Source organism: Ranitomeya variabilis, chromosome 3, assembly GCF_051348905.1.
Source record: "Ranitomeya variabilis isolate aRanVar5 chromosome 3, aRanVar5.hap1, whole genome shotgun sequence".
Classification (NCBI taxonomy): domain Eukaryota; kingdom Metazoa; phylum Chordata; class Amphibia; order Anura; family Dendrobatidae; genus Ranitomeya; species Ranitomeya variabilis.
Genome location: NC_135234.1, coordinates 168229792 through 168350877, shown reverse-complemented (window position 1 = coordinate 168350877; position 121086 = coordinate 168229792). Strand labels below are relative to the sequence as shown.

General features: G+C 45.4%; 1 protein-coding gene across 4 annotated transcripts; it reads right to left on the bottom strand.

Moving 5' to 3' along the window:
• Positions 1-2120: 2120 nt before the first annotated feature.
• CCDC181 (coiled-coil domain containing 181) lies at positions 2121-59243 on the bottom strand. 4 transcript variants are annotated; one of them, XM_077294842.1, is made up of 6 exons: positions 59073-59242; positions 47986-48124; positions 46764-47591; positions 45063-45248; positions 35578-35732; positions 2121-4371 (listed from the first exon to the last, which is right to left on the bottom strand). In XM_077294842.1, exons 2-6 carry the CDS (start codon positions 48097-48099, stop codon positions 4215-4217), a joined length of 1440 nt encoding a protein of 479 aa, XP_077150957.1. In that variant the 5' UTR covers positions 48100-48124; positions 59073-59242; the 3' UTR covers positions 2121-4214. The 4 variants fall into 4 exon arrangements, with proteins under 4 accessions (XP_077150957.1, XP_077150958.1, XP_077150959.1 ...); XM_077294843.1 differs by having other exon boundaries at positions 45102-45248; positions 59073-59240; XM_077294844.1 differs by lacking the exon at positions 2121-4371 and adding an exon at positions 44354-44541 and having other exon boundaries at positions 35582-35732; positions 45102-45248; positions 59073-59243.
• Between the last annotated feature and the right edge of the window lie 61843 nt (positions 59244-121086).

Sequence of the window (121086 nt, the reverse complement as noted above, 5' to 3'; positions counted from 1 at the left end):
ATGCCTATTTTTGGGGGGTATTTAGTCTGATGTAGGAGTATGCTAAGTCGTCTGTGTTTTTATTGACAGCTCTGCCATCCAATCTGAGACTGGAAGGTGCTGAGCTATCACCAGATGCTCCATGTTCCCTTCATTGCTCAGCTATTGAATTGAGCTGGAAGTTCCAGATAGCTGCCAGCCATAGCTTCAGCTCTGGATGGATTGTTTTCCCTTTGCCTAGTGTCTTGCTCATTGATCTATCGCATGCCTGACCTTGGACCTCATTCTGACCATCTGTTTGTCTAGTCCTTTTGCTCTGATTCGCTATCTTCCCGTTTTTTTTATCCTAGGACTGTGACCTGATTACGCCTTTGTCTCTTCCCTCTGCTTATGACGTACCCTCCTAGCTTTTGATCACTGACTCCTTGACTATTCCAGCTAACAGGTTATCTGTGAGAAGTGACTAAGCGTCACAGTAACATTCCCTGACATTAATCATTATAACAATAGCAGGAGTGCCCCAAGATGTCGATAATTGTTTCAATGTATATTCTATTGTGAAATGGTAAAACTGATAGAAAGAAACAATAATTTTATTTGAACTTTCAAATCCCATATATTACATATCACAAAATATTCAAACATACTAACAATATAAACTGCAAAATCCATAAATAGAGCACGCATACAATTTACTTTTAACTTTTAAGTAATAAACTCTCTAAAACACTAAACCAAGGATATGAAATATTGCTAAAATACAATTTAGATTTGTCTGTGTTGGCAACAATGCAGAATGTAAAATCTGGACAGGGAATTTCATTGTTTCTACACCTCATTTTTAAGTTCAGTATTTTGGGATGAAAAATGTTTTAATGGATCTTTATAGGCATCAGCTCCCAGTTATATAGTCAGAGAATAACTTTTTGGCTACCTGCAGTCACCACTTGGTGGAGCTTACTTTACACTGTTTTAAAGGGAATCTGTCAGGCCCAGGGACACTTTTAAGCTATTACTATGGGCATACAGGTAATCAAATGGTTAAACCAGTCTTAGACTAGTCTTGAGAAATGTAATTATCTTTTATGTTAATGATCTCTTCCTGGCTGCGGGGCGTGCGGTGCCTGAAAGAAATCCCTGCCTCCTCTTTTCATTACAACAGCACCCCCCTCCCATGTACGTCACACTACCGAGCGACATGCAGTTGTGGCGCCGTTATGCCGCGCATGCGCCATGCACTCGTTCGGTTATGGGCACCTTATCTGCCCTTCTATGGGCAGTGTCTTCATCGATCTGCGCAGGCTCCGGCGAGTCTCTGCTACTGCACAGGATGAAGACACTGCCATTAGGAGGGCGGATAAGGTAATGATAACACGAGTGCATGGCGCAAGCGCGGCATAACGGCACCACAACTACGCGTCACAGGTCAGTGTAATGTGCATGGGAGGGAGATGCCATTATAGTGGAGAGGAGGCAGAGATTTCTTCCAGGCCCCAGAGCCACGGAGAAATCATTAACATAAAAAGTTATAACTGCATTTCTCAAAATCTACACCACAGCTATGAGGCACACAGGTAAGACTGGTTTAAGGTACCGTTACACTAAACGACTTACCAACGATCACGACCAGCGATACGACCTGGCCGTGATCGTTGGTAAGTCGTTGTGTGGTCGCTGGAGAGCTGTCACACAGACAGCTCTCTCCAGCGACCAACGATCAGGGGAACGACTTCGGCATCGTTGAAACTGTCTTCAACGATGCCGAAGTCCCCGGGTAACCAGGGTAAACATCGGGTTACTAAGTGCAGGGCCGCGCTTAGTAACCCGATATTTACCCTGGTTACCATTGTAAAAAAAAAAAAACAGTACATACTCACATTCCGATGTCTGTCATGTCCCCCGGGGTCAGCTTCCCGCGCTGACTGTGTCAGCGCCGGCCGTAAAGCAGAGCACAGCGGTGATGTCACCGCTGTGCTCTTCTTTACGGCCGGCACTGACAGTCAGTGCGGGAAGCTGACGCCGGGGGACGTGACAGACATCGGAATGTGAGTATGTACTGGTTTTTTTTTTTTTACTTTTACAATGGTAACCAGGGTAAATATCGGGTTACTAAGCGCGGCCCTGCCCTTAGTAACCCCATATTTACCCTGGTTACAAGTGAACACATCGCTGGATCGGCGTCACACACGCCGATCCAGCGATGACAGCGGGTGATCAGCGACCAAAAAAAGGTCCTGATCATTCCCTACGACCAACGATCTCCCAGCAGGGGCCTGATCGTTGGTCGCTGTCACACATAACGAGATCGTTAGCGGGATCGTTGCTACGTCACAAAAAAGCGTGACGTTGCAACGATATTGTTAACGAAATCGTTATGTGTGAAGGTACCTTTATCCATTCTATTGCCTGTATGCCCACAGTAGTAGCTTATAAGCGTCCCAGGGGGTGACAGATTCCCTTTAATGTTGAGTTCAATGCACACAGCATGCTGGAAGCTCCCTCTAGTGGTGGCTGATGGCAGCCAAAATCTATGCCTACTCAGAAGATTTGGAGCTGTGAATCAGATAAACTGAGTCGAACCACTATAGAGATATGTTAAATAATCGGCATAAACTCGGACTTATTTTGAAAATTAATATACCATACTGTTGCAGGGCAAACATTTATTTTAAAGTAGAATTATATTTCTGATTATTGTTTTCAGCTTTTTAAAACTTTTCTTTTGTGAAAATAAGATGTTTAGGGTTTATTTTATCGACTTAAAGGGTTGTTTTCACAACTGCTATTCAGGGAGTGCACTGCTCCCAAGTCTCCCGGCTTCTAAATAATTGACAGTTTGGACCAGTGACAGGAATGCATCTCTGGCCCAAACCTTCCACTCTCCCATGATGCTAGTAGACGTAGCTGTGCCTCTGCAGCATTAGAGGAGAGCAGGAGCACTGAAGCTGGCTGGCTCTAGAGCGCCCCCCACCTTCACAAGGAGCTTGCCAGCTATATGGCAAAAAGCTTGCAGGAGCTGCATCTCTTGCCTAAGAAACTGGCCAGCGTTGATAGACTGCAGTGGTGGCAGGTAACTTAGGCAATGAGTAGTAAACTATAAAATACCTCAGTTATTAAGAAGGATTTTAAGAAATAATAATAATTTGGAAAACTGCTTGTTTTTGCATGAATTTAGCAATTTTACCCATTTATAATGGGAGAACCCTTTAAATATAATTTTTTCTCTCACTAAAAAAACAAAACTGGACCCAGAGGTACTACCAGCACGTCTACTACATGTGACAACATCGGGGCTCGACAATCATCCAGCATTGTCACCCAATGTGTCATAACTATTCAGAATGAAGAATTGCGATGAGTAACTGGGCCTGCTGAATGCAACCAGTGACTACACCACATAACTGCTGTAATGCCTGTGTCCCTGATTGCAGCCCACTCCATGCTGGCATTTATTCTATACGGTTGACAAGTGGATGCAAGCCCACCTGTTGGAAATGCATAAGGGCATCAACCTTCCAACAGTATATTCATACACCATAGGAGCCCAGGAGGAGCTTGGCACCCTTGTGTGGAGCATGCAGATGGTTACATGTCCTATAAACTACAGAACACGTTTCATGGGACCCTAAAGGCAACAAGCACCTCTACTGTAAAAATGGTGACCTAATCATATACTTTGTACCGCTGTAACAATAGTGATGGCTCACTACATTCCCTTCTCATCCTCTGTCCGGACCAGAAGGTCAGGTCAAAAGAATGTCATGGAATTCAGCTAGTCATAAAGGATCAAACTGGTCACCTTGTGAAGTCAGAGGAAGATAGGGATTATAGGTGTTCAGCTATTTGGCTTTTTTTTTAACATACCAGTTAATGATTCGATCTCTAGGAGACTTTGCGGCCATCTTGATGTGTTTATATCATTGTTATAATGCACAGCACCATCTACACCTCCACACATCAGGGAGGAAGGTTTCTAGGTGGACGTCGGGTTTTACAAAGCTTTCTGTATGAAAGTGAATCTACTTTCCGTACAAGTAGAGTCTGGTAAATTACTGGCACTTAAGAGTTATTGCCGTTTTTGGACCTCATTATATTAAACCACAAAAATATAAACTGAACTGATAGAAAAAAATAGATTTTTTTTTAAATAATTCATTATTAAGTCACACATCTTCTTACAACTTGCCGCTTGATCTCAATAATGGCCTCATAAAGGTATTTGATGTGATCATAGTCTAGCGGTCCATATGCCAGGAAGAGCGCGAGTCGGGAATATTGTAGAGCAAGTTGTTGATCAGCTTGCTTCTTCTGGCTTCTAGGAGAAGTCTTCTGGACCTCTCTTTAGCAGCTCGCTTTTCAGTGCATTTCTGTATTCGCTTTTGTCTTAACCACCTACAGAAGATAGGCAAACGATTAGATGTGTGGACACTGGCAAAGCTAAGGTACATAATCACTGCTCAAATCTCTTATTAACCCCTTAACCCGCAGCCTGTTTTCTGTTTCCTGACCAGACCAAATTTAACAATTTTGACCAGTGTCACTTTATGTGGTAATAACCCTAAAACGCTTCAACGAATCCCAGTGATTCTGACATTGTTTTTTCATGACACATTGTACTTTATGTTGGTGGTAAATTTAGGTTGACATTTTTTGCGTAAAAAATATCGGAATTTTGGTAAATGTTTTGCAATTTTCAAACTTTCCATATTTGTATCCTTAAACCAGTTAGTCGTGGGTCACAACATAATATATAAATAGCATTTCTCACATGTCTACTTTACATCAGCATCATTTTTTAAACATTTTTTTTGTTAGGAAGTTAGTAGGGTTAAAAGTTTAACCAGCGATTTCTGATTTTTCCAACAAAATTTACAAAACCATTTTTTTAGGGACCACCTCACATTTGAAGTTACTTTGAGGGAATTATATCACAGAAAATAGCCAAAAGTAAAACCATTTTAAAAACTGCACCCCTCAAAGTGCTCAAAACCACATTAAATTAAAGCAAAGGAAATTTTCCCCACAAAAATGTTCATTTAGCCCTAAATTTTGCATTTTTACAATTGTGGCCGGAGAAAATGAACCATACAATTTGTTGTGCAATTTCTCCTGAGTACTTTGATATCCCATATGAGATGGAAAACAACTGCTTAGACACACAGCAGCTCCATTTGACTTTTGGAGAGCAAAATTGGCATGAATAGATAGCGGACACAATGTCACGTTGAAACCTCAGGGGCTTCACAGAATTTCTTGTGAAAATTAAAAAATACATTTTTCCTGAAAAGTGTTGCTTCACCAAATTTTTTTTCATTTTCTCAAGGGTAACAGGACAAAATGGACCAAACAATTTGTTGTGCAATTTGTCCTGAGTACACAGATACCCTTGTATGTGGTGCAAAACTACTTTTAGGGCTCATGGCAGGGCTCGGAAGGGAAGGAGTGCCAATTGAATTCTGGAGCACAATTTTGGATGAAACAGATTGCAGATGCCATGTCACATTTGACAAGCCCCTTACAAGCCAAAACAGCAGAAACCCCAACAAGACCTCTTAAAGATCTAGCGGTGTAGTGAGCATTTTTAACCCTCAAGCAATTCACAGAATTGTATAACATTGGGCTGAGTCAATGGAAAATTATCATTGTTTCCACTAAAATGTTACTTTGGCCCCAAGTTTTCAATTTTCAAAAGGGATAATAGGAGAAAATGGACCACAAAATATGATATGCAATTTCTCTTGAGTACGCCAATACCCCATATGTGGCGAACACTTTTGAGGGATAATGCAAAGCTCAGAAAGGAAAGAGCGCCATATTAGAGTGCACATTTTGCTGGAATGGTTTGAGGGTGCCATGTCATCAAGAGCCCCTGAGGTTATAGAACAGCAGAATCCCAACATAAGTGACCCTATTTTACAAACTACACCTCTCAATGAAGACATCTACAGGTGCAGTGATCATATTGACAAATGTCTGTCGCACAATTTCGTCTGAACGTGGCAATACCCCATATGCGGCTGTACAGTACTGATTAGCCACACGGAGATACTCGCGAGGAAAGGAGCGCTTGAACTCTTTGACAACAAATTATTGTATAATAGTTTGCAGACTCAATATATAGAGCCCCTAAGTGCCAGAAGAGCATAATCCCCCTCAATTACCCCATTTTGGAAATTTCACCCCTCTGGAAATTTATCTACAGGTGTAGTTGGAGCGCCCCCACACCGCCGCAGGGCCGAGGGGTACCCGGAGCCGGGCCTCTGAGTCTCAGTTCTGGGGTTGTCACGGTGGCTAGACCCGGTCCGTGGCCCTGTCTGTCAGTGGGGGACGTCCGGTGGAATAAGTGGTGTTGTAACGGTGCAGTTGTGGGGTGCAGGTCGCGGTAAATAATGAGGACACCAGGTTGCAGTCTCTTTACCTCTTTACTGAAGATCTCTGGGTCCTCAATCCAGAATACGGCTCACCAGGCTGCGCAAGTCCGGCCGGTCCAATGACACTTCCAGAGTTCTCTTCACAGGAGGAAATCTGTGCCTTCCCCCTAGCGCTATGTGTTGTAGTCCTTCCCTGCTGTGCTTACGGAAAGTACCCCACAACTGTTGTGTCTGTTTCTGATGTTCCCTCACAACTCGACTAGATGATGTTCTGCTAATCCTCCGTCCCTCCCTGAGGTTCGGGTAGGAACGGCACCCGTTTGACGGGTAGGCCTGGAGTTCTTCCGGGACCCTAGAGACGCCCCTCTCCCACAATTGCCTCCCAAGACTTCATAGGTGATTTGAGTTAGACAGCCCGCCTGAGACTGACTGCCCTGCCGCTGTTTGGAGTATTGCTTGAAGCTGAATGTTATTCTACTCCCTCGGCGTTCCGGCCACCGGTAGTGCGCCTCAGTAGGATGTTGCTTCGGTCTTACAGCACGACTCCTACTGGTATTTCTCCTTTGCGTGATCCCGTTTCTCACTCAGCACAATCTATCTCTCTTCTAATCCTTTCTTGGGCACCGCCGCTACCCGGAGCAGGCACGGTCCCGTTACGTTCGTTCTCGTTGCCAAGCCTCTGTCAGGATCCCACCCCTGACAGAGACCCTACTGTATCTTCCCCTACAACACCCTCTGCCACAAGGTGTTGCCTGGTTCCAACCCAGTCAGCTTTCTGATCTAACTTCCTGCCTGACCCCCAGTTTACCCACTATGGTGGGGAGTGCCCTAATGAATAGCACCCTTAGCTCCCCCCGGAGGCCCGGCTGTGAAATGTATTGGTGTCTGTGATACCTGATCAGATGAACTCCTTCAGTGCCATCGGACGCACCATAGCTCCCCATAGTGGCGGAGCCACAGTACTGCAACGACCAGGACTCTGGGGCGCTGCACTCCCCCCTGGTTAAACACAGTACTCCGGGACTGAGAAGAAAACAACAATACAAGTTTAGCAAAAAGACATACAATTTTTGTTGAGTGCAAATAACAATACGTATACTTGAACAAGCTTCCCTTTATGGGAGGTGAGAATACTTGAACGTTACAAAACATGGTTAAACATTAAACATTATAAATTACAGGCTATAAATAACTCCTGTTACCCAACCGGGTATTCTACTAAGTGCAAAAATTGCTGAACAATACTTTAACATTGCCTTTAAGGACATACACTCTGTATCCACCAAAGACCTTCCTATAATCACATTATAAGGTAAATTAACTTTTTTTTTCATTCTCCTTCTTTGAATCTGCAGGACCGCCTGTCCTATCGGCACCAGACCTACTGCCTCTCCTTTCTGTTACAGGACCGCCCCATTCAGCCAGGGCCTACTGCCTTTTCAACTTCTATACACAGTATAGATCATAACATTACTTTCAGTTTTAGAAGCACTGAGCCGTCTACGTATGGCTCCTAGGAGGACTCACTACCCAACCCCTACGGGTTCACTTTCTGTCTTCTGTAACACATTATTAACTCTTTCTTTACAATAACTAACTTACTATGGAGGACTCAGGGTTTACCTTCTATCCCTAGTTTCTTATCAACATTCTCAACTATCCCCTTATAACATCAATCTTCATTACTATTTTCTTTCTGGAAACATCATCTGCATTTCTCTACATTTAACCAATCAAATACATATAACTTTTACATGTAAGAATTATCATCACTTTCGCTCATCAAGACATTATTGCTATCCATCAATCTTAAAGCAATACGATTCTTCAAATATACACGTGGATGTCCCCTTTAAAAAGGGACCAAATCTTCAGGAGGTAGCATTTGTTCTCTAGCTACCAGTCCATACTCAGCAAACGCTCCGGTGCGGTATCTTCGCAAAGAGTCTCTTTCTAAGTAAAACCAGTAGGAAACACCCTTAAGAAGGTGTGAACTATGTACAAGAAGTTTGTATCATGCACTGTTCATGATTGCGGCAGTTTTTAAGACTTGTGCAAAAACTTAGAAAAAATAAACAAAACAACAAGGATCCCGGGTCAACAAAGGGATCCATAAGGAATTAACCCTGAACGGGTTTAGCAGCAACAGTAAACAGTAACTATATACATACTCATGGTATCGAGGTTTACTCTTACTCAGGTGGCCTTGGCCCCTGGCCCCCGACTACTGTGGCACGGATACCAGCGGCAGGCCCCGCAGGGACCACCAGGTCACCCGGTGTCTGAATTTGAAGACTGACCTTGCTTGCGAGTTCAGCAGCCGCTACTACGCGTACGGTGGTGATGGTCACAAGATCTGACAAATCCGGATCTGTCATGATCGGGGCAACAGGTGAGGCCCCCTCAGGTTCACATCGCCGAACATCCCGAGCACACCATCCTTGTGTGCTCCTGTGACGGGTGTACGTCACCTGGTCCCCCCTTCGTAGTGGATCGCCATTCCGGTCGCAGCAGGGAGTCTTCACATTGTAACTTGTAACAAAGACGTCAGTGGGTAGCCCCGGCTCCTGGATGGAACCCCAACCCCTCTTCGGGTGGAAGGCCAGCACAGTCCCCCGCTTTACCACGCCTTTCCTGCCCTGCACAGACTTTCTGCGTTGCGTTTCCGGGTGTTCAACCTCGTCTCGATCCTTCCAGTGATGGATTAGGCATTGCTTATATTGCTCCCAAGTAAGCACGGCAAGGGTGAGGCCGTCCTCCTGGGCTCCACCCGGCCCGGTCCAGGGGGTGGCCCACCGGAGGACCACCCCGTCTGGGCCCACATCTATGGGTTCTCCCATCTGGGTTGGTAGTGGAGGCACTAGCTTCCCCATCGTGCTAGAGGTGAGGATCACCCGCTCCACCGAGAAGAAACGATTATTGCTGGGGTGAGGAACGCTCACAGGAGCGGGATCGATCGGGGGAACCGGATCGGTCAGGGGAGCAGAATCGGCCGGGGGAGTGTTGTGGATTCTGTTTGTGGGCTCCCTCTGGTGGTTACTGCTGGTACTGGGTGACTTTGGTGGGTTGCGGCCTTTGGTTTCCACCTGTCCATCAGAGGCTGGGTGGTTCCTATTTTACCTGGCCTTTCTGTCATTCCCTTGCCGGCTATCAATGTATTCAGATGTGCTCTGTTTGGTTCCTGCCTACCTGCTCCCAGATCTTTCAGGATAAGCTAAGTGCTGATTTTCAGTTGTTGGTTTTTTGTCCAGCTTGCTTATTATGTCTCTATGCTAGCTGGTAGCTCTAGTGGACTGAGGTTCTCCCCATGTGCCATGAGTTGGCACATGGGTTCTTGTAATCTCAGGATGGTTTTTTGATTAGGGTTTTTTGCTGACCGCTCAGACCCCTTTTGTATCGTTCTGCTTTCTAGTTTACAGCGGGCCTCAATTTGCTGAACCTATATATATCATCTCTATGTGTGTGCCTTCCTCTCATTTCACAGTCAATACATGTGGGGGGCAACTATACCTTTTGGGGTTCATTCCTCTGGAGGCAAGTGAGGTCTTTATTTTCTCTGCAGTACTAGTTAGCTCTTAGGCTGGTGCGTGGCGTCTAGAACCAACGTAGGCACGCTCCCTGGCTATCTCTAGTTGCGTTTGTCAGGCGTAGGGCAGCGGTCAGCCCAGGTTCCATCACCCTAGAGCTCGTCCGATATTTTGTATTACCTTGCTTGTCCCTTGCTATCCCTAGCCATTGGGATTCATGACAGTATAGCCGGCCCACAAAGTGTTAATTGTTTGGGCTGAAGCAGGAGAAAAAGAAGTGTTTAAGGGAAATTTTTTTTTTTTTTTCCTTCAGAGTTTTGCTGCCTAGCCCTTAATTGCTGTCTAGCTGCTTCTTACCTCCTCTTAACCCTTGAATGGCTCTGATATTAGCTGTTTAACATGGATGTCCAGAGTTTGGCTTCCAGCCTGAGTAATCTCGCGGCAAAAGTTCAAAACATACAGGATTTTGTTGTTCACACTCCCATGTCTGAACCTAGAATTCCTATTCCAGAGTTCTTTTCTGGGGATAGATCTACCTTCCTGAATTTCAGGAACAATTGTAAATTGTTTCTTTCTTTAAAATCTCGCTCCTCTGGAGACCCTGCTCAACAGGTCAAGATTGTAATATCTTTCCTGCGGGGCGACCCTCAGAATTGGGCATTTGCATTGGCACCAGGGGATCCTGCATTGCTCAATGTGGATGCGTTTTTTCTGGCATTGGGATTGCTCTATGAGGAACCCAACCTGGAGATTCAGGCTGAAAAGGCTTTATTAGCCCTCTCTCAGGGGCATGATGAAGCGGAAATATATTGTCAAAAATTTCGGAAATGGTCGGTGCTTACTCAGTGGAATGAGTGCGCCCTGGCTGCAAACTTCAGAAATGGTCTTTCCGAGGCCATTAAGGATATTATGGTGGGGTTCCCTACGCCTACAGGTCTGAATGAGTCGATGGCTATGGCCATTCAGATTGATCGGCGTTTACGGGAGCGCAAACCCGTGCACCACTTGGCGGTGTCTTCTGAACAGGCACCTGAGACTATGCAATGTGATAGAATTCAGTCCAGAAGTGAACGGCAAAATTATAGGCGGAAAAATGGATTGTGTTTTTATTGTGGTGATTCAGCTCATGTTATATCAGCATGCTCTAAACGCACAAAAAGGGTTGATAAATCTTTTGCCATTGGTACTCTGCAGCCTAAGTTCATTTTGTCTGTGACTCTGATTTTTTCACTGTCTTCCATTTCCGTCGATGCCTATGTGGATTCAGGCGCTGCCCTGAGTCTTATGGATTGGTCATTTGCTAAACGCTGCGGTTTTAGTCTGGAGCCTCTGGAAGTTCCTATCCCTCTGAAGGGAATTGACTCTACACCATTGGCTATGAATAAGCCGCAGTATTGGACACAAGTGACCATGCGCATGACTCCCGTTCATCAGGAGGTGATTCGCTTCCTTGTACTGTATAATTTACATGATGTACTAGTGCTTGGTCTGCCATGGTTACAAACTCATAATCCTGTCCTGGACTGGAAAACTATGTCTGTGTTAAGCTGGGGATGTCGGGGGGTTCATGATGATGCACCTCCGATTTCAATCGCTTCATCTACTCCTTCTGAGATCCCTGCGTTTTTGTCTGACTATAGGGATGTTTTTGAGGAGCCTAAGCTCAATTCGCTCCCTCCTCATAGAGATTGTGACTGTGCCATAGAATTGATTCCTGGCAGTAAGTTCCCTAAGGGTCGTTTATTTAATCTGTCACTGCCAGAGCATACTGCTATGCGGAATTATATTAAGGAGTCATTGGAAAAGGGACATATTCGTCCATCTTTGTCCCCTCTGGGAGCAGGTTTTTTTTTCGTGGCAAAAAAAGATGGTTCCCTGAGGCCTTGTATAGATTATCGCCTTCTGAATAAGATTACAGTCAAATATCAGTATCCACTGCCATTATTGACTGATTTGTTTGCTCGCATTAAGGGGGCTAGGTGGTTCACTAAGATAGATCTTCGCGGTGCGTATAATCTGGTGCGGATAAAACAGGGTGACAAGTGGAAAACCGCATTTAATACGCCTGAGGGCCATTTTGAGTATTTGGTAATGCCTTTTGGACTCTCCAATGCTCCGTCAGTCTTTCAGTCCTTTATGCACAATATTTTCCGTGAATATCTGGATAAGTTTATGATTGTGTATTTGGATGATATTTTGGTGTTTTCAGATGACTGGGAGTCTCATGTTTTACAGGTCAGGAAGGTGTTTCAGGTTCTGCGGGCCAATTCTCTGTTTGTGAAGGGCTCAAAGTGTCTCTTCGGAGTCCAGAAGATTTCTTTTTTGGGGTACATTTTTTCTCCTTCTACTATTGAGATGGATCCCGTCAAGGTTCAGGCGATTTGTGACTGGACACAACCTACATCTGTTAAGAGCCTTCAGAAGTTATTGGGGTTTGCTAATTTTTATCGTCGGTTCATTGCTAATTTTTCCAGTGTTGTTAAACCTTTGACTGATTTGACTAAAAAGGGTGCTGATGTTGCTGATTGGTCTCCTGCGGCCGTGGAGGCCTTTCGGGAACTTAAGCGCCGGTTTTCTTCTGCTCCTGTGTTGTGTCAACCAGATGTTTCACTTCCTTTTCAGGTTGAGGTTGATGCTTCCGAGATTGGAGCGGGGGCGGTTTTGTCACAGAGAAGTTCTAATGGCTCGGTGATGAAGCCATGTGCATTCTTCTCTAGAAAATTCTCGCCCGCCGAGCGCAATTATGATGTGGGTAATCGGGAGCTTTTGGCCATGAAGTGGGCATTTGAGGAGTGGCGTCATTGGCTTGAGGGTGCTAAACATCGTGTGGTGGTCTTGACTGATCACAAGAATCTCATTTACCTTGAGTCTGCCAGGCGTTTGAATCCTAGACAGGCTCGTTGGTCGTTGTTTTTTTCTCGTTTCAATTTCGTGGTTTCATACCTGCCAGGTTCAAAGAATGTGAAGGCAGATGCTCTTTCCAGGAGTTTTGTGCCTGACTCTCCTGGAGACTCTGGGCCTACTGGTATCCTTAGGGATGGGGTAATATTGTCCGCCGTATCCCCAGACTTGCGACGTGCATTGCAGGAGTTTCAGGTGGATAAACCGGATTGTTGTCCGCCAGAAAGACTGTTTGTTCCGGATGATTGGACCAGCAGAGTCATCTCCGAGGTCCATTCTTCTGTGTTGGCTGGTCATCCTGGAATATTTGGTACTAGAGACTTGGTGGCCAGGTCTTTTTGGTGGCCTTCCTTGTCTAGGGATGTGCGTACCTTTGTGCAGTCTTGTGAAGTGTGTGCTCGAGCTAAGCCTTGCTGTTCTCGGGCCAGTGGGTTGTTGTTATCCTTGCCCATCCCGAAGAGGCCTTGGACGCACATTTCCATGGATTTTATTTCTGATCTCCCGGTTTCACAGAAAATGTCCGTTATCTGGGTTGTGTGTGACCGCTTTTCTAAGATGGTTCATTTGGTGCCCTTGCCTAAGTTGCCTTCCTCCTCTGAGTTGGTCCCTTTATTTTTTCAGAACGTGGTTCGTTTGCATGGGATTCCGGAGAATATCGTTTCTGACAGGGGATCCCAGTTTGTGTCTAGATTTTGGCGGACGTTTTGTGCCAAGATGGGCATTGATTTGTCTTTCTCGTCTGCATTCCATCCTCAGACGAATGGCCAGACGGAGCGAACTAATCAGACCTTGGAAACTTATTTGAGGTGTTTTGTTTCTGCTGATCAAGATGACTGGGTTGCTTTTTTGCCACTGGCCGAGTTTGCTCTTAATAATCGGGCTAGTTCTGCCACGTTGGTCTCTCCTTTTTTTTGTAATTCGGGGTTTCATCCTCGTTTTTCCTCTGGTCAGGTGGAGTCTTCGGATTGTCCTGGAGTGGACGTGGTGGTGGACAGGCTACATCAGATTTGGAATCAGGTGGTGGACAATTTGAAGTTATCTCAGGAGAAGACTCAGCAGTTTGCTAATCGCCGTCGCCGCGTGGGTCCCCGACTTCTTGTTGGGGATTTGGTGTGGTTGTCTTCTCGTTTTGTCCCTATGAAGGTCTCTTCTCCTAAGTTCAAGCCTCGGTTCATCGGTCCTTACAGGATCTCGGAGATTCTTAACCCTGTATCTTTTCGTTTGGATCTCCCAGCATCGTTTGCTATTCATAATGTGTTCCATCGGTCGTTGTTGCGGAGGTATGAGGTGCCCGTTGTTCCTTCGGTTGAGCCTCCTGCTCCGATGCTGGTGGAGGGAGAATTGGAGTATGTTGTTGAGAAGATCTTGGATTCTCGTGTTTCCAGACGCAAACTCCAGTATTTGGTTAAGTGGAAGGGTTATGGTCAGGAGGATAATTCCTGGGTGGTCGCCTCCGATGTTCATGCGACTGATTTGGTCCGCGCCTTCCATAGAGCTCACCCTGATCGCCCTGGGGGTTCTCGTGAGGGTTCGGTGACCCCTCCTCAAGGGGGGGGTACTGTTGTGGATTCTGTTTGTGGGCTCCCTCTGGTGGTTACTGCTGGTACTGGGTGACTTTGGTGGGTTGCGGCCTTTGGTTTCCACCTGTCCATCAGAGGCTGGGTGGTTCCTATTTTACCTGGACTTTCTGTCATTCCCTTGCCGGCTATCAATGTATTCAGATGTGCTCTGTTTGGTTCCTGCCTACCTGCTCCCAGATCTTTCAGGATAAGCTAAGTGCTGATTTTCAGTTGTTGGTTTTTTGTCCAGCTTGCTTATTATGTCTCTATGCTAGCTGGTAGCTCTAGTGGACTGAGGTTCTCCCCATGTGCCATGAGTTGGCACATGGGTTCTTGTAATCTCAGGATGGTTTTTTGATTAGGGTTTTTTGCTGACCGCTCAGACCCCTTTTGTATCGTTCTGCTTTCTAGTTTACAGCGGGCCTCAATTTGCTGAACCTATATATATCATCTCTATGTGTGTGCCTTCCTCTCATTTCACAGTCAATACATGTGGGGGGCAACTATACCTTTTGGGGTTCATTCCTCTGGAGGCAAGTGAGGTCTTTATTTTCTCTGCAGTACTAGTTAGCTCTTAGGCTGGTGCGTGGCGTCTAGAACCAACGTAGGCACGCTCCCTGGCTATCTCTAGTTGCGTTTGTCAGGCGTAGGGCAGCGGTCAGCCCAGGTTCCATCACCCTAGAGCTCGTCCGATATTTTGTATTACCTTGCTTGTCCCTTGCTATCCCTAGCCATTGGGATTCATGACAGGGGAGTAGGGGCGCTTTCCATACCTGCGCCTGATATGATTCCATCGATGTCGATCCGGTCCGCTGACAAGAACGCTGGAGTCGGCTGCTGCTCGGACCGCGGCTCCTCCAATGCGGTCCTCGAACGCGGCTCCGCTCGCTGTGGTCCCTCCTCCGCTGGCTCCGGGGTCGGGATTGGTGGACTCAGCTCCGCTATCTGTTCCAGGGGCTTCGGGTCCGCCGCCGATAAATGAGGGTAAACCGGGACTGCTCCTTCCCCGTTCCGGCGCTCGCTGTTCTTCGTCATGATCCGCTGATCGGTGGCAATGCATGCATCGGACTCCGCCATTTCTCCGGGGCCGAGCTTCTCCATCTCCTGCTTCCCGCCGTTGCAAATCAGGGGGTCGTCCTCTGCTTGAGGGCAGGTCCTCACCTTGCAGCCAGAAGCGCAGGGGGCGGTAGCCATTTCTCGCGCCACTCTGGTAGTCTCCTCCCATGGCACGCCCTCCTTCTTCTCTGGCGTAGCAATGGCGGCGGCTTTTGGCGGGAACTTCTCTGGGTCAATGGCAATACACAGTCTCTCAATAAAGTACAGTCCAAGCACAACAAATCACAGTTCCAAGGCACACATGACCTGATTCTTCAGGCTTTAAGTAGATCCTGTTCGTGACGCCAAGTTGGAGCGCCCCCACACCGCCACAGGGCCGAGGGGTACCCGGAGCCGGGCCTCTGAGTCTCAGTTCTGGGGTTGTCACAGTGGCTAGACCCAGTCCGTGGCCCTGTCTGTCAGTGGGGGACGTCCGGTGGAATAAGTGGTGTTGTAACGGTGCAGTTGTGGGGTGCAGGTCGCGGTAAATAATGAGGACACCAGGTTGCAGTCTCTTTACCTCTTTACTGAAGATCTCTGGGTCCTCAATCCAGAATACGGCTCACTGTTGTGATCCGCTTTTTGGCTCCCCTGGTGGTGGCTGGTGGTACTGGAGACTTGTGTGTGCTTTTCTGCCTCAGCTCACCTGCTTCCATCAGTTTTGGGAGTTCCCTATTTAGCCTTGCTCTCCAGTCACTTCCTTGCCGGTCATCATTGTAACCTGAGTCATTCAGTTGCATGTTCCTGCTACTAGTCTGCTGATCAGCTAAGTGGACTCTTGTCCTTATTGTTTTGTTTTTCTTGTCCAGTTTACAGTTTTGTCATTTCCTGTTACTGGAAGCTCTTGTGGACTGAAATTGCCACTCCTGTGTCATGAGTTGACACAGGAGTCTTAAAGTAATTTCAGGATGGGTTTTTGAAAGGGTTTTTCAGCTGACCGTGAAGTCCTCTTTTGTATCCTTCCTCTATCTAGTAAGTGGACCTCGCTTTGCTAAATCTACCTTCATACTGTGTATGTCTTTTCCTCTGAACTCACCGTTAATATACGTGGGGGCTACTATCATCTTTGGGGAATTTCTCTAGAGGTAAGCCAGGTCTGTTCCTTCCTCTTCCAGGCGTAGTTAGTTCTCCGGCTGGCGCATGGCATCTAGGCAGCCGTATGAATGCTTCCTGGCTACTGTTAGTTGTGTGGTAGATTTAGGTCACGGTCAGCTTGAGTTTCCATCACCCGAGAGCTAGTCTGTTATTTTTGTGTTTCTGATGTTCCCATGCCATTGGGGAATCATGACAGTATGACCGGCCGCTGTTAAAGTAATTGGCAGAAGAAAGGAGAGTAAAAGAAGTCTGTAGATTTTTTTTTTTTTTTTTTTCCTCTCATGTTTGCTACTTAGTTGGCTCAGTTGTATTTCTGCTCTATTTACAGCCTTGCCTTTCTCTCCTTCTAATCCTTGAATGGCTCTGATCTCTCCGGTTTAAGGATGGACCCTCAGAGTTTGGCTGCAGGTTTAAATAATCTTGCTACGAAGGTTCAGAATTTACAAGATTATGTTACATGTACTCCTATTTCTGAACCTAAGATTCCTACACCAGAGGTATTTTCCGGAGATAGATCTCGGTTTCTGAATTTCAAATGTAATTGTAAATTATTCCTTTCTCTCAGACCTCACTCCTCTGGAGATCCTGTTCAGCAGGTTAAGATTGTGATTTCTTTGCTGCGAGGTGACCCTCAAAATTGGGCATTTTCATTGACACCAGGGGATCCTGCGTTGCTCAATGTGGATGCGTTTTTTCTGGCTTTAGGGTTGCTGTATGAGGAACCTAATTTGGAGATTCAAGCTGAAAAAGCTTTAATAGCCCTGTCTCAAGGGCAAGATGAAGCTGAGATATACTGCCAAAAATTTCGTAAATGGTCTGTGCTTACTCAGTGGAATGAGTGTGCCCTAGCGGCAAATTTCAGAGAGGGCCTTTCTGATGCCGTTAAGGATGTCATGGTGGGGTTTCCTACGCCCACAGGTCTGAATGAGTCCATGACAATGGCGATTCAGATTGATCGGCGTTTGCGGGAGCGCAAACCCGTGCACCATTTGGCGGTATCTTCTGAAGGGACGCCAGAGAAAATGCAATGTGACAGAATTCTGTCAAGAAGCGAGCGGCAGAATTATAGGCGCAAAAATGGCTTGTGCTTCTACTGTGGTGATTCCGCGCATGTTATATCAGCATGCTCTAAACGTACTAGGAAGGTTGACAAGTCTGTTTCTATTGGCACTTTACAGTCTAAATTTCTTCTGTCTGTAACTCTGATTTGTTCATTATCAGTTATTACCGTGGATGCCTATGTGGACTCTGGCGCCGCTCTGAGTCTCATGGATTGGTCCTTCGCCAGGCGCTGTGGGTTTGATTTGGAGCCTCTGGAAGTTCCTATACCTCTGAAGGGTATTGATTCTACACCTCTGGCTTGTAATAGACCACAGTTCTGGACGCAAGTGACTATGCGTATGACTCCAGACCATCAGGAGATGATTCGCTTCCTCGTGTTGTATAATTTACATGATGTTTTAGTGCTTGGATTACCATGGTTACAATCTCATAACCCAGTACTGGACTGGAAAACTATGTCTGTGTTAAGCTGGGGATGTCGGGGGGCTCATGGGGACATACCTTTGGTTCCTATCTCGTCATCTATTCCCTCTGAGATTCCTGCATTTTTGTCGGATTTTGGGGATATTTTTGAAGAGCCTAAAATCGGTTCTCTCCCTCCCCACAGAGAGTGTGATTGCGCCATAGATCTGATTCCAGGCAGTAAATTTCCAAAGGGTCGTTTGTTTAACCTATCTGTACCTGAGCATGCTGTCATGCGAGAATATGTTAAGGAGTCCCTGGAAAAGGGACATATTCATCCTTCTTCATCACCTTTAGGAGCTGGGTTTTTCTTTGTCTCTAAAAAGGATGGCTCGCTGAGACCTTGTATTGATTATCGACTCCTGAATAAAATTACTGTCAAATATCAGTATCTGTTGCCGCTGCTTACTGATTTGTTTGCTCGCATAAGGGGGGCTAAGTGGTTCTCCAAGATTGATCTCCGTGGGGCGTATAATTTGGTGCGAATTAAGCAAGGGGATGAGTGGAAAACCGCATTTAATACGCCTGAGGGCCACTTTGAGTATTTAGTAATGCCTTTCGGCCTTTCTAATGCGCCTTCAGTTTTTCAGTCCTTTATGCATGATATTTTCCGTGAATATCTGGATAAATTTATGATTGTGTATTTGGACGATATTTTGATTTTTTCTGAGGACTGGGAGTCTCATGTTCAGCAGGTCAGGAGGGTTTTTCAGGTCTTGCGGGAGAATTCTCTGTGTGTAAAGGGTTCTAAGTGTGTTTTTGGGGTTCAAAAGATTTCCTTTTTGGGGTACATTTTTTCCCCTTCTTCTGTTGAGATGGACCCTGTCAAGGTTCGGGCTATTTGTAACTGGACGCAGCCTACTTCTCTAAAGGGTCTTCAGAAGTTCTTGGGCTTTGCTAATTTTTATCGTCGATTTATAACTGGTTTTTCTGGTGTTGCTAAGCCTCTTACGGATTTGACTAAGAAGGATGCTGATGTTGCCAATTGGTCCTCTGCCGCTGTGGAGGCCTTTCAGGAACTTAAGCGCCGCTTTTCGTCTGCCCCTGTGTTGCGCCAGCCCGATGTCTCTCTCCCCTTTCAGGTTGAGGTCGATGCTTCCGAGATCGGAGCGGGGGCGGTTTTGTCGCAGAAAAGTTCCGATTGCTCAGTGATGAGACCTTGTGCGTTCTTTTCTCGAAAATTTTCTGCCGCCGAAAGAAATTATGATGTCGGTAATCGGGAGCTTTTGGCCATGAAGTGGGCATTTGAGGAGTGGCGTCATTGGCTTGAGGGTGCTAGACATCAGGTGGTGGTTTTGACTGATCACAAGAATCTGATTTATCTTGAGTCTGCCAGGCGCCTGAATCCTAGACAGGCGCGCTGGTCGTTGTTTTTCTCTCGGTTTAATTTTGTGGTCTCATATCTACCAGGTTCTAAGAATGTGAAGGCGGATGCCCTTTCTAGGAGTTTTGAGCCTGATTCCCCTGGTGATTCGGAACCTACAGGTATCCTTAAGGATGGGGTGATATTATCCGCTATTTCCCCAGATCTGCGACGTGCTTTGCAAGAGTTTCAGGCGGATAGACCTGATCGCTGTCCACCTGGTAGACTGTTTGTTCCTGATGATTGGACCAGTAGAGTCATCTCGGAGGTTCATTCTTCTACGCTGGCGGGTCATCCTGGAATTTTTGGTACCAGGGATTTGGTGGCTAGATCCTTCTGGTGGCCATCTCTGTCTCGTGATGTGCGTGTTTTTGTGCAGTCTTGTGATGTGTGTGCTCGGGCCAAGCCTTGTTGTTCTAGGGCTAGCGGGTTGTTGTTGCCCTTGCCTATTCCGAAGAGGCCTTGGACGCACATCTCGATGGACTTTATTTCTGATCTTCCTGTCTCTCAGAGGATGTCTGTTATCTGGGTGGTGTGTGACCGTTTTCCTAAGATGGTTCATTTGGTGCCATTGCCGAAGTTGCCTTCCTCGTCTGAGTTGGTTCCTTTGTTTTTTCAAAATGTGGTTCGCTTGCATGGTATTCCTGAAAATATCGTTTCTGATAGGGGTACCCAGTTCGTTTCTAGATTTTGGCGGGCATTCTGTGCCAGGTTGGGCATTGATTTGTCCTTTTCGTCTGCCTTCCATCCTCAGACTAATGGCCAGACGGAGGGAACTAATCAAACTTTGGAGACGTATTTGAGGTGTTTTGTGTCTGCGGATCAGGATGATTGGGTTGCCTTTTTGCCGTTGGCGGAGTTTGCTCTTAATAATCGGGCCAGTTCTGCCACTTTGGTTTCCCCTTTCTTTTGCAATTCGGGGTTTCATCCCCGTTTTTCTTCTGGTCAGGTGGAGTCTTCGGATTGTCCTGGAGTAGATGCTGTGGTGGATCGGTTGTATCGGATTTGGGAACAAGTGGTGGACAATTTGAATTTGTCCCAGGAGAGGACTCAGCGGTTTGCTAACCGCCAGCGTCGGGTTGGTCCTCGCCTTCGTGTTGGGGACTTGGTGTGGTTGTCTTCCCGTTTTGTCCCAATGAGGGTTTCTTCTCCTAAATTTAAGCCTCGGTTCATCGGTCCCTATAGGATTTTGGAGATTATTAACCCTGTTTCCTTTCGTTTGGACCTTCCGGCATCTTTCGCTATCCATAATGTGTTCCATCGGTCGTTGTTGCGGAGATACGAGGTGCCGGTGGTTCCTTCTGCTGGGCCTCCTGCTCCTGTGCTGGTTGAGGGTGAATTGGAGTACGTTATAGAGAAGATCTTGGACTCCTGTATTTCCAGGCGGAGACTCCAGTACCTGGTTAAATGGAAGGGCTATGGTCAGGAAGATAATTCTTGGGTAACTGCCTCTGATGTTCATGCCTCGGATTTGGTTCGTGCCTTTCATAGGGCTCATCCAGGTCGCCCTGGCGGTTCTTGTGAGGGTTCGGTGCCCCCTTCTTAAGGGGGGGGTACTGTTGTGATCCGCTTTTTGGCTCCCCTGGTGGTGGCTGGTGGTACTGGAGACTTGTGTGTGCTTTTCTGCCTCAGCTCACCTGCTTCCATCAGTTTTGGGAGTTCCCTATTTAGCCTTGCTCTCCAGTCACTTCCTTGCCGGTCATCATTGTAACCTGAGTCATTCAGTTGCATGTTCCTGCTACTAGTCTGCTGATCAGCTAAGTGGACTCTTGTCCTTATTGTTTTGTTTTTCTTGTCCAGTTTACAGTTTTGTCATTTCCTGTTACTGGAAGCTCTTGTGGACTGAAATTGCCACTCCTGTGTCATGAGTTGACACAGGAGTCTTAAAGTAATTTCAGGATGGGTTTTTGAAAGGGTTTTTCAGCTGACCGTGAAGTCCTCTTTTGTATCCTTCCTCTATCTAGTAAGTGGACCTCGCTTTGCTAAATCTACCTTCATACTGTGTATGTCTTTTCCTCTGAACTCACTGTTAATATACGTGGGGGCTACTATCATCTTTGGGGAATTTCTCTAGAGGTAAGCCAGGTCTGTTCCTTCCTCTTCCAGGCGTAGTTAGTTCTCCGGCTGGCGCATGGCATCTAGGCAGCCGTAGGAATGCTTCCTGGCTACTGTTAGTTGTGTGGTAGATTTAGGTCACGGTCAGCTTGAGTTTCCATCACCCGAGAGCTAGTCTGTTATTTTTGTGTTTCTGATGTTCCCATGCCATTGGGGAATCATGACAGCTCACCAGGCTGCGCAAGTCCGGCCGGTCCAATGACACTTCCAGAGTTCTCTTCACAGGAGGAAATCTGTGCCTTCCCCCTAGCGCTATGTGTTGTAGTCCTTCCCTGCTGTGCTTACGGAAAGTACCCCACAACTGTTGTGTCTGTTTCTGATGTTCCCTCACAACTCGACTAGATGATGTTCTGCTAATCCTCCGTCCCTCCCTGAGGTTCGGGTAGGAACGGCACCCGTTTGACGGGTAGGCCTGGAGTTCTTCCGGGACCCTAGAGACGCCCCTCTCCCACAATTGCCTCCCAAGACTTCATAGGTGACTTGAGTTAGACAGCCCGCCTGAGACTGACTGCCCTGCCGCTGTTTGGAGTATTGCTTGAAGCTGAATGTTATTCTACTCCCTCGGCGTTCCGGCCACCGGTAGTGCGCCTCAGTAGGATGTTGCTTCGGTCTTACAGCACGACTCCTACTGGTATTTCTCCTTTGCGTGATCCCGTTTCTCACTCAGCACAATCTATCTCTCTTCTAATACTTTCTTGGGCACCGCCGCTACCCGGAGCAGGCACGGTCCCGTTACGTTCGTTCTCGTTGCCAAGCCTCTGTCAGGATCCCACCCCTGACAGAGACCCTACTGTATCTTCCCCTACAACACCCTCTGCCACAAGGTGTTGCCTGGTTCCAACCCAGTCAGCTTTCTGATCTAACTTCCTGCCTGACCCCCAGTTTACCCACTATGGTGGGGGGTGGCCTAATGAATAGCACCCTTAGCTCCCCCCGGAGGCCCGGCTGTGAAATGTATTGGTGTCTGTGATACCTGATCAGATGAACTCCTTCAGTGCCATCGGACGCACCATAGCTCCCCATAGTGGCGGAGCCACAGTACTGCAACGACCAGGACTCTGGGGCGCTGCATAGTGACGATTTAGACTCCATGGGCGTTTGCCAGAAACAAGCAGCAATGAATGTTGCTGAGTGAAAATTGCAAATCTGCCATTGCAGTGCCCAGTACGTTGTAGTGCCCAGTACATTGTAGTGACCACTTCCTGTTCTGGAGACATGCATTCATAAATTAGGCAGGCTCTCATCGCTACAGAAATTCCAAATGTAGATGCAAAATGTGGTTTAGGCAAACTGTGGGGCTCAGAAGGTAGGGGTGAATTTGGGAATGCAGAATTTGCTGTATTTCTTTTGGGCAGCGAAGAGCCACAGCATTTTTCCAGAGCCTTTGTGCTACCAGTAACCTGGAAGCCTCTTATATTCCCGATAACAGATGACGGACGTGACTTGTTTTTTTTTGTAGAGTGAGTTGAAGCTTTTGTTGGGAAATTTTACATAAAATTCTGAATGACATTTATCCTGCACACTACGCTGAGCACTTACATTTGGTTTCCATCTAAATCTCTGATTGACGTGATTCAGATGAAACCCCCGAGGGATCCACTCACTATAATGAGGCAGCAGAGTAACTTTGAACTCTATTTGGCCTCTGTTCAGCGGTGTCCTTCTTTTCAGAAGTGCACAAAACTGTGGCCAACGGCACTTTTATGCACACCTAAATAGATGGACACCACCGGAACAAAGGTCAGACAACATCCACAGTGACTCCATTATTATAGGGAATCTTTTGTTGGGGGTTCCATCTGAATCAGGTATTTCAGAGATTGACAAGAAAACTCTGGTGTAAGCGCTCAGCGTAGACCACAGGATAAATGTGAGCCGAGCATTACTGTGACCTATGGGAAACAAAATGAACAAATCAACAGCAGGAGAAGAATTAGTTTTATTTATTTTTTACTGCGTTCCTCCTGTGATATAAGCGATTAGACAACTTTATTTACTTCAGGTCGGTGCAATTACAGCGATACCAGATTTATATTGTTTTTTTCTGTTTGGCTGCTGTCACACACTAAAAAAATGCTTTTTTTTTTGGATAGCCTTATTTTAAGAGCTATAATTTTATTCCAGTCTTGTGAGGGCTTGTTTTTTGAGGGACGAGTTAATGCTATCATTGGTACTATTTTCGATCACTTAACGTTTTTTGATCGCTTTCTATTCCGATTTTTGAGAGGCAAAATGAACAAATAACAGCAATTCAGGATTTTTTTTATGCTGTTCACTGTGTGGTAAAAGTGATAAGGCAGGTTTAGTCTTCAGGTCAATTCGAATACAGAGATACCACATCTACACAAATTTTATTTTTTTGGTGCTTTTTCACAATAAAAAATGTTTTATAGAAAAAAAAAATTGTTTTTACATCGCTGTATTCTGAGAGCTATAACTTATTTTTCAACTGATGGAGCTGTATGGTGGCTTGTTTTCAGTGATACCATTTTTATTTACATTTGACTTTTCGATCGCATTTTATTCCACTTTTTGTTCAGCGGTATGATGAAAAAGTTTTTTTTTTTACAATGTTGACTGGAAGGGTTTACTAGTGGGACAGTTTTATAGGTTAGGTCGTTTCGGATGCGGCTATACCAAATATACAGTATATACTTTATGTGTTTATTTTTGTTTTTACATAAATATATGTATTTATTGGATTAATGTTTTTTCTTCATTTTTTGTTCTTAATTTGTGATTTTTTTTATATTATTAAAATTTAGTTTTTTTAAATCTTTTTTTCAGGGTGGAACATCAACTTTTTCTGCCCTGATCGCTGATCTAATACACTGCAATGCATTTGCATTGCAGGTCATTAGATTAGTGCATCGCACTCAGGGAGGAAGAGTGAGCAGGAGCTTACAGGCAACCGTACATCGGGGCAATCTTTCGGCCCGGGGTCACCATGGAGAAATTCAGCACAACGCAATCAAAATCGCGTTGTGCCGATCGGAGCAGAGAGGGCTCTCCCTCGCTCTGCTATGGCGATCCATGTCACTATTCCACCAATTGTGGGCGTTGCAGCAGGGTGTCCGCTCTCATATAATGCTGCCACACGCTTTTGATTTCACTTGGTGTGAGGACGCATGATCGTCACGCCATACATGTAGGGGGATTTGCGTGAACGCACCACCTGCAGCGCCGTCCATGTAAGGCGGATGTTGTGAAGGGGTTAAACGGTGGTCCAAACTCAAAGTAAATTTCAATGTAAATCTCTATCTATTCAGTGGCATAATCGAAGGTATTTTATATTATACTTGCATTAAAAATTACCTACCCTTCCCTAACTGCACGATCTGACAGCTATTCTATTTTTTCCTCTACGCCTTGTTTGATGATGCTTCGTTTGATAATCCCAGTGCATGCTGGGATACTCAAATAATGCGTCATCAAGGGGCAGAGGCTGGGGTCACAGGGCACTGTGCAATATGATAGCACACCCTTGCTGCAGTTATAGGCAAATACTGGCTATGTAACACAGCTGGCATCTGCCTGGTATGATGCTGGTTAGTTAATTTGAGGAGGCTTCATAATTTCCTTAGTGACCGATGACTGAAATATAACTTTATATCACTGTGTGATATGCACAATCACAGCGAGCACTCTGTTGTCAACTCAGCTCGGTAGTAACCAGCCGGCAACAGAGCAGTGTCACAATACCTGGCCTGCAAATGACCAGTGACGTCACTTGTGGGAGCGGCGATGGTGTCCTGCAGACAGGGTATGGTGACACAGCTCGGCTGGTTACTACTGAGCAGAGCCGACAACAGAGTGCTCACTGTGATTGTGCACATCATACAGAAAGCTGGGACAGAGCAGGGTTTAGACCAGCCCCTGAAATGAGCGTCACTGATGACGCTTCCTTTCAGGGAAGGGACAGAGGCTGTGGCAGTGACCGCAGCTTCTGCCCCCTGATGAAGCTTCATTTGGGTATCCCTGCATGCAGTGGTGATACTCCAACGAAGGTCATCAAAAAGGAATTAACCCCTTCATGACCTTGCCGTTTTTTGCAATTCTGACCAGTGTCCCTTTATGAGGTAATAACTCAGGAACGCTTCAACGGATCCTAGCGATTCTGAGTTTGTTTTTTCGTGACATATTGGGCTTCATGTTAGTGTTAAATTTAGGTCGATAATTTCTGAGTTTATTTGTGAAAAAAACGGAAATTTGGCAAAAATTTTGAAAATTTCGCAATTTTCACATTTTGAATTTTTATTCTGTTAAACCAGAGAGTTATGTGACACAAAATAGTTAATAAATAACATTTCCCACATGTCTACTTTACATCAGCACAATTTTGGAAACAAATTTTTTTTTTTGCTAGGAAGTTATAAGGGTTAAAATTTGACCAGTGATTTCTCATTTTTACAACAAAATTTACAAAACCATTTTTTTTAGGGACCACCTCACATTTGAAGTCAGTTTGAGGGTTCTATATGGCTGAAAATACCCAAAAGTGACACCATTCTAAAAACTGCACCCCTCAAGGTGCTCAAAACCACATTCAAGAAGTTTATTAACCCTTCAGGTGTTTCACAGCAGCAGAAACAACATGGAAGTAAAAAATGAACATTTAACTTTTTAGTCACAAAAATGATCTTTTAGCAACAATTTTTTATTTTCCCAAGAGTAAAAGGAGAAACTGGACCACGAACGTTGTTGTCCAATTTGTCCTGAGTACGCTGATACCTCATATGTGGGGGTAAACCACTGTTTGGGCGCACGGCAGGGCTCGGAAGGGAAGGAGCGCCATTTGACTTTTTGAATGAAAAATTGGCTCCAATCTTTAGCGGACACCATGTCGCGTTTGGAGAGCCCCCGTGTGCCTAAACATTGGAGCTCCCCCACAAGTGACCACATTTTGGAAACTAGACCCCCCAAGGAACTTATCTAGAAGCATAGTGAGCACTTTAAACCCCCAGGTGCTTCACAAATTGATCCGTAAAAATGAAAAAGTACTTTTTTTTCACACAAAATTTCTTTTAGCCTCAATTCTTTCATTTTCACATGGGCAACAGGATAAAATGGATCCTAAAATTTGTTGGGCAATTTCTCCTGAGTATGCCGATACCTCATATGTGGGGGTAAACCACTGTTTGGGTGCACAGCAAGGCTCGGAAGGGGAGGCGTGCCATTTGACTTTTTGAATGGAAAATTAGCTCCAATCGTTAGCGGACACCATGTCGCGTTTGGAGAGCCCCTGTGTGCCTAAACATTGGAGCTCCCCTACAAGTGACCCCATTTTGGAAACTAGACCCCCCAAGGAACTTATCTAGATGCATAGTGAGCACTTATAACCCCCAGGTGCTTCACAGAAGTTTATAACGCAGAGCCGTGAAAATAAAAAAATAATTTTTCTTTCCTCAAAAATGATTTTTAGCCCAGAATTTTTTATTTTCCCAAGGGTAATAGGAGAAATTGGACCCCAAAAGTTGTTGTCCAGTTTCTCCTGAGTACGCTGATACCCCATATGTGGGGGTAAACCACTGTTTTGGCACACGTCGGGGTTCGGAAGGGAAGTAGTGACGTTTTGAAATGCAGACTTTTGATGGAATGCTCTGCGGGCATCAGGTTGCGTTTGCAGAGTCCCTGATGTGCCTAAACAGTAGGAACTCCCCACAAGTGACTCCATTTTGGAAACTAGACCCCCAAGGGAACTTATCTAGATGTGTGGTGAGCACTTTGAACCCCCAAGTGCTTCACAGAAGTTTATAATGCAGAGCCGTGAAAATAATAAATGTGTTTCCTTTCCTCAAAAATATTTTTTTAGCCCAGAATTTTTTATTTTTGCAAGAGTAACAGGAGAAATTGGACCCCAAAAGTTGTTGTCCAGTTTCTCCTGAGTACGCTGATACCCCATATGTGGGGGTAAACCACTGTTTGGGCACATGCCGGGGCTCGGAAGGGAAGTAGTGACGTTTTGGAATGCAGACTTTGATGGAATGGTCTGCGGGCATCATGTTACGTTTGCAGAGCCCCTGATATGCCTAAAAAGTAGAAACCCCCCACAAGTAACCCCATTTTGGAAACTAGACCCCCCAAGGAACTTATGTAGATGTGTGGTGAGCACGTTCAACCCCCAAGTGCTTCACAGAAGTTTACAACGCAGAGCCGTGAAAATAAAAAATCATTTTTCTTTCCTCAAAAAAGATGTTTTAGCAAGCAATTTTTTATTTTCACAAGGGTAACAGGAGAATTTGGACTCCAATATTTGTTGCCCAGTTTGTTGTGAGTACGCTGATACCCCATATGTGGGGGTAAACCACTGTTTGGGCACACGTCAGGGCTCGGAAGGGAAGTAGTGACATTTGAAATGCAGACTTTGATGGAATGGTCTGCGGGCGTCACATTGCATTTGCAGAGCCTCTGATGTGCCTAAACAGTAGAAACACCCTACAAGTGACCCCATTTTGGAAACTAGACCCCCGAAGGAACTTATCTAGATGTGTGGTGAGCACTTTCAACCCCCAAGTGCTTCACAGAAGTTTATAACGCAGAGCCGTGAAAATAAAAAATAATTGTTCTTTCCTCAAAAATTATGTTTTAGCAAGTAATTTTTTATTTTTGCAAGGGTAACAGGAGAAATTGGACCTCAACAGTTGTTGCCCAGTTTGTCCTGAGTACGCTGGTACCCCAAATGTGGGGGTAAACCACTGTTTGGGCGCACGTCGGGGCTTGGAAGGGCGGGAGCACCATTTGACTTTTTGAACGCAAGATTGGCTGGAATCAATGGTGGCGCCATGTTGCGTTTGGAGACCCCTGATGTGCCTAAACAGTGGAAACCCCTCAATTCTAACTTCAACACTAACCCCAACACACCCCTAATCCTAATCCCAACTGTAGCCATAACCCTAATCACAACCCTAACCCCAACACACCCCTAACCACAACCCTAACCGCAACACAACCGTAACCCTAATTCCAACCCTAATCCTAACCCTAATCCCAACCCTAACCACAACTGTAACCCCAACACACCCCTAACCCTATCCGTAACCCTAACCACAAGCCTAATCTTAACCCTATTTCAAACCCTAGCACTAATTCCAACCCTAACTCTAATTCCAACCCTAACCCTAAGGCTATGTGCCCACGTTGCGGATTCGTGTGAGATTTTTCCGCACGATTTTTGAAAAATCTGCAGGTAAAAGGCACTGCGTTTTGCCTGCGGATTTACAGTGTTTTTTTGTGCGGATTTCACCTGCGGATTCCTATTGAGGAACAGGTGTAAAACGCTGCGGAATCCGCACAAAGAATTGACATGCTGCGGAAAATACAATGCAGCGTTTCTGCACGGAATTTTCCGCACCATGGGCACAGCGGATTTGGTTTTCCTTAGGTGTACATGGTACTGTAACTGTAAACCTGATGGAAAACTGTTTCGAATTCGCAGCGGCCAATCCGCTGCGGATCCGCGGCCAATCCGCTGCGGATCCGCTGCCAATCCGCTGCAGATCCGCGGGCAATCCGCTGCGGATCCGCGGCCGATCCGCTGCGGAGATCCGCTGCCGATCCGCTGCCGATCCGCTGCGGATCCGCGGCCGATCCGCTGCCGATCCGCGGCCGATCCGCTGCCGATCCGCTGCGGATCCGCGGCCGATCCGCTGCCGATCCGCTGCGGATCCGCGGCCGATCCGCTCTGTGTGCACATGCCATAACCCTAACCCTACCCGTAACCCTACCCCTAACCCTACCCCTAGTTCTAACCCTAGTTCTAACCCTAACCCTAGTGGAAAAAGAAAAAAAAATATTTTCTTTATTTTATTATTGTCCCTACCTATGGGGGTGATAAAGGGGGGGGGTTTATTTATTATTTTTTTATTTTGATCGCTGTGGTAGAACCTACCACAGCGATCAAAATGTACCTGTAATGAATCAGCCAGCCGGAAGATGGCGGCGCCCAGGGAGAAGACGGACCGACTTCGGGAGGATCGGTAAGTATGAGGGGGTGGGGGGGGGGTGGATCGGAGCACAGGGGGGGGATCGGAGGACGGGGGGAGCGGACAGGAGCATGGGGGAGTGGACAGGAGCACGGGGGAGCGAACAGGGGGACGGAGGGGGGTACCGGACAGAACGGAGGACTGGGGAGGAGATCGGGGGCGGTGGGGGGGGCCAGAAAATGATTTCCAGCCATGGAAGATGCTATTGCAGCAGCCGATTGCAATATTTCACCATTTTCATAGGTGAAATATTGCAAATTGCTCTGATTGGCTGTTGCACTTTCAACAGCCAATCAGAGCGATCGTAGCCACGTGGGGGCAAAGCCACCCCCCCTAGGCTGAAGTACAACTCCCCCTCTCCCTGCAGATCGGGTAAAATAGGAATTAACCCTTTCACCCGATCTGCAGGGATGCGATCATTCCATGACGCCACATAGGCGTCATGGGTCGGGAAGGGGTTAAGGAAAAAAAAGTAGAAAATTAGTTAGATAGTGTAGTTAAGGAAGGGTAGGGAATTTTTAATGCAAGTATATGAGAAAATAGATTTACAATGAAATTTACTTTGACTTCGGACCACTCTTTTAAAAGGGTTTTCTAGCAATAACTTTCACCAGCCAATCTGCCTGCACTAGGTTAAAATAATAAAAAGATCTGTTACTCACCCTCCCCAGGACCAGCACTGCCTCTTCACTGCTACTCTAGTCCTTGTTTACTGGATGCAGCGGTGAAATTTCTGCTAGACATCACATAATGTCACGGAAAGCCAAGGGAAGTTAAGGCTGATTACCCGGGACCCTGCGATAACCCTCAGACTAGGGGAAACCCTGTCTGTCCCTCTCCCAGAATTTACACTAATGGTGTGCTTGTCTGGGCCACCAGGCCTGGCCCTAACTCCTGTTTCAAACCTACGCTGAAACCGCAACCCGCCACCCAGTGAAGAGATAACACACCAACTACCACAGAAAGCACTGACAGGGAAAACTTAAAACGCAACACACCGCTGACGAACTGGAAAACACAATAATGTGCTCAGGGCAAAACAAATACAAATATAGGAAGGAGAAATATAACAAAGGATAATACACCACCAGATACGATACTCCTTACAAGACCCCCACTCCAGACCGGAAACACTAGGCACGAGGCACAAGCTATAATCGGCGACGCCCAAAATCCAGAACGACTATTTAAAGGCCGTGGCAGTGACCCAGCCTTAAACCCGAGTACCAGCCAGATTAACCCCGGACAACCTGGATAAAGTCTAGCCGGCGCCACTGAGCGTATAGTGGACGTATGTGGAATTACCGCTGTCTGTCGGACGCCCTAGTGTGAATAGCGTCGGACATGACCCATAACCAATGCAGCAAGTCTTGATGTCACAGTAGTAGTAATAGTATGTCTGCAGTAGTCTTGTCACTGCTGTAGCTTGTAAACAAAGACTGGAGCAGCAGTAGAAAAGCATTACAGAACCTGGGGAGGGTGTGTAAGCTAGTGCAGGCCAACAGGCAGAAGAAGTTTATTCCCAAGAAAACTCTAATTAATGAATTGCTTAATGATCTATAAGGTAAGGAATAATATCTATAAGATATTATTCATAGGTCACTAAGGAAAATATAAAGCCGACTCATCGTCATACCAGGTAGATACCAGCTGTGTTACATAGCCGCTATTTGCCTATAACTGCAGCGACTGGAGCTAGTTCTGATTGCTGCACTGTAACCATTTAAATACTGCTGTAAATCTCTGAATTAAAAAAAACAAATATACCGTATTTGGTTTCAACGCACCTCTAAAAGTTCAGGTCAATCAACATATAAAATTAATTAACCTATACCGTAAATGACTTAAAGGGAATATAGGCTACAGCCACCGCCATTAGGGGCCTATCTATAGCATTCTGTAAGTCCTCTTTCACACGTCAGTGTCTCCGGTACGTGTACTGACAGTTTTCTCATGTACCGGAGACACTGACACACGTTAACCCATTCAAATGAATGGGTCTATGCACATGTCTCCGTGTTTTCACGGACCGTGTGTCTGTGTTGAAAACATGGAGACATGTCCGCTTATCTCCGGCAGTACGTACAGCAATACGTCCTGCACACGTGCACACGGAGAACAGTGTGCACTCTCCTCCGTGTGCACGTACCGCCCACAGGAGAGACAGCGCTACAGTAAGCGCTGTCCCCCCTGGGTGTGGTGCTGAAGGCGGCATTCATCTCTTCTCCCCCGCAGGAGAGAAGAGATGAAAGATCAAGTTTTTGTTCTTTTATGTTAAAAATAAAGTTTGCTGGTGATCTCCCGCATCCCATCCCCAGTGCGCCACCCGGCCGCTTGCAGAGAAATACTCACCCAGCTCCCGCGATGTCTCCTCTCAGCGCCGGCAGTCTGTCCTGTGTGAGGGGTCATGTGGTACCGCTCATTACAGTGATGAATATGCGCATATTCCTCACTGTAATGAGCGGTACCATGTGACCGCTCACACAGGACAGACTGCCGGCGCTCAGAGGAGACATCGCGGGAGCTGGGTGAGTATTTCTCTGCAAGCGGCCGGGCGGCGTACTGGGGATGGGAGGTGGGAGATCACCAGCAAACTTTATTTTTAACATAAAAGAACAAAAACTTGATCTTTCATCCCTTCTCTCCTGCTAGCGCTGCTTTTCAGCCGAGCAGGAAAGAAGGGATGAATGCCGGCTTCAGCACCACAAGCAGGGGACAGCGCTTACTGTAGCGCTGTCTCTCCTGCAGTCCATGCAGGGTGGATTGATTTAAATCACGCCGATTTAAATCATGATTTAAATCACGATTTAAATCAAAATATTTTTTTCTATTTAAATCGGATCGATTTAAATCATGATTTTAATCATGATTTAAATCACTGATTTAAATCAAAAGGTTTTTTTTAATATAAATCACGATTAAAATGAGAAGTGAGAGCAGTGCGCATGTGCGCCCATAGTTACACGGATGAAACTAGGGGCAACGATCTAACGCCAGGGTGAGGGGGGGGACCCCAAAGTAAGTAAAAATCTTTTTTGTTTTACTATATGGCAATAGGTAGGTGTTTAAAAGCAGCATGTCTTAATTGTATAAACTATTAATAGCCTCCACATTTTGTTCATACTGCCCCTTTAATTCCACACTTCTAGCTTGGTTTCACTTTTGGTTTAGTTTCTTTTTCCATTCAGTTGACATGCCCAAACTTGTTGGATAGTCAGCATCCTACAGAAACCTCTGGAAGAGCATGGCATTGTGAATGTTACACATATACAGCCTTTATTCTACTGAGTTAAACAACTCAGCTTTATCTCATGATGGAAGAACCTTTGGATGGTAAAATATTTTCCTCAAAAAGCAGTTTATTGAAAAAAATCCGATTTAAATCAAAAAAATCCGATTTAAATCAAAAAAATCCGATTTTTTTGATTTTTTTAAAAAAACATTGATTTTTATCCACCCTGAGTCCATGTGGTCCTCAGGCGGCACACGGCTGCCGCACGTGTGCCACACTGATGTGCCACGTGAGCACACGGACACAGATAACTCCGGTACCGATTTCTCTGGACGTGTGAAACCAGCCTCATGCTGTAGATAAGCCCCCGATGTAACCTGAAAGATAAGAAAAACAAGTTAGATTATACTCACCGGGGGGGGCGGTCGCGGTTCGGTTCGGGTCCGATGGGCGTCGCAGGTCCGGGTCCGACGCCTCCGATCTTCATACGATGTCGACATCCTCCTTGTTTCTGTCGCGGATCCTGCGCAGGTGTACTGATTTGCCCTGTTGAGGGTAGCGTAAAGTACTGCAGTGCGCAGGCGCCGGGCCTCTCTGATCTTTCCCGGCGCCTGCGCACTGCAGTACTTCGGTCTGCCCTCAACAGGGCAGAGAATTACGCCTGTGCATGATGCGTGACAGAAGAGGACGTCATCGCATGAAGATGGGAGGCGCCGGACCTGGACCTGCGACGCTCATCGGACCACACTGCACCGGACCGCCCCTGGGTGAGTATAATATAACCTGTTTTTCTTATCTTTCAGGTTACATTGGGGGCTTATCTACAACATTACAGAATGCTATAGATAAGCCCCTAATGGCGGTGGCTGCAGCTTATATGCGAAAAATTAGGTGACAGATTCCCTTTAAGGACAAAAAAATCCTCCAGAAATGTGGCTTTCCGGTTACTACACCTCCTTAAAATCATGAAAGAAAACTGATCAAAATGTCATATGTTACACATCGAGGTATCAATGCAACTGTCAGCTCAGAAATAAACCTGAACCTGCGATGATGTGATTGCTTATACTAAATACTGCAATACCATATCATAATATTGCAGCATATAGTGAAAATCATGGTCTCTTCTGAAGCTTAGTCTATGGCCGGAGTCACACTAGCGTATAAAACGAGTGCTATGCGAGAAAACATTGCATAGCACTCGGATCAGTGTTAATCTATGGGGGAGCTCACATCACCGTTTTTTTTTGTCGGGCATATTCAGCGTGCGAGTGAAGTAGCAGCATGCTGCAATTTTACACGTATATCGCCCGAGTCTCGCCAATACAAGTCTATGGGTGCGAGAAAAAATCGGACACCACATGGACCATCCGTGTGACATGTGAGAAATACACACATATTTTCCTCATTTCAGCCCATTGAACCATTAAATTCAACGAGGAAAAGCAGTGAAAAATGTAATGCCATACGGATACATAGATGCGAGGAAAGCACATCATCGCATTGCAAACGCATCACACACGGATGACCATACGGAGAACACTTGTCCGACTCTTGGCAGGGAGACTCAGACCGATTTTTCATACGTTGCGTCTGACTCTGGCCTATGGCTGAGCTTCACAGGAGTGCCAAGATAGAAACCAGGGGCCTTCATCCATGGTAACTCATTGATGCCACACATGGACTGGCACCTGCTCCACGAAAATGTCAATGAGATTGATGGGAGCTCCGCTGTGGGCGATGTAATATAACCAGCACCTACCACATGTGGAGAGAACACAATTCCTGACCCTCCTCCACACATGATCACACCAGCGCTGACTTACATGCAGGGCCGTATTTGCCACTAGGCACTGGAGGGCACGTGCCAAGGGCGGGGACAATGCAGGGGGCGGCACCTGAGCAAGGTTTGTTTTTTTTGTTTTTTGTTTTTTATAAGTCCTGGGTCACCTCCCGACATTACATTATGGAGCATCATGTGTGGCCATTATACACTATGGAGCATCATGTGTGGCCATTATACAGTATTGAGCATCATGTGTGGCCATTATACAGTATGGAGAACTGTGTGTGGCCGTTATACAGTATGGCGCATCATGTGTGGTGGCCGTTATACAGTATTGAGCATCATGTGTGGCCATTATACAGTATGGAGCACTGTGTGGCCATTATACAGTATGGAGCATCATGTGTGGTCATTATACAGTATTGAGCATCATGTGTGGCCATTATACAGTATGGAGCACTGTGTGGCCATATTTTTTTCTTTATAATTATTGGATATAAAACAGTGTGATCAGCAGTGTTAAATGGCTGTGGTTGGGACGTGGATATGGGTGTGACTAGTTGTGAAAAGCGTGTGGTCAGAGGCGTGGCCTAAAATTTGCCACGGCGCACTACGCGCGCCGCAAACTTTATACCTCCTTCCCTTCTTCAAAAGTTGGGAGGTATGGTACCGCATTTGCCAGATCATGGCAAGTGCCGCAAATCCCATAGGGAATGAATGAGGCCGAACGCAGTGTTGCCGTAAGTGATCCGTTACGCGGCACATGCAGAAAAACTGCCAGATCTGCTGCAAAAGGCGACTTTCACATCAGCGATTCTTGCCAAAGTCACTGCCGATAGTGTCATACTCACCAAAGGGGGAGGCAGCACTAAAAGTGCCTAAGGCAGCAGAAACTATAAATACGGCCCTGCATACATGTAGATCATTTTGTGCTAACAGTTTAATAAAAAAAGCTAAGTCCCAAAGTCTGATCACACAGAGGAAAGAAGAGAAAAATATACATACAGATCACATTGCTTGTGACTTTTCCATCTGCCTTTCTACTTACTGTGCAAAAGCCCCTTCCTTGTCTTTCCTTTCCAGGAGAAATGCCTCGTGCTCCTGTTTTCGTAGTTCCTCCATCTTTTTCTCTTTCATTTTTTCTTTGTGTTTTCTTTGAAGCCAAACGGAAAAAGCTAGTTGTGAATCTTTTTCTTCTTCATCCTGTAAAGCAACACAGAGAAAACTAATATGGAAGCCACAGGACATCAATGGTATGTATACACAGTATCTCTTGCATAGTGTTCCATATGGTCACCAATTCCAGACACACCACATAAGGACAAGAAAACGTTCCCCATCTTCTAATACTATTCTAAGTTCTGTTCACTATGGTGTCAGGACAAATCTGATGGCTCATAATCTGGTCGTATTTCCACTAGGAACCTGAGGGCGCGTGACTAGGGCGGCAGGATGCGGGGGTCGGGGCCACCATGAAGGAAGTAAAAAATAACTTCACTACTCTCAAATTCAAACGAGCTTTATTGGCACAACCAAATACACATTAGCATTTCCAAAGTAAGTGTAGTGCTACCAACTCTGCTGTACTGCTCCTCCGCCATACTGACTGCTGGTGTTGAAAGCTGTTAATCACACTCAGTTCTTTTGTGCTGCTGCAGATTGTGTTATTACCGTATGTCAAACACACAGAGCCTGTTCTAAGCTATAGTGGGGGTTCTATTTCCTCTTATATGTGGACGCCTGGTTATGATTGGTAGAGCTGACAGCACCATGAAAGGAGAGCTACTAGAAGTGTTTGTAATGAGACTCAACTCTGCAGTACTGCATCTCGCCCAACACTGAATGCCAGAGATGAGATTTAATCATATCCAGGTCTGCTATGTGCTCCAGCACATCATCACTTTGCAGTGAGGTGATTAGACTGTGTCATTATGTCTCACACAGTGTCTGTTCTAAACTATAATGGGGGGGGTGTTCTTTTTTCCCTTGTATGTGGATGCCTAGTTATGATTGGGAGAGCTTACAGCACTATGACATCATTAAAATCATACTAAAATTATCTCATATAAAAGTTTAAATCAAAATTCCAGAATTGTCGCTTTTTGATCACCACACTTCTTGTAAATATGCAGGAAAAAATGACTTTGTACTGAACAACCTGTCCCTATTATTATTATTATTTTGTATTATTATTATTTATTTATATAGCACCATTGTTTCCATGGTGCTGTACATGAGAAGGGGTTACATACAAATTACAGACATCGCTTACAGTAAGCAAACTAACAATTACAGACTGATACAGAGGGGTGACGACCCTGCCCTTGAGGGCTTACATTCTACAGGATGGTGGGGATGGAGACAATACGTTGAGGGTTGTAGGAGCTCCAGTGTTGGTGAGGCGGTAGCTTCGGTAGTGGTGAGGAGGCAGCAGGGTCAGTGCAGGCTGTAGGCTTTCCTCAAGAGGTGGGTTTTCAGGTTCCGTCTGAAGGATCCGAATGTGGTTGATAGTCAGATGTGTTGGGGCAAATAATTCCAGAGGATGGGGGATATTCTGGAGAAGTATTGGAGGCGGTTAGGTGAGGAGCGGATAAGTGTGGAGGAGAGAAGGAGGTCTTGGGAGGACCGGAGATTACGTGAGGGAAGATATCGGAAGATTAGTTCAGAGATATATGGAGGAGACAGGTTATGCATGGCTTTGTAGGTCAGTATTAGTAATTTGAACTGGATACGCTGAGGGAATGGGAGCCAGTGAAGAGATTTGCAGAGGGGGGAAGCGGAGGAGTAGCGAGGAGAGAGATGAATTAGTCAGGCAGCAGAGTTAAGGATGGACTGGACAGGTACAAGGGTGTTAGCAGGGAGGCCACAGAAAAGGATGTTGCAGTAGTCAAGGCGGGAGATGATGAGGGCATGCACATGCATTTTAGTAGATTGACGGTTGAGGAAAGGACGGATCGGATTCTGGAGGTATTTTTGAGCTGGAGGCGACAGGAGGTGGAAAGAGCTTGGATGTGCGGTTTGATAACAAGGCAGAGTCAATGGTTACTCCGAGGCAACGGACTTCCGGTACGGGGGAAAGCGTGATGTCGTTAATTGCAATAGATAGGTCAGGTATGGAAGATCTATGAGATGGAGGAAAGATGATGAGTTCAGATTTGTCCACATTAAGTTTGAGGAAGCCAAAGGAGAAGAAGGAGGATATGGCTGATAGAGACTCCGGGATTCTGGACAGCAGAGAGGTGACGTCTGGGCCGGAAAGGTAGACCTGAGTGTCATTAGCATAAAGGTAGTACTGGAATCCATGGGACTTTATGAGTTGTCCCAGGCCAGGTGTATAGATTGAGAAGAGTAGGGGTCCTAGAACAGAGCCTTGGGGGACTCCAACAGAGAGAGGGTGGGATGAGGAGGTAGTATGGGAGTGGGAGACGCTGAATGTGCGGTTGGAAAGGTATGAGGAGATCCAGGATAGGGCGAGGTCTTTGGTGCCAAAGGAGGAGAGAATCTGTAGTAGGAGGCAATGGTCAACTATGTCAAAAGCAGAGGACAGGTCTAGAAGGGGGAGTACAGAGTATTGTCCGTTAGCTTTGGCTAAAGTAGGTCATTAGTGATTTTTGTCAGGGCTGTCTCAGTTGAGTGATGGGGGCGGAAACCAGATTGTAGATTGTCAAAGAGCAAGTTAGATGAGAGGTGGGAGTAAAGTTCAGTGTGGACATGCTGCTCCAGGATTTTGGAAGCGAATTGAAGCAGTGATATTGGTCGATAGCTGGACATAGCTGTTGGGTCGAGAGTTGGCTTTTTAAGGATAGGCGTGATTCTGCCATGTTTAAAAGCAGAAGGGAAGGTGCCAGAAGTTAGTGATAAGTTGAAGAGGTGGGTTAGGGATGAGATAAGTGTGGTGGTGAGGTTGGGGAGGAGGTGGGATGGGATGGGGTCAAGCTCACAGGTGGTGAGGCGCGATTTGGAGAGGAGACAATTAAGCCCCCTTCAGTGATCTTGGAGAGGGAGGTTATGGGGTTTGGGCATTGGTCTGGTATACAAAGGGGTTGTGATGGTTGAACAATGAAGACTTGCCTTATTTGGGCGATCTTATTTTTATAGTGTGTGGTAAAGTCCTCAGCAGAGATGAGGGAGGTTGGAGGGGGCAGTGGGGGGGGGGGGCGGAGGAGAGAGTTAAAGGTTTTGAATAACTGTTTGGGTTTGTAGGATAGGGAAGATACGAGGGTTGTGAAGTAGGCCTGTTTAGAAGAGGTGAGAGCAGATTTAAAAGCGAGTGTTGCCTGTTTGAATGCAGTGAAGTTGTCTTGCGAATGTGTTTTCTTCCAATGCCGCTCTGCAACCCTGGACAGTTGCTGTAGCTTTCTAGTGGTGTTATTGTGCCAGGGTTGTCTATTGATACGTCGCACTCTGCCATGAACGAGAGGGGCGACCGTGTCAATAGCTGATGCGAGAGTGGCATTGTAGAAAGCATTGGCTCTGTCTGTGTCATGGAGTGAGGATATGGATGCCAGTGGTAGGATAGAGTCAGAGAGTGTGTGGGAGTCTAGGTGTGCAAGGTTTCTGCGGGGGTGCGCATGTTGCTGGACATGGGTGACTGGTGAGGAGGACAGGGATGAGAAAGTGAGCAGATGGTGGTCAGATAGGGGGAGAGGGAAGGTGTTGAAGTTAGATAGAGAGCAGAGACGGGTGAAGACCAGGTCTAAGGTATGTCCGTCTGTGTGGGTGGCTGCGGAGGACCACTGAGTAAGTCCAAAAGATGAAGTAAGGGACAGAAGTTTGGAGGCTGTTGACTGAGGGGTATCAGTGGGGATGTTGAAGTCACCCATGATGATGGTGGGAATGTCAATAGAGAAAAAGTGAAGACGCCAGGTGGAGAATTGGTCAATAAAGGCAGTGGCAGGGCCCGGAGGTCAGTATATGACAGCCACTTGGAGGTTGGAGGGAGAGTAGATACGGACAGAGTGGACTTCAAAAGAGGAGAGGATAAGGGAGGGTAGAGGTGGGATTGGGTTAAAGGTGCAGTTAGAAGAAAGGAGAAGACCCACTCCTCCACCATGTCTGTTGCCGGGACGAGGGGTGTGGGTGAAGTGGAGGCCGCCGTAACACAGCGCAGCAGGGGAGGCAGTGTCAGAGGGTGTTAGCCATGTTTCTGTGAGGCCAAGGAAGGCAAGCTTGTGAGAGAGAAAAAGGTCATGAATCACATGAAGCTTATTGCAGATTGAGCGGGAATTCCAGAGTGCTTCAGAGAGAGGGAGCAGTGTAGTGGGCATCAGGGGCCCGAGTTTTATGTTGGAAAGATTGCGGTAGTTCGTATTAGATAGGGAGCGATAGGAAGGGTAGTCATGCGAGGTATGAGCTGTGGGGGTCCAGGGTTGGGAGATACTGTATGTCACCAGCAGTGAGGAGAAGCAGAGATAGGGAGAGCAGGTGGGAGGAGAGTGGGCGACTTGTTTTATGCTTTATTAGGACAGATTTGAGGTTGGGGAGCAGGTCAGCAGAGGAGGACAGGTGGGGAGTTAAGAGTGCAGTGGAGATGATTATTCAAGTTGGAATGTTCTCTACGCATATATCAAATGTCACTACGTTATGATCAAATCATCTCTCTCATCCTAAGGCTACAAAGAGCAATTACCAGTACAATAGTAGGTTGTTACAATTTTTACTATCCAAAAAACTACCGTAATTTTATCTTTGAGATTTCCAGGTAAATGGGCTGAACTGCAATACCAGACGCAGCCTATGAGTGGCCCTTTTTTCTAATCTCAAATATATAACTATAAATAATATATATCTATAATATAATGCTAGGAGCGTCACTCTGTCCGAAGCCTTAATAGACTGTGCAAGCACGACGCGCCTGCGCAGTCTGGGCCCCACAGAGTTACACATCCAGGGATGAGTATTGTGGCCCAGGAAATCACGGTAGAGATTGAATATACGTAAGCACTGAACGCATACCGCGATCTGCAGCACCGTGTCCCTGCTCCGTAGACAGAGCACCCTGCGAGAAACGCTGCAGCCCGGGAGGAGGGAAGTGTGTGGGCGGAGTGTGGGAGGTGCCTTTGCGTGTCTGTGTGTGAGGCCGGGGTCTGCGTGTCTGTGTGTGTAGGTCTACGGGGCTGTGTGCGGAGTCGACGGGGCTGTGTGCGGGGTCGGTGGGGCTGTGTGCAGGGGTCTGCAGGCTGTCCGAGGGTCTTCCGGGGCTGTGCGGGGGGTCTGCGGGCTGTGTCAGTGTGTGTGTCTGCAGGCATCGTTCGATGGGACTACAAGTCCCATCCAGCTATGCCTGCTACAGTGACAGTGATTGACACATTAGCCAATGATGGGACAGTAGTAGTCCTATCATCTGGCTAATGTGTTGAATGTAAAAAAAACCAAAAAAAAACCACATACAGTACATATATAGTTCATACTTACCATCTACACCTAATTCCCGAAGCCCTCGCTCACCTGAAAAAAAATTAATATAATAAACCAACAATATACTCCCTGTGTCCACCGTAATCCAGTTAATATGATTGTCCCACGACGATCTCCCGTGGAGAGCTGTCACATCAGCTGATGCGGCCGCTCTCCAGGGGCTCCGGGATACAATGACGGAAGGTTTCCTTCTGCGCTGTATCCCTCCGCCGCTGTGAGTACAGTATAGTTCATACTGTCACTTGTGGCACAGCTGCGTGGGAAAATTCCCACGCAGCATTGCCATAAAGCGAGACAATGAACTAAAGTAACCTCTTCAGTGATGCACTGCAGGAGCCATTGTCTCCTGTCAGTGTGTCACTGAAGGTCTATAGAGCTGTCACATCTCCTGATGTGACAGCTCTATACGGGAGATCGTCGTGGGACACTCATAATTAATTGGACTGCGTCGGACACTGAGTGTACGGTTGGTTTATTATTATTTATTTTTGCAGGTGATCGAGGGCATCGCAGGAATTAAGCGTGGTTGTAAGTATGGTGAAATTAAGAATATTAAAATACTTTTTTCTGGTTGTGTCTTTTTTTTAACTCTTTCACTATTATAGGATTAGTAATGGATAGGTGTCTTATTGACGCCTCTGCATTACTAACTGGGCTTAATGTCACCTTACAATACAAAGGTGACATTAACCCCTTATTACCCCATAAGCCACCTCTACAGGGCAGTGGGAAGAGAGAAGCTAAGTGCCGGAATTGGCGCATCGAACAGATGCGCCATTTTGGGGGCGGCTTGGAGCTCATTCCTTCTATCTATCTCATTCCTTCTATCTATCTATCTATCTATCCCATATATATCTAGCTATCTAACTATCTATCTATAGATAGATAGAAGGAAATAGATAGATAGATAGATAGATAGATAGATAGATAGATAGATAGATAGATGATAGATAGATAGATAGACCTATAGATAGATAGATAGATAGATAGATAGATAGATAGATAGATAGATAGAAGAAATGAGATAGATAGATAGATCTATAGATATATAGATCTATACATAGTAACATAGTAACATAGTTATTAAGGTTGAAGGAAGACTTTAAGTCCATCTAGTTCAACCCATAGCCTAACCTAACATGCCCTAACATGTTGATCCAGAGAAAGGCAAAAAAAAAACCATGTGGCAAATAGTAAGCTCCACTTTGGGGAAAAAAATTCCTTCCCGACTCCACATACGGCAATCAGACTAGTTCCCTGGATCAACGCCCTATCAAGGAATCTAGTGTGTATACCCTGTAACATTATACTTTTCCAGAAAGGTATCCAGTTCCCTCTTAAATTTAAGTAATGAATCACTCATTACAACATCATACGGCAGAGAGTTCCATAGTCTCACTGCTCTTACAGTAAAGAATCCGCGTCTGTTATTATGCTTAAACCTTTTTTCCTCCAGACGTAGAGGATGCCCCCTTGTCCCTGTCTCAGGTCTATGATTAAAAAGATCATCAGAAAGGTCTTTGTACTGTCCCCTCATATATTTATACATTAAAATAAGATCACCCCTTAGTCTTCGTTTTTCCAAACTAAATAGCCCCAAGTGTAATAACCTATCTTGGTATTGCAGACCCCCCAGTCCTCTAATAACCTTGATCGCTCTTCTGTGCACCCGCTCCAGTTCAGCTACGTCTTTCTTATACACCGTAGACCAGAACTGTACACAGTATTCTAAGTGTGGTCGAACTAGTGACTTGTATAGAGGTAAAATTATGTTCTCCTCATGAGCATCTATGCCTCTTTTAATGTATCCCATTATTTTATTTGCCTTTATAGCAGCTGCCTGACACTGGCCACTGAATATGAGTCTGTCATCCACCCATACACCCAGGTCTTTTTCAGTGACGGTTTTGCCCAGAGTTTTAGAATTAAGCACATAGTTATACATTTTATTACTTCTACCCAAGTGCATGACCTTACATTTATCCCCATTAAAGCTCATTTGCCATTTATCAGCCCAAGCTTCTAGTTTACATAAATCATCCTGTAATATAAAATTGTCCTCCTCTGTTTTGATTACCCTGCAGAGTTTAGTGTCATCTGCAAATATTGAAATTCTGCTCTGAATGCCCCCTACAAGGTCATTAATAAATATGTTAAAAAGAAGAGGGCCCAATGCTGACCCCTGTGGTACCCCACAGCTAACCACGACCCAGTCCGAGTGTGCTCCATTAATAACCACCCTTTGTTTCCTATCCCTGAGCCAGCTCTTAACCCACTTACACATTTTCCCCTATCCCCGTTATTCTCATTTTATGTATCAACCTTTTGTGTGGCACTGTATCAAAAGCTTTTGAAAAGTCCATATACACTATGTCCACTGCGTTCCCTTGGTCCAGTCCGGAACTTACCTATACATAGAAACTGATCAGATTAGTCTGACATGAACGGTCCCTAGTAAACCCGTGCTGATACTGGGTCATGAGGTTATTCCTCTTCAGATACTCCAGCATAGCATCCCTTAAAATGCCCTCCAGGATTTTACCCACAGTAGAGGTTAAGCTTACTGGCCTATAATTTCCAAGTTCAGTTTTTGTCCCCTTTTTGAATATTGGCACCACATTTGCTATACGCCAGTCCTGTGGTACAGACCCTGTTATTATGGAGTCTTTAAAGATTAAAAATAATGGTCTATCAATGACTGTACTTAGTTCCTGCAAAACTCGGGGTGTATCCCATCTGGGCCCGGAGATTTGTCAATTTTAGACGCTGCCGTACTTCCTGCTGGGTTAAGCAGGTGACATTTAATGGGGAATTTTTATCACTAGTCATTTTGTCTGCTATGGGATTTTCTTGTGTAAACACTGATGAAAAAAAGTCATTTAGCATATTGGCTTTTTCCTCATCCTCATCCACCATTTCACCCAGACTATTTTTTAGGGGGCCAACACTATCATTTTTTAGTTTCTTACTATTTACGTAGTTAAAGAATATTTTGGTATTATTTTTACTCTCTCTGGCAATGAGTCTCTCTGTCTCAATCTTTGCTGCCTTGATTTGTTTTACATAGATCGATAGATATTATCTATAGATCTATCTATCCCATATCTATCTATCTATCTATCTATCTATCTATCTATCTATCTATCTATCTATCTATCTATCTATCTGTCTATCTATGTGTAATGGAGTGTGGGTTTTACAAATGTAAAAGAGGAGGTTGGACAAGAAATTACATCACAAATCTATAATAGATCTTTATTTAGCTTTCGAAAATGCATCAAAAAACGCATCATATCCGCACAAAAAAACGCACCAAAAACACGCGGATTTTTACCTGCATTTTCTGCCAAGAGAAGCGGATTCAGTGCGGAAAAATCCGCAGGCAAAACCGCAACGTGTGCACATACCCTACAAGTTCCTGTTCGTGCGGGAGCCCCTGGAGTGGCTGCTGTCCGCCTACAGGAACAAGTTCGGGGAGATCAAGGAGTACCAGCAGCGGTTCGGCCTGGAGATCGTGCGCCTGTAAAGCCAGCAGCCGCCCGCCGCCGCATCCAAGGGGAACGACGTCACCTTCTCCGAGTTCCTGCGGTACCTGCTGGACGAGGACGAGGAGAAGATGAACGAGCACTGGATGCCCATCTACCAGCTGTGCCAGCCCTGAGCCGTGCCCTACAACTTCATCGGCACCTACGAGCGACTGCAGGTGGACGCTAACCGGCTGCTGGACGCCATAGGCACACATGACAAGATGGAGGCGCACAAAACAGGATGGGGGCTGCACATGACAGGAAGGGGGTGCAGGATGTGGACTGCACATGACAGGAAGGGGGGCAAGATGGTAGCAGCACATGACAAGATTAGGGCGCAGGATGGAAGCAGCACACACCAGGATGGAGACCATATACCAATATAAATGCTCGCCACCCAGGAGTAGAACGGGTTCAATAACTAGTATATATATACACACATACCTACATGTATATAGCACTGTTATACGTTATGTTCTATGCTACAAAATAACGATTATCAGTTAATATTACTCAAAAAGTTAAATACTGTCATTTTTTCTGACCCACACGAATGCTGTTTGACAAAAGTGTCACTTCACTTCCTTACTGTAAAGTGCGACAATGCAGACTGAACCAGACAACTCACTGGAGCGCTGCTCGTCTCCATCTCTTTGGCCTGCTGGATTCTCTTTTCTTGAACGAGTTGAGATTTTTTCCTCTGTAACCACATCTTAAAGGCTGCTTCGTTTTCTCTCTTTTTCTGTTCTTCCTGTTCTTTCCGGTGCTCTTCATCCTAGGTCCACAGGAAATATTGGTTATGATCACATCAGATTTCTCAATTTAAAATTCTAGCAACTGATGTAATAATAAAAAAATGTTTTTTCAGGAGTGAAAAATTATTGATGGTTTTTATGTTTGATTGGTGGGATTTCAATCCCTGGAAATTCAGAAGTTTATTGAAAATCCATAGCAAAATCTTCATATTTATTACTGATTCGATGTGGATATTATCCACCATGACTGACACTTACCTTCTATGGGACGTCTTCCTTCAAAAACATGTAGGCACGCAGAAAACCACATGGCTGCTGTTATGGTGTTTCATGAGAATGGGCTTGCACCCCCCTGCCTAGTGTCCCAATTTCAATGGTATCGGCATCCTCGGGATGCAGATGCAGTTGAATCCAATAGTGGAACAGGGAGTCGTCAGCTCCCTGTTCCACCATTCAGCATGGGCATCTGAGTTTCTGTGCAGCAGGCAAGATGATGCCACTAGATTGTACCTACTGTGCGGGTCCTCAGTACACACACTGTACAGACCGGAGCAGCGCATCCAGCGGATGGGGAGAGGTGAGTAGTTTTTTTTTTACTGTTGTACTTGTGGGGAGAAAGTGTGAGGGCATCATACTGTTTATTTGAGTGCTGTGAGGGTCATAATATTGTGTATGGTGAACTGTGGGGGGGCATCACATTGTGGAGGGCTCTGGGGGCCTTGATACTGTGTGAGGGAGACATTGGTGGGCATAATACTGTGTGAGGGGGACTGTGGGGGTCAACATACTAAGTAGGGATGACTGTGGAATGATAATACTGTATGTGAGAAAACTATGGGGACAGCATACTGTGTTGGAAGGCTTTATACTATTTTGAGGTGCATTATACTGTGTTAGTGGTCACTGCGGGGACATTAAGTGTTTTGGGGGCACTGTAGTGGAATCAATGTGTGTGGGGCTCTATACTGGCATCCTACTGTGTGGGGGTACTATAGCAGCCTTATACTGTGTGGGGGCATTATACTGTGATGTAGGGATGTAAAGCCATTATACTGTGTTGGGAGTCACTGTGGGGACATCATACTCTGTTAAGGGCATTGTGGCAGCATTATATTATGGTGGGTGCACTGTGAGGTCATCATACTGTGCATGTAGGTACTATGGACAACTCACTAAAGGGATACCATACTGTGTGGGTGGGGGGCATTTTGGGGGCTTCATACTAGATGGAGGCCATAAATCGTACATCGTGTTATCGTACAGTGTGCAACACTAAAGGGCTTCAGTAAAAGCGCAATAAATGTCCCTCCCTCTGTCGTTGAAACTTGACAGGTAAGCCCTTCTGTGACTGCCCCTATGTGATGTGTACCCGCAAAAATGATTTTGTTTTTGTTTTTTTGAGGGGAGAGTGGAGGGCGGCAATTAGGAATTTTGTTAAGGGCCCCATGATTTCTATGTACGTCCCTAAAATGTTTGAAGGGCACCAGTACACCATCTAATATCTGTCTTTCTATGTACAAACAGGGATTCCTTACCTCTCTCCTAAGTCTCTCTTGTCTTTCTAGAATCCGTTTCTGTAGCTCTTTTTGTTCAGAAGAGAGCATGAACGTGGTGGTACGGGATGACACATTTGCAGACTGCACTCTTCGCTGGGTCTTTACTTTATGCACAAATTTTGTCAGGTTAGCAGAGTTGGGTCGGACTCTAGGGCCAGTAGGAGGCTTTGGGATGAAACCATTCCCGTTACTAATACTGGGAGTTTTCTTATCGCTGTTAGCTGAGGCTCCAGATCGATCTGATTGAGATGATGATTTGTGGTCATCTTTATTGTTACTTATAGGAGGTAAATAACTTTGGTTCTCAATGTCCTGTAAATTTACGAGTTCAAACTTTCCATCTTTCTCAACCAATACTCTTGCATCTTTAGGCTTGTCGCCAGTGCCACTATCTATATTACTATGCTCCCTGCCATGCACTGGCGCTTCGTCTACTTGTAATTGAGATATGCCATCTACAACCTCGTCTTCTGTGAAACTTTCAGTTCTGTCACTATCAGGGAAATCTAAGGGAGGAACTTCCAGATCAACCAAATTTTCCTTGAACTTGAGTCTTCTCTCTCGATTTTCATCCAGGGCTTCCATTTCCAATTGCTTGTTGGCTTCTTCTATCTTCTCTGCGATGTATCGCTTTGCTTCTTCATCTTCTGTTTCTCCTTCACTTTCAGATACAGGGTCAAGTTTGGGTTTTCTACTTGTACTTGTCTCATTGTGAACAATCTCATTTTCATCGCTTGATGACTTTTTAGTTTCATCATTTATAGATTTTTTTGAGTCTAGTTTCAAATCGCTGGGTACTTCATCACTCTTAAATAAGATATAACATATGGAATAAATGTATTATTACATGATGTTAAAATTAGAAATGTATGATTTTTGTAACCTTTACCAACTTTAATATGAAAATTATTTTACAACATGTGATCAATGATCAAATGTCATTACGTCGCTGAAAGGGTGTTAACGGCCATGGAGAAATACATGGAGTGCAGCAACATTACCCAATACAATGTATGGGAGATTCCAACCATGAGTGAAGAACCTGCAGCCCACCCGTCATCAAGTGGATGGAAGACAGAACTGATGTACTAGCAATAGGCGATGAGTATAGACAAATGTGACACATACCATAGATGACTATATTTTAATCTAGCCATGGGTTTGATTTCATAAAGAAGGTTCATCTATATGCTAACAATACCTGCAAACCTCCATACTTCTCTGCCTCTTCATTTATTAACCAGTCAAGGTCCTTCTCAAAATCATCTTCATATTCTGCAACACCATCAGAATCAGATTCTTCCTTACTGCTCATTTTTTCAAAAAACGATGCTGTTCTTCTAGAAATACATGAATCGAAAAAATATACATCCATCAGTTATCCATAGAATGGTAACAAGACCACACGCAAACAGAACGGAGAGAAACGAATATCCTGCCCAGCAGCCTGATGGATAAATATTTGGCAAGACGCTCCCACAATAGTTGTGTGGAGTACAAGCTGGTATTCAGTCACCACATCTCCTATCCACTCTGATGCACTCCACTGCTTCCCGTACTTTAATTCCTTGAAGATGCGTCCTAGCTTGATGATTTTCTTCGTTTATGTTTTTTCATTGAAAAAAGCCATAATTTTCTTTATAACATTTTTTTTTGCAGAATTATGGGGGTACGTATGATTTACTGATAAACTTTTTCAACTCTTTCTGAAAATAAATGGAAACAAATCAATTGATCAATCAATCAATCAATTGAATTGGTTTGTATCACTACATTCTTAAAGCCATAATTATAATTTTTTGTCAATGGAGCTGTATGATGGTTTGTTTTTCTTTTGCGGGCGAAGACGTAATTTTCATTGTATGTACCATTTTGGTTACACACAACTTTTTGATCACTTTTTTTCATAGGGGTTAAATAATCAGGCTCAGCTCTAGCTCCTATACTGGTTGTTGGAAGCTACAAGTGCTTCTCACTAACTTAGAATATCATCAAAAAGTTAATTTATTTCAGTTCTTCAATACAAAAAGTGAAGCTCATATATTATATAGAGTCATTACAAACAGAATGATCTATTTCAGGTGTTTATTTCTGTTAATGTTGATGATTATGGCTTACAGCCAATGAAAACCCAAAAGTCATTATCTCAGTAAATTCGAATACTTTATAACACCAGCTTGAAAAATGATTTTAAAATCCAAAATGTTGGCCTACTGAAATGTGTGTTCAGTAAATGCACTCAATACTTAGCCGGGGATCCTTTTGATTCAAGTACTGCATCAATGCAGCGTGGCATAGGGGCTATCAGCCTGTGGCACTACTGAGGTGTTATGGAAGCCCAGGTTGCTTTGATAGCAGCCTTCAGCTTGTCTGCATTGTTGGGTCTGGTGTCTCTCATCTTCCTCTTGACAATACCCCATAGATTCTCTATGGGGTTAAGGTCAGGTGAGTTTGCTGGCCAATCAAGCACAATGATACTGTTGTTTTTAAACCAGGTATTGGTACTTTTGGCAGTATGGACAGGTGCCAAGTCCTGCTGGAGAATGAAATTTCCATCTCCAAAAAGCTTGTCAGCAGAGGGAAGCATGTAGTGCTCTAAAATTTCCTGGTTGATGGCTGTGCTGTCTTTGGTCTTGACAAAACACAGTGGACCTACACCAGCAGATAAGGCTACTTTCACACTAGCGTCGTGCACTGCACGTCGCAATGCGACGTGCTGACGCAACGACGCTAGCGTTGAAAGCGCCGCACAACGGGCGCAGCGGATGCAGTTTTTCAACGCATCCGCTGCCCCATTGTAAGGTCCGGGGAGGAGGGGCGGAGTTCCGGCCGCGCATGCGAGGTCGGAAATGGCGGACACGACGCACAAAAAAAGTTACATGTAGCGTTTTTTTGTGCCGACGGTCCGCCAAAACACGACGCATCCGTCGCACGACGGATGCGACGTGTGGCAATGCATCGCTAATGAAAGTCTATGGAGAAAAAACGCATCCTGCGGGCAACTTTGCAGGATGCGTTTTTTCTCCAAAACGACGCATTGCGACGGAGGCCAAACGACGCTAGTGTGAAAGTAGCCTTACAAGGATCCCCAAACCATCACTTATTGTAGAAACTTCACACTAGACTTCAAGCAGAGTGGATTGTGGCCTCTCCACTCTTCCTCCAGACTCTGGGACCTTGATTTCCAAATGAAATGCAAAATTTACTTGCATCTGAAAACACCTTGGACCACTGAGGAACAGTCCAGTTCTTTTTCTACTTGGCCCAGGTAAGACGCTTCTGGGGTTAACTATTTGTCATGAGTAGCTTGATACAAGGAATGTGACACTTGTAGCCCATGTCCTGGATGCGTCTGTGTGTGGTGGCTCTTGAAGCAATGACTCCAGAAGCAGTCCACTCCTTGGGAATCTCACTCAAATACTTTACAATAGAAGTGAATGTGAAGGCAAAAAAGAAACCGCCTGGGTGTCTTTTGGAACGTTTTGTGAATGCTACATAAAAACTCCCAGCAAAAAAAGCTTAAGATAACATCATCAAAAACTGCTTACAAACCACTTAAGGAAACATCGTAAATATGAAAAAAAATGCTTCCGGTGAAAAAAAACAAAGCGAAAATTGGTTTTCCCAGCTGGAAACATAGTGGAAGGATCTTTTGCTTGACACATTATTTGGCAAGAAGATGTGCCTTCTCTCCAACTGACTGTTCAGATTCTCACCGATAAATTACCGTACTTCTGTGTAACGTGAACTGGAAATTACCGTATCTAAAATATTTCCTCTCCATCTCTAACCCACTCCACTATATAATGACTTTTCCTGATCCCTAATCTGTGTGAAAAATGGTCTGGGGCTGCTAGGATCCTGCACTGCCTACAAGCAGAGCTGTGATAAGGCTGAGGTTACTCCTTAACATCTTGTCACTATGCAGCCTTCACAGATAAGGATTAGTAAAGCTGCATTCACCCTGAAAGATAATCGGAAATGAGTGTTCTTATAAATGCTGGTTTCATGATTATCTTGCAGTGTAAACAGGCTGTCATCCACACATTGAAAGAGCAAAACACTGGTTCATCAGGTGAAATTATCTTTTGTACTGCGCAAAAGATCATTGCTCTTGGCATTACATTGTCCTGTGTAAACAGAACTAGCACTGCTGAGAACTATGGCAGCCTATTACAGATCGCTCAGTGCGCATCATTTACTTTAGTCTGCCTGTGTAAACAAGCATTTAAACAACCGCCGATCGGTAAAGATTCACTGATCGGCATTGCATCGTGATGCCGGTCAGTACATGTAAGGCCACGTGCACACATTGAGTATTTGGTGAGTTTTTTACCTCAGTAATTGTAAGCCAAACCAGGAGTGGGTGATAAATACAGAAGTGACGACGTGTTTCTATTATACTTTTCCTCTGTTCCGCATCTGATTTTGGCTTACAAATTCTGAGGTAAAATACTGATCAAATACTGATGGTGTGCACGTGGCCTAACTTTGTTTTTAAGGTCACTTTCCATACCACTTTGGCTACTTTCCCAAGATGAGATTTTGGTGAGTTTTTTATGCTCTTTTTGAAAAAAAATACAAGTGACTTATTTAACTTAATCCCTAAGGCTATGTTCCCACGGTCAGTAAACGCTGCAAGTTTGACGCTGCATACATCTGCAGTGTCAAACCCACAGCGGCCAGATGTTACAGCATAGTGGATGGGATTTCAAGAACTACTTACACATGTGTACTAATTTACATAATAGCGTACCTTGTTTCCGCCGAAAGTTCGGTAACACTGCAGCTCTCGAGATCAATCAGCTCAACTGCCGTGCACGTAACCGCCGGGGACGGGGTAATCTCCAGTCACTAGCCAAGTTCTCAGGATCAGCTGACCGAGAGAATTGCAGTGCACGTGACCGCCGGGGACCGCGTTATCTCCTCCGGTCATCAGCTTCCAGCTCCGCTGTGTTTGGATGTCAGGCTGAGTGGTGGCATAATGCCACTGTTCAGCCAAAGCCATCCAGATGTAGCAGAGCTGGACTCGTCATGGCACAGTATGTATATCTTCTCGGCGGACAGGTAAGGATATTGTTGCTTTTTTATTTTATTTCTCTTACAGGAGATCGAGGATGTCGGTGGAATAGGCAATGCAGTAAGTATGGTTTAATTAAGATCTATCAAAGGATTCTGTGTCATTATTTCATTTAAAATACTTTAATCTGAACGTGTCTTTATTTACCATGTAGCTATAGGATTAGTAATGGATAGGTGTCATTACTTGACAATACAAAGGTGACTTCAACCTCACAAATATTACCCCACTTGCCACCACTACAGGGCAAGTGGGAATGGAGTGCCCCCACGTTAAGGGCAAAGGGGTACTCGGTACCGGGTCCTTCGGTTCGGGGTATGTCACGGTGGCCCGACCCGGTCCGTGGCCCTTTTGAGGGGCGCCCAATTAAAGGTGTAGTTTGTACGGTGTTCGTGACGCCACCTGTGGTACTCGGTCAGGGTTACCGACACTGCTTAGGGGTCCGCTGGGGTGATGGAATGGCAGCTAGATGGTATACCTTCCCACAGGTGAAGTATGTCCCCAGGGCTTCCCTGATGTGTAGGTGGTGATGATGGACGATGTAAGGCGCAATGAATAACGAGGACACAAAGGTTGCAGTCTCTTTACCTTTTACTGAAGGCTTCAGCATCCACAGTCCAGAGCACTGATCACAGGGCAGGCAGAGTCCGGCCGGTCCGAAGGCACATCCAGAGTTCCCTTATCCAGGTGGAAATCAGTAGCCTTCCTACTTGCGCCTGTGTGTTGTAGTACCTCCCTGCTGAGCACCATGGGATAGTCCTCACAACTCTCGTAATTGTTCTTGATGTTATTTCTTCCTCTCTGTCCCCCAAATGGTATGGATAGGACAACCCGTATGACTGGGATAGCCTGGGGCTTGTTTGTAGGGACCCTAGAGATGCCCCGACCCCCACAATTTGCCACCGTGTCTTCTTAGGTATTAAGGTCGGGCAGCCAACTTGGAATTGACTGTCCTGCCGGTCTCTGAAGTAAAGCGTAGAGTTTATTACTCCCTCGGTGTTCCGGCCACCGGCTATGCGCCTCAGAAGGAGGCTGCCGATCTCGGGGCAGAACTCCTCCCGGTTTTATCTCCTTGTGCTGTGACTTCGTTTCTCACTCTCCACAATACAATTCCTTTCTTGTCCTTTCTTAGGATGCTGCCGCACGTGGGGCAGGCGCAGCTCCGTGACTTTCTGTCTCGTGCTAGGCCTCTGTCAGGATCCCACCCCTGACAGGGACCCTCTGTCTGCAGCTCAGATGTTCCTCCTTTTCCCCCTGTCTGCCTGACAGGAACTCTCTGGGTCGAGACCCAGGCAGCATCTGAATAACTTTCTATCCAACCCACCAGTTTTACCCTGTTGTGAGGAGTGCCCTAATAGATAGGAGCAAGGCTCCCCCTGGTGGACTGGAGTGTGAAATGTAGTGTGTGACTTGTGATACCTGGCAAGGTGAACTCCTTTAGTACCATCAGACGTAATATCACTCCCCCTGGTGGAAGAGCGACATAACTGCAACGACCAGGACTCTGGGGCGCTGCAGGAATAGCCGGGTAAAGTGCCACAACTGGCGCATCCATGCTTGTGACAATTGTGGGGCGGCTGCGGGCTGTTATTTTTAGGCTGGTGAGAGCCAAAATCCTTGGGCTTCGCCAGCCTGAGAATACCAGGCCGCAGCTGTCTGCTTTTTCCTTGGCTGGTTAAGAATAAAAGGGGGAACCCACGCTATTTTTTTTTTAGGGGATCCCACTATTTTTGCTAACCATCCAAGGTAAGCAGACTGCTGCGGCCTGGTATTATCAGGCTGGAAAGGTTCATAGATATTGGATCCTTACTAGCCTGCAATACCAGTCCCAGTAGTCTGCTTTACTCTGGCTGGTTAACATATATAGGGGGACCCCATGCTATTTTTTTAAAAAATTATTATGTATTTATTAAAAATAAGGAACCTTTCTCTGTGCTTTCTTCCACTTCCTGTGTCATGTACTTCTGGCTGTGACACAAGATTCACCATTATTTAAATTAGTACACATGCGTAGTAAGCTGCTGTAACAGCTGGACGCTGCAGGTTGGATGCTGCGGATGTACACAGAGTCAAACCCGCAGCGTTTACTGACCGTGAGAACATATATCTGCAAACAGGAAATCATTTTTTTCTTCCCAGAAGCCAACTTTCAATTAGCTTTATTTCAAGTGACAAAGAAAATGCATGCAATGAAAAAACATATCAAAAACGCATGTAGAAAACACATCAAAACACAGGTGATCTGCGAGTGACCTCAGATGCAGATTTGATGCAGATTTGGTGCAGATTTCACCTGCGTCAGTTCCTGAGCCATTCCTGATCATGTGCACATACCCTTATGGACCAGCGGTATTTACCGTATTTTCCGGCGTATAAGACGACTTTTTAACCCCTGAAAATATTCCTAAAAGTCGGGGGTCGTCTTATACGCCGGGTATCGTCTTGTACGCCGGGTGTATATGGTGGTGGGGGGGGGAGTGGTCCTGATGACGACGAGGGGGCGTCTCACAGGAAAGTGCGTGGAGTATCCCCCATTACCTCATCGTAGCGCTGCAGCGTGGGGTCTCTGTGCTGGGAGCGGCGGCGGCTGCTCTTTGTGCCGCGTGGGTGCTGTGCTGTGGGGCGGCGGCTCCTCTTCTGCAGTGTGGGGCTTCTGTGCTGTGGGGCGGCGGCGGCGTATTTTCATGCAGTCAGTCGGGGCTCCTCCGGCATCTCCTTAAAGCCCGGAGGCCCCGCTGGCAGCTCCATTGCTATGATGCGGTGGCCTCCGGGAAAATGGCCGCTGCTCAGATTCAGATCTCGTCTCCCGAGATCTCGGGACGAGATCTGAATCTGAGCATGCGCCGCCCCCAGCGGCCATTTTCCCGGAGGCCACCGTATCGCAGCAATGGAGCTGCCTCCGGGAAAATGGCCGCTGCTCAGATTCAGATCTCGTCCCCCGAGATCTCGGGACGAGATCTGAATCTGAGCATGCGCCGCCCCTAGCGGCCATTTTCCCGGAGGCCACCGCATCGTAGCAATGGAGCTGCCGGCGGGGCCTCCGGGCTTTAAGAAGATGCCGGAGGAGCCCCGACTGACCGCATGAAAATACGCCGCCGCCGCCCCACTGCACAGAGGCCCCACACTGCAGAAGAGGAGCCGCCGCCCCACAGCACCCACGCGGCACAAAGAGGAGCCGCCGCTCCCAGCAGAGACCCCACGCTTCAGCGCTACGATGAGGTAATGGGGGATAGTCCATTCACACTTTCCTGTGAGACGCCCCCTCGTCGTCATCGGGACCACTCCCACCCAAAAGGCACATTAGTCACCGGCCCTATAAGACGACATACGGCGTATAAGAAGACCCCCGACTTTTAAGAAGATTTTATATTTTAACTGGAAAAGTTGGGGGGTCGTCTTATACGCCGGAAAATATGGTACATTTTTGCATTTACATTTTTTGCTCCCCTTCTTCCCAAAGCCATAACTTTGTTATTTGTCCATTAATATGGCCATGTGAGGGATTGTTTTTTGCGGGAAGAGTTGTACTTTTGAACGGCACAATTGGTTTTAACATCTCGTCTACTGGAAAACAGGACAAAAAAAAATCAACGTGCTGTGAAATTGCAAAAAAAGTGCAATTCCACAATTCTTTTTTCTTTTGTTTTTTTTTTTACCATGTTCACTAAAAACTGACCTGCCATTATGATTCTCCAGGTCACTATGAATTTGCAGATAGTAAATATGTATAGGTTCTTTTTTATTTAAGTGATGAAAAAAATACAAAGTTTGTAAAAAAAACTTTTCGTGATATGTGGCTGGGTGAGGGTTTATTTTTTGCATGGCGATCTGACATTTTTATTGCAATGTTGCCACGACCAAAAAAAACGTAATTCTGGGGTTTTGATTTTTTTTTACACTACGTTTACCGATCGGATTAATTCTTTATAGCTTGGTAGATCAGGTGATTCTGCACGCAGCAATACCAAATATGTGTATTTGTAATTTTTTTTTATTTTGAATGCGGCAAATGGGGGGGGGGGGTTGATTTGAACTTTTATATTATTTTAATATATTATTAAAAACAGTTTTTTATACTTTCTTCCTTAGTCTCCATGGGAGACTAGAAGCTGCGATTATCCGATCGCCTCTGCTAAACTTAGAAGGGCTTCAGCCCTGCCTTGTGTAGCAGAAATGCTCACTTGTTATGAGCGCCGGCCGCTGGGCGACACTCACAGCGATCCGGAAATGAAAACCACGGGGATCACTGACGACTTTGGGTTGTCATGCCAACCCATCGGCGGCCCTCGATCATTAGACACAAGCCCCAATGGGCCGGATTAGTGACGTGCTTCTGGAGCATGCATATTAAATGCCCTTGTCAAGAGATTAACAGCGGCATTTAACATGTTAACAGCAGCGGGTGGATCGCGATTCCAACCGCGGCTGTTAGGGGCACATGTCAGCTGATCAGATCAGCTGTCATGTGCTGGAAAAGGTGCAGGCTCATCGCCGGAGCCAGACCTGGGAGACGTCCCATGTCGGATATATCCGTCATTGGACATTAAGGGGTAAATGTGTGTAGAAATAGGGCAGAAAATCTGCAACATTAAAAACTCACCAAAAACTCATAAAGGGAATGTAGCTTAAGCCATGTGCACATATTGAGGTGATTTTTTTTACCTCAGTACTTGTAAGCCAAAACCAGGAGTGGGTGATAAATGCAGAAGTGGTGGTGACGTGTTTCTATTAGGCCGGAATCACACATGCGAGAAATACGTCCGAGTCTCGCATGGTAATACTCGGCATTGCCGCCGTCTCTCTGGAGAGGAGCGAGCGGCACCATGTATTGCTATGCGGCCACACTCTCCGCTCCTGAGTGATGGCAGCAACGCCGGGTATTACCATGCGAGACTCGGACGTATTTCTCGCATGTGTGATCCCGGCCTTACACTTTTTCTCTGATTGTCCCTCTCCTGGTTTTGACTTACAAATGCTGAGGTAAAATACTGACCACATACTGAACGTGTGATTGTGGCCTAAATGGACCCTAAGGCCATGTTCCCACATAGTGTACATACAGCATTGTTTGGTGCAGACATTTTGCTGACTTAAACTGGATGTGAGTTCATGAAAACTTGTACATCTAAAGACACCACTCAGCTGGACATTTTTTGTGCACTTTTCCTTTATAAGCTTCTATGGGAAGCCTGGAAAAATGCACTTGTGTTTTTAAGTGTGGAATCAAACCTTTCTCTACTAAAAAAACAAACACAAAAGCATTACAAAATTGTTAAAATCCTCATCAAGTAAACGAGAAATTACATAACAAAAATATAATCAGTGCAGATTGTTGTGTGTGTGGACAGGACACAGGATTTATGCTATATGTGAACATGGCGTGAAAACTAGTCATGGGACTCAGCATGAAGGGATGGGTGATGTAAGGATGCAGCAGAGCTGAGCTTATACAGCGTCCACAGGATGTGCCATAAATGTACAGCAGATGTGGATCCCGCCAATGGCATCTGCATCTATCTCAGAGACGTGGCCTGGGCGCGGCGCTGTCAGAGGAAGGGTTGGCGCAATTCTTATGGTAATTCCAACGTTCACTCCACTGATGGCGGCTGCTATACAATTATGGCAAATCCTTTAGACATGTCATTAAAGTACTGGACGGGAATACTCTGTTACAGGTTTGATAGTTTGGGATCATCCCAAAGAGGTCACTGGTGGGATGGGGGGAGGGCACATTTTTGGTTGACGACTCCAATAAAACTTTCCGTCTAGCTTTGGGTGGTCAGTGGGCTGTTTGTAGGCATCTGAGCAGGGAGCTCGGTGCAGGACAGGTCTGTGTGAAGGCCAGAGAAGGCAACGCCACTGACACACGTCCACGAGAGTTACGCTGGTGTAGTCGCCCACGGTAACTGAGTGTTACCGACTGTTATGGACGATCCGGCTGTGATCCGCAGGATAACATTTGCCTTTTTGTTCTGAATGGCCAAACGACGACTAACCCGGGTCACTGTCTCTTTCCCGCACTGTGTGAACACTGCTGCATTACATAATATATATATATTGAAGAATATTTCCTTGAAAAACAATGTGTAAATGACAGAGAACTGCTCTATGTAAAAGCTCATGTTAAAATCGCATTGCGTACGGACTGCATTCACAGGTTATTTGGATGCTAGGTCATTAAATCAGATTGTACTCGCATCAAAATTGCATGCCACTTGCACGATACTCGTCCGCCTTCTCGGGAACACTATAGGACCGTTCTTTATTACGGTGATGGGTGTGAGCCCTTAAAGAGGGTTCTGAAAAAAATATATCACTGAATCCAACACACTGAAAAAACACAGGACCATTTTCACATATATAAGAAAAAAAAGGACGTGGAATGAGGAAGAAAGGACAAGCACGTAGTGCCCCCTGAGCATGCCCAGAATACTGGCCGGCGGTCCGGGCGTGCGGTGCCAGGTCTGTACTACCAGTCACACTGCCAGCTGAGAACTGACCTCTATCATGACTATCACCAAAGAAATGTGCACAACGGGGGGCTCTAATAAAGGGGTTCTACAATAAAGGGGTCTCTAGCATAAAGGGACACTTTAATAAAGAGGAGCCCTGTAATACAAGGGGCTCCATAATAAAGGGGATCTATGATACAGGGGCTCCATAAGAAAGGGGATCTATGATAAAGGGGTCTCTATCATAAAGGGGATCTATGATAAAGGGGTCTCTATCATAAAGGGAACACTTTAGTGAAGAGGGGCTCTGTAATAAAAGGGGTTCTATCATAAATGGAGGCTCTGTAATAAAGGGGGGCCCTGCAATAAAGGTGATACTGTTATAAAGGTGGCTCTGTAATATAGAAGGCTCTGAAATAAATGGAGCTCTTTAACAAAGAGGTCTTTGTAATGAAGGGGGCTCAGGAATATAGGGGGGGGGGGGCTGCGCTATGCCAGTGCTCCACACCACACATCAGTGTGTAGCTGCTATGATCTGAGGGCTATCAATGCAGAGAAATAATGGACTCTGGAATCCGGGCCATTTCCTGTAAGCACACAGCAGCAGGTATACATGTCCACGCGGTCCCACTCACCCACGGGCAGCTCTTCCCTGCACGCGCAGATCGCCCTCTCCTCTAAGCAGCATTAATGACAGCTGCCATGACAACCGCCCAAGCTGCCACTTGTTCCTCCGCCCCCGGATCCTGCTCTCACCTGGAGGCCGGGCTGCAGCTGCTGCTCCCGGGCAGTGCACGGCAGGAGGGGTCCCGGAGGCTGCCCGGTCACACACCAGCATCACCGGGGCCGCCGCTGCCGCCGATCTCCGCCTCACGGGGCTGCTTTCATCCGAGCAAAGCTGTCTGGTCTCCATGGAGACCGAGGCTGGGACGTCACACGAATCTCGCGAGGATTACCAGCAGGTCTGTGCTGCAGGGGAGTGCAGCCTCCTGTACAGCAGTGGTGGTGCACCCCAGAAGGGTCGTGCTGCCAGTGAGGGGGCGGGGAGACATTGTGGCAAACATCAGATGTTGCCCATAGCCGCCTCCTAGGGTCCGGCTGTGGGTGACACCTCTCACCAGCGGGGGCTTCTTTTCCCATCCTCTAGCCAGACCTCTCTAGAGCCCCTGGTTTTTGTAGTAATTTAACCCGTTCACCCCCAAACCTGTTTTCACCTTCTTGACCAGGCCATATTTTACAATTCTGACCGCTGTCCCTGGAACACTTCAAGGGAGCCCACTGATTCTGAGATTGTATTCTTGTGATATATCCTACTTCATGATAATCCCACAGTTCTGATGACAAATCACACCAGGAAAACGAAGAGATCCAAAAGAGTAAAATAATAATTGTATTAATTCTGAATTATAATCCATAAGTATACCCAAGAATAAAAAATAGAAATCGCAGAGTGTCTCACAATAGGAGACGCCACAAGATAAATGAATATGCAGTTTAAATAATTATGTGTTACACAACAAGGTGATAATGCATAAAATGGTGGTCTTCACAAGCATGAAGAAGCCAGCGGCGAAGCGCGCGTCGGGGTGTGGGGACGCCATTACACTCAAGCTAAAATTCTCTGCATGTATCCTTAGTCTACGGCCGCATTGGCATTCTCCCTTCACGGTTAGGCTTATAAGCCGTGGAGACAAATCTGGTCATTAGCGACTTATGTCTGGTTCTGTCAGTGTCTTTTCATGCCTTGAGTATATGGTGAATGCATGCATGTCATCAGAAGTGTGTGATAATCATAGATTTGAAGTGCCAATATTATGTATTTTGGACACTTTTGTGTTAATTTACTGTACTTTATGATAGTGGTAAAATTTCTTTGCTATGACTTGTGTTTATTTGTAAAAAAAAAATGCAATTTGGCGAAAATTTAGCCTTAGACCACAGAGATATGTCACTCAAAATAGTTAATAAATCACATTTGGCACATCTCTACTTTACATCAGCACAATTTTGGAAACAATTTATTTTTGTTAGGACGTTATAAGGGTTAAAAGTTGACCGGCGATTTCTCATTTTTCCAACAAAATTTACAAAACCATTTTTTATGGACCACCTCACATTTGAAGTGACATTGAGGAACCTATATGACAGAAAATACTCAAAAGTGACACCATTCTAAAAACGGCACCCCTCAAGGTGTTCAAAAGCACATTCAAGAGGTTTATTAACCCTTCAGGTGCTTCACAGGAATTAATGGAATGTGGAAGCAAAAAATGAACATTTGCAAACATTTTACTATAGGCTAATTTTTTTTTTCCTTGGATAACAGGAGAAAATGGAGCCCAAAATCTGTTGTGCAATTTCTCTGAATATTCTGATCCCCATATGTGGGCGAAAACTACAGTTTGGGCGCACGGTAGGGCTTTAAAGGGAAAGAGTGACGTTTGACTTTTTGAACCCGAAATTGGCTGGAATCCCTGATGTGCCTAAACAGTGGAAACCAAGTAAACCAATTTTGGAAACTAGATCCCTCAAGGGACTTACCTAGATGTGTGGTGAGCACCTTGAACCCCCAATTTTTTCCACAAAAATGTTCTTTCAGCACCAATTTTTTATTTTCCCAAGGGTAACTGGAGAAAATGAACCCCAAAAGTTGTTGTACAATTTGACCTAAGTATGCCGATCCCCCGTATGTGGTGAAAAAGTGCTGTTTGGGCGCACTGCAGGGCTCTGAAGGAAAGGAGTGACAGTTTGGATTGCAGACTTTGATGGATTGGTCTGTGGATGTCATGTCGCGTTTGCAGAGCCCTGACGTTCCTAAACAGTGGAAATCCACCACAAGTGTCGCCATTTTGGAAACTAGACCACTCCAGGAGTTTATTTGAGGCATAGTTATAGTATTGATAATAATACTTTTGGTTTTACTGGTGTATGAATTTATAATGTAGTCGTATGTGTAAGATGTGCGGGTTACATCAGATTATAAAAGTGTCTTGTGTCAACAGGGTAAAAACAAATTTTATTAATTTGTGGGTGTGTGGTACACTTTGAAGCAATCCTTAATGCAAAAGCCAGGTTTCTAATGTCAGGTTTGACAATGGTAAATTGTGTCTATTTGGATTCCCTCTTGGAGCACTCTCTGCACTTTTTTGTGGTCTTCCCTTCTTCGCTGTTTGGGGACCTTTTGCTGGAAAATGTTGACTTGAGCCAATACGGGCACTTCAGTTTCAAAAGTCCTTTGACCCTCACCTTCCTGAGTGGCAAATATTAGGGCCTTGATGTCTACCTCCTGAAAGCGAAAGAAGGCCCCTGTATTGCCTGCAGATTGAAACAGCACAAAAACATTGTACAGTGTCAACCCCACATAGCCTCCTATACACATACAAATATCCCATACACTAAAAAAACAAAATAACTTCCCTTGCTCCCGTTCCTCCGGTGCTCTGCTTTTGTCTCCTGTGCACTGAGTCTCAGCAATGGCAAGAAGAAATTACTTCATCATGTCTTCTGTTTCACACTATGGTGGAAGGTGGAGTTGGCGGCCTGTCCTCCACCAATGTCTTCATTGCTGTCTACATCCTCAGGATGCAGATAGCAGTGACAACGGCGGGAGAGGGAGGGCGGTAAGGTGTAGCCCATGGGCCACTGTTTCAGTCCTTCTTGTATTTTGGTCCGCGTGCCGGACTGGAACAGCCAGAGCCAGAGATCGCCCAGGTCTGGTATAGAGGTATCAATTTTATTTGTTCTAGAGTTCTTGTAATATGTAATTTGCCTCTTCAGAGAGGAATAGCTCTAGAACTCTAATGCCGCCTATGGGAGATAGCAATCCTGAAAGTCAATATCGACCCATTAATGAGCCTGCCATGTGATTTAGGATAAAAAGCCAAACCAGAAGCTCCATTTGCAGACACATTTTTCTGGATGTTCTTGTAAAACATGTTCAAAAACAGAATTTGGGTCCTTGATTTCCAGCAGTTAAATCTAACCTATTCCTGAGTTAGGATGTCACACTATTTTATCAGGCAGCAGCACACTTGTGATGTCACAACATCTTTTTTGTTTGGTAGAATGATACAAGCTTGAAACCCACATGTGATGTCATTCAGCTTCTTACCCCCTAAAACATATTTGTGATTTCGGAGCATCTAATCATCAGAAGCCCACCACTGATGGCATAAAAGCCTTTCCAAATGAAACCATTGTGGTTTCACAGCAGTTACCTGACTCAGATATATTGATAGCCATTATGTTCACACCCATCCTGCTTAAATGAACCTGCTCAGATAAATGAATGGCTTTCACAAGATGATTCATAGATATGGTCTTTATGACCTATGGAGTATGTCATCTTCTAGGCAATATACATGTTACTCTCCTCACTCTACCCATACATGAATAGATTTTTTTTTAAGCCTAGGTTTGACAATAGCTTCTTAATCCCAAGATTGGTCAAATAGTGTGGTCAGACCATGCACCAGTATTACTAGACCTATAACCAGTTTCTACCCCTGGGAGGGAGTGTCATTGGAGACTATTTTCATCTCAATAAAAATTATTTTCCTTCTGTTTTTACTCTTTGGGAAGCTCACAAGTCATTGATGAATTGATGAGAGGGAATTGTATTTCTTTAGCTTCTCACCTAAATTGAGACATAACCAACAATATATGATCCTTTCTTCTGGCCTGAAATTTCTAGTATATAAAATGTTTTTACATCTGACAAGGTGAAGACTGATGAGCGGGCACAGATGAAGGATCTTTCCATTTAAAAAGTGGCTAGAATGCCAATTTACAAAGATACAAGGCTCATTCTCTTTTTTGTTGAAAAGCTGAAGGAAAGGTCAATACAGTTTCCCTCCAATTACTGTCAAGAATGCACAGGACCATTTAATCTATGACCTAAGAAAACAATTAGACATATTTTACGTTTATTACTCTTGTCTATATTCTTTACCTTCTCTACCTCTTGACCCTGATGCATAATCCAAAGAAATTAAAACTTACCTAGATTAAAGCTGGCTGCAGACCCTAACCTCAGGAGCACTGTCTATGCTTAATAGCCCAATGACAAACAAAAACATATTTTTGGGCTACAATTCCCACAAGACAAAGCCCTAGGCTCTGATGGCTTCACACACTTATATTACAAAGTCTTCTAGGAAGATCTCTCCCGATTCTTGCTAACACTTTTTGACACATTTATATCGGGTTCTCCCCTCTTCTATGCTTACCTCACATATTACTGTAATTCCCCAGCCGGGTAACGACCCCTCTGATTGCATTAACTACTGTCCCATAATGCCTAGTGAACACTTATCTGAAAATGTTCACAAAAATTCTAGCTAATTGGGATCACTTCTTCCAGAATCAATCCATAAGGACGAAGTTGGTTTTGTAGCACCTAGACACGCAATAGATAACATGGGATGCACAATAGATCTTGTAGACGTCCTTTATAGGTGCAAACTTACTGGTCTGCTCCTTATGGCTCATGCAGACGAGCGTATAAACTGGGCTTGTGCTCTCCAATTTTTCTTTCTTACCACACTGACTTATGTTATTCAATGGGGATGTCCAGATGACCAATTTTTCTCTTAGCCCAACTCTCCATGAGAAAAAAATGAGACTCACCTATTCAAGTCCATGGGTGCGTAAAATCCGTGTGGCATCTGATTTTTCGGATACATTTCTATTATAATCTTAGGAACTGTATTTGATCATGTACATTTTTAGTGTAGGTGTATGAAAACCCATATCACATGGACATCACACAGATGTCACACAGACGTAATAAGCTAACACACTAGTGTGGGTCATTAGTCTGGACACCGTGAAAGACATTTGATCATTTGAATTGGCCATTCCTTTTTGCCTCCCTGGAGCTATATGGCATCACTGGGCCCTTTTCCCAAACCATGCAAGCACTCTTCTCCTCCACAACTGTTAATCTTCCACACTCATCTTCTCATAGTAACATTTTAGCAGGGTTGCCCTATATCCCTCCTTATAGTTGTGCTTTGCATAGAGCCATTAGTCTCCAGTCTGAGGAATTTACATTGTCTCTTTTTGCTGATAGCATCCTTCTTGCCTTATTCACACATCCATATTTAAACACGTACATGAAAAAATGTTACTGGTGTCATTAATAATTTTGGATCAGTGTGTCAGTGTATGGTCCGTGTGTCCATTTTACCGTCAGTGTGTTATCAGTGTTTTTCACGGATGGATACATAAATAAATGACAAAACTTCTATATTTTTCAATGTTATACACAGACAGCACACAGATGCCATCCATGTGCTGTACGTGCTTTTCCACAAACCTATAGACTTGTATTAGCCCTTTTCACCTGTGATACCGGTAAAAATGGACATGTCTCCATGAGAGTTGCTCAGACACACACACAGTCTGTGAAAAAACAGAGACATATGAATAGCACCATAGATTACAATGGGTATGTGCAACACAGACATCTAAATGAGTCCGTACTCTGTGCAATACACAAATATCACTACCTAATCTTCACACTACTTTATCTGAATTGGTGTTTATTAGTGACTAGATCAGAGGTGTCAAACTGCATTCCTCGAGGGCCGCCAACAGGTCATGTTTTCAGGATTTCCTTGTATTGCACAGGTGATAATTTAATCACCTGCACAGAATGATTCCAGCACCTTGTGGAATGCTAAGGAAATCCTGGAAACATGACCTGTTGGCGGCCCTCGAGGAATGCAGTTTGACACCTCTGGACTAGATGGTAGCCCGATTCTAACGCATCGGGTATTCTAGAATATGTATGTAGTTTATTTATGAAGATTTTAGAATAATACATTGAATACACAGGATTCTGCCGGCCGTTACCAATTAGCGAAGCGTGGTTCAAATCCCGCACCAATTCGTGGCCGGACTGCGCCTGTCGCTGATTGTTCGTGGCTGGCCATGTAGTATGTAACAGCCCACGTAGTAAATAGCACAGCCAAGTAGTATATTGCACAGCCACGTAGTATATAGCACAGCCACGTAGTATATAGCACAGCCCATGGAGTGTATAACAGCCCACATAGCATATAACACAGCCACGCAGTTTATAACAGCCCACGTAGCATATAACACAGCTCACGTAGTATATAACAGCCGACGCATGCAGTATATAACACAGCCCACATAGTGTATAACACAGCCCACGTAGTGTATAACACAGCCCACGTAGTGTATAACACAGGCCACATAGTGTATAATACAGGCCACGTAGTGTATAACACAGGCCACGTAGTATATAGCACAGCCCACGCAGTATATTGCACAGCCCACGTAGTACATTGCACAGCCCACGTAGTATATTGCACAGCCCACGTAGTATATAGCACAGCCCATGTAGTATATTGCACAGCCCATGTAGTATATTGCACAGCCCACGTAGTATATTGCGCAGCCCACGTAGTATATTGCGCAGCCCACGCAGTACATTGCACAGCCCACGTAGTACATTGCACAGCCCACGTAATACATTGCACAGCCCACACAGTACATTGCACAGCCCATATAGTACATTGCACAGCCCACGTATTATATTGCACAGCCCACGTATTATATTGCACAGCCCACATATTATATTGCACAGCCCACGTAGTATATTGCACAGCCCACGTATTATATTGCACAGCCCACGTATTATATTGCACAGCCCATGTAGTACATTGCACAGCCCACGTATTATATTGCACAGCCCATGTAGTATATTGCACAACCCACGTATTATATTGCACAGCCCACGTATTATATTGCACAGCCCATGTAGTACATTGCACAGCCTACGTATTATATTGCACAGCCCACGTAGTATATTGCACAGCCCACGTATTATATTGCACAGCCCATGTAGTACATTGCACAGCCTACGTATTATATTGCACAGCCCACGTAGTATATTGCACAGCCCACGTAGTATATTGCACAGCCCATGTAGTATATTGCACAGCCCACGCAGTATATAGCAATGTGGGCATCATATCCCTGTTAAAAAAAAAGAATTAAAATAAAATATAGTTATATACTCACCTTCCGTTGGCCCCGGATCCAGGTGAAGTGGTTACCGTCGCTCCTCGCACGCTCCGGTGCCAAGAGTGCATTGCGATCTCGCGAGATGATGACGTAGCGGTCTCGCGAGACCGCAATGCATGGCCGGTTCTGGATCCGAGGGGCCGACGGACGGTGAGTATATAACGATTTTTAATTTTTTAAATTATTTTTAACATTAGATCTTTTAACTATAGATGCCAGTACAGTATTATGGGGAAGGAGACAGTAGGTTGTGGGGTTGCAGTAGCTCCGATGGTGTTGAGGTGGCCGTGTGGTCATTACAGGCTGTAAGCTTCTTTGAAGAGATGGGTTTTCGGTAGTGATGAGTGAATATGCTCGTTGTTCAAGATTTCCCGAGCACGCTGAACGTTGAACGTTGTTCAAAATTTCCGAGTATTTTTTAGTGCTCGGAAATTTAGTTTTTATTTCCGCATCTGAATGATTTACATTTGTTAGCCAGCATAAGTACATATGGGGATTCCCTAGCAACCAGGCAACCCCTTTGTAACTTTGTAGAATGCTTTGTAGAAAGCTTTGTAGAAGAGAATGCCAAGAGTGTGCAAAGCAGTCATCAAAGCAAAAGGTGGCTACTTTGAAGAACCTAGAATATAAGACATATTTTCAGTTGTTCCACACTTTTTTGTTAAGTATATAATTCCACATGTGTTAATTCATAGTTTTGATGCCTTCAGTGTGAATGTACAATTTTCATAGTCATGAAAATACAGAAAAATCTTTAAATGAGAAGGTGTGTCCAAACTTTTGGTCTGTACTGTATATATATATATATATATATATATATATATATATATATATATATATATATATATATATATATATATATATATAGTCAGGGGTGGATTAAGGGTAGCCAGGGCCCCGGGCTGTTCAGACACTGTGGGCCCCCCCGGTCATGTGACGGGGGTCATGTGACGGGGGTCATGTGACGGGGGTCATGTGACACCCGAACCAGATTATTCCGGAAAAATGGCCCTACTCTACTGTAACCTATTAAATATTTGTTGAAATCTGCAATACAATTTAGGTATATTTTGACCAATAATATCACATACAAGGAACAAATACCACCGCGCCATGTCAAGACCACATATTACCACCACTTGGTAACCAAATAGCACATTCAAGGGACAAATACCACACCATTTCCAGACCACATATTACCACCACATAGTGACTGAATACTACAATACTGATTAGTAATTAAAAAAAACAAAAAAACACAATACTATCACAAGTGCCAGTATTCACAGGAGATCTGTACTTAGTATGCAGTGTCTGTGTACAGGTAATACAGTGATCACTGGTGACATTGTACACAGGACCTCTGTATATAGTATACAGTGTATAGTGTCAGTGTATAGGTAACACTGACTCACCAGTGACGTCTCTGGGTGAAGTCCTCCATCTTTCATCCAGCACAGACCGCCATCATTTCTTCCAGCCAGGATTCATTTCTGCAGGAAATAACATAGTTATCTAGAGCTCTGCTCGCAGAACACATTACTTAATTTTTCACAACTTCTACATTACACCACATGGAGAAAAAAAGGCGATATAGTGTCACTCTGCACAGTAACAGGACCGCCCCCCCTCCCATTTAAAACAGTATACTCAATAAATAAAATAAATACATCACTGCAGTAATAATATCCCTTAATTAGCCCCTATGGTAATAATATTCCCCACCCTGGCCCCGTGTGTCTCATTCCTGGCTCCAGCCATATGTTCTCCCATCCTGCCCTCATGAGTGTCCATTCTACACCATATGATCTCCCCATCCTGCCCCATCTGTCTCCATCGTATCCATCCTGCCCCATGATCTAATCCTGCCCCATGTCTTTCATTCTGCCCCGTGTCTCCAATCATGCCGCGTGTCTACATTCTGCCCATGCCTCCAGTCCTGCCCCCAGTGTGTCCAGCAATCTGCCCCAGTGTGTCCAGCATATTACCCCCAGTGTGTCCAGCAATCTGCCCCAGTGTGTCCAGCATTGCCCCCAGTGTGTCCAGCAATCTGCCCCAGTGTGTCCAGCATTGCCCCAGTGTCTCCACACATTGCCCCAGTGTCTCCAGCATTGCCCCAGTGTCTCCAGCAATCTGCCCCAGTGTCTCCAGCAATCTGCCCCAGTGTCTCCAGCATTGCCCCCAGTGTCCAGCAATCTGCCCCAGTGTCTCCAGCATTGCCCCAGAGTCTCCAGCATTGCCCCCAGTGTCCAGCAATCTGCCCCAGTGTCTCCAGCATTGCCCCAGAGTCTCCAGCATTGCCCCCAGTGTCCAGCAATCTGCCCCAGTGTCTCCAGCAATCTGCCCCAGTGTCTCCAGCAATCTGCCCCAGTGTCTCCAGCAATCTGCCCCAGTGTCTCCAGCAATCTGCCCCAGTGTCTCCAGCATTGCCCCCAGTGTCCAGCAATCTGCCCCAGTGTCTCCAGCATTGCCCCAGAGTCTCCAGCATTGCCCCCAGTGTCCAGCAATCTGCCCCAGTGTCTCCAGCAATCTGCCCCAGTGTCTCCAGGATTGCCCCAGTGTCTCCAGCAATCTGCCCCAGTGTCTCCAGCAATCTGCCCCAGTGTCTCCAGGATTGCCCCAGTGTGTCCAGCAATCTGCCCCAGTGTCTCCAGCATTGCCCCAGTGTCTCCAGCAATCTGCCCCAGTGTTTCCAGCAATCTGCCCCAGTGTCTCCAGCAATCTGCCCCAGTGTCTCCAGCATTGCCCCCAGTGTCCAGCAATCTGCCCCAGTGTCTCCAGCAATCTGCCCCAGCATCTCCAGCATTGCCCCAGTGTCTCCAGGATTGCCCCAGTGTCCAGCAATCTGCCCCAGTGTCTCCAGCATTGCCCCAGTGTCTCCAGCAATCTGCCCCAGTGTCTCCAGCAATCTGCCCCAGTGTCTCCAGCATTGCCCTCAGTGTCCAGCAATCTGCCCCAGTGTCTCCAGCATTGCCCCAGTGTCTCCAGCATTGCCCCAGTGTCTCCAGCATTGCCCCCAGTGTCTCCAGCATTGCCCCCAGTGTCCAGCAATCTGCCCCAGTGTCTCCAGCATTGCCCCCAGTGTCTCCAGCAATCTGCCCCAGTGTCTCCAGCATTGCCCCCAGTGCCTCCAGCATTGCCCCCAGTGCCTCCAGCATTGCCCCCAGTGTCTTCAGCATTGCCGTTCGCAAAAAAAAAAAAAAAGAGTTCTCCTCACCTGACCAGCGCTCCAGGCGGCGAGCTCCCTCCAGCAGCGCACACTCGCCGGTGACTGACAATGACGTCAGACGCCGGCGACGTGTGCGCTGCGGCTGACTTCAGCTGCCAGCCTCCAATTGGCTGGCGGCTGTTGTTAACCGCCGCAGCGCCGGAAGGGGCCTGGTGAGCAGATGAGAAGGGGCCCGATGCCGGCCCCCTCTCTCTGCCCACCGGGTCTGGGGGCACATAAATGCCGGCGGCGGCGGGCATTCACAGTACTCGGGCGGTCAATCTGTGCAGTAGCCCAGGGCCCCCCCACACCACTGGGCCCTGGGCTACCGCCCATATTGACCCTCTTATAATCCGCCCCTGTATATAGTGCATATGACTAACAGGCTGCACTGGATTGCTCTAACTGCTGCTTCTCCTGCTGGCTGTGTGGGAGAGGTAGAGTCCCATGCGGGACTGCGGGGCACAGCCTCAAAATCGGGACAGTCCCGCAGTACGAGGGATGGTTGGGAACTATGTAGCCCTGTGTTTGTAAGAATGTTTTCTGTATTAAATAGGTAATTATAAGCTTGTATATTACCTCATGTTACTGTGTATTGCAGACTATCTGTATGAAAGTTGGTGCCAATCTGACCTGTAACGCCTATGTGGCGTCATGGAGGGATCGCGTCCCTTCAGATCGGGTGAAAGGGTTAATTCCAATTTCACCCGATCTGCAGGGACAGGGGGAGTGGTACTTTAGCCCGGGGGGGGTGGCTTTGCCCCCACGTGGCTACGATCGCTCTGATTGGCTGTTGAAAGTGCAACAGCCAATCAGAGCAATTTGTAATATTTCACCTATGAAAAGTGGTGAAATATTACAATCCAGCCATGGCCGATGCTGCAATATCATCGGCCATGGCTGGAAACCCTGATCTGCCCCCCGCCACTGCTACCGATCTCCTCCCCAGTCCTCCGTTCTGTGGTCCGCTCCCCTCCGTCCTCCTGTATGCTCCCCATCCTCCTGTCCGCTCCCCCCATGCTCCGATCTACCCCCCGTGCTCCGATCCACCCGACCGTGCTCCCCCCACCCCCTCATACTTACTGAGCCTCTCGATGTCCGTCCGTCTTCTCCATGGGCGCCGCCATCTTCCCAAATGGTCGGGCGCATGCGCAGTGCGCCCGCCGAATCAGCCGGCATATTCATTCTATGTACATTTTGATCACTGTGATAAAGCCTATCACAGTGATCAAAATAAAAAAAATAGTAAATGAACCCCCCCTTTATCACCCCGATAGGTAGGGACAATAATAAAATAAAGAGAATATATTTACTTTTATTTTTCCACTAGGGTTAGGGTTAGAACTAGGGTTAGGGTTAGAACTAGGGTTAGGGCTAGGGTAAGGCTATGTGCACACGTATTCTGGTCCTCTGCGGATTTTTCCACAGCGGATTTGATAAATCCGCAGTGCAAAACCGGTGCGGATTTATCGCGGATTTACCGCGGTTTTTCTGCGGATTTCACTGCGGTTTTACAACTGCGGTTTTCTATTGGAGCAGTTGTAAAACTGCTGCGGAATCCGCAGAAATAAGTGACATGCTGCGGAATGTAAACCGCTGCGTTTCCACAGAGTTTTTTTCCGCAGCATGTGCACAGCGTTTTTTGTTCCCCATAGGTTTACATTGAACTGTAAACTCATGGGAAACTGCTGTGGACCCGCAGCTGCGGAAACACTGCGGATCCGCAGCGTGTGCACATACCCTTAGAATTAGGCTATGTGCACACGGTGTGGATTTGGCTGCGGATGTGCAGCGGATTGGCTGCTGCAGATTCGTAGCAGTTTTCCATCAGGTTTACAGTACCATGTAAACCTATGGAAAACCAAATCCGCTGTGCCCATGGTGCAGAAAATATCGCGTGGAAACGCTGCGTTGTATTTTCAGCAGCATGTCAATTCCGCAGCGTTTTACACCTGTTCCTCAATAGGAATCCGCAGGTGAAATCTGCACAAAAAACACTGGAAATCCGCGGTAAATCCGCAGGTAAAATGCAGTCCCTTTTACCTGCGGATTTTTCAAAAATGGTGCAGAAAAATCTCACATGAATCTGCAACATGGGCACATAGCCTTAGGGTTAGGGTTGGAATTAGAGTTAGGGTTGGAATTAGGGCTAGGGTTGGAAATAGGGTTAAGATTAGGCTTGTGGTTAGGGTTATGATTAGGGTTAGGGGTATGTTGGGGTTAGGGTTGTGGTTAGGGTTGGGATTAGGGTTAGGATTAGGGTTAGGGTTGGGATTAGGGTTAGGGGTGTGTTGGGATTAGGGTTGTGGTTAGGGTTGGGATTAGGGTTAGAGTTGGGATTATGGTTAGGGGTGTGTTGGGGTTAGGGTTGTGATTAGGTTTATGACTAGAGTTGGGATTAGGGTTAGGGGTGTGTTGGGGTTAGTGTTGGAGTTAGAATTGAGGGGTTTCCACTGGTTAGGCACATCAGGGGTCTCCAAATGCAACATGGCGCCAACATTGATTCCAGCCAATATTGCGTTCAAAAAGTAAAATAAAGCTCCCTCCCTTCCAAGCCCCGACGTGCGCCCAAACAGTGGTTTACCCCCACATATGGGGTACAAGCATACTCAGGGCAAACTGGGCAACAACTATTGGGGTCCAGTTTCTCCTGTTACCCTTGTGAAAATAAAAAATTGCTTGCTAAAACATCATTTTTGAGGAAAGAAAAATTATTTTTTATTTTCACGGCTCTGCGTTGTAAACTTCTGTGAAGCACTTGGGGGTTCAAAGTGCTCACCACATATCTAGATAAGTTCCTTGGGGGGTCTAGTTTCCAAAATGGGGTCACTTGTGGGGGGTTTCTACTGTTTAAGCACATCAGAGGCTCTGCAAATGCAACATGACGCCCGCAGACCAATCCATCAAAGTCTGCATTTCAAAACGTCACTACTTCCCTTCCGAGCCCCGATGTGTGCCGAAACAGTGGTTTACCCCCACATATGGGGTACCAGCATACTCAGGACAAACTGGGCAACAACTATTGGGGTCCAATTTCTCCTGTTACCCTTGTGAAAAAAAAATTGCTTGCTAAAACATCATTTTTGAGGAAAGAAAAATGATTTTTTATTTTCACGGCTCAGCGTTGTAAACTTCTGTGAATCACTTGGGGGTTAAAAGTGCTCACCACATATCTAGATAATTTCCTTGGGGGGTCTAGTTTCCAAAATGGGGTCACTTGTGGGGGGTTCCTACTGTTTAAGCACATAAGAGGCTCTGCAAATGCAATGTGACGCCCTCAGACCAATCCATCAAAGTCTGCATTTCAAAACGTCACTACTTCCCTTCCGAGCCCCGACGTGTGCCCAAACAGTGGTTTACCACCACATATGGGGTACCAGCATACTTAGGACAAACTGGGCAACAACTATTGGGGTCCAATTTCTCCTGTTACCCTTGTGAAAAAAAAATTGCTTGCTAAAACATCATTTTTGAGGAAAGAAAAATGATTTTTTATTTTCACGGCTCTGCATTATAAACTTCTGTGAAGCACTTGGGGGTTTAAAGTGGTCACCGCACATCTAGATCAGTTCCATGGGAGGTCTAGTTTCCAAAATGGGGTCACATGTGGGGGAACTCCAATGTTTAGGCACACAGGGGCTCTCCAAACGCGACATGGTGTCCGCTAACGATTGGAGCTAATTTTTAATTCAAAAAGTCAAATGGCGCTCCTTTCCTTCCGAGCCCTGCCGTGTGCCCAAACAGTGGTTTACCCCCACATGTGAGGTATCAGTGTAATCAGAATAAATTGCACAATAAATTTTAGGATCCATTTTAGCCTGTTTCCCATGTGGAAATGAACAAATTGAGGCTAAAAGATTTTTTTTGTGAAAAAAAAGTACTTTTTCATTTTTATGGATCAATTTGTGGAGCACCTGGGCAGGGGCGGATTATAACAGGGTCAATATGGGCGGTAGCCCAGGGCCCAGTGGTGTGGGGGGGCCCTGGGCTACTGCACAGATTGACCGCCCGAGTACTGTGAATGCCCGCCGCCGCCGGCATTTATGTGCCCCCAGACCCGGTGGGCAGAGAGAGGGGGCCGGCATCGGGCCCCTTCTCATCTGCTCACCAGGCCCCTTCCGGCGCTGCGGCGGTTAACAACAGCCGCCAGCCAATTGGAGGCTGGCAGCTGAAGTCGGCCGCAGCGCACACGTCGCCGGCGTCTGACGTCATTGTCAGTCGCCGGCGAGTGTGCGCTGCTGGAGGGAGCTCGCCGCCTGGAGCGCTGGTCAGGTGAGGAGAACTCTTTTTTTTTTTTTTTGCGAACGGCAATGCTGAAGACACTGGGGGCAATGCTGGAGGCACTGGGGGCAATGCTGGAGGCACTGGGGGCAATGCTGGAGACACTGGGGCAGATTGCTGGAGACACTGGGGGCAATGCTGGAGACACTGGGGCAGATTGCTGGACACTGGGGGCAATGCTGGAGACACTGGGGGCAATGCTGGAGACACTGGGGCAATGCTGGAGACACTGGGGCAATGCTGGAGACACTGGGGCAGATTGCTGGACACTGGGGGCAATGCTGGAGACACTGGGGCAGATTGCTGGAGACACTGGGGCAGATTGCTGGAGACACTGGGGCAATGCTGGAGACACTGGGGCAGATTGCTGGACACTGGGGCAATCCTGGAGACACTGGGGCAATGCTGGAGATGCTGGGGCAGATTGCTGGAGACACTGGGGCAGATTGCTGGACACTGGGGGCAATGCTGGAGACACTGGGGCAGATTGCTGGAGACACTGGGGCAGATTGCTGGAGACACTGGGGCAGATTGCTGGAGACACTGGGGCAATGCTGGAGACACTGGGGCAGATTGCTGGACACACTGGGGCAATCCTGGAGACACTGGGGCAGATTGCTGGAGACACTGGGGCAGATTGCTGGAGACACTGGGGCAATCCTGGAGACACTGGGGCAGATTGCTGGAGACACTGGGGCAGATTGCTGGACACTGGGGGCAATGCTGGAGACTCTGGGGCAATGCTGGAGACACTGGGGCAGATTGCTGGACACTGGGGGCAATGCTGGAGACACTGGGGCAGATTGCTGGAGACACTGGGGCAGATTGCTGGAGACACTGGGGCAGATTGCTAGACACTGGGGGCAATGCTGGAGACTCTGGGGCAATGCTGGAGACACTGGGGCAGATTGCTGGACACTGGGGGCAATGCTGGAGACTCTGGGGCAATGCTGGAGACACTGGGGCAGATTGCTGGACACTGGGGGCAATGCTGGAGACACTGGGGCAGATTGCTGGAGACACTGGGGCAGATTGCTGGAGACACTGGGGCAGATTGCTGGAGACACTGGGGCAATGCTGGAGACACTGGGGCAATGTGTGGAGACACTGGGGCAATGCTGGACACACTGGGGCAGATTGCTGGACACACTGGTGGTAATATGCTGGACACACTGGGGCAGATTGCTGGACACACTGGGGGCAATGCTGGACACACTGGGGCAGATTGCTGGACACACTGGGGGTAATATGCTGGACACACTGGGGGTAATATGCTGGACACACTGGGGCAGATTGCTGGACACACTGGGGGCAGGACTGGAGGCATGGGCAGAATGTAGACACGCGGCATGATTGGAGACACGGGGCAGAATGAAAGACATGGGGCAGGATTGGATCATGGGGCAGGATGGATACGATGGAGACAGATGGGGCAGGATGGGGAGATCATATGGTATAGAATGGACACTCATGAGGGCAGGATGGGAGAACATATGGCTGGAGCCAGGAATGAGACACACGGGGCCAGGGTGGGGAATATTATTACCATAGGGGCTAATTAAGGGATATTATTACTGCAGTGATGTATTTATTTTATTTATTGAGTATACTGTTTTAAATGGGAGGGGGGGCGGTCCTGTTACTGTGCAGAGTGACACTATATCGCCTTTTTTTCTCCATGTGGTGTAATGTAGAAGTTGTGAAAAATTAAGTAATGTGTTCTGCGAGCAGAGCTCTAGATAACTATGTTATTTCCTGCAGAAATGAGTCCTGGCTGGAAGAAATGATGGCGGTCTGTGCTGGATGAAAGATGGAGGACTTCACCTAGAGACGTCACTGGTGAGTCAGTGTTACCTATACACTGACACTATACACTGTATACTATATACAGAGGTCCTGTGTACAATGTCACCAGTGATCACTGTATTACCTGTACACAGACACTGCATACTAAGTACAGATCTCCTGTGAATACTGGCACTTGTGATAGTATTGTGTTTTTTTGTTTTTTTTAATTACTAATCAGTATTGTAGTATTCAGTCACTATGTGGTGGTAATATGTGGTCTGGAAATGGTGTGGTATTTGTCCCTTGAATGTGCTATTTGGTTACCAAGTGGTGGTAATATGTGGTCTTGGCATGGTGCGGTGGTATTTGTTCCTTGTATGTGATATTATTCGATCACTGTGGTTGTAATTTGTGATCTGGTCATGGCGCGGTGGTATTTGTTCCTTGTATGTGATATTATTGGTCAAAATATACCTAAATTGTATTGCAGATTTCAACAAATATTTAATAGGTTACAGTAGAGTAGGGCCATTTTTCCGGAATAATCTGGTTCGGGTGTCACATGACCCCCGTCACATGACCCCCGTCACATAACCGGGGGGGCCCACAGTGTCTGAACAGCCCGGGGCCCTGGCTACCCTTAATCCACCCCTGCACCTGGGGGTTCAAAGTGCTCACTATGCATCTAGATAAGTTCCTTGGGGGGTCTAGTTTCCAAAATGGAGTTACATGTGGGGGAGCTCCAATGTTTAGGCACACAGGAGCTCTCCAAACGCGACATGGTGTCCGCTAACGATTGGAGCTAATTTTTCTTTCAAAAAGTCAAATGGCGCTCCTTCTCTTCCACAGAATAGAAATTCAAAATTTGAAAATTGCAACATTTTCAAAATTTTAGCCAAATTTCCATTTTTTTCACAAATAAACGCAAAAAATATCGACCTAAATTTACCACTAACGTGAAGCCCAATATGTCACGAAAAAACAATCTCAGAATCACTAGGATTGGTTGAAGCGTTCCTGAGTTATTACCTCATAAAGGGACACTGGTCAGAATTGCAAAAAACGGCCAGGTCATTAAGGTCAAAATAGGCTGGGTCATAAAGGGGTTAAAGAAGACAGGGGGTTTAGCTACATGTCTCATTGCACACCCTGCTAATGTGTATGAGGACAGCATACTTGTAATCAATGTGTTTGCATAAAAGCTGTGTTAGTTTCTGGGATCCAGACAGACACTTGCATCTTTCATCCAGCCACTGACGTTTCTGGATTGTGAGTCATAGTGAAAGCAAAAGAGTTGTCGATGGATCTACGGGAAAAGTTAGTTGAACTGTATAAAACAGCAAAGGGATGCAAAAAGATATCAAAGGAATTGATAATGCCAGTCAGCAGCGTTCAAACTGGGATTATCAAATGGAAAATCAGGGGCTCTGTAAAAAACAAAACCACGATCAGGTAGATCAACAAAAACGTCGTCCACAACTGCCAGGAAAATTGTTCGGGATGCAAAGAAAAACCCACAAATAACATCAGCTGAAATATAGGACTCTCTGAAAACTAGCGGTGTGGCTGCTTCACGATGCACAATAAGGAGGCACTTGAAGAAAAATGGGCTGCATGGTCGAGTCGCCAGAAGAAAGTCATTACTGTGCAAAAGCCACAAAGTATCTCACCTACAATACGCAAAACAGCACAGAGACAAGCCTCAAAACTTCTGGAACAAGGTAATTTGGAGTGATGAGACCAAAATTTAACTTTTTGGCCTCAACCATAAATGTTACATTTGGAGAGAGGTCAATAAGGCCTATGATGAAAGGAACACCATTCCTACTTTAAAGCACTGAGGTGGATCACTGTTGTTTTGGAAATTGTGAGCTACAAAGGCACAGGACACTTGGTCAAAGTTAAAGGAAAGATGAATGCAGCATGTTTTCAGCAAATACTAGTGGCAAATTTGCACTCATCAGCCCGGAAGCTGCACATGGGAAGTACTTGGACATTCCAACATGACAGCGATCCAAAACGCAAGGCCAAGTCGACTTGTCATTGGCTTCAGCAGAACAAAGTGAAGGTTCTGGAGTGGCCATCTCAGTCTCCTAACCTCAATGTAATTGAGCCACTCTGGGGAGATCTCAAGCACGCAGTTCATGCTAGACAGCCCAGGAATTTACAGGAATGGGAGGCTTTTTGCCAAGAAGAGTGGACAGTTTTACCATTTGAGAAAATAAAGCACATCATCCATAACTACCACAAATGACTTCAAGCTGTCATTGATGTTAGAGGGGGCAATACACGGAATTAAAAATTGGGGTATGCAAACTTTTGATCAGGGGCATTTGGATGTTTTGGGTTGTCATTATGATTTAAAAAGAGAAAACACAGTAGTTTGACAATAAATGGCTTCACCCAACCACTAACCATGAGTGGTGAAAAAGTTTTGGTGTTATCATTCATATTCTCTGAAAAAAGGCCAAGAAAGCAAAAATTCTGCTGAGGTATGTAAACTTTTGAGCACAACTGTAAATCCGCATATTGCCTCTTTAGAGAGGAGGTGGACTAGAACTCTATAGCGCCACCTGTTGGAAGCATCGATCCTACAAGTCACTATCGACCCTTTGACGAGTCATATGGGCAGATGTAATCTTACGACTATGTACTTATCCTTGACAATAGGGATCTGTTATAAATACATAGTGATAGTATGCAGCTAAAGGGTGTGCTGTGTTGTGGTGCTGGGTGTGTATGCTTTCTGAGAGCAGCTTTATGTGCAGAGCGGAGGCTGGCATTGTGCGACATAATTAGGTCATGTGGACTAGGTTAGGCACCATTCACATCTCATTTTTTTGCTGACATTTAGCGTTTACGCTGAAAAAAGCTCCTGTTGTACAAGTTATATGGAGGTTGTGGCTGATGCCCAAGAGTGGCATTCATTACTCATAAATAGTTGCATTGAATGGATATGTTGTGAATTGTAGAAGAGCTTTTGAGATTTGTCTTCAATAATAGTCTAAGAATGACAGATGCCAATGTATGGCACCCGTCATAGGTATCACCCCATAACTTTTATGGCATCAACGTAATAGATCCATTATAAAAAGCTCAGTGGCATCCATCACCAATAGGCTAGTATGTAAGAAAAATTTATATATATAAAAACTTCCATCTGTTTGTCACGGAAATCCTGCGTCAGTGATGGGCACAGTCCGGCCGCGAATTCGCCCCTTCCTACTCTCTGTCAGTGCCCCCTCCAGTCAGCGCTCACACAGGGTTAATGCCTCGTTACACCACGTTATGCCACGGTGTAACACAGTCCATTAACGCTGCTATGCAGCATCAATAGTAAAACTATCTAATGTTAAAAATAATAAACAAAATAAAAAATCATTATATTCTCACCTTCCGTCGCCTTTCCCGCTGCTCCTCGCGACGTTCCGGTCCATGCATTGCGGTCTCGCGAGATGATGACGTAGTGGTCTGGCGAGACCGCTACGTCATCAACTCGTGAGACCGCAATGCATTCTTGGGACCGGAGCGTCGCGAGGAGCAGCGGGAAACGCCTGGGCTGGATCCAGGGGGCCGACGGAAGGTGAGTATATAACTATTTTTTATTTTAATTCTTTTTTTTAACAGGGATATGGTGCCCACATTGCTATATACTACATGGGCTGTGTTAGATACTGCATGGGCTGTGTTATATACTACGTCTCTGTGCTATATACTACATGGCTGTGGTATATATTACGTGGCTGGGCAATATACTACATCGCTGTGCTCTATACTATGTGGCCTGTGTTATATACTGCATGGGCTGTGTTATATACTCCGTGGCTGTGCTATATACTATGTAGCTGTGCTATATACTACGTGGCTGTGCTATATACTACGTGGCTGTGCAATATATTACGTAGCTGGGCAATATACTATGTTGGCTGTGTTATATACTGCATGGGCTATGTTATATACTGCGTGGGTTGTGTTATATACTACGTCTCTGTGCCATATGCTACGTGGCTGTGGTATATATTACGTGGCTGGGCAATATACTACATTGCTGTGCTTTATACTACTTGGCCTGTGTGGTATACTGCATGGGCTGTGTTATATACTACGTCTCTGTGCTATAAACTACGTGGCTGTGCTATATACTACGTGGCTGTGCAATATATTACGTGGCTGTGCAATATATTACGTGGCTGTGCAATATATTACGTGGCTGGGCAATATACTACGTGTCTGTGCTATATACTGTGGGGGCTGTGCTATATACTACGTGGCTGGGCAATATACTACGTGGGCTGTGTTATATACTACGTTGGCTGTGTTATATACTACGTGGGCTGTGTTATATACTACGTGGGCTGTATGCTACTTGGCTGTGCTATATTTCTCTGCTGTATCTGTGCATCATGAATTGTGGTATGTGTAAAGAGGGGGGCCCACTGAGACTCTTTCGCCTGGGGCCCTCAAAAACCTGAAGCAGGCCCTGGCTTCACTGATTGTTCGTGGCCAGGCGTGACCAATCAGCGACAGGCGCAGTCCGGCTGCAAATTGGCGCGGAATTTGAACCACGCTTCGCTAATTGGTCGCGCCCTGCATTATTCTGAAAACTTCATAAATAAACTACATATATATTCTAGAATACCCGATGCGTTAGAATCCGGCCACCATCTAGTGTATACTATATATAGCTTGACCCTATTCATTTGGATGGGACAAATTTGGATTACACATCACAGTTGTTGATAAGTGCCGAGCGTGGTGGTGTACACAACAGTGGAAACAAGGAAGAGTTTCAGGCTTTATCATATGCCAGAGGCGTATCTAAGGGGGAGCAGACAGGGCATGTTCCCCAGGTGCAACCGGCAGGGAAGTCAGGCAGGCCGCCTAATGCGCTGGTCCAAAATGTCTCCCCCAGCAGTTGCATTCTGCCACCCCTGGACTGGGAGTTGGCCGTTATCTGAGCCGACTATGTCTCCCTCAGCAGTTGCATTCTTCCACCCCTGGACTGGGAGTTGGCCGTTATCTGAGCCAGCTGTCAAGCTGACAGCTGCCTCACAGAATGCGCAGTGCGCCGACTCCCAGAATCCAGTGATCAATTGTACTTGCGTCTTTCATATGCAAGTACAATTGAAGCTCTGCAGTCAAAGCGATGCCAGCAGCGTGATCAGAGCATAGGATCACGCTGCTGACGTCACTCGCCGACGTTTAGAAGCGTGAGGAGCATCGGTGAACAGTGCTCCAGACTGGATCTGAAGACACCAAAGAAAAAATTTAATGGGGTAATGGGGAGATTTTCTGTGTGTGAGTATATACTTTGCATGTGGCGGTATATACTCTGTGTGTTGGGGTATATACTCTTTGTGTGTGGGGGAATGTACTCTGTGTGCAGGGAGTATATACAGTGGGGAAAAAAGTATTTAGTCAGCCACCAATTGTACAAGTTCTCCCGCTTAAAAAGATGAGAGAGGCCTCAGTCGTCCTGATCCCTTTGTAGAGGGTAGAAAAACAGCCCCAAAGCATGATGTTGCCACCATCATGCTTCAAAGTAGGTATGGTGCTCTTTGGATACAACTCAGCATTCTGTCTCCTCCAAACACGACGAGTTTTGTTTCTACTAAACAGTTCTATTTTGGTTTCATCAGCCCATATGACATCCTCCCAATACTCTTCTGGATAATCCAAATGCTCTCTAGCAAACTCCAGACGGGCCCGGACATGTACTGGCTTAAGTAGGGCAACACATCTGGCACTGCATGATTTCCTGGCGGCATAGTGTGTTACTGATGGTAGCCTTTGTTACGGTAGTCCCAGCTCTATACAGGTCATTCACTAGGTCCCCCCGTGTGGTTCTGGGATTTTTGCTCTCCATTCTTTTGATTTTTTTTGACCCCACGGGATGAGATCTTGCGTGGATTCCCAGATCAAGGGATATTATCAGTGGTCTTGTATATCTTCCATTTTCTTATTATTGCTCCCACAGTTGATTTCATCACATCAAGCTGCTTGCCTATTGCAGATTCAGTCTTCCCAGCCTGGTGCAGGGCTACAATTTTGTTTCTGGTGTCCGTTGACAGCTCTTTGGTCTTCACAATAGTGAAGTTTGGAGTGTGACTGTTTGAGGTTGTGGACAGGTGTCTTTTATACTGATAACAAGTTCAAACAGGTGCCATTACTATAGGTAATGAGTGGAGGAGAGAGGAGCCTCTTAAAGAAGAAGTTATAGGTCTGTGAAAAATCTTGCATGTTTTTAGGTGACCAAATACTTATTTTCCACCATAATTTGCAAAATAAATATTGCCAAATGAGACATGTATGGGGGGGTATTTACTGTGGTTGGGGTATTTACTCTGTGTGGGTGGGGTTTTTACTGTATGAAAAAATGTACTGCATGGAGGAATTTACTGTGGGAGATTTACTGAGTGTGGAGGGATATTTCCTGTGTGGGGGTATTCCCTACGTGGGGGAGATTTAGTGTAATGTGCCAGCTTTTGTAAAATCAATGCAGGAGCTGACAGGAAAGAAGAGATGGACTACATACAGTAAATACATATAGAATAGGTAGATATATAGATATCAGTGACAAATACAATTAGTACAGTGTGTGTGCAAATTAGGGGACATTTATGTAATTAATAAACAATTATTTTACGAAAACAAAATGGCGTGGGCTCCCGCACAATTTTCAAAACCAGCAGAGGGAAAGCCAATGACTGGGGCAGATGTTTATAGCCTGGGGAGGGGGTATTACCCATGGAGCTTTCCAGGCTATTAATATCAGCTCACAGCTGTATACTTAGCCTTTACTGGCCAATAAAATTGGGGTCTCCCCAAAAAAATGACATTGGGTCCCTCCATAATTAATAACTATCAAATGCTATGCAGACAGCTGCGGTCTGATATTAATAGCCTAGGAAAGGACTATGGATATTGCACCCCCCCCAGGCTAAAAACATCAGCACTCAGCCACCCCAGAGAAGGCGCATCCAAATCCAGCACTTAGCTTCGCTCTTCCCACTTGCCCTGTAGCTGTGGCAAGTGGGATAAGACACCTATTCATTACTAATCCAATAGTTGGTAAAGGGTTAAATAAAGACACAGCCAGAATAAAGTATTTTAATTAAATAAAACACTAAACACAGTTTGACAATTTTATTGTTACTGCTAATTAGTGTTGAGCGATACCGTCCGATACTTGAAAGTATCGGTATCGGAAAGTATCGGCCGATACCGGCAAAGTATCGGATCCAATCCGATACCGATACCCGATACCAATACAAGTCAATGGGACTCAGGTATCGGACGGTATTCCTGATGGTTCCCAGGGTCTGAAGGAGAGGAAACTCTCCTTCAGGCCCTGGGAACCATATTAATGTGTAAAAGAAAGAATTAAAATAAAAAATATCGCTATACTCACCTGTCCGACGCAGCCGGGACCTCAGCGAGGGAACCGGCAGCGTTGTTTGTTTAAAATTCGCGCTTTTACTTGGTTACGTGAGGTCCCGGCTTGTGATTGGTCAGGGCGGCCATGTTGCCGGGACGCGGACCAATCACAGCAAGCCGTGACGAAATTACGTCACGGCTTGCTGTGATTGGTCCACGTCCCGGCAACATGGCCGCCATTAACCAATCACAAGCCGTGACGTCACGGGAGGCTGGACATGCGCGTATTTTGAAAAGCGCGCGTGTCCAGCCTCCAGTGACGTCCCGGCTTATGATTGGTCACGGCGCCATGTTGCCGGGACGCGGACCAATCACAGCAAGCCGTGACGAAATTACGTCACGGCTTGCTGTGATTGGTCCGCGTCCCGGCAACATGGCCGCCATTAACCAATCACAAGCCGTGACGTCACGGGAGGCTGGACACGCGCGTATTTTAAAAAGCGCGCGTGTCCAGCCTCCAGTGACGTCCCGGCTTGTGATTGGTTAATGGCGGCCATGTTGCCGGGACGTCACTGGAGGCTGGACACGCGCGCTTTTCAAAATACGCGCATGTCCAGCCTCCCGTGACGTCCCGGCTTGTGATTGGTTAATGGCGGCCATGTTGCCGGGACGTCACTGGAGGCTGGACACGCGTGCTTTTCAAAATACGCGCATGTCCAGCCTCCCGTGACGTCACGGCTTGTGATTGGTTAATGGCGGCCATGTTGCCGGGACGCGGACCAATCACAGCAAGCCGTGACGTAATTTCGTCACGGCTTGCTGTGATTGGTCCGCGTCCCGGCAACATGGCCGCCCTGACCAATCACAAGCCGGGACTTCACGTAACCAAGTAAAAGCGCGAAATTTAAACAAACAACGCTGCCGGTTCCCTCGCTGAGGTCCCGGCTGCGTCGGACAGGTGAGTATAGCGATATTTTTTATTTTAATTCTCTTTTTTACACATTATTACATTAATGTTGTTGCGATACCCGATACCCGATACCACAAAAGTATCGGATCTCGGTATCGGAAATTCCGATACAGCAAGTATCGGCCGATACCCGATACTTGCAGTATCGGAATGCTCAACACTACTGCTAATCCATGCGACGCCCTCGATCTTGTGTAATAAAGAAAAAATAACAAAACCAACAGTATACCCATACCTGTCCGGCGGTCAGTCCCACACCATAATCCATGTCTGGGGTATATACAGTTTACAACCAGAAGCAGTGCTAATGCGACCGCCCTGGCTGTAAACTACTGGGGAATGAATGAGATGCTACCGGCGCTTGCTTCAGAGACAAGCGCTGACGTCACTGAGTCTGCGCTCCCTCACAGTCTGAACTCAGATGAACTCTTGATCGTGGGAAAATTCCAGCTGATTTTCCCACGCTCAAGAGTTCTGTGCAAGTCAGGCTGTGAGGGAGCGCATCATCAGTGACATCACCTCTATTCACTGAAGCTGTTCTCGAGTCGGCCTAAACTGCTGTGACTTCAGAACCGTGGGAAAATGCCAGGGATGAGGTCACAGCAGTTTGTGCCGGCTGTGAGAACAGCTTCAGTGAATAGAGGTGATGTCACTGATGCTGCGCTCCCTCACAGCCTGACCCACACTGAACTCTTGAGCGTGGGAAAAATCACCTGGCATTTTCCCACGCTCAAGAGTTCATCTGAGTTCAGACTGTGAGGGAGTGCAGACTCAGTGACATCAGTGCTTGTCTCTGAAGCGCCGGCAGCATCTCATTCATTCCCCAGTAGTTTACAGCTGGGACGGTTGCATCTTAGCACTTTCCTGCTTGAAAACTGTATATCCCCCAGATATGGATTACGGCGTGGGGCACAACGACGGACAGGTACGGGTATATTGTTGGTTTATTATTTTATGTTTATTACAGGAGATCAAGGGCTTCGGGGAAATAGCAGATGTTGTAACTATGGTTTAATTAAGAACAATAAAGGAGTCTGTGTGTTTATTTCAAATAAAGGATTTTTTAATGGGTGTCTGTGTTTTATTTACTATTTGGGGTTAGTAATGGGGATGTCTAATTGACACATCTTCATTACTAACCTCGGGGCTTGATGTCACAAAGGTGACATCAACACCCCAACTATTACCCCATATGCCACCACTACAGGGCAGTTCAAAGAGCAAGGCTATGTTCTAGAATTGGCGCATCTGTAAGATGCGCCTTTTCTGGGGCGGCTGAGAGCTGGTGTTTGTAGCCAGGAAGGGGGGCCACTATCCATGGCCCCTTCCTAGGCTACAAATTTAGTTTTTATACCGCAGCTGAATGATGTACATCTGTTAGCCAGCATAAGTACATGTGGGGATTCCCTAGCAACCAGGCAACGCCCACATGTACTTATGCTGGCTAACAGTTGTAAATCATTCAGCTGCGGCAATAAAAACTAAATCTCCGAGCACTAAAAAATACTCGGAGGACTCCCGAGCGTGCTCGGGAAATCTCGAGTAATGAGTATATTCGCTCATCACTAGTGGTGACCATGGTGTCCATTTTACAGGCAGCCATTTTGGATCCAACTTTATTTTTTCCAATGGTCCTCTGCTTTTACTATGAAATCAGCATCAGTTCATCAAAGTATTATACATTATATTAGGGATGCCTTTTTCAGTGGCATTTCTCCCTATGTGTTGCAGTGATTTGTTTCTCACCATCCATTCAACATTATCATGACTGATATATCTATTAGATAATTTGTGTATATATAGCGTGATGTGTTATATTCCATCTTACCATTTGCCAACATTTTTGCGCTTCCCTTTTGCTGCAGCATGAAATTTGTGATATGTAATAACGTACTTTGCCCTCTCCCCCTCACCAGTTGTTAATCCCTGTTTTAATAATAAAGTTTGTTTGCGTTTATCAACGAACAGTTTATCATCTTTTTTCTTTTCCCCTTGTCCGCTCATGTAATTTAAATGTTGTTTTTTCCTTTTGGCCCAACAAGAGTTAAAGAAGTTGTCCACTACTATAACTATTTTTTTCATAAATCCTGCTATTATGTGCCACTGAAAACATCCACTGTGTTTATTTTAGCAATGTTACCTTTTATCATACTGTAGCACAGAGGTGTCAAACTGCATTCCTCGAGGGCCGCCAACAGGTCATGTTTTCAGGATTTCCTTAGCATTCCACAAGGTGCTGGTATCATTCTGTGCTTCTGCACCCATAGACTTGCATTTAGTCGGGCACATCCGCAGCAAAACCGCAGATGTAAAAAAGATCTGCAGTTTTGCTGCGGATGTGGGTCCGAGAAATGCTGCAGTTCAAGGAGGAGGGAAGTGTGTGGGCGGAGTGTGGGCGGTGACTGTATGCGTGTATGTGTGCGGGCGGGGTCTGCGGGCTGTTCGGGTGTGTGCGGGTGTGTGCGGGACTGTTCGGGTGTGTGCGGGACTGTCAGGGTGTTTGCGGGTCTGTGCGTGGGGTCTTTAGGGGGGTGAGTGTGCAGGCATCATCCGATGGGACAACAAGTATGCAGCATCCAATCTGCAGCTAATCCGGACAGTTAACACGCACCCTACACTATCCATACATCTCTCAATAGATATATCTATCCAGATATATCTATAGATAGATAGATGAATAGATAGATGTATGCATCTATAGATCTATCTATATGTAGATCTATCTATCCATCTCATCTATCATCTATCTGTCTAGCTATCTGTATGTGTAATGGAGTGTGGGTTGAAAAAATGTAAAAGAGGAGGTTGGACAATAATGACATCACAAATCTTTTTTTTTTTGTTCAATAATACATCTTTATTTAGCTTTCAAAAACGCATACAAAAATGCACAAAAATGCATAAAAACCGCACCAAAAATGCATGAAAACCCCGCAAAAAAACGCACCAAAAACTGCATCAAAACTGCACAAAAAAGGCACCAAAAACTGCATCAAAACCGCGCTAAAACACACCAAAAAAGGGACCAAAAACTGCATCAAAAACGCATCAAAACTGCACCAAAAACTGAATCAAAACCGTGCAAAAACCACACCAAAAACTGCATCAAAACCGCGCAAAAACCCGATCAAAAACGCACCAAAAAGGGCATCAAAAATGCACCAAAAACTGCATTAAAACGGTACAAAAACCGGACCAAAAACGCATCAAAACCGCGCAAAAACGCACCAAAAACTGCATCAAAACTGCACCAAAAACTGAATCAAAAAACGCATCAAAACTGTGCTAAAAACGTGCAAAAACGCATCAAAAATGCAGCTGCGTTTTCTGCCAGGAGATGCAGATTTTGTGTAGAAAATTCTGCACCCAAATCTGCAACGTGTGCACACAGCCTAAAACTGACCTGCCATTATGATTCTCCCGGTCATCACGAGTTCATAGACACCAAAAATGTCTAGGTTATTTTTTATCTAAGTGGTGAAAAAATATTCCAAACTTTGCTAAAAAATAAAATAAAATAATTGCGCCATTTTCCAATACCTGTAGCGTCTATATTTTCTGAGATATCGGGTTGGATGTGGGCTAATTTTTTGAGTGCTGAGCTGACGTTTTTAATGATACCACTTTTGTGCAGATACGTTCTTTTGATCGCTCGTTATTGCATTTTAATGCAATGTCGCGGCGACCAAAAAAGCATAATTTTGGCTTTTGATTTTTTTTTTCGCTACGCCGCTTAGCAATCATGTAATTTTTTTTATTATTATTGAAAACAGCTGACATGTTGCGGCTTTGAAGTGGGCTCACCGCTGGAGCCCACCTCAAAGCGGGGGATACTGCCTTGCTATTGTAAGGTGACATTAAGCCCGGTTAATAATGGAGAGGCGTCAATAGACGCCTATCCATTATTAATCCTATAGTAGTGAAAGGGTTAAAAAAAAATTAAAGACACAGCCAGAAAAAAGTATTTTAATATTCTTAATTTAACCATACTTGCCATACTCGATCGCCTGCAAAAAAATTAAAATAATAAATCTTATCTGAAGCAGGGGAAAAGCCCAGGTCCAGACGGATATTCAGCTGGTTTTTATAAACTATTTTCCACTTCATTGAGCCCAATCTTTCTTGCAATGTGCAATTCTATTTCCTCTGGCGGTTCCTTTCCTCCTCGGGCTCTGGCCGCCCACATCACGGTCTTACCAAAACCGGATAAGGATCCCTCGTTATGTAATAACTATCGCCCAATATCCCTAATAAATCTAGACGTAAAAATCTATGCAAAAATTATTGCAAATAGACTGAGTCCTCTCCTTCCAGACATGATAAATCAGGATCAGGTGGGCTTTGTCCCGGGTAGGGAGGCACGGGATAACACCATACGAACCATCTCTCTAATAGACCGGGTGGGGCGAGAAGGGGGAGATCCTATGTGCATCCTGTCGATTGACGCCGAAAAGGCCTTCGACCGGGTGCACTGGGAGTTTTTATTCCAGGCCTTGAGGGGGATTGGCTTGGGAGAAAATATGCTACATAGAATTAAGGCCCTGTATGCCTCCCCTAGCGCCCAGGTAAAGGTAAACGGCGCCCTTTCGGATGCATTTGCAATTAGGAATGGCACGAGGCAGGGGTGCCCGCTTTCCCCTCTCTTGTACATTTTGTCGATGGAATATCTGGCCACCGCCATACGTAATAATCCCTCTATCAGGGGAATTAAACTAAGATCGGAGGAACATAAGTTGGCACTTTTTGCTGACGATATTCTTTTATATATTACTTCCCCTATAACTAGTATACCAAATATTACATCAGAATTAACAAAATTTGGACATCTAAGCAATTTTAAAATTAATTCCAATAAATCAGTGATTTTAAATATATCATTACCATTATTTGAGGTGGGCCAGTTGCGCGCCTCCTTCCCGTTTGGGTGGCGCTTTGACTCGCTTATGTATCTAGGGGTCAAAATAACAGCCAAAACTTCCGGTTTGTATGACGCAAACTTTAAAACGGCGTTACAAAAAGCGGAGCTGGACCTGGAGAGGTGGGACAAACTTCAATTGTCCTGGTTTGGTAGAGTTAATGTAATTAAGATGGACTTGTTGCCACGTCTTTTATATTATTTCCAGACAATCCCATTATACCTTCCTGCCTCCTTCTTCTCGCGACTTAAGAAGGCGGTCATTCGACTCGTCTGGTCCCACACAAGATCACGAATATCATATTTTGTCTTAAGCAGATCCAAGAAAGTGGGGGGAATTGGCCTACCGGACTTTTTGGTCTATAGTCGTGCCTCAATCGGAACCTGCATTTTAGATCTATACCATAGCAGAAATAATAAGAAGTGGGTTGACCTGGTGGGTGATCTTGGTGGTGATCCTCACACAATATTATGGAATGCGGGGGGGAGGGGGGGGTCTAGCATACCCTTCATGACTAGGAACATGCTCTTGCTTATCCGGCAGAGTGGCAGGAACATAAAAACCTCTACATCCCCGGGACCACTAACCCCAATATATGACAATCCTCACTTTCCTGCAGGACTTCGTAGGGAGACATACCTGAGCAAGAACAGGGCTTCAAGGCCTATCATACATGACTTCATAAATCAGACCGGTATTAAGCCCCTACATGAAATTTACCAGGGGGAGGAGCCTCCTGAGGGCTCCTGGTTCTTCTATGAGCAGTTAAAAAGCTTTATAGGCGCGACATTCAAACATAATAAGTCCATGGGAACACTGACCCCTTTCGAGAAAATTTGTCTCGCTGGGGAACCCCGACCCGCAAGGTATCCTTGTTGTATAATCTTTTTCAGGAAAGTCAAACCCCAACACATGACTTTCCAATGTTCTTTTCGAATTGGGAGAGTGACTTGGGGATATCTTTGTCTCAAGAGGAGAGGGACAAAATTTTATTATTTACTTTTAGGACCTCGTTGTCTACTGTGTCACAGGAGAGGAGCTACAAGATTCTGTCGAGGTGGTATAGATGCCCTTGCCGGGTTCATGCTATGTTCCCGGTGATCCCAGATATCTGTTGGAGATGTGCAACAGAAAAGGGGACATATGTCCATATCTGGTGGGAATGCCCACCTATAAAGAAACTGTGGACGTTAGTCTTTGATCTTTATAATAAATTATTCGCAAAATACAGCCCACGGTGGAAATAACCCTTTTGTCTCTGTGTGACCTATCGATCTCTGGGTTTAAGAGGAGTCTTCTCAGACATTTTCTCACAGCAATCAGGAACTTGATCCCCCGATATTGGAAGCAGGATCGTTACCCCTCAGGCTCCAATTTTGTTGCGGAACTGAACGATATTTACAGAATGGAACAATTGATAAACCAGTCCACTGGGGATCCTGAAAAATTTTATAACGTGTGGGCTCCATGGATTGTATTCAGGGAGACCCCAGAGCTGGACACGTGGCTATCCGGATTCTAACTTACATTCGAAACCGCCCCGGACATGTCCACAATGTGGATGCTGCCCCTTTATCCCAACTTGTCACCATGGCTTGAAATCAATGTCAGCATTACATTGACTTCTCCATTGCTTCATGGGGACTGGGACCCACCTGGGGGAGGGACCGCATTCCCCGTACTTATCGCACCCTTCTATTTATACCCGCATTCCCCTCTTTTTCCCTCCTTTCTTCTTTCCTTTAACTTTCTCCTTTTCTAATTGCCTTTTCTACTTAGTGTCGTTCTCTTTTAAAATAAATAATTCTATATAGTGAGTAATGACTAGTTTTCTTTGTTATTGTTTACGTGTTACAATAATAAAAGTTATTATTATTATATTGAATGTGATAACATTGGCATTGGCCAATGGCAATCGAAAACTGCTGGGACTTCATCTTTATGTTTGAATTATGGGTTGTATTCTAATGTTTTAACCAACTATGTTTCAGCGTTATTCCACTTCTGTATTGTTCATTTGTTTCAATAAACTTGATTTATACAAAAAATAATAAATCTTATACTCCCTGTCCGACGCAGTCCAATTAATAAGGAGTGTCCCACGATGATCTCCCCTATAGAACAGTGACATCGGGTGATGTCACTGCTCTACAGGCCTACAGTGACACACTGACAGGAGACAATGGCTCCTGCAGTGCATCACTGAGGTTACCTTAGTGCAGAGTCTCACTTTATGGCAAAGCTGTGTGAGAATTTTCCCACACAGCAGTGCTACAAGTGAGACTAGGGACTATTTCTCACAGGAGCCGAGGAATACAGTGCCGAAGGATACCTTCCGTCATTGTATTCCTGGAGCGCGGTCGCATCAGCTGATGCTGCTGCTCTCCACAGGAGATTGTCGTGGGACACTCATTTTAATTGGATTTCTGCGGATCAGGGAGTATATTGTTTGTTATTTTAATATTTTTTACAGGTGACACTGGCTTCGGGGATCAAGGTGCTAAGATGATGGTGAGTATGTGCTCTATGTCCATATATACTGTATGTCTATATGTACTGTATGTAATGTATGAATGTACTGTATGTATGTACTGTATGTGGTATGTCGCATGTCGTATGTCGCATGTTGCATGTCGCATGGTGCATGTTGTATGTCGCAGGTCACATGTTGTATGTCACATGTTGCATGTCGCATGTTGTATGTTGCATGTCGCATGTTGTATGTCGCATGTTGCATGGTGCATGTTATATGTTGCATGTCGTATGTTGCATGTTGTATGTCGCATGGTGCATGTTGTATGTCGCATGTTGCATGTCGCATGTTGTATGTTGCATGTCACATGGTGCATGTTGTATGTCGTATGGTGCATGTCACATGTTGTATGTTGCATGTCGCATGTTGTATGTCGCATGTTGTATGTCGCATGGTGCATGTTGTATGTCGCGTGTCGCATGGTGCGTGTTGCATGGTGCATGGTGCATGTTGCATGTCGCATGGTGCATGTTGTATGTTGCATGTTGTATGTTGTATGTGTGTTGTATGTCTATATGTATGTTGTATGTACTGTATATGTGTGTATGTGTTTTTTTTTACATTCAACACATGCTACTGTCCCATCATTGGCTAATGTGTCACTCACTGTCACTGTAGCAGGAATAGCCCGATGGGACTTGTAGTCCCATCAGACGTTGTCTGCACACAGAGACACACACCAATGACCCCCCAAAACAGACCCACCGCACAGGCCCGCAGACCCCCCTGCCCGCACACCCCAGCACCACCAGCAGATCCCAGCACCGGCCGCAGACCCACCACGCAGACCCCCTCTCCCGCACGCAGATTGCAGCACCGGCCGCACATGCCAGCACAGCCAGCAGACCGCCCCGCCCAGCACAGCCCTGCCCAGTACAGCCCCGCACACAGATCCCAGCACCGCCCACAGCCCAGTCACTCTTGATGAGTGACCGCTGTCTGTGGAGGCTGGGTCACTCCTACTGATAACGTCACGTCAATTTCCAGAGTCTGGAAATTGACGTGACGTTGGCGGAAATTAGTAGCGGCTGCAGCCTGGGGGTCACATGACCCGGACTCAGCCGCCGCCATAGCGCCACTCACATAAAGTATTTACAAAATTCATTAGGGGCCCCGGGGGGATACAATGGGGGTTAATTGAAAGTAGTGGACAACCCGTTTAATGTAAGTCTCTTGCTGGAGGTTGTTTCTGCTTGGTTGGTCAGTTGATGTTGGTAACCTCTCCCACCATCCTTTAAATAGTCACATGACCCTTCAGCTGATTATCCGTTATAGAATTCTTATAGGCAGACCAGGTAGGTGTTTGGAGCTCTTTGGTAACAGTTGTATTTCTGCGGTTTTTGTTCCTATTTCTGGTGTTGTTCACTCTGCTGCTGTGGAGCTTAGCAGCAGGGCCGGAGCTGAGTATATTTCCTTTTTTGTCTATCCCGTGTTTGGCTCTTGCCCTGTATGCTACTATCTGCAGTGGTGCACTACCCAGGGTATACTGAGAAAGCAGTCAGGGACTAGGCACATGATGGCAGCGGGGGGAAGGTCCCGTATAGGGCATTAGGGAAGCTTAGGAACAGGCACATGTTGGTGTCAGGATGTGTCCCATCCCTCATTCCCTACCTTTAGGGCCTTCCTCTCCCATAAAACTTATATGCTATGTCGTCTGCTGGATTTACCTGTGTATAACAGTGTAAATTTGGTTTGTCCTCTAGATAACTCAGCACACAACCATTAATCCCTTTACCCCCAAAGGTGGTTTGCATGTTAATGACCGGGCCAATTTTCACAATTCTGACCACTGTCCCTTTATGAGGTTATAACTCTGGAGCGCTTCAGCGGATCCCAGTGATTCTGACATTGTTTTCTTGTGACATATTGTACTTCATGATAGTGGTAACATTTCTTTGATATGACTTGCGTTTTTTTTTGTGAGAAAAAATGGAAAATTGGTGAAAATGTAGAAAATTTAGCAGTTTTCCAACTTTGAATTTTCATGCCCTTAAATCACAGAGATATGTTACACAAAATACTTAATAAGTAACATTTCCCACATGTCTACTTTACATCAGCACAATTTTTGAACCAAATTTTTTTTTTGTTAGGGAGTTATAAGGGTTAAAAATTGACCAGCGATTTCTCATTTTTACAACACCATTTTTTTTAGGGAGCACATCACATTTGAAGTCACTTTGAGGGGTCTATATGTTAGAAAATGCCAAAAGTGACACCATTCTAAAAACTGCACCCCTCAAGGTGCTCAAAACCACATTTAAGAAGTTTATCAACCCTTCAGGTACTGCACAGGAATTTTTGGAATGTTTAAAAAAAAAATGAACATTTTTTAACCCCTTCCTGACATCTGACGTACTATCCCGTCGAGGTGGGGTGGGCCCGTATGACCACCGACGGGATAGTACGTCATACGCGATCGGCCGCGCTCACGGGGGGAGCGCGGCCGATCGCGGCCGGGTGTCAGCTGCATATCGCAGCTGACATCCGGCACTATGTGCCAGGAGCGGTCACGGACCGCCCCTGGCACATTAACCCCCGGCACACCGCGATCAAACATGATCGCGATGTGCCGGCGGTGCAGGGAAGCATCGCGCAGGGAGGGGGCTCCCTGCGGGCTTCCCTGAGCCCCCCGCAGCAACGCGATGTGATCACGTTGCTGCGAGGGTCTTACCTCCCTCCCTGCCTGCTCCAGACCCGGATCCAAGATGGCCGCGGATCCGGGTCCTGCAGGGAGGGAGGTGGCTTCACAGAAGCCTGCTCAGAGCAGGCACTGTGAAGCAGCCTGCACTTCTCGCAGATCGGTGATCTGTCAGAGTGCTATGCAAACTGACAGATCACCGATCTCTATTGTCCCCCCCTGGGGCAAAGTAAAAAAGTAAAAAAAATTTTTTCCAAATGTGTAAAAAAATAAAATAAAATAAAATATTCCAAAATAATGAAAAAAAAAAAAATATTCCCATAAATACATTTCTTTATCTAAATAAAATAAAAAAAAACAATAAAAGTACACATATTTAGTATCGCCGCGTCCGTAACGACCCGACCTATAAAACTGGCCCACTAGTTAACCCCTTCAGTAAACACCGTAAGAAAAAAAAAAAAAAAACGAGGCAAAAAACAACGCTTTATTATCATACTGCCGAACAAAAAGTGGAATAACACGCGATCAAAAAGACTGATATAAATAACCATGGTACCGCTGAAAACGTCATCTTGTCCCGCAAAAAACGAGCCGCCATACAGCATCATCAGCAAAAAAATAAAAAAGTTATAGTCCTGAGAATAAAGCGATACCAAAATAATTATTTTTTTCTATAAAATAGTTTTTATCGTATAAAAGCGCCAAAACATAAAAAAAATGATATAAATGAGATATCGCTGTAATCGTACTGACCCGACGAATAAAACTGCTTTATCAATTTTACAAAACGCGGAACGGTATAAACGCCTCCCCAAAAAGAAATTCATGAATAGCTGGTTTTTGATCACTCTGCCTCACAAAAATTGGAATAAAAAGCGATCAAAAAATGTCACGTGTCCGAAAATGTTACCAATAAAAACGTCAATGCATCCCGCAAAAAACAAGATCTCACATGACTCTGTGGACTCAAATATGAAAAAATTACAGCTCTCAAAATGTGGTAACGCAAAAAATATTTTTTGCAATGAAAAGCGTCTTTCAGTGTGTGACGGCTGCCAATCATAAAAATCCGCTAAAAAACCCGCTATAAAAGTAAATCAAACCCCCCTTCATCACCCCCTTAGTTAGGGAAAAATAAAAAAATTAAAAAATGTATTTATTTCCATTTTCCCATTAGGGTTAGGGTTAGGGCTAGAGTTAGGACTAGAGTTAGGGCTAGGGTTAGGGTTAGGGCAAGGGTTAGGGCTAGGGTTAGGGCTAGGGTTGGGGCTAGGGTTGGGGCTAGGTTTAGGGCTAGGGTTAGGGCTAGGGTTGGGGTTAGGGCTAGGGTTGGGGCTAGGGTTAGGGCTAGGGTTAGGGCTAGGGTTAGGGCTAGGGTTAGGGCTAGGGTTAGGGTCAGGGCTAGTGTTACGGCTAGTGTTACGGCTAGTGTTACGGCTAGTGTTAGGGCTAGTGTTAGGGCTAGGGTTATTGCTAGGGTTAGGGCTAGGGTTGGGGCTAGGGTTGGGGCTACAGTTAGGGTTGGGGCTAAAGATAGGGTTAGGGTTTGGATTACATTTACGGTTGGGAATAGGGTTGGGTGTGTCTGGGTTAGAGGAGTGGTTAGGGTTACTGTTGGGATTAGGGTAAGGGGTGTGTTTGGATTAGGGTTTCAGTTATAATTGGGGGGTTTCCACTGTTCGGGCACATCAGGGGCTTTCCAAACGGGATATGGCATCCGATCTGAATTCCAGACAATTCTGCGTTGAAAAAGGAAAACAGTGCTCCTTCCCTTCCGAGCTCTCCCGTGTGCCCAAACAGGGGTTTACCCCAACATATGGGGTATCAGCGTACTCAGGACAAATTGGACATCATCTTTTGGGGTCCAATTTCTCCTGCTACCCTTGGGAAAATACAAAACTGGGGGCCAAAAAATAAGTTTTGTGGGGAAAAAAAGATTTTTTATTTTCACGGCTCTGCGTTGTAAACTGTAGTGAAACACTTGGGGGTTCAAAGTTCTCACAACACATCTAGATAAGTTCCTTGGGGGGTCTAGTTTCCGATATGGGGTCACTTGTGGGGGGTTTGTACTGTTTGGGTACATCAGGGGCTCTGCAAATGCAACGTGACGCCTGCAGACCAATCCATTTAAGTCTGCATTCCAAATGGCGCTCCTTCCCTTCCGAGCTCTGTCATGCGCCCAAACAGTGGTTCCCCCCCACATATGGGGTATCAGCATACTCAGGACAAATTGGACAACAACTTTTTGGGTCCAATTTATCCTGATACCCTTGTGAAAATACAAAACTGGGGCTAAAAAATCATTTTTGTGAAAAAAAAAAGAATTTATTTTCACGGCTCTGCGTTATAAACTGTAGTGAAATAGTTGGGGGTTCAAAGTTCTCACAACACATCTAGATAAGTTCCTTGGGGGGTCTAGTTTCCAATATGGGGTCACTTGTGGGGGGTTTGTACTGTTTGGGTACATCAGGGGCTCTGCAAATGCAACGTGACGCCTGCAGACCAATCCATTTAAGTCTGCATTCCAAATGGCGCTCCTTCCCTTCCGAGCTCTGTCATGCACCCAAACAGTGGTTCCCCCCCACATATGGGGTATCAGCATACTCAGGACAAATTGGACAACAACTTTTGAGGTCCAATTTATCCTGATACCCTTGTGAAAATACAAAACTGGGGGCTAAAAAAATCATTTTTGTGAAAAAAAAAAGAATTTTTATTTTCACGGCTCTGCGTTATAAACTGTAGTGAAACACTTGGGGGTTCAAAGCTCTCAAAACACATCTAGATAAGTTCCTTAGGGGGTCTACTTTCCAAAATGGTGTCACTTGTGGGGGTTTTTAATGTTTAGGCACATCCGGGGCTCTGCAAACGCAACATGGCATCCCATCTTAATTCCAGTCAATTTTGCATTGAAAAGTAAAATAGCGCTCCTTCCCTTCCGAGCTCTGCTATGCGCCCAAACAGTGGTTTACCCCCACATATGGGGTATCATCGTACTCAGGACAAATTGCACAACAACTTTTGTGCTCTAATTTCTTCTCTTACCCTTGGGGAAATAAAAAAATGGGGGCGAAAAGATCATTTTTGTGAAAAAATATGATTTTTTATTTTTACGGCTCTGCATTATAAACTTCTGTGAAGAACTTGTTGGGTCAAAGTGCTCACCACACATCTAGATAAGTTCCTTAGGGGGTCTACTTTCCAAAATGGTGTCACTTGTGGGGGGTTTCAATGTTTAGGCACATCAGGGGCTCTCCAAATGCAACATGGCGTCCCATCTCAATTCCAGTCAATTTTGCATTGAAAAGTCAAATGGCGCTCCTTCCCTTCCGAGCTCTGCCCTGCGCCCAAACAATGGTTTACACCCACATATGGGGTATCAGCGTACTCAGGACAAATTGCACAACAATTTTTGGGGTCCAATTTCTTCTCTTACCCTTGGGAAAATAAAAAATTGGGGGCGAAAAATCATTTTTGTGAAAAAATATGATTTTTTATTTTTACCGCTCTGCATTATAAACTTCTGTGAAGCACTTGTTGGGTCAAAGTGCTCACCACACATCTAGATAAGTTCCTTAGGGGGTCTACTTTCCAAAATGGTGTCACTTGTGGGGGGTTTCAATGTTTAGGCACATCAGGGGCTCTCCAAATGCAACATGGCGTCCCATCTCAATTCCAGTCAATTTTGCATTGAAAAGTCAAATGGCGCTCCTTTCCTTCCGAGCTCTGCCATGCGCCCAAACAGTGGATTACCCCCACATATTGGGTATCAGCGTACTCAGGACAAATTGTACAACAAATTTTGGGGTCTATTTTCTCCTGTTACCCTTGGTAAAATAAAACAAATTGGATCTGAAATAAATTTTGTGTGAAAAAAAGTTAAATGTTCATTTTTATTTAAACATTCCAAAAATTCCTGTGAAACACCTGAAGGGTTAATAAACTTCTTGAATGTGGTTTTGAGTACCTTGAGGGGTGCAGTTTTTAGAATGGTGTCACACTTGGGTATTTTCTATCATATAGACCCCTCAAAATGACTTCAAATGAGATGTGGTCCCTAAAAAAAAATGGTGTTGTAAAAATGAGAAATTGCTGGTCAACTTTTAACCCTTATAACTCCGTCACAAAAAAAAATTTTGGTTCCAAAATTGTGCTGATGTAAAGTAGACATGTGGGAAATGTTACTTATTAAGTATTTTGCTTGACATATGTCTGTGATTTAAGGGCATAAAAATTAAAAGTTGGAAAATTGCGAAATTTTAAAAATTTTCGCCAAATATTCGTTTTTTTCACAAATAAACGCAACTTATATCGAATAAATTTTACCACTATCATGAAGTACGATATGTCACGAGAAAACAATGTCAGAATCGCCAAGATCCGTTGAAGCGTTCCAGAGTTATAACCTCATAAAGGGACAGTGGTCAGAATTGTAAAAATTGGCCCGGTCATTAATGTGCAAACCACCCTTGGGGGTGAAGGGGTTAAAAAAACTATTTTTTTCACAAAAATGATCTTTTAGCCCCCAATTTTGTATTTTCCCAAGGGTATCTGGAGAAATTGGACCCCAAAAGTTGTTGTGTTGTGCTGATACTCCATATGTGGGAGGGAACCACCGTTTGGGCGCATGGCAGAGCTCTGAAGGGAAGGAGTGCCGTTTTGGAATGCAGACTTTGATGGATTGGTCTGCAGGTGTGGCGTTGCGTTTGCAGAGCCCGTGATTTACCTAAACAGTAGAAACCCCCAAGTGACCCCATATTGGAAACTAGACCCCCAAAGGAACTTATCTAGATGTGTTTTGAGAACTTTTAACACCCCAGGTGTTTCATTAAAGTAACGCAGAGCCGTGAAAATTAAAAATCTTTTTTTTTCCACAAAAATGATTTTTTAGCCCCAGTTTTCTATTTTCCCAAGGGTAACAGAAGAAATTAGACCCCAAAAGTCGTTGTCCAATTTGTCCTGAGTACGCTGATACCCCATATGTGGGAGAAAACTACTGTTTGGGCACACGTCGGGGATCGGAAGGGAAGAAGTGGCGTTTTGGAATGCAGACTTTAATGGAATGGTCTGCGGACGTCACATTGCATTTGCAGAGAAATTGGACCCCAAAAATTGTTGTACAATTTGTCCTGAGTACGCCGATACCCCATATGTGGGTGTAAACCACTGTTTGGGTGCATGGCAGAGCTCGGAAGGGAAGGAGAGCAATTTGACTTTTCAATGCAAAACTGGCTGGAATTGAGATAGGACGCCATGTCGCATTTGGAGAGCCCCTGATGTGCCTAAACAGTGGAAACCCCCCACAAGTGACACCATTTTAGAAAGTAGACCCCCTAAGGAGCTTATCTAGATGTGTGGTGAGCACTTTGAACCCCCAAGTGTTTCACAGAAGTTTATAAGGTAGAGCTGTAAGCCCCCAATTTTTTATTTCCCCAAGGGTAACAGGAGAAATTGGACCCCAAAAGTTGTGCAATTTGTCCTGAGTACTCTGATACCAATCACGTTGTTCTGAGGGTGTCAGGGAAGCAAGCAGGGAGCCCCCTCCCTGCGCGATGCTTCCCTATGCCACTGGAACGCTGCGATCTTGTTTGATTGCAGTGTTCCGGGGGGTTAACGTGCCAGGAGCGGTCCATAACCGCTCATGGCACATAGCGCCAGATGTAAGCTGTGATAATCAGCTGACAACCAGCCGCGATCGGCCGCACTCCCCCCGTGAGTGAGGCTGATCGCATATGACGTACTATCCTGTCGATGGTCACAGGAGCCCAGGTCACCTCGACGGGATAGTACGTCTGATGTGAGAAAGGGGTTAATCTCTAAACTGCTGGCAACAAAAGTGAGTGAAATGACCAGATTGTGCCCAAGGTGTCAATATTTTGTGTGACTACCATTGTTTTCAAGTACTGCCTTAACTCTCTTGGGCATTGAGTTTACTAGAGCTTCACAGGTTGCCACTGGAATCCTCTTCCACTCCTCTATGACAACATTACGGAGCTGGTGGATGTTGAAGACCTTACGCTCCTCCACCTTCCATTTGAGGATGCCCCACAAATGCTCAATAGGGTTTTAGTTTGGAGACATGTTTCTTTAGCAAGTCAGTGTTCATCTTGGAGGCGTGTTTGTGGTTGTTATCATGTTGGAATACTGTTGTGCGGCCCAGTGTCTGAATCATGCTCCTCTTCAGTATGTCAGAGTACAAGTTGGCATTCATGATTCCCTCAATGAACTGCAGCTCCCCACAGCCGGCAGCACTCATGCAGACCCTAAGCATGACACTCCCACTAATGAGCAAGACCAAAAAGAAAAAAATGTTCGCACAATCAGCTCACGCTATCCGTCCCAACTCCAAACAGCTGAAATTGCGTTGATGTGCCACAACGGAATCCGGGTGCTCATTCAGAAGAAAGGAAGTTCAAACATATGTATCAACTAAAAAAAGGAAGAGCACTCACCATCCGTGCAAAGTGTCCAATCTTTATTGTGGCATTAAATTAATAGCAGGGCATAACAGGGAGAACAGTTGTTCCAGGAGACCACTGTTCTCCCTGTTATGCCCTGCTATTAATTTAATGCCACAATAAAGATTGGACACTTTGCACGGACGGTGAGTGCTATTCCTTCTTTTAGTTGATACATATGACACTCCCACTACCATGCTTGACTGGAGGCTAGACACACTTGTCTTTGTACTCCTCACCTTGTTGCCGTCACACACTTGACACCTTCTGAACTAAATAAGTTTATCTTGGTCTCATCAAACCACAGGATATGGTTCCAGTAAGTTATGTCTTTAGTCAGCTACTCTTCAGCAAACTGTTTGTGGGATTTCTTGTGCATCATCTTTAGAGGAGGCTTCTTTTTGGGACGACAGCCATGCAGACCAATTTGATGCAGTGTACGGTATATGATCTGAGCACTGACAGGCTGACCCTCAACCCTTTAACCTCTGCAGCAATGATAGCAGCATGCATACGTCTATTTTAAAGAGATAACATATGGATATGATGCTGATCACGTGCGCTCAACATTTTTGGTTGAACATGGCGAGGCCTGTTCAGAGTGGAACCTCTCATGTTACACTGCTGTATGGTCTTGGCCACTGTGCTGCAGCTTAATTTCAGGGTGTTGCCAATCTTCTTATAGCGTAGGCCATTTTTATGTGGCGCAACAATTCTTTTTTTCAGAGAATTACTTGCCATTACATACCATGTTGAATTTTGATTGACCGGTATGAGAGAATGTGAGAGCGATAACACCAAATTTAAAGGCCCCGTCTCACTAAGCGATTTACCAACGATCACGACCAGCGATATGACCTGGCCGTGATCGTTGGTAAGTCGCTGTGTGGTCGCTGGGGAGCTGTCACACAGACAGCTCTCCCCAGCGACCAACGATCAGGGGAACGACTTCGGCATCGTTGAAACTGTCTTCAACGATGCCGAAGTCCCCCTGCAGCACCCGGGTAACCAGGGTAAACATCGGGTTACTAAGTGCAGGGCCGCGCTTAGTAACCCGATGTTTACCCTGGTTACCAGCGTAAATGTAAAAAAAAACAAACAGTACATACTCGCCTTTCGGTGTCCAGGTCCCTTGCCGTCTGCTTCCAAGTTCCTGCTCTGACTGAGATCCGGCCGTACAGCGAGAGCAGAGCGCAGCGGTGACGTCACTGCTGTGCTCTCACTTCTCACTGTACGGCCGGGAGTCAGTGAGAGCAGGAAGCAGACGGCAAGGGACCTGGACACCGAAAGGCGAGTATGTACTGTTTGTTTTTTTTTACATTTACGCTGGTAACCAGGGTAAACATCGGGTTACTAAGCGCGGCCCTGCGCTTAGTAACCCGATGTTTACCCTGGTTACCAGTGAAGACATCGCTGGATCGGTGTCACACACACCGATTCAGCAATGTCAGCGGGGCCTCAACGACCAAAAAAAGGTCCAGGCCATTCCGACACGACCAGCGATCTCGCAGCAGGGGCCTGATCGCTGGTACGTGTCACACATAGCGAGATCGCTATGGAGGTCGCTGTTGCGTCACAAAACTTGTGACTCAGCAGCGATCTCGCTAGCGATCTCGCTATGTGAGACGGGGCCTTAACACACCTGCTTCCAAATCACACCTGAGACCTTGTAATACTAATCAGTTACATGACACCGAGGAGGGAGAATGGCTAACTAAGCACAATTTAGCCATTTTCACTTGGGGGTGTACTTACTTTTTTTTACCAGCAGTTTAGACATTAACCCCTTCATGACCCAGCCTATTTTGGCCTGAATGACCTTGCCGTTTTTTGCAATTCTGACCAGTGTCCCTTTATGAGGTAATAACTCAGGAACGCTTCAACGGATCCTAGCGATTCTGAGATTGTTTTTTCATGACATATTGGGCTTCATGTTAGTGGTAAATTTAGGTCGATAATTTCTGAGTTTATTTGTGAAAAAAATGGAAATTTGGCGAAAATTTTGAAAATTTCGCAATTTTCACATTTTGAATTTTTATTCTGTTAAACCAGAGAGTTATGTGACACAAAATAGTTAATAAATAACGTTTCCCACATGTCTACTTTACATCAGCACAATTTTGGAAACAATTTTTTTTTTTGCTAGGAAGTTATAAGGGTTAAAATTTGACCAGTGATTTCTCATTTTTACAACAAAATTTACAAAACCATTTTTTTTAGGGACCACCTCACATTTGAAGTCATTTTGAGGGTTCTATATGGCTGAAAATACCCAAAAGTGACACCATTCTAAAAACTACACCCCTCAAGGTGCTCAAAACCACATTCAAGAAGTTTATTAACCCTTCAGGTGTTTCACAGCAGCAGAAGCAACATGGAAGTAAAAAATGAACATTTAACTTTTTAGTCACAAAAATGATCTTTTAGCAACAATTTTTTTATTTTCCCAAGGGTAAAAGGAGAAACTGGACCACGGACGCTGTTGTCCAATTTGTCCTGAGTACGCTGATACCTCATATGTGGGGGTAAACCACTGTTTGGGCGCACGGCAGGGCTCGGAAGGGAAGGAGCGCCATTTGACTTTTTGAATGAAAAATTGGCTCCAATCTTTAGCGGACACCATGTCGCGTTTGGAGAGCCCCCGTGTGCCTAAACATTGGAGCTCCCCCACAAGTGACCCCATTTTGGAAACTAGACCCCCCAAGGAACTTATCTACAAGCATAGTGAGCACTTTAAACCCCCAGGTGCTTCACAAATTGATCCGTAAAAATGAAAAAGTACTTTTTTTTCACAAAAAAATTATTTTAGCCTCAATTTTTTCATTTTCACATGGGCAACAGGATAAAATGGATCCTAAATTTTGTTGGGCAATTTCTTCAGAGTACACCAATACCTCACATGTGGGGGTAAACCACTGTTTGGGCACATGGTAAGGCTCGGAAGGGAAGGAGCGCCATTTGACTTTTTGAATGAAAAATTATCTCCATCGTTAGCGGACACCATGTCGCGTTTGGAAAGCCCCTGTGTGCCTAAACATTGGAGCTCCTCCACAAGTGACCCCATTTTGGAAACTAGACCCCCCAAGGAACTCATCTAGAGGCATAGTGAGCACTTTAAACCCCCAGGTGCTTCACAAATTGATCCACAAAAATGAAAAAGTACTTTATTTTTCACACAAAATTTCTTTTAGCCTCAATTCTTTCATTTTCACATGGGCAACAGGATAAAATGGATCCTAAAATTTGTTGGGCAATTTCTCCTGAGTACGCCGATACCTCATATGTGGGGGTAAACCACTGTTTGGGTGCACAGCAAGGCTCGGAAGGGGAGGCGTGCCATTTGACTTTTTGAATGGAAAATTAGCTCCAATCGTTAGCGGACACCATGTCGCGTTTGGAGAGCCCCTGTGTGCCTAAACATTGGAGCTCCCCTACAAGTGACCCCATTTTGGAAAATAGACCCCCCAAGGAACTTATCTAGATGCATAGTGAGCACTTATAACCCCCAGGTGCTTCACAGAAGTTTATAACGCAGAGCCGTGAAAATAAAAAAATAATTTTTCTTTCCTCAAAAATGATTTTTAGCCCAGAATTTTTTATTTTCCCAAGGGTAATAGGAGAAATTGGACCCCAAATGTTGTTGTCCAGTTTGTCCTGAGTCTGATGATACCCATATGTGGGGGTAAACCACTGTTTGGGCGCACGGCAGGGCTCGGAAGGGAAGGCACGCCATTTGGCTTTTTGAATGGAAAATTAGCTCCAATCATTAGCGGACACCATGCCGCGTTTGGAGAGCCCCTGTGTGCCTAAACATTGGAGTTCCCGCACAAGTGACCCCATTTTGGAAACTAGACCTCCCAAGGAACTAATCTAGATGTGTGGTGAGCACTTTGAACCCCCAAGTGCTTCACAGAAGTTTATAACGCAGAGCCATGAAAATAAAAAATAATTTTTCTTTTCTCAAAAATGATTTTTTAGCCCACAATTTTTTATTTTCCCAAGGGTAACAGGAGAAATTGGACCCCAAAAGTTGTTGTACAGTTTCTCCTGAGTACGCTGATACCCCATATGTGGGGGTAAACCACTGTTTTGGCACACGTCGGGGTTCGGAAGGGAAGTAGTGACGTTTTGAAATGCAGACTTTGATGGAATGCTCTGCGGGCGTCAGGTTGTGTTTGCAGAGCCCCTGATATGCCTAAACAGTAGGAACTCTGTTGTGAATTTGGATTCTGGGCTCCCCCGGTGGCTACTGGTGGAATTGAACTGGTGTCTTCATCTTCTCTGTTCACCTGTTCCCATCAAGATGTGGGAGTCGCTATATAACCTTGCTGCTCTGTTAGTTGCTTGCCGGTCAACAATGTTATCAGAAGCCTCTCTGTGCTTGTTCCTGCTCCTAGACAACTACTAGATAAGTTGGACTCTTGTCCATGTTTGTTTTTGCATTTTGTTCCAGTTCACAGCTGTAGTTTCGTTACTGTGTCTGGAAAGCTCTTGTGAACGGGAATTGCCACTCTGGTGTTATGAGTTAATGCCAGAGTTTTAAAGTAATTTCTGGATGGTGTTTTTGATAGGGTTTTCAGCTGACCATGAAAGTGTCCTTTCTGTCTTCTGCTATGTAGTAAGTGGACCTCAAATTTGCTAAACCTATTTTCATACTACGTTTGTTATTTCATCTCAACTCACCGCCAATACATGTGGGGGGCCTCTGTCTCCTTTCGGGGTATTTCTCTAGAGGTGAGCTAGGACTAATATTTTCCTCTGCTAGCTTTATTTAGTCCTCCGGCTGGGCTGGGCATCTAGAATCAACGTAGGCATGCTACCCGGCCACTGCTAGTTGTGCGTTAGGTTTAGTTCATGGTCAGCTCAGTTCCCATCTTCCAAGAGCTAGTTCCTATATATGCTTATGCTATGTTCTCTTGCCATTGAGATCATGACAGTTTGACCGGCCCACAAGGTGTTAATTGTTTGGGCTAAGCAGGAGAAAAAGAAGTGTTGAAGGGAAATTTTTTTTTTTTTCCCCTCAGAGTTTTGCTGCCTAGCCCTTAATTGCTGTCTAGCTGCTTCTTACCTCCTCTTAACCCTTGAATGGCTCTGTGTCCACCTGTTTGTAATGGATCTTCAGAGTGTAACTGCAGGTTTGAATAATCTCGCCACGAAGGTACAAGATTTGCAAGATTTTGTTTGTCATGCACCTGTATCTGAGCCGAGAATTCCTTTGCCGGAATTTTTCTCGGGGAATAGATCCGGGTTTCAGAATTTTCGAAATAATTGCAAATTATTTTTGTCTCTGAAATCTCGCTCTGCCGGAGACCCTGCACAGCAGGTCAGGATTGTGATTTCCTTGCTCCGGGGCGACCCTCAAGACTGGGCTTTTTCATTGACACCAGGGGATCCTGCGTTGCTCAATGTGGATGCGTTTTTTCTGGCCTTGGGGTTGCTTTATGACGAACCTCATTTGGAGCTTCAGGCAGAAAAAACTTTGATGTCCCTATCTCAGGGGCAAGATGAAGCGGAAATTTACTGCCAAAGATTCCGTAAATGGTCTGTGCTTACTCAGTGGAATGAGTGCGCCCTGGCGGCGACTTTCAGAGAGGGTCTCTCTGATGCCATTAAGGATGTTATGGTGGGGTTCCCTGTGCCTGCGGGTCTGAATGAGTCCATGACAATGGCTATTCAGATCGATAGGCGTTTGCGGGAGCGCAAACCAGTGCACCATCTGGCGGTGTCCACTGAGAAGTCGCCAGAGAGTATGCAGTGTGATAGAATTCTGTCCCGAAGCGAGCGGCAGAATTTTAGACGGAAAAATGGGTTGTGTTTCTATTGTGGTGATTCTACTCATGTTATATCAGCATGCTCTAAGCGCACTAAAAAGCTTGGTAAATCTGTTTCCATTTGCACCTTACCGTCTAAATTTATTCTATCTGTGACCCTGATTTGCTCTTTGTCATCTATTACCACGGACGCCTATGTCGACTCTGGCGCCGCTTTGAGTCTTATGGATTGGTCCTTTGCCAAACGCTGTGGGTATGATTTAGAGCCTTTGGAGACTCCTATTCCTCTGAAGGGGATTGACTCCACCCCATTGGCTAATAATAAACCACAATACTGGACACAAGTAACTATGCGTATTAATCCGGATCACCAGGAGATTATTCGCTTTCTGGTGCTGTATAATCTACATGATGATTTGGTGCTAGGATTGCCTTGGCTGCAATCTCACAACCCAGTCCTCGACTGGAGAGCTATGTCTGTGTTGAGCTGGGGATGTAAGGGGGCTCATGGGGATGTACCTGTGGTTTCCATTTCATCATCCATTCCCTCTGAAATTCCTGAGTTCCTGTCTGACTATCGTGACGTCTTTGAAGAATCCAAGCTTGGTTCGTTACCTCCGCACCGAGAGTGCGATTGTGCCATAGATTTAATCCCGGGTAGTAAATACCCAAAGGGTCGTTTATTTAATCTGTCTGTGCCTGAACATGCTGCTATGCGAGAATATATAAAGGAGTCCTTGGAAAAGGGACATATTCGTCCATCGTCATCTCCCTTAGGAGCCGGTTTTTTCTTTGTGTCAAAAAAAGACGGCTCTTTGAGACCATGTATTGATTATCGGCTTTTGAATAAAATCACTGTTAAATATCAATACCCATTGCCGTTGCTGACTGATTTGTTTGCTCGCATAAAGGGGGCCAAGTGGTTCTCTAAGATTGACCTTCGTGGGGCGTATAATTTGGTGCGAATCAGGCAGGGGGATGAGTGGAAAACCGCATTTAATACGCCCGAGGGCCACTTTGAGTATTTAGTGATGCCTTTTGGTCTTTCTAATGCTCCGTCAGTTTTCCAGTCCTTTATGCATGATATTTTTCGCGATTATTTGGATAAATTTATGATTGTGTATCTGGATGATATTCTGATTTTTTCGGATGACTGGGACTCTCATGTCCAGCAAGTCAGGAGGGTTTTTCAGGTTTTGCGGTCTAATTCTTTGTGTGTGAAGGGTTCTAAGTGTGTTTTTGGGGTACAGAGGATTTCCTTTTTGGGATATATTTTTTCCCCCTCTTCCATTGAAATGGATCCTGTCAAGGTTCAAGCTATTTGTGATTGGACGCAGCCCTCTTCTCTTAAGAGTCTTCAGAAATTTTTGGGCTTTGCTAACTTTTATCGTCGATTTATTGCTGGTTTTTCGGATATTGCTAAGCCATTGACCGATTTGACTAAGAAGGGTGCTGATGTTGCTGATTGGTCCCCTGATGCTGTGGAGGCCTTTCGGGAGCTTAAGCGCCGTTTTTCCTCTGCCCCTGTGTTGCGTCAGCCTGATGTTGCTCTACCTTTTCAGGTTGAGGTCGACGCTTCTGAGATCGGAGCTGGGGCAGTGTTGTCGCAGAAAAGTTCTGACTGCTCCGTGATGAGGCCTTGTGCCTTCTTTTCCCGTAAATTTTCGCCCGCTGAGCGGAATTATGATGTTGGGAATCGGGAGCTTTTGGCCATGAAGTGGGCTTTTGAGGAGTGGCGCCATTGGCTTGAGGGGGCCAGACATCAGGTGGTGGTATTGACTGACCACAAAAATTTGATTTATCTTGAGACCGCCAGGCGCCTGAATCCTAGACAGGCGCGCTGGTCATTATTTTTCTCTCGGTTTAATTTTGTGGTGTCATACCTACCGGGTTCTAAGAATGTTAAGGCGGATGCCCTTTCTAGGAGTTTTGAGCCTGACTCGCCTGGTAACTCTGAGCCCACAGGTATCCTTAAGGATGGAGTGGTATTGTCAGCCGTTTCTCCAGACCTGCGGCGGGCCTTGCAGGAGTTTCAGGCGGAGAGACCTGATCGTTGCCCACCTGATAAACTGTTTGTTCCTGATGATTGGACCAGTAGAGTCATCTCTGAGGTTCATTCTTCTGCGTTGGCAGGTCATCCTGGCATTTTTGGTACCAGGGATTTGGTGGCAAGGTCCTTCTGGTGGCCTTCCCTGTCACGAGATGTGCGAGGCTTTGTGCAGTCTTGTGACGTTTGTGCTCGGGCCAAGCCTTGTTGTTCTCGGGCTAGTGGATTATTGTTGCCCTTGCCTATTCCTAAGAGGCCTTGGACGCACATCTCGATGGATTTTATTTCAGATCTGCCTGTTTCTCAGAAGATGTCTGTCATCTGGGTGGTGTGTGACCGTTTTTCTAAGATGGTCCATTTGGTTCCTCTGCCCAAGTTACCTTCTTCTTCCGAGTTGGTTCCTCTGTTTTTTCAAAATGTTGTTCGTTTGCATGGTATTCCTGAGAATATCGTTTCTGACAGAGGGACCCAATTCGTGTCTAGATTTTGGCGGGCATTCTGTGCTAGGATGGGCATAGAGTTATCTTTTTCGTCCGCTTTCCATCCTCAGACGAATGGCCAGACCGAGCGGATTAATCAGACCCTGGAGACATATCTGAGGTGTTTTGTGTCTGCTGACCAGGATGATTGGGTTGCTTTTTTGCCATTGGCGGAGTTCGCTCTCAATAATCGGGCCAGCTCTGCTACTTTGGTGTCCCCGTTTTTCTGTAATTCGGGGTTTCATCCTCGATTTTCCTCTGGTCAGGTGGAATCTTCGGATTGTCCTGGAGTGGATGCTGTGGTGGAGAGATTGCATCAGATCTGGGGGCAGGTGGTGGACAATTTGAGGTTGTCCCAGGAGAAGACTCAGCTTTTTGCCAACCGCCACCGTCGTGTTGGTCCTCGGCTTTCTGTTGGGGATTTGGTGTGGTTGTCTTCTCGTTTTGTCCCTATGAGGGTCTCTTCTCCTAAGTTTAAGCCTCGGTTTATCGGCCCGTATAAGATATTGGAGATTCTTAACCCTGTTTCCTTCCGTTTGGACCTCCCTGCATCCTTTTCTATTCATAACGTTTTTCATCGGTCATTATTGCGCAGGTATGAGGTACCGGTTGTGCCTTCCGTTGAGCCTCCTGCTCCGGTGTTGGTTGAGGGTGAGTTGGAGTACGTTGTGGAGAAAATTTTGGACTCTCGTGTTTCCAGACGGAGACTCCAGTATCTGGTCAAGTGGAAGGGATACGGCCAGGAGGATAATTCTTGGGTGAATGCATCTGATGTTCATGCCTCCGATCTGGTTCGTGCCTTTCATAGGGCCCATCCTGATCGCCCTGGTGGTTCTGGTGAGGGTTCGGTGCCCCCTCCTTGAGGGGGGGGTACTGTTGTGAATTTGGATTATGGGCTCCCCCGGTGGCTACTGGTGGAATTGAACTGGTGTCTTCATCTTCTCTGTTCACCTGTTCCCATCAAGATGTGGGAGTCGCTATATAACCTTGCTGCTCTGTTAGTTGCTTGCCGGTCAACAATGTTATCAGAAGCCTCTCTGTGCTTGTTCCTGCTCCTAGACAACTACTAGATAAGTTGGACTCTTGTCCATGTTTGTTTTTGCATTTTGTTCCAGTTCACAGCTGTAGTTTCGTTACTGTGTCTGGAAAGCTCTTGTGAACGGGAATTGCCACTCTGGTGTTATGAGTTAATGCCAGAGTTTTAAAGTAATTTCTGGATGGTGTTTTTGATAGGGTTTTCAGCTGACCATGAAAGTGTCCTTTCTGTCTTCTGCTATGTAGTAAGTGGACCTCAAATTTGCTAAACCTATTTTCATACTACGTTTGTTATTTCATCTCAACTCACCGCCAATACATGTGGGGGGCCTCTGTCTCCTTTCGGGGTATTTCTCTAGAGGTGAGCTAGGACTAATATTTTCCTCTGCTAGCTTTATTTAGTCCTCCGGCTGGGCTGGGCATCTAGAATCAACGTAGGCATGCTACCCGGCCACTGCTAGTTGTGCGTTAGGTTTAGTTCATGGTCAGCTCAGTTCCCATCTTCCAAGAGCTAGTTCCTATATATGCTTATGCTATGTTCTCTTGCCATTGAGATCATGACAGAACTCCCCACAAGTGACTCCATTTTGGAAACTAGACCCCCAAGGGAACTTATCTAGATGTGTGGTGAGCACTTTGAACCCCCAAGTGCTTCACAGAAGTTTATAACGCAGAGCCGTTAAAATAATAAATGTGTTTCCTTTCCTCAAAAATATTTTTTTAGCCCAGAATTTTTTATTTTTGCAAGAGTAACAGGAGAAATTGGACCCCAAAAGTTGTTGTCCAGTTTCTCCTGAGTATGCTGATACCCCATATGTGGGGGTAAACCACTGTTTTGGCACACGTCGGGGTTCGGAAGGGAAGTAGTGACGTTTTGAAATGCAGACTTTGATGGAATGCTCTGCGGGCATCAGGTTGCGTTTGCAGAGCCCCTGATGTGCCTAAACAGTAGGAACTCCCCACAAGTGACTCCATTTTGGAAACTAGACCCCCAAGGGAACTTATCTAGATGTGTGGTGAGCACTTTGAACCCCCAAGTGCTTCACAGAAGTTTATAACGCAGAGCCGTGAAAATAATAAATGTGTTTCCTTTCCTCAAAAATATTTTTTTAGCCCAGAATTTTTTATTTTTGCAAGAGTAACAGGAGAAATTGGACCCCAAAAGTTGTTGTCCAGTTTCTCCTGAGTACGCTGATACCCCATATGTGGGGGTAAACCACTGTTTGGGCACATGCCGGGGCTCGGAAGGGAAGTAGTGACGTTTTGGAATGCAGACTTTGATGGAATGGTCTGCGGGCATCATGTTACGTTTGCAGAGCCCCTGATATGCCTAAACAGTAGAAACCCCCCACAAGTGACCCCATTTTGGAAACTAGACTCCCCAAGGAACTTATCTAGATGTGTGGTGAGCACGTTCAACCCCCAAGTGCTTCACAGAAGTTTACAACGCAGAGCCGTGAAAATAAAAAATCATTTTTCTTTCCTCAAAAAAGATGTTTTAGCAAGCAATTTTTTATTTTCACAAGGGTAACAGGAGAATTTGGACCCCAATATTTGTTGCCCGGTTTGTTGTGAGTACGCTGATACCCCATATGTGGGGGTAAACCACTGTTTGGGCACACGTCAGGGCTCGGAAGGGAATTAGTGACATTTGAAATGCAGACTTTGATGGAATGGTCTGCGGGCGTCACATTGCATTTGCAGAGCCCCTGATGTGCCTAAACAGTAGAAACACCCCACAAGTGACCCCATTTTGGAAACTAGACCCCCGAAGGAACTTATCTAGATGTGTGGTGAGCACTTTCAACCCCCAAGTGCGTCACAGAAGTTTATAACGCAGAGCCGTGAAAATAAAAAATAATTGTTCTTTCCTCAAAAATTATGTTTTAGCAAGTAATTTTTTATTTTTGCAAGGGTAGCAGGAGAAATTGGACCCCAACAGTTGTTGCCCAGTTTGTCCTGAGTACGCTGGTACCCCAAATGTGGGGGTAAACCACTGTTTGGGCGCACGTCGGGGCTTGGAAGGGAGGGAGCACCATTTGACTTTTTGAACGCAAGATTGGCTGGAATCAATGGTGGCGCCATGTTGCGTTTGGAGACCCCTGATGTGCCTAAACAGTGGAAACCCCTCAATTCTAACTTCAACACTAACCCCAACACACCCCTAATCCTAATCCCAACTGTAGCCATAACCCTAATCACAACCTTAACCCCAACACACCCGTAACCCTAATTCCAACCCTAACCCTAATCCTAACCCTAATCCCAACCGTAACCCTAATCCCAACCCTAACCACAACTGTAACCCCAACACACCCCTAACCCTATCCGTAACCCTAACCACAAGCCTAATCTTAACCCTATTTCAAACCCTAGCCCTAATTCCAACCCTAACTCTAATTCCAACCCTAACCCTAAGGCTATGTGCCCACGTTGCGGATTCGTGTGAGATTTTTCCGCACGATTTTTGAAAAATCTGCAGGTAAAAGGCACTGCGTTTTACCTGCGGATTTACAGCAGATTTCCAGTGTTTTTTTTGTGCGGATTTCACCTGCGGATTCCTATTGAGGAACAGGTGTAAAACGCTGCGGAATCCGCACAAAGAATTGACATGCTGCGGAAAATACAACGCAGCGTTTCTGCATGGAATTTTCCGCACCATGGGCACAGCGGATTTGGTTTTCCATAGGTGTACATGGTACTGTAAACCTGATGGAAAACTGCTTCGAATTCGCAGCGGCCAATCCGCTGCGGATCCGCGGCCAATCTGCTGCGGATCCGCTGCCAATCCGCTGCGGATCCGCTGCCGATCCGCTGCCGATCCGCTGCCGATCCGCTGCCGATCCGCGGCGGATCCACTGCCGATCCGCTGCGGATCCGCTGCCCATCCGCTGCGGATCCGCTGCCCATCCGCTGCGGATCCGCGGCCGATCCGCTGCGGATCCGCTGCCGATCCGCTGCGGATCCGCTGCCCATCCGCTGCGGATCCGCTGCCGATCCGCTGCGGATCCGCTGCCGATCCGCTGCGGATCCGCGGCCGATCCGCTGCGGATCCGCTGCCGATCCTCTGCGGATCCGCTGCCCATCCGCTCTGTGTGCACATGCCATAACCCTACCCCTAACCCTAACCCTACCCGTAACCCTAACCCTACCCCTAACCCTAACCCTACCCCTAGTTCTAACCCTAGTTCTAACCCTAACCCTAGTGGAAAAAGAAAAAAAAATATTTTCTTTATTTTATTATTGTCCCTACCTATGGGGGTGATAAAGGGGGGGGGTTTATTTATTATTTTTTTATTTTGATCGCTGCGATAGAACCTACCACAGCGATCAAAATGTACTTGTAATGAATCTGCCGGCTGGCAGATTCGGCGGGCGCCCTGCGCATGCGCCCGCCATTTTCCAAGATGGCGGCGCCCATGGAGAAGACGGCCAGACACCGGGAGGGACATCGAAGCTAGGTAAGTATGGGGGGGTGGCATCGGAACACGGGGGGGGGGCATCGGAGGACCGGGGGAGCGGACAAGAGGACCGGGGGAGCGGACAGGAGGGAGGAGGGGAGCGGACAGGAGATCAGGGCAGAAAGGACGACTGGGGGGGCGATCGGTGGCGGTGGGGGGGGGGGGCAGATCGGGGTCTCCAGCCATGGCAGATGCTATTGCAGCATCGGCCATGGCTGGATTGTAATATTTCACCAGTTTCATAGGTGAAATATTACAAATCGCTCTGATTGGCTGTTTCACTTTCAACAGCCAATCAGAGCGATCGTAGCCACGGGGGGGTGAAGCCACCCCCCCTGGGCTGAAGTACCACTCCCCCTGTCTCTGCAGATCGGGTGAAAATGGAGTTAACCCTTTCGCCCGATCTGCAGGGACGCGATCTTTCCATGACGCCACATAGGCGTCACAGGTCGGATTGGCACCGACTTTCATGACGCCTACGTGGCGTCAAAGGTCGGGAAGGGGTTAATGGCTGTATGTTGAGTTATTTAGAGGGCACACCAATTTTAAACTGTTATGCAAGCTGTACACTGACTACATCACATTGTATCACAGTGTCATATCTTCAATGTTGTCCCATGAAAAGATATAATACAATATTTGCAAAAATGTGAATGGTGACTCACTTTTGTGATATACTGTATATCTTCCAATCTATCAAGCAGAAGAGCTTCACACAAAACTTCTTACTGTCCATAATTTGGTTCATCTCATACTCCATGTCAGGCTCAGCGACAGAAGTTGTAGGTGTCTTGATATTAGGAGATAATTCATTCAGGACCAAAGGACGTAGTAAGGAAATATGAAAAGTATTTGAAATTTTTTATATTAAGGGTTAGCCTCAGATAGAAAGTGCCCCGATCAATTTGATAACGTAATTTGGAATGAACCAATTAATTTAGGAGCTAGCTCCTTGCATTGAGTCTTTAACCCCTTTACCCCTGAAGGTGGTTTGCACGTTAATGACAGGTCAATTTTTACAATTCTGACCACTGTTACTTTATGAGGTAATAACTCTGCAACGCTTCAACGGATTCCGGTGATTCTAAGATTTTTTTTTTGTGACATATTGTACTTCACGATAGAGGTAACATTTCTTCAGTATCACTTGTGTTTATTTGTGAAAAAAAACAGAAATTTGGCACAAATTTTGCAATTTTACAACTCTGATTTTTTATGTCCTTAAATCACAGAGATATGTCACACAAAATAGTTAATAAGTAGCACTTCTCACATGTCTACTTTACATCAGCACAATTTTGAAACCAACATTTTTTTTTTGCTATGACGTTATAAGGGTTAAAAGTTGACCAGTGTTTTTTCATTTTTCCAACAAAATTTACAAAACCATTTTTTTTAGTGACCACATCACATTTCAGGTCACTTTGAGGGGTCTATGTGATAGAAGATACTCAGAAGTGACATCGTTCTAAAATCTGCACCCCTCAAGGTGCTGAAAACCACATTTCAAGCAGTTTATTATCCCTTCAGGTGCTTCACAGGAATTTTTGGAATGTGGAAAAAATAGACAAAAAATTTACTTCAGATCCAATTGTTTTTATTTTGACAAGGGTAACAGGAAAAAATGGACCCCAAAATTTGTTGTGGAATTTCTCCTGAGCATGTCGATACCCCATATGAGGGAGAAAACCACTGTGCGTACGGCAGAGCTTGGAAGCAAAGGAGCGCCATTTGACTTTTTGAATGCAAAATTTGCTAGAACAATTGGCGGACGCCATGTCGCTTTTGGAGAGCCCCTGATATGTCTAAACAGTGAATATCCCCCACAAGTGATACCATTTTGGAAACTAGACCCCTCTGGGAATTGATCTAGATGTGTGGTGAGCACATTGAACCCTCAGATGCTTCACAGAAATTTATAAAATATGTTTTTAGCCCAAAATATTGCATTTTCATAAGGGTAATAGGAGAAATTGCACCATACAATTTGTTGTGTAATTTCTCCTGAGCATGCCGATACTCAGTATGAGGGAGGAAACTACTGTTTGGGTGAACAGCAGGGCTCAGAAGGGAAGGAACATCATTTGACTTTTTGAATGTAAAATTTCCTGGAGTCATTAACGGACATCATGTCCCATTTGGAGAGGCCTTGATGTGGCTAAACAGTGGAAACCTGCCACAAGTGACCCCATTTTGGAAACTTTGACCACTCAAGGAATGTGTTTAGATGTGTGCACCTTGAACCCCCATATGCTTCACATAACGTTGAGCCGTGAAAATAAGAAAATCACATTTTCCCCACAAAAATGCTATTTTAGCCCCAAATTTTACATTTTTCTAAGGGGTAATAGGATTTTTTTTTACAACTAAGGTCCATTTTTCTTCAGTGCGCCAATACCCTACATGTAATCGGGAAATAGTTTTCAGGCACAGTGCAAAGTTCAGAAAGCAAGAAGCGCCAGATTTTATTATTTATTTTATTTTTATTATTATTTTGTTATGGTTTGCAGGTACCATGACCCACTGGGAGAGCCCATGATGTGCCAGAACAGCAGAACCCCCCATAAGTGACCCCAATTTAGAAACTACACCTCCAAAGGAATTCATCTAGGGGTTCAGTGATCATATTAACACCACTGGTGTGTCACAGAATTTTATAAGTGTGAATAAGTGAAAAATCACTCAGTTCACCCCTGAGGCGTAATTCCAGTCTAGGATAGGAGCACGGGAATCCTGCTGCTGCACAGCACTCGGCAGCTTGAACAATGTGAAAATGGATCCAGCTCACACACCAGGGTGTTGATAAAAATCTTTCATTCTGCTTTATTTGGAAGAATTATTTTTAAAATGGTACAACATCAATTAGGATGTCTCAGACAACATTGCAAATATGAAATAGGGGGTGATGTGTAAGAAGAACCATAAACATTTCGAACAAGTTCTGACCAGTTTTCAAGAACTATATTGTTCAATATGTGTATGATTCTTCTTATACATCACCCCCTATTTATGCTGAGTGAAAATTGCAAACTGCCAGTACTCTGTAGTGACCACTATGTTACAGTCACCAGTACGTTATGACTAGGGTTGAGCGAAACGGGTCGGCAATTTTCAGAAGTCGCCGACTTTTGGCAAAGTCGGGTTTCATGAAACCCGACCCGACCCCTGTGTGGGGTCGGCCATGAAGTCGACGATCTTCTGAATCTGGAATCGGAATTCCGATACCGATTCCCGATATGTTTAAGATATCGGGAATTGGTATCGGAATTCACATTTAAGTGTAAAATAAAGAATTAAAATAAAAAATATCGCTATACTTACCATCTGATGCGCCCTGGTACTAAGCGGGAACCTTCCTTCCTTAGAATCAGCCTTCCAGGACCTTGCGGTGATGTCGCGGTGACGTCGCGGCTTGTGATTGGTCGCACGGCCGCCCATGTGACCGCTCGCGCGACCAATCACAAGCCGCGACGTCACCGTGACGTCACCGAGGGTCCTGGAAGGGCTGATTCTTAGGAAGGAAGGCTGCCGGAAAGAAGCAGGGCGCGTCCAAGGGTGAGTATATACCTAATAGGAATATACTCACCCTCGGTTTCTTTCCGGCAGCCTTCCTTCCTAAGAATCAGCCCTTCCAGGACCCTCGGTGACGTCACGGTGACGTCGCGGCTTGTGATTGGTCGCGCGAGCGGTCACATGGGCGGCTGCGCGACCAATCACAAGCCGCGACGTCACCGCAAGGTCCTGGAAGGCTGATTCTAAGGAAGGAAGGTTCCCGCTTAGTACCAGGGCGCATCAGATGGTAAGTATAGCGATATTTTTTATTTTAATTCTTTATTTTACACTTAAATATGGATCGCAGGGCCTGAAGGAGAGTTTCCGCTCCTTCAGACCCTGGGAACCATTGGAAACCCAATGCACTGCATTGGGTTTCGAGTTTCGGCCGACCCCGACCCCGACTTTTTTATAGGATCGGCCGATTTCACTCGACCCGACTTTTGAAAAAGTCGCGTTTCGTGAAACCCGACCCGATCCTATAAATGTAAAGGTCGCTCAACCCTAGTTATGACCAGCCCGTGCTTCTGGAGTCATGCACATGTAAGTTAGGCGGGCTCTCATCTCTTCAGACATGTGGATGATATACAGTCATATGAAAAAGTTTGGGCACCCCTATTAATCTTAAGCTTAATGTTTTATAAAAATTGTTTTTGTTTTTTTTGCAACAGCTATTTCAGTTTCATATATCTAATAACTGTTGGACACAGTAATGTTTCTGCCTTGAAATGAGGTTTATTGTACTAACAGAAAATGTGCAATCTGCATTCAAACAAAATTTGACAGGTGCATAAGTATGGGCACCCTTATCATTTTCTTGTTTTAAATACTCCTACCTACTTTTTACTGACTTACTAAAGCACTTTTTTTGGTTTTGTAACCTCATTGAGCTTTGAACTTCATAGCTAAGTGTATGCAATCATGAGAAAATCTACTTAAAGTGGCCACTTGCAAGTTGTTCTCCTGTTTGAATCTCCTCTGAAGAGTGGCATCATGGGCTCCTCAAAACAACTGTCAAATGATCTGAAAACAAAGATTATTCAACATAGTTGTTCAGGGGAAGGATACAAAAAGCTGTCTCAGAGATTTAACCTGTCAATTTCCACTGTGAGGAACATAGTAAGGAAATGGAAGAACACAGGTACAGTTCTTGTTAAAACCAGAAGTGGCAGGCCAAGAAAAACATCAGAAAGGCAGAGTAGAAGAATGGTGAGATCAGTCAAGGACAATCCTCAGACCACCTCCAGAGAGCTGCAGCATCAACTTGCTGCAGATGGTGTCACTGTGCATCGGTCAACTATACAACGCACTGTGTATTTTTGCCGCCATGCATAACGCCTTTTTGTATTACCAAACAACTCAATCTTGGTTTCATCATTCCACAGGACCTTCTTCCAAAAAGAAATTGGCTTCTCCAAATGTGCGTTTGCATACCTCAGCCGACTCTGTTTGTGGCGTGCTTGCAGAAACGGCTTCTTTCGCATCACTCTCCCATACAGCTTCTCCTTGTGCAAAGTGTGTTGTATAGTTGACCGATGCACAGTGACACCATCTGCAGCAAGTTGATGCTGCAGCTCTCTGGAGGTGGTCTGAGGATTGTCCTTGACTGATCTCACCATTCTTCTTCTCTGCCTTTCTGATGTTTTTCTTGGCCTGCCACTTCTGGCCTTAACAAGAACTGTACCTGTGTTCTTCCATTTCCTTACTATGTTCCTCACAGTGGAAATTGACAGGTTAAATCTCTGAGACAGCTTTTTGTATCCTTCCCCTGAACAACTATGTTGAATAATCTTTGTTTTCAGATCATTTGACAGTTGTTTTGAGGAGCACATGATGCCACTTTTCAGAGGAGATTCAAACAGGAGAACAACTTGCAAGTGTCCACTTTAAGTAGCTTTTATCATGATTGCATACACCTAGCTATGAAGTTCAAAGCTCAATGAGGTTACAAAACCAAAAAAGTGTTTTAGTAAGTCAGTAAAAAGTAGGTAGGAGTATTTAAAACAAGAAAATGATAAGGGTGCCCATACTTATGCACCTGTCAAATTTTGTTTGAATGCAGATTGCACATTTTCTGTTAGTACAATAAACCTCATTTCAAGGCAGAAACATTACTGTGTCCAACAGTTATTAGATATATGAAACTGAAATAGCTGTTGCAAAAAAAACAATTTTTATAAAACATTAAGCTTAAGATTAATAGGGGTGCCCAAACTTTTTCATATGACTGTATGTGGTTTAGGTACACTATGGGGCTCAGAAGGGAGGGCGCATTTGGATTTGGGAGCAAAGAATTTGCTGAATTTCTTTTGGAGGGACATGGAGCCATTTAGCTTTTCCAGAGCCTTTGGGCTACCAGTAATGTAGACGCCTCCTATATTTCCATGGAGTGGAGACCTGCTTTTTTTGTGGATTGAGTTGGAGCTTTTATTGGGAACATCACATTTATCCGATACTCTACGCTGAGCACTTACTTTGGGGTTAAATAATAATACTCTTTATTTTTATATAGCGCTAACATATTCTGCAGCGCTTTACAGTTTTGCACACATTATCATCACTGTCCCGATGGGGCTCACAATCTAAATTCCCTATCAGTATGTCTTTGGAATGTGGGAGGAAACCCACGCAAACACAGGGAGAACATACAAACTCCTTGCAGATGTTGTCCAAGATGGGATTAGAACCCAGGACTCCAGCGCTGCAAGGCTGCAGTGCTATCCACTGAGCCACTGTGCTGCCCTAAATCTCTGAGTGACGTGATTCAGATGAAACTCTAAAGGGATCCATTCACTATAATGAGGCAGCAGAGTTACTCTGGACTCCATCTGGCCTCTGTTCAGCGGTGTCCATTTCAGAAGTGCACAAAACTGTGGCCGACGACACTTTTATGCAATGCTAAAATGACGGACACTGCCGGATCACAGGTCAGACGGCGTCCAAAGTGCCTCCATGTGCCTCATTATAGAGAATCTTCCACTAGAGGCTCCGTCTGAATCACATATTTCAGAGATTTGCACGGAAACCCCAGTGCCATCGCTATCTCAGCGCAGAGCATAGGATAACCATGCACTGAGGCTTACTGCTATCTTTGGGAGGCAGAAGGAAAAAATCAACAGCAGGTGAAGAATTGGTTTTATTTTTTTACGCCATTCCTCATGCGGTATAAGTGATTAGATGGCTTTATTCTTTAGGTCGATGTGATTACAGCGATACCAGATTTATATCGGGGTTTTATGTTTGGCTGCTGTCACACACCGAAATACACTTTTCATTGCAAAAAATTATAAACCATATTTTGAGAGCTATAATTTTATAGAGTCATGTGAGGGCTTGTTTTTTGCGGGGCGAGTTGACGTTTTTATTGGTACCATTTTCTGGCACATGACATTTTTAATCACTTTCTATTCAGATTTTTGGGAGGCAGAATGAACAAAAAACAGCAATTCAGGAATTTTTTTTATGGGGGGTGTTTATGCCATTCCGTGTGTGGTAAAATTGATAAGGCTGTTTTATTCTTTGGGTCAGTATGATTACAGCAATACCTTAGTTATATCTTTTTTTATGTTTTGTCGCTTTTTACGCAAAAAACAATTTTATAGAAAAAATAATAATTTTTGTATCACTTTTTTCTGACAGCTATAAATTTGTATTTTTTCCGCTGATAGAACTGTATTGGGGCTATTTTTTGTGTGGCACAAGATGACGTTTTCAGCGGTACCATGTTTATTTATATCCATCTTTTTGATAATTTTGAATTATGCCCAAATCTATCAGGACAGATTAGCATTCCTTGTCCAATACCTTCTGCGGTTATTTTACTCCCATCTGCAAGATAAATTGCTTCCTTCTTATTTTCATCAAATTCAGTAAAGAAGCTTTTAACACTAGTCATGTGACTTGTTGCGCCTGAGTCAATAAACCAGCCTGACGATGACTCTTTATCAGTTACTTTAAATGTACCATTCCAGTGATCTTCATGTGGGTTAGAATTTGTGCTTTTTACTTTCTGTTTATTCTTTTGGTGTAATTTCTGTTGTTCTGCTTTCCATATAGTACAGTCTTTCTTTAAATGTCCCTTTTTCTTACATCTGAAACATTCTCTTGTCTCTGTATTATGGGGCTTCTTGTCTGTCACTTATAAGAGCATTTTCACTATCCCTTTTACTGGAATCGTTTGCTCTTTCCTTCT

Coding starts and splice junctions, on each gene's coding strand:
- CCDC181 (XM_077294842.1), bottom strand. CDS start 48,099: ATGAGCAGTAAGGAAGAATCTGATTCTGATGGTGTTGCAGAATATGAA. Junction 45,249..46,763: donor AAGAGAGACTTAGGAGAGAG/GTAAGGAATCCC, acceptor CTGTGGACCTAG/GATGAAGAGCACCGGAAAGA. Junction 4,372..35,577: donor AAGGAAGGGGCTTTTGCACA/GTAAGTAGAAAG, acceptor TATCTTCTGTAG/GTGGTTAAGACAAAAGCGAA.